Here is a 144179-nt window from a genome sequence, read left to right as displayed (position 1 = left end):
AAGCTATACCGTCAGGTTTATTGAGTTTGATGCAGGGTTATGGTCCTGTTGACGTTGACTCTCATAGTATAAATCTTGTGGTTGACGGAATGAACATCAAAGATAAAAGATGCTCTAATAAACTGTTCAGGAAAATGTGTCAGGTACACCCAATACCCCAAGCAAAAAATAGATGGATTAATGAATTTGGTAGTGTCAATTGGAAACTTGTTTGGAATTATAATAGTAGATTTTGTGTCACCAATAAAGTGAGGGAGGTGTCTTTCAAGATTCTCCATTTAATATATCCATCAAACCAGGTTTTACAGAGATTCAAAGTCGGTTTTGATGAACGATGTTGTTTTTGTAAGTTCAGCATTGCGTCTATTTGTCATCTTTTTTACAATTGTATGTATGTCTTTTCTTTTTGGTTGGAAGTTGAACATATGTTTAATGTATTTTATAGTAAAAAAGTTAAATTGGGAAAGAAGGATGTGATTTTCTTTTATGAAAAAACTGATACTGAATACAATAGGAAATTTATATTAAACCTTTTTATTTTACATGGGAAATATTTTATTCATAAATGTAAATGGACAAAGAAGGAACCCAGGATCCAGGACTTTAAAACAGAAAAGCTGTTAAGACTCTGGATGCATATTCAGCCTTGATCTTACCGTTATGATTACTTTTTCTCCTTTTTCTATTCTGTTCATTTACCCCTGTCTGTATCTTGTTGTATTTTGTTTGGAGCATTTGTTAAGTGTGTTCAAATGAGAACATTTGCTTGTTTGTTGTTTGGAATGCTTAATAATAAAAAAAAATGTGCCGGCTGCACGATCGGTTCCCCGCATGCGCACTCGGAGAGACGCCATGTTGCTGTGTACAGGCTGCACGATAGGTCCCACGAAACGCTTTACGGACCCGCACATACTGGACTGTTTATAGCGAAACTCTAAAGCAATATACATCTATCATTTTTGCACCATTCTCCCCAATTGCCGCTCCCGGCTGTCACGTGACTCAGCGGTGCCAGGCAAGCAAACAGGCTGATTTGCGCGCGTGCACACACACTATAATATTTATAATAAAGTATTGTAATAGTGATCGAGTCGCTGAGCCATGCTCGCAATAATTAAACAGCAGAGATAGATCGGGGTTTAATCACCAAATGGCATTTATTACACCTGTACTACTACAACCCACACACTCGCACGCACGCATACACAGCACATTCATAATCACACAAGCGATTACTGAGAACTATTTACAAGCTGACATCAGTCCAACATGCCGCGCTTCCCGTCGGTAACTCGCTACAGTATTTATTTACTTATAAACTTTGCCCAAGTTCTCTCTTGGGTTTTAACTAATTAATTTAATTAATAAAAAATCACAAAAGCACTTCAAAGCAATGAAATTTAATTCATCTTTAGCAATCTGATGATGCATCTACCTTAATTATTATAAAGTATCGTATCGGCGATACTTGCCCTGCATTTACTTGATATTGGATCGATACCAAATCTTGTCGTTTCGCACACCATTACTGGAAAGCAGAGTCCTGCACCGGGTCGGGTACCTGCAGATAGTTGCTGAAACGGGCGGATTTTAATGTTCTGGAATTTTACTGGCGGGCATGCGGGCGGGTAATTCACACACGGGCAGGTAGCAGGTCAATCAAAAAAGTATTGTAGCCTGCAAAAATAACATATAAGCGAAAATATCTATGTATTAGACTGTCATGTACAAACTGTCATCATCACAGTGCGTTCAGTATGTCGGGGGTACCTTATGGTGCTTTCGATTACAGTGGTACCTCGGTTCTTGAACTCACTAGAACTTGAATTTCTTGAAAGTCGAACAAACCAGTTTGACCTAGAACTCGATCTGAATATCAGAAGTCGAACCGTGAACGCTGACCTAATATAAATTGTACGCGCCAGGAAATGAGTCATACTACAATGCAATTCTTACTTGAATTCCTTCTTCACAGACTGGACTATTAACCAAATAAAGCAGCGCAACATTACAGTAACTAACAATAAATAAACCACTAACTTACGTGTACTATTAGAGCATTTATGTCATTTATTTAAACTTTATTTTACCAGGTAAATTAACTGAAAACCAGTTCTCACTACTTTACGTGATATTCGGGAAAAATAGCAGATTATGCATCGGAACTGCCTGGGATACAAACGTCATGCGTGAACCTAAACTCTTCAGCCAATAAGGGCAACAGTGTGTCGTCACGGAGGCGGTTCCAGTTTGTGCAGCCGGGTGAGAGGTCACAATGCATCTAACCGTAATGCATTGTGTCAGGATCAGAATGCATTGCTTTAAGCCAGTGCTGTAAGCAAGTCGAACGCACCCAATGACCGGACTGGGGAAACAAACTGAAACGCGGACTTAATACAGAGGACTAATGACAACCAGAAACAGCTGATCACATGGGGATCCCACATGAGTGTCTCTTTGGGGTCACTTTTGCCGGTCCCAAGCCCGGATATAGGAGGAGGGTTGGAATTGTGATATAAAAAAACAAGAATCGACAGAAGAAAGTTCATTTGTAGTTCTAAACGTATTTAGGATGTTTTTAACCACCTTTTGTCTCTCCCACGACATTATTCCTCTCTCCTAGTGTCATGCCCCGATCGTCCGCTCCTCTTGTGTGCCACGCCCCCTCGTTAACCGCATGTGGATTCCCCATGTTTACCAGCTGTTCCTGATTGTTGTCATTAGTTCATTGTATTTAGTCCGCGTTTCCGTTTGTTTCCCCAGTCCGGTCATTGAGGTTGTAATGTTACCCAGTGTTTTGCCTGTCCCTATCGTTGCTGTTCCTATTAAAACCCCGAGTTCGCCCCGACTTTTGGTTTCCTGAGCTTCTGTCCACGCTCCGTGCACCGTGAGGCACAACACCTAGAGCGTCCATTATAATTACATGCACATTATGCAAATTAGGCGATGGCGTCATTTAGCGACTTCTAGCGACTTTTGGGACAACCAATAGTGACTTTCCTTGCTGAGGAGTTGGCAACAGTGACTAGATAACCACCTTCACAAACATTCACATACACGTCTGAATCCTTGTTGAAGCATGTCGTCGTGTTCTCTCTTTCACGCTCATTGCAGTATGGATAGCTTAGATCTATCTGATTTGATTTTGTGTTAAACGGACTTTTTCGTTTCAATTCAAAATTCATGTAGGCCTAGCGCTTGTCACGTTGAGAAGTGCATAGAAAAAATAATTGTGTGTAATTTATCACCGGTACGGGCGGGTAACTGGCCCGGGAGGGTGCACGGGCGGGTGTGGTGCTGTACTGTGCGGGTGCGGGTCTCCAGAAGTGGACCCGTGCAGGACTCTGCCGGAAAGCTAAAATGCTGCCACACCACTGATTTAAGATCGGGGGGTGTGTCCTCAATTTCAAATTCGCTCGCCATCTTGCGTTTGGTCAAAACCAAAAACTAACGTCCCACATAACAAAATTTGTCTGGCCCACTTGTGGGCCACACCCTTGCCTCAGTTCTGGCCCAAGTCTGGCTGGGTCCCCGGCCCAAAACTGGCCCAAACAATGAAAACCGAGACTAATAATTTGCTTTGGCCCAGATCTGGCCCGCACACCATAAAATGACTCCTATTGTCTATTTTGGCCCAGATCTGGCCCAAACACTGTAAAACTGATCTGACTGAGTGTCGGCTGAGTGCCGGCTTGGTCCCCGGGCCAGATGTGGCCCATAAACTGCCATAAAGTGCTTGAAATGAAACACTTTTTATTTAATTAATTATAACAAACATAATAAACAATTAACAAAAATAAATAGTTATAACAAACAACCTACATTACAAAACCAATAACAAACTTTTCAATAAAACAACAAATTTGCGCACTTTTTAAAATATTTAAACATTACTGAAACTTTCTGTCTCACTCACACACACACACACACCACACACACACACTCACTAAACACTTTCTTTCATAAGTAGCCTTCTTTTCCGCCCGCCTTCTCGGTCAGCTGCCAGCTGGAGCCACCGCTTTATTGTGGCTTCAATGTCCACTTCTGCTGCGCTAGCAGTTAAGGGGTTTCTCCGAACTGCAGCTAGGTATAAATGAAAACACACTGTAAGGCCATTATGGAGGTCTTAAGCATCAGTTAAACATGTCATCAGAGAGAGACCTTCTGTACTGTATGTCCAGACAAATATACTTACCAATCACTACCTCTCTCAGTTTAAGGGAGGCCAAAGAAGTCTTTCCATTGACCCTCCTCCAGTTGAGCTTTTTTGCCAAAGTGTTAAAGAACACTTTCTTCAGTATACGCCAAGTGCAGTCACGCACATCAGCCCCACCAAAAAGCCCCAAAAAGTTTACCTGAAACAGATTTTAAAAGAAAACAAAAGGGATTCAATTATTTATCACCAAATGTGTGACAAAAGTAGCATTAATGCTGTTATGCACTGTGACTGCCATGCCAGTGAGCCTAGCTTACTGCTCGTGCCATCAAATTGTTTCTCTCTGGCCATGGGCAGGGTTGGGATCTGAAACCCTGTTACAAATTAAAACTGAAGCCAATATGCTAAGTACCAGGTACCCATAAAAAACCCAGCAAACTTATAATGCAAATACACAAGTTATCCAAAAGTATAGCCAATTAGACTAAGAACAGGCGACTGGTGGCTTGGCCATTTGCTCAGGGGTGCAGAGCTCCCAATGGCACCAGGGGGTTTCAAAATAAAAGCCCCTGCAGCGACTCATTAGTCATTCCATTAGTTTTAATTTAAAGTGATGTGTACGTCTCGTCATTAAAAGTGGTATCTTAATTAAAAGTCAGATGATGATTATCAAATAAAGATTCACCATCTTTTTTAACATTTTAAAACTGTGAATCAATAACATCTGGAATCTACAAGGAGAATTGGAACCTGACCTGATAAGCAATACCAACCCTATCGTTGGGGCCAGAGGCCAGGTGGGGCTGCCTGACTTAAGGGTAATTCCATGTCCAAACCAAAATATTTTAACAAATTTTCCTAACTACCCATGTTGGATTTGCTTCATACTTTATGTAAATTATGTTGTTGTACCCAGCAACTAATGTGCAAAAACTTCAGCTTTTACAAGTAGCATAAACCATTCAAAAGTAATGACTTATGGAACTTTTACATTTTTTTAAGCAACACTTCTTTATTAGGGCAATGAGTCCTTTTAAAGCCTCCAAACATTTTACACAATAGTGGTTGGACACAATGATATTTATATCAAGTATGAAGCACATCCAAGATGGTCAGCTAGGACGCCTGCGTTGATCTTACATGGAATGACCCATAAATTTATAGACTGTCAGTGCTACTCAAAGCAACTCCTGCAGTAACCCTGTCCTACACATCTCCCATCTTCTCCTCTGTACCACAGATTAAATCATCATTGTCCTACCATAGTCCTATTGCATGTTTTGAATTTGCATATATTATTTTGAGAAAATATAAGACTTCACTATCACTTCCAGTTTCAGGAGCACTGTCAGCAATCAGTTTCTTATATAAAGAAAAACCCTGAGAAATGCTCACCATTTTTAGTTGAAGTTCTGGATCCTGCTGCATCCTCTGCTCCAGACTGAGGAGTTGAGGAAGGTCTTGCAGGGGCAGCAGACATTCTTCAATGCTTAGGTCCAACAACTTAGACTCACGTTGTTGAAGAAGACCAATAATGGTCTTTTGTTGGTCAAGCACCATTTCAAGTTTTGTGAGGACTTCCCTAAGCAATGCTATGAAAAATAAGTTTCATATATTAAAATGAAATGCATACACACACCAGAATGCCCTATGATAGGAGTCATCTTAAAGTACAGTCAACCCAGTAATGTCTAGGCCAGGGGACTCCAACTCTGGTCCTGGAGAGCTACTATCCATTAGGTTTTCTATCATACCCAGCTTCTGATGAGCCACACCTGTTCTCAGGTAAATACCAGGAATAGGTGTGGCTCATCAGAAGCCATGTGGGACAGAAAACCTACTGGATAGTAGCTCTCCAGGACCGGAGTTGGAGACCCCTGATCTAGGCAAATAAAATTGCAACAAAAACCACTTAGTTGTATTGAATACATGCTTTAAGTGTGTCCCCTGGCCAATGGATATGTAAAAGAGGTGGGGGTAACAAAAATCTGGCCATGATGACAGAAGCTAAAGGCTTGAAAAAATACCTGTAAGGCAGCTGAGCGGGAATTGGTATTGGCCTTACCTGGTTCTGATGACTGCTCAGGAGCCCACCTGAAGGTCTGATAACTTGCCAGTGCTACAAGAGTATATATACAGTGTTAAGTGAATGATGGAAAATGTCAAATGAAATGTATCCGTACATACACAGTCAATCAGAAAGCTAAAGGACACACACACATGGAATATCATCTCCTGGCTCCCAGGTCTCGAGCATGTTTGTAAGAGACCTGTGTGATGCTGGGGGTGCTGCTGCTGGTAATGTGGTGATTGGGGCAGAGGATAAATTGGGGTGTGGGGTGGCTGTGACAATGGTTATGTTAGGGAAAGGGAGGGAACTAGCTGCTGTTGTGGCGACAGGGAAGTTTATGATAGGGGCAGGAGGAAGGTTTTTTTTGGGTGGGGGGGGGGACAGTCCTCTTCTGAGTCCATGGATGAGAGCTCCAGACCCCCCAGGGAACCAAGCCTGACATTCTTCCTGTTTTAAAGAATCAACACAACTCATCAACATTGAATGGAAAACTGTGTAAAATAAAACACAAACCTCGACCCGTATCAATTCAATTCAGTGAAGTTTAATAGAAAACAAGATTTTAAACAGCATGTGAACAGGAAAAGTAATAGTGATGTGCTGAACAAACTGACACACCTTTTACGCCTTGGTGGCCTTTGTCCAGACACCTCTGCTTCAGACTGGAGGTCAGACATTATCTCTGCCTCTTTGGCCTTCCTCCTGCCCTCTTAATAGCTGTCTGTAAAATACAGATGCAATAAACATTATTGAATGCCTTTAGAATCACTCAGCAAGACACTCTGCTGATTTACCGAAATTGAGTACTTTGCGGAATATCAGTCAGCCTCCACTATAGCTAAACAATGATCACATATCTTAGCCAATGGTCATTCATACAATAATAAATTAGAATACAGTGGTGCTTAGAAGTTTGCAAACCCTTTAGTTCCCTATCTACTTTTAGATCATATAAAAAAAATATTCTAAAATATAGAATATTTTAAGGGGTTCACGATCTTTCAAGTACCACTGTAGGTGAAATAAAAGGTAGAGTCTGTGATTCTGAGGTCGCTGATATTTGAGCTCAACAGCCAAAGTACACTACTTCCTTCCTTCCTGCTGAAGCAATGTGTCGATTGGCTGTAACTATTTATGGCTTGGGCCGTGCCAATATGTTCCTCATTTACAGGGCCTTGACTGTCTACGAACACTAAAGGTTTTTTTGATTATTATTATAATTTTTTTAAGAGCAAAACATGAAATAGCTAGGGAATTGTGAAGAGCAATTTGCTGAATTTGGCTGAAAGTGTATTGGGATAGTATTGTGGATTGCACAAATAACACTGGGCAACAAATTTTGACAAAAGTCATGTAACTGAAATGAAATTAGCCAATTCTTATCAATTTCTATGTGCTGAACACGAATATGACAGTTAAAATGCAAAATTGGCTCTAGTTTTTTTGTTATTTGCAATATATTGTTTACGTCTATTACTGAATGCCAATAGTAATAGGTCTACGGCTAATACCCGTAAAAATCAAGTTATAGACTACGTCTTTGATTTCTTTGCCTTTCTCTTATACACCTGTTCGGGAGCATCTCTTTGTAGTGTCCAGCAGTAGTCAGCGAGCGTGGTGGTAGACCACTTTCCCTGGTATCTTTGTTCCATCGTTGAGATATCTTGATGAAAACGTTCGCCATGTTCATCACTAACCATACCACAGTTGTCAGAAAAGAAATCCAGATTGGAATGAAGGAAGTGGATCTTTAAAGACATGTTGCAACCAAGTTTCTGATACTGCAACAGCATGTCTGCTATTAGTTCCCTGTAGTTTTCTGCCCTAACATTCCCGAGAAAGTTTGTAGACACTAGGCGAAAAGCATTCCATGCTTGTTTTTCATCACCCTGCAGCAAGTTGTTTAACCGGTCATCTTTGAAGAGCTCTCGAATCTGAGGACCCACAAAAACTCCTTCTTTAATCTTTGCTTCGCTGAGTCGAGGGAATTTTTCTTGCAAGTATCGGAATCCTGGCGAAGTCCGGTCCATGGCTTTCACGAAGTTCTTCATCAAACCTAGTTTAATGTGAAGCGGTGGTAGCAGGATATTGTGAGCCTCGACCAGGGCTGGGTGCTGGATATTCTTCTGTCCTACTACTACATTTTGTCTGGGAGTCCATTCCTTCTGCAAGTAGTGCAGTGTTCTTGCTCTGCTATCCCACTCACATAAGAAACACATGTATTTTGTATATCCTTGCTGCAGTCCCATTAAAAGGGCAACTACCTTCAAATCACCACAGAGGTGCCATCTGTACTTGCAGTACTCAATGGAATTCAGTACCTGCTTTAAGTTATCGTACGTCTCTTTCATGTGGACAGCATGCGCAACTGGAATAGATGGAAGACGGTTCCCATTGTGCAAGAGCACAGCCTTAAGACTTAGTTTCGAAGAGTCTACAAATAGTCTCCATTCTTTTGGGTCATGAGTGATTCCCAAGGCATTCATGAGGCCCTCAACATCGGAACAGAATACCAGATCATTACCTTCCTTTCTGAAGAAAGGCTCCAAATGGTGATGGCGCTTTCGATAAGAAGTAATTGTGACATCTTCTTCTAGAAGATTCCATTGTTGGAGTCTTGAACCTAGCAGTTCTGCTTTGTTCTTGAATAACTCCAAATCACGAACCAAGTCATTTAGTTCTTCCTGTGTTATTCTGTGCGGGGTTAACGATGGACCACAGTGAAAATCTGGATCACAGCATGCTGACGGACCAGGAGAAGAACAAGTCGGCTCACCCGCGTCCTCATCAGCTGAATCAAGAGAATATTCTGCTGGAGGTTCTGGAATAGGAAGTCCCTCACCATGTGGAACTGGTCTCAATGCAGAGGGTATGTTGGGGTAGACAATTCTCGACTTTTTCTGCTTCGTAATCCCGTCGGAAAGAGGAGGAACTAAGCAGAAGTAACAGTCATTTGTGTGGTTACTTGGCTCTCTCCACACCATGGGAACTGCAAACGGCATTGATGGTCTTTTGCCATTCAACCACAGTGAAAGTTGTGCTGTACATGTAGCACAGCATATATGTGGGGCCCAAGGTTTGTCTTGATCGCCAAGCTTGCAACCGAAGTAAAGCCGATATGCCTTCTTCACTTGAGAAGTGATACTTTTCTTCTGGTTAGCAAAAGTCACTTCTCCACAAATATAACAAAAGTTGTCAATGTTATTAACGCACTTTCGAGGCATTACTGTTATGACTAAATGTATGAAATAATATATAATTAGCTTAATCTAGCAATAGATTCATCTGTATCTCACGAAGCCTTGCATAATATTACATGCTGACGTTGCTCATGCTAGTACACTGCTGACGTTAGCTTACTTCAGCGGCCGCCTAGCAGGTTCATTATTATTCAGAAAATGATGCAATAAAAAACCCTGAATTATAATTATTGTGCCATTTGGTGCAATATTACGTCATTCTAGGCTTATTTAAGATGTTGTTACAGTCCTACTAGATAAATTTACACGGTGAACCGTAGAAAATGCGCTATATAAATTATCTTCAAAACGAGAGTCAATAAAAATATTTCATGGTCATTTTCATGTTCAGCACATCAGAATACTATAGAATATGACACTTTTAAGTCAGTTACAAATTCAGTGTTGCCCAGTGTAATGTAACACCTACCAGTTGAAAACATAGTGCAGACTTCCCAGCGGTCCCAGCTGAGGTCGAGAGCTATGCTGTTTTTGATGGCCTGGTGGAGTGCCATTCCCCTCAAAGAATCAGGCCAATAGCACTGGCCATCCTTGACCCAAAGGGTTGGGACCAACTCAACCTCATGAGTTTCCAAAAATTCTACAACCTTAAACATCTGAACAAGAACATGGTTATGAAGGTTATAAAGATGCAAAACACATCAATGTCACATATGTAAACATTTACATATATATGATTTAAAAATGTCTTGAAATTATGAGTTATGATTTGGCATTACTGTCTGAATACTGACTGTCACCAAAGTGTGTGCACATTACATGCTATTTTGAGCTTATTATGAGCAAACAAAGATCTTGAAAGTCGTTTTTGGCAATTCCACCATTTAGGAGAACGTTATGAAATCACTTTCCAGGTCAGCAGGCCTTTGAATGGACTCCTATGTGACTGAAAGTGAGGGACCTGCAAGCAGAATTTGTTACTAACCCAAAATTTACCGAAAATCCAAAAATCATCAAAATACAAAAGAACATCCAACAAAGGAAAATCCTGGGCCCAATAAAATTAGGTCAACCAAACAGAATGAAACCAAAATTAAAGCACAACATAACCCAACCTACACTGAACATAACTGACCTCACAAATAACACGCTGGGGAAACATATATACTGGGTGACCAGTCCAGCAATACACACAACGTGAAACACTACCATAACATTTATACCTACATGGCAATAACTCCATAAACCCCATAACATATTTAGCCCATCAAATTATAAACAATTGTATAAAGGAAAACTAAATCAAAAATATTAACTAGAATATAATAAACAACTACGCCAAAGCCCAACTCCCCATCCCCCTACTGTGGGCTCTCGTTGGTACCACCGGGTCAAGGCGGGGTTACCATATTACCATTGTGTGGCCATCTCTGGCCATCACACTGAACAGCAATTCAAACTAATTTATGTTAAGCAAATACATAAAATCTAACACTAAAATTGTGTTGGTAGGTAGGTTAGAATATTACACACCACAGTCTTTCAGAGACCATTTGCCATTCCGTCACATGGGGGTCCATTCCAGGGCATTCCAAACTGGTAAACGTTCACCTAACCTTCTGCTGAAAGGTGAAATTACCAAAATGCCCTACCACTGCTTGTTCTTAGTAAGTTCAAAATAGCATGCACAGTCCAACAATATTATAACAGCAAGGCCAATTTGTTTTTGCTGTGCACTGAAGACATTTGTGTGTGAGATCAAAAGATGAATATCAGAAGAGAGATAAATTGATGGTTAAATGCTTAAGTAGCCCTGGATATCTAGTCTCAGTTTAGGCTTTGGGTGTCACCTGTGAAGACTGCATTTGTAGTTAAGAAGGGTAGACCAACATGAAGCCCAGAGAGCTGACTATGGGAGAAAAGCATGTCATTCTGAAGCTGAGAATAGAGAAAAAAACCTCAGAGGTATTTCAAAGACATTGGGCATAGCTAGTACCACAATTTGGAATGCCCTGAAAAGGAAGGAAACAACTGGCGTACTGAGCAACAGGCATCGAACCGATCGTCCAAGGAAAACTGATGACAGACAAATGGTGAGAGCAGTAAAGAAAAAGCCCAAAACAACAGCCTGCAACAGCATGAACAACCTCCAAAGAGCAAGGGTAGAAATATCAGTCCACTGGTTGAGGTAGACTGGTTTGTTGAGAACAACAAAATAGAGGTGTTACGAGCTCCAGTCTAGGGTTGGAGCCTGACAGAAAGGAAAGGGTAAGGGGAGGACGAGACAGGGAACACAAAAAGGGAACACAAGTAAACTAAGGGGTATTTTTTATATTTTATTCACACCACATGGACACTTCACAAATCATCTGGTGCAACAAGACTTCGGGAGTCCAAGGCCAAAACAACAAACAAAAACACCTACCGAACACGTCCCAAATCTAATCTAAACCTAAGAGCAGCGAAACAAAGTGGAAACAAAACAACAATCCTAAACCTGACTCCCTAACCAAACGAACAACAAACCAACATGCTTCGCAAGAACAAACATGTGTTACGATCCAGTCTAGGGTTGGACCGCAACAAAGTGAAAGGGAAGGAGGGATTGGGGAGGACAGGACAACTAGGGCTAGGAGAAGGGAACACGGGACACAGAGGGAGTCTTTTTATAGTTTTTTTTAATAGTTTTTCACAAACACGGTACAAACACTAGGTGTAACGAACGTCAGGAGTGACAAAGGCCAAAGAAACAAACAAAAGCACATCAACCGAGTAACCCAAGCTGAGCTACCTAAGTGAACACAAAGAAAATGGTGAAACGAAACAATGCCTAAATCTATCTCCCTGACCAAACAAACAATAATCCCCACGTTAACGAATAAACAAAAAGGCAGACACTCCCTACACACCTAGTGAAACACGAAACACCAAGCCGAGGCAAAGGTATCAAAAGGGAAAACCGAGAGGCGAAGTCGAAACACAGGCGAAAGTCCAAAACCAATCAAGCAATCAGAAACAAAGGCGAAAGTACAAATAAGGGCGAGGCGAGAATCGGAAGTCAAGGGCAAAACAGTCATACACGATCAATCAATCAATAAAGCAAAAACGAACAAAGAGCGAGCTAGCAGGCGAGAAGCAAGTAGCGGGCAACGAAGGGACGAAGCGGCGAACTCTTCAGCCGGCGAACCGGAAACTGCTCCGAGGGCAAGGGAGGCGGGGTCAGGTCCAGAGGGCGGAGTCGAGGGGGCGGCTGACCAATCGGCGAGTGGGCAGGACGTCCGAAGGACCTGCAGGCAACCTCCTAAACTTACGGCACGTAACCCTTACGGCACGTACCTGAAACTTACGGCACAAATTCCTTACGGCACGTAACCCAAACTTACGGCACGTAACACCCCCCCACACAAGAGTGAACCCACATGGGTCACCAATATACACAGATCCCAAATAGAAAACAACAAAAACCACAAAATAAACATAAGAAAACAAACAGAACGGAACTTCAGGGGAGGTAACAGAGTTATTAGGATCCGGGGTCACAGACTCAATCTTCGAAGGTTTATCAAGCACCGGCACGGACATGAACGTGTCCTCGAGGTCTATGTCAGCGAGCTGGCGCCGCTGTGCACGAGTAAGCACACACGCAGGAAACACCGTCGGGTGTTCCACCGCTACATCATTTTCACATAGCACAGGGTCCAGAACGACTTCGGGTAGGGGAACGATTCTCTTCCCCGCTATATCATTCCCAAGGATGAATGTAACGCCTGGGACAGGTAACTGGGACTGGACAGCAACCCGCACGTATCCCGAGAAATCGGGAGTACACAAATATACAGTGTGCAGGGGAACTCCAGCCACACATAAATCGATTCCCTGCACCAACACATCCGCACCACAGTACGTATTGACAGACAGGGGAATAACCCCTTCCACCAAGAAGGACTGAGCGGCTCCCGTATCCCGCAGGATAGTCACAGGTTGCCGAACATCAGTCTCACTGAGCGAAACCAAACCAGAGAATACAAACGGTTCGAAAGCAGCATCAACACGAGAGGAGGAGGACGAAGAACTGTCGGGGCAGGCAGCAACATTTACTTTCCTAGATGCTGTGCGAGCTTCCTTGCGCTTTAACGCAGGACAAACAGATATAATATGGCCCACTTCGTGGCAATAGAAACACTCGCGTTTCTCCACGGGTGGTGGAGACGATGCTGACGAGGGGGAGGATACGACTGGACGAGTTTTACGAGGCAAAGGAATCGGAGTAAACACAGTTTTGTGGGTCAAAACGAACTCGTCAGCGAGGGTGGCAGCTTCAGTTAGCGAAGTGACCTTTTGCTCATTCAGGTACACTACCACTCGATCAGGAACACAGTTCTTAAATTCCTCTAACAAGACCAGTTCCTTAAGCTGGTCGAAGGTAAACACACCACTAGCGCCGCACCACTTATCAAACAAGACGGCTTTCTCGCGTGCGAACTCCACGTATGTTTGGCTGGCGGATTTGGGAAGCTTTCGAAAGTTCTGCCGATAAGCTTCCGGCACTAATTCATAAGCTCGAAGCACAGTAGCCTTCACAATGTCGTAATCCAGGCTCTGCTCTAACGCGAGAGCCGAACAAACCTCCTGTGCCTTACCCACAAGCTTACATTGCAGTAACAGTGACCAAAGGTGTTTGGGCCAGTTCAATGTCATAGCAATGCGCTCGAAAATGGAAAAGTAGGCGTCTACCTCATTTTCCCGAAACACAGGAACAAGACCGATGTGTCGGCTCACATCAAAGCTCGATCTACCAATTTCCAGGGAGACAGGCGAGCTCAAGGGAGACCGGGGACGGGGTCTAGGAGCGTCTTGGGCGTCAGCCTGGTCTCGGGCGGAGCGAGCTGCGGGTGGAGGCGTACCTGGTGTGGGTACCTTACGCGGAAGAGGCATTGGTTTTTGGTCGCCCATGCTCATCCGACGTAACTCCAGCTCCTTCTCAGCCTCCATCTCCATAGCCCGGACACGGAGTAGCTGAGCCTGGTACTCCTGTCTCTTAATCTCAAGCTCTAACTCCCGTAACTTAATTGTCAGCAGTAGGTCCTCCCTGGTTGAGCGGGGATCTCCAAGATCCATGCGGTGTCCACTCCCTGGATCATCGCTGCTGGCCTCCGCTACAGCAGACATCCGAACCGGGGTGGCAGCAACACTAGGGGATCCACCCAACTCAGGCAGTATACAGTACTTTGCTGAACCAATTCATCGAGCAAAAATTTCTTAACGACCCGCTTGGAAGCCTCAGCGGGGACCAAAATGTTAAAGAAGTCTGCTATCTGTAGCAGATCATCCTTGCGGCCAGGGATGGGCAGTATTTTAGATAAATGTATTTAAAATATGTATTTGAAATACAAAATACTATTTTGTATTTTGTATTCTAAAGCCTTTGGGAAAAATCTAACGTAATTTGTATTTAAATACATTTAAGATGAGTATTTTGTATTTTCAAAATACATAAAATACTTTGTGCCAATCAACCTCTTTATCTGGGTGCTGATTTGGTTCAGACACACCCCTCCCCCAACCTTAACACTCATGCACGTGAGCTGCCTGCAGCAGAGTCAGCATTGGATCAGCGACTTTTCTCAGTTTTCTGCATTAAGGTAAGGGTGTCATCCTGATCAATTCCGTGTTGATTAAAGTTAAAATGGTGCATCATTCAGATTTGCCTTCAGTAAACATGAAAGAATAAAAAAGCACCGACATGTGTAGGAGGAAAATAGCGTTAGTTGCCTGTTAGCCAATCAGTTTTGATAGTTTTTTTTTTAATCTATCAACTAGCTAGTGAAATGTGTTTAAAACATTACTGCATGTTAGGGCTGGGTGATATGACAGAACTTTATATATCTTAGGCAGCGATGACATAAAGTGTGAATCGATTAAACTTTTCAAAATCGTTTACATAGGCCTAGGTCATTTAGAGCAAATAAATCCTTGCAGTGTTTAGTGGGGCAGCAGGAATTATTGGAACGTTGGGGTGGATGAAGAAGCATGAATGAATGAATAATATAGTGTGATGTACTTGGTTCAGTTGTACTTTGCTGTTTAAAGCGCGAAAGGAGATTCATATTTACACTTCGAATAGATGGATGTCTGAAACACACAGGTACACCATCTTGAGGAGTACACCATCAGTTTTATAATTGACTTTGTGTTATTGAGTTCTTGTTACTGAGTTGAAGTCATGATGGTGATAAAACGTAATAAAAGATGTTTGGGGGGAAAAAAAAGAGTTTTGTTTTTCCTACAGGGCAGGGGAAGGGAAGATCATTTCTAATCAGTAGTACACATCTAAATGTTTTTGTTTTGCATTCAGAATATGTCCAGATATATTTCAGCCGCAGGGTTGACTTTGTGTTATTGAGTTCTTACTATATATATATATATATAGTAAGCTAATACTTTCCCGGTGTTTCATAGTACCTTTGAGAGGGACATTCTAAAACGCTTAATGTGGTTTAATGTACCAAAATACCGACCAATAATCACCAAATTTCGCACACACACACCTGGTCTTCATAAAGACTTTCACCTGACAAAAAATCAAAACCGAAATATAAGGAATATGGACTTTATTTTACGTTAAGCGTTTTCCCCTCCATTGACGCCCATTATAAGGAAAAGGCTTAATGTAACTTAAAGTACCAAGACAGCCACCAAAAATCACCAAATTTCTCACATATATATCTGGTCATAAACACTTTCACCTGACAAAAAATCTAAACCGAAATACAAGGAATATGGACTTTATTTTACATTAAGCCTTTTCCTTATAATGGGCGTCAATGGAGGGGAAAACGCTTAACGGAAGTCCATATTCCTTGTATTTCAGTTTTGATTTTTTGTTAGGTGAAAGTCTTTATGACCAGATGTGTGTGTGCGAAATTTGGTGATTATTGGTCGCTATTTTGGTACATTAAACCACATTAAGCGTTTTCACATTAAGTGTTTTAGAATGTCCCCACACCGATCGATAACATTTGCTACTTTTAGAACGGCCCATGCTCATTTGACATGGATGATCGACGATCGTGTGTCCGGGGCGCCGGGCCAGTTTTGATTAGGTGCTACGGGTGCTACGGTTGAAAATTGGGAAAAAATGAAATTCGACTTTTCAAAAATTCAAAATTCGTCATTTGAAAATTGAATTCGCCAGAGTGACGATTTGATGCCGTTTTTCTTCGTCACCATGGGTTCCGTTTTCGTCAATGACGAGAGTGACGAGCGGCAGCGGGAACCCTGCAGCCTAATAGGGATGCCTGCACTTGATGACCAATTTCACATGTATTTTGTGTACTTTAAAAATACAAAATACTGTATTTGTATTTAAATACATTTTTTTACACAGTATTTTGTATTTGTATTTAAATACATTTTTCCACTCAGTATTTTGTATTTTTATTTTAAATATATTTCTATGTATTTATGCCCATCTCTGTGTATAGTACGCATTTCGGAAATAATGTTCTAATTACTATATATATATATATATATATAGTAAGCTAATACTTTCCCGGTGTTTCATAGTACCTTTGAGAGGGACATTCTAAAACGCTTAATGTGGTTTAATGTACCAAAATAGCGACCAATAATCACCAAATTTCGCACACACACACCTGGTCTTCATAAAGACTTTCACCTGACAAAAAATCAAAACCGAAATATAAGGAATATGGACTTTATTTTACGTTAAGCGTTTTCCCCTCCATTGACGCCCATTATAAGGAAAAGGCTTAATGTAACTTAAAGTACCAAGACAGCCACCAAAAATCACCAAATTTCTCACATATATATCTGGTCATAAACACTTTCACCTGACAAAAAATCTAAACCGAAATACAAGGAATATGGACTTTATTTTACATTAAGCCTTTTCCTTATAATGGGCGTCAATGGAGGGGAAAACGCTTAACGGAAGTCCATATTCCTTGTATTTCAGTTTTGATTTTTTTGTTAGGTGAAAGTCTTTATGACCAGATGTGTGTGTGCGAAATTTGGTGATTATTGGTCGCTATTTTGGTACATTAAACCACATTAAGCGTTTTCACATTAAGTGTTTTAGAATGTCCCCACACCGATCGATAACATTTGCTACTTTTAGAACGGCCCATGCTCATTTGACATGGATGATCGACGATCGTGTGTCCGGGGCGCCGGGCCAGTTTTGATTAGGTGCTACGGGTGCTACGGTTGAAAATTGGGAAAAAATGAAATTCGACTTTTCAAAAATTCAAAATTCGTCATTTGAAAATTGAATTCGCCAGAGTGACGATTTGATGCCGTTTTTCTTCGTCACCATGGGTTCCGTTTTCGTCAATGACGAGAGTGACGAGCGGCAGCGGGAACCCTGTCAATGTGTGATGTAATGAAGCCCATTGTTTGGTATTGCTGATTACCTCTGCCCTCGTGATCTTTTTTACCCTTTTAATTGCAGAAAAAGTGTCTGAATTAATAAAGATCTTAATAAAATTCTTGTACATCAGTCTTGGGTTGTGATCATTACAGGCTCGGGTATTTGTTGCAGTTTTCTGCTGTGTTAAAGAACCCACATTTATTATAGTACCATGAATTTTATAATACCTTAATAAAGTAAGTAATAAGGCGTGATTATGATACATTTTGCAGACAAAGATTGTAATAATGAATAATAATACCTTTGTAAAAGGACATATTAATGAATCAATGAACCGCTTAAAATAAGCAGCTCATTTTTATCACAGTCTTGTCTTGGATCTAATCAGGAGTAAATTGTAATTACTGGGGCCTGTACTATGAAGCGAGGTTACTGGCTTATCGGGGTAACTTGTCAGATTTAAGGTAGTCTGGGCAAAATGTAAGTGAACGAATATGAAGACCATGGGCGTAAATCCCGGGGGGGACCGAGGGGACATGCCCCCCCATACGAGGGTTGTCGTCCCCCCCCCAATTTTTTTTTTTAAAAATCGCACTCTCTATTGTGAAAAATATATTTATGTATAGCTAAAATAATTGTGTAAGTAGAAAAAAAAACAAACGCAAAAAATGCATTTAGAAACAGTTGAGATTCCCTTCCTCACAGTGCCCACTGCCTGCTTTCCCAGTTCATCTCACCTACTCTACACACACGAGTCAGGTGTGTGACTGCGGCTCAATTAATGTTGAACTCCAGTAAGTAGGGTATTTTATTCACTTTAAATAAAGCCATTCTCTTTAATGTAGTTGATGCAGACTCATTCATAAATTAGTTGCAGCAGAAATGCTGATTACCGATGTAATTTTCCATGAATCTGCTATATTAGCGATTGAAATATTACTTATCTAGTTAACGTTAGCTTGTTTACAATAGCTTGTTGCATAGTGCACTGCAACTAACACGCCAAAGCCGTCTCCCATGCATTGTTTTATTTTTGACGACTTGGCATAATGGTAACTTAATATTAACGGCCACAATTAGCATATTGTTTAGCTGTGCATTTACTAAATGAGCACTGTGCTACGTCCGAACTGACCCCACTGTATTATTTTGTATAATCAATTTCTATTCTGTTCTTAAGTGTCTTAATTAATTTGAAATAAAATTTTAAACCTTTTTTTAACTCCTTGTTTTTATTGTTGTGATTATTTTTTATGATAGTTTTACTTTCTTTATGTAAAGCACTTTGAATTACCATTGTGTATGAAATGTACTACAGTATAAATAAACTTGCCTTGCCTTGCAGTGTCATAGACTACATAAAATGACAGAGAAAAGGAAAATGGACATAAGATCATTTTTCAGTGCACCTAAACACCAAGTAAGTACAAAAAGTTCACATATTAAGGCAATTTGGCTTTAAGAATGGGTGCTTATGAAAATACTAATGTCACAATATCAATCACAGGCAAAGGAGACAGAAATTATTGAGGGACAGGTAGAGCAGGGTCAATCAGATGTACAGTGTCAGGTAAGTGTGTTGTGCTTTTATTGAAGGGATAATGAGAGAATATTTTTTTTTTTGGGTGAACAATTTCTTTAATGTTTTCGGAGTTGTGGCTGTTCAGCAGATGAACATCACAGGCTCACCAATTTACAGTATGATCTGTCAATTTAACAAGTGTAATGTAAACAAGTCAGTTATTATGAGTATGGAAAACATCTTTTCCTGCATTTTTTCTGCTTCAGGAGTCAGTCTGTTCTGAGACAGTGAGAGTAGAGGAAGGGGCAGATTCAGAACCAGGGAGGGAGCCGGAGACAGCAGAACAAAGAGATGATATTGCCAGCACCAGCACAGGAAGCACAGTTTTCAGTTTAGATCTCAGTGCCTGCACAAAGCCACACCAACCTCCTCCCCAGTGTATCAAAAACAAATACTTTCAAATAAGTCATTGGCATTTCAAGAGAAATGGTATCAAGGCTTTCCATGGCTACATTACAGTCCATCAGTGAAAGGGGTCTTATGTTTTTACTGCAGCAAAGGTGTTTCAAACCAGTCCTCTTTAGGTCATAGACCTGATGCTGCTGTCGTTAGTACAGGCTTTAGAAATTGGAAGAAAGCCATTGAAAAATTTACATCACACCAGACCTTCAAGCCCACCAACATTATGTGACTGTCACTGCACGTCAGCCAAACCCAATCAGCGCCCAGTTATCTAGTGCATGGCGTAAACAGCAGGAGGTGGCAAGACATTGCTTGAGGAAAATTGTTAGCTCTGTGCGGCATGTGGCAAAGCAAGGACAATCTTTAAGAGGCCATACTGAAGAAAGTGGGAATCTGAATCAGCTCATAAAACTTAGGGCAGAAGAGGATGAGCCAGTTTTATTGAAATGGTTAACAGATCGTGCCACTGCCATGTAAGCCCTAAATCGCAGAATGAAATCCTGAACATTATGGCCAATACAATAATCCGAGGGATTGCAAGTGAGATTAGGTCTCCAGCCCTTGTTCAGATTTCTGTAATAGTTGATGGCACCCAGGATATTTCTGGTATTGAGCAGGAAAGTATCTGTCTGCACTATGTGGACCATGACCTTATGCCACATGAGGAGTTTATTGGGTTGTACAGTTTATCAGAGACTACAGGCCAAGGCATTGCCAAAATGGTTACTGATGTGTTGTTGAGGCTTAATCTGCCAATGTCTGCTTTACGTGGGAAAAGTTACGATGGTGCCTCCAACATGGCAGGAAAGTACAGTTCACTGCAGAAGAAGACCCAGACTGTCTCTGGTATGCAGGATGCAGTAGATTGTGTACGATCCTACCTTCAGGGAAAGAGAAATGACAAGAGCTATCTTGAATTGTACGAGAAAGCTATATCATTGGTAAACTCCATCAAATTAGTTGACCCTATTGAGACAGCAAATTCAAGGCGTTTTGCTGGCAAAGCAGTGGACCATTACAGGGCAGAATTCTTCAAAGTATTGGATTGTCTGGAGGTTCAGTTTGGTGAGCGTTTCAACCAAGACAGTCTAAAGTCTCTGCAAAGCTTAGAGAATGTCCTTTTGACTGGATTGTTAACTGATTCAGTAGATAAGTACCATGAGTTGCACAGAGGTACTCTTGCAGTACAGTAGCCTCTCTTTCACCAGAAATTCTTCTATAGCAGCAGTAGAGAGGCAGCAGAAGTCCTAAGGGGAATGCCAGTGGAGGTGCATGGGCTGTTTGACCAAGTTGAGGTCCTTGTCAGAATTTTGTTGGTGGTTCCAGTGTCCTCATGTGAAGCTGAGAGGAGCTTCAGTGCATTGCGGAGACTAAAGACGTGGCTAAGGGCTACTATGGGCCAAGACAGACTTAACAATCTGTTAGTCTGCAATGTGCACAAAGACAAGCTCGACAACCTAAACATAAACAACATATGCCAAGAGTTTGTGGGGCCCACTGATACCAGGAAAAACACATTTGGTACCATTGTTTAGTGTCCATTCATTAATGTCAGTTTGCTTTAAATTGCAGATGTTTTTTTATTTTTTTTTACATAGAGCAGTTACTGTAAATTGATTATTTAATAATTGATTTTGTTACAAAACATTACTTATTTTATATATCTTTTTCACAATAACAGTCATGTTTAAAATGTATTGTATGCTGATAGCTTGACTGTAAACAACATAACAAACAATGCAATAAATAGTTTTGAAGAAAAATCTGCTTTTTCATTGAAACTGACAAAAACTTCATTCAAACTGACAAATGAAAATAACCATAATGATGCAGGCTCCATGCTACAATAATAATGATAGAAGCAAAGTTTTTCACTGTGGGGAGATATCTTTATAAGTACAATTTGACTGTTATTTGTGTCCCCTTCAAAAATTGCTCATGAGAAATTTTATATTTATTGTCCCCCCCCCTACTGTTAAATGAAATTTATGCCCATGATGAAGACCATTTAAGCTGTGGTACCTTAAATCTGACAAGTTACCCCGATAAGCCAGTAACCCCGCTTCGTAGTACAGGCCACTGGTAGTAAGACTGGGTAAAATTATCATGTACATAATCATTCAGTTTGAATCAAAACCTTAATTGTCAGATCCAGCCTACCTGTCCCTCCTATTTTCTCCCTAGAGTGGCCCTAATGAGGCACCATTATGCATTTGTCTTACCTCGTGTTCCTGCCCTTGTGTGATTCAGTCCAGCTGCCTCACGTTTGCTCTCTCATTAGTCATTGTTATACTGTAAGTGCTTCCCAGTTCCGTCATTCCCAGTCTTGACGGTGATATTTTTGTCTCCATGAGCTCTGTACTTAGTCTGTTTTCTGACCTGTTCCCTTTTTGTTAATAAACCCCTTTTTGTTTTGCCCTGTTCTGTTCCCATGTCCTTAGTCCCACACATCACAACATTAATAAAAACTATACTGTATATCTAAAGTAAGGCTGTTTAATGACATTTGTTCAAGGGAACCACCATCTGGTGAATACCTCTGGAAAACTTAAAAGCAATTTTTAAGAAAAACAGATAATATTCATCTCCATGTGTTGATATTTTAAACTGTAATTCATTAAGCTGGTACCACAAGAGCTCATTTTGTTTGCAATAAATACTGAACATCTTACGATAGCTGTTGAATTTATTGTCTGTTTTCTCAGTGCAGCAAGAACAAGTCTGTGGTTAGAATTTACAAACTGGGTACTTCTGTAGACCTTGGTCTGTACAGAGAACTGAGAAGGATGGCTGCGAGGGCTCAGGGGGAAGATAAGGAGGTGTTTGTTAGAGGGATCTCTGAGCAAGTTAAACACCATCTATGATCTAGTGACCCATGTCTTGCTTAGAGAGGAATCGAAGCATTCACACATCTGAATCTGTTCCTCAGAGAGTCACAGTCATGGCTGGTGATGGAAAGGTCCTTATGAATGACACTGCCGTTGTGATCCACTGGGCAGGCTACTTAGAGCAGCTGTTTAAAGCTTATCCTCTGGCTAGGACATTGGACATCTCTGGGTCCACAGTTCTTGAGGCTTATCCTCTATATAGTTGTGAACCACCCAGTCTCACTGAGATTGCACAGGTGGTGAACCAGCTGGGGGTAGGGAAGGCTGCAGGGATCTGTAGTGTCCAATCTGGTGGTAAGACTGTCTTCATGGCATTGCAAGCAATCCTTGCTTTCATTTGGGAGACAGGCATCATCCCAACTGACTAGAAAACCAGATTTGTTGTCTCTATCTTGAAAGGCAAGAGTGATCACCTGGATTGTGGCAACTGCAGGGAGATTACACTGCTCCCAGTGTTGGTTAAGGTCCTTGCTAGAGTCATTCTCAACAGGATCTGTGATCATTTGCTGAACTGCCAGCAACTGAAGCAGTCTGCTTTTATGCCTAAGAAGTCTACCATCGACCACATCCTGAATGTGAGGGTTTTCATTGAGTGCAATCACAAATATCTGTAGAATTTCTTTGCAGCCTTTGTCAGTTTTTGTAAAGCATTCAACTCAGTTGATCAAGCCGCCCTGTGGGACATCCTGAGACTTTGTTTGATCCCCCCGAAGTTGCTGGACATCATGGCCTTGTAGAATGCTTTCATGCACTGGGTGTTGGGCAGGGTCTTGGGGTCCAGTGGCTGTGGGGCATCTGTTAGTGAGGAAAGATCCGGATACTGATCTTGACTTTGTCAATGATGCTATGATCTTCACTGTGTCAATGGAGGCTCTGATCAGGGCTCGAGAGGCTGAGCGAGGAGTCTGAGTGTCTGGGCTAGCGAGTGGCCTGGATAAAAACCAAGATCCTGGCCTGTGACCTCTTGGGCACAGCCATCAGCAGTGTGTCTGTCTGCAGAGAGATTGTCGACTGCATTGAGAGGCTCGCTCACCTCGGCTGTGATGTTTCAGACTCTTCCTATGAACTCAGTTGACGGAGAACATAGGGGGTCATGAGGTTGCTGGAAAGGAGTGTGCCGTTCCCAATATCTTTGTAAGAGGACAAAGGTCCAAGTCTTTAGAGTCCTGGTGTTCCTGTTTTGCTGAATGGCTGCCAGACATGGATGCTATTCTATGACCTGAGACAAACACTGCACTCCTTTGGTACCACTGATTTGACTTTGTGTCGAACAAGAAGTTGCTCAGGGAGTTCTGAATGAGACACATTACTTGCATTGGGAGGGAGCGTCAGTTACAGCACTACGGCCATGTGGTGATTTCCATGAGGGTGATCTGGCTTGCAGGATCCTCATTGCTGAACACCCGAGTGGCTGGACCAGGCCAAGAGGACGCCAACGTAACACCTGGCTATGGTAGATAGATGGTTATTTCTGGAGGGGGGGGACTGGACCGTGTGTCAGCCTGGGAGATTGCCAGATGGGATCACAAGGTGTTTCCTCATGCAGTGGGTGAGGAAGTTTATAGGTTTATGGGATGGGCTACAACTCAAAAAGGATACAAAACTTAATTTCTCTGAGGAATAGCAATGAAACTCTAGTGGACAGTAATGGTAGTGACATTTATGAAGGTGATAATAATAATGACAGTAATAACAACAATTCTCATTATATGAATGACAAGATGCTTATTCTACTTAAACTGCGTAACAATCGGCATTTCAACTGAGATGCAAATATTCACTGCCCGTCCAAAAAAAAAGTCGCCATTTGAATTTTTTGTTGTGCCACCTTTAGCTTTGATTATGCCGCATATTTGTCATGGCATTGTTTCCACAAGCTTATGCAACATCTCATCCTTTATTTTCATCCAGCTTTGCATTCATTTCTCACCAAGATCCTGTATTGACAAGTGAGTTGAACCACTCCTTCAGCACATCCCAAAGACCTTCAATGAGGTTAAAGTCACAACTCTGTGGTGACCAAGTCACACGTGAAAATGATTCCTCATGTTCCCTGAACCACTCTTTGACAATTTGAACCCATTGAATCTTGGCATTCTTGTCCTGGAATATGTCCATGCCAACAGGGAAGAAAAAATCCATTTATGATGGATGGAGGTGTAACCTGGCCATTCAGTAGATTCAGGTACTCAGCTGACTACTTTATTGCTGCATAACGTTGCAGGAGTGTAATAATGATCTAGTCGTTGGCTTTTAAGTATTTGCTGATATAAATTCAATTGGTGACCTTTTTTTTGGACGGGCAGTGTAGGTATATTCACTTAATCGTTCATTCATCCATTAGTTCATTCATTCACCCATAATAATTTGTTCAGTTGTTTAATTTCCTTATAAAGAGTTTTTTTTGAAAGGGCTGGATGGAGTAGGTAAGGGAGCAATAGTTTTATAATCTCTTCTCCCAATGTCCCATTTCTCTCTCTCTCTCTCTCTCCAATTAAAAGTTTCCTAATTGTTCTCTTTGTTACTGTAGATGCAGTCATTCCTTTGATGTTTAAAGAAGTCTGTAGTTTTGCTTCGCCTTTATTATCAGTATAAATTTGTGTCTTTTTTTAAATGTGGCTTTAAAAAGTCTTCTTTGTGATTGTTACAAGGTGTCTCCCATGAACGATTTCACATGTGTGTCTGCACTCTCCCTGTTTCCTCCAGTGTCCACTGTTGAAATATGTCACGTCATTTGTTTACATTTAAAGTCTTTTTGTACATTTATGTTCATGTTTAATGTTTTTTAAATATCATTGTACCTCATATCGGTGTGCGTGTGTGAGATGTATCTGTTTGTGGTACACATGCCCACTTAGTCCTTTGCTTTTCTTCATCTCTTTTCATATCCGCTCTCCTCTTTTTCTTCCACACATCTGCTACATGCTATGCAGTCTGACATCTACGAATCTTCTCCTGTCCTGTCAATATGTCACATATTGTGTACAGCTGCCTTGGTCACCTCAGTGTAACTTGAAGGGGTGAAAAGGGAAACGGGGTGAGACAGGCGTGTGCAACTGCTTTTGATAAACAGATAAACGTGCAACCACTACTTCATTAATGTTCAAATTTACATACAATTCACATTGGTATTATAACATATACTCAGTGCCCACTTTATTAGGTATACATGCTCATTAATGTGAATAGCCTGTTCCTTGAAACTGCAAATCATGGGGCCACAACTGCATACTCACATTAGGCAGACAGGGTCAGGAGGTTCACTTACCGTACAGCTGTTCAGTAGAATGGCTAAGGTGCCTGCTCTAAGCAATTATTAAATGTGGGCTGATTGTTGATCCCAGAAACGGTGGTTCTGAGAAACAGCCACCGTCCCGTGTTTTTCAGGGACATAAGTGGCCTTTGCCAGTGTGTTGGACAGTAAGGAGATGGAGCAATGGTCAGCTGTGCCTGGTATATGGTTCACGTATTCTTCCTTCCACAAAAACAGCTATATTATTGATCTGCATACCTCTACCAGTGATACTGGGATATTCTTAGTATACATTTACTATGAGGAAACGTGTGTATCCTTTCCCAGTATGTTCAAGAAATATGGAAAGCAGAAGCAGATTTTTTAAGTTATTTGTTTACTTTTTATGTTTGCAGGTATTATTAATCTTTCCATAATTCATTAACAGGACACCAAATAATTTATTAGGCCTAACTATATTTTATAGTTTCAAAAGGTATTGTCAGTATTTTTTTATCGGAATAATGTGTTAAAATTCGTTATTAAACAGCACAATTAGTCAGGACATAACTTTGCGGGGGGAAAGTAACAAAAGAAAATGTGAAATGTATAAATGATACGTGTTTTTTTTAACACACAAACACACACACACGGGTACACGATTTCCATATCGGTTTCTTCTAAATAAAACAGCCATGCGTGAACTTCTGTGGACACGGGTTATCAGTATACATTTCTTTTAAGTTAGTGGAGAATAATAAATGATAATGTATCAACTTTAATTGACACCGTCTTTAAAATGATTGCTATTTTACGAGGATAAAGATACTTAGGGTTAGGGTTAGGGTTATACGGAACAATTTGAAAAAACACGAGAAAAAATATTTGCAAGATCCGCTATAGAGGGTATTACGCCGGACAACCTCGTACAACATCCGGGGTCCTTCGATTACGTGCGTATTAAGCCACCCATGTTGATTCGAAAGGAGTCTGCAGCCAGTGTGCTGCTCAGGTTAGTGTTAGGAATGCTTTTGTGACATTTTGGAAACAAGGATTGCTTTTTAATTATCTGTGGATTTGTCGTTTTGGTTTATTTTGAAGATCGCGATCGGTTTCAGTTCACTATGACTATCAGTTGATGATCAGTTTTATTGTGAATAGTGTCAGCTGTAAGAAATGTAGGGGTATGTTTAAATTACCACTCTGGTGTCGAATTTTTTCGTTTTTCATAATTTTAAGGGATGTATCACTTGAGATGTACAGATTTGGGCGACTTGAATCACATTGTCGCATAATGTTTTATTTGAGGGATGTTTCAGATCGGCGCCATAGGATTTTTGTTGAACTGTATAGTTATGTTAATTTGTTATAAAGTTGAAATAAAAGACCTCATTCGTAATTAGGGATGCTGGACGCGCCAGGCTAATTAGTGTCGTTTCTTATAAGCACGTGGTCCAGCTTTGTGCTCTAAATGTAACTGGGAAACACGTGAGGATATTACGCTCCCGAAAGTTATTATGACAAAGTACCATATCTTCCAACTTATGAGCATCTGTTTTGACATGAGTTATGCGCATCTGGCGGTGGAAATAAGATAGCATTATCAGAGTCAAATATTGTTCCTTCATTTAGAATTGATCTCTTATTGATTTTCGTACTTCAATGTACTTCTCTGGCTTACAGAATTGTGCGGTACGTTGCCTGCAGAATCTGTATAGTTGACGTATTTAGTTTTACCGTGGCGGATTTTTTTTTGCCATTGTATGCGCTAGTAAATATGATGATGGTCTGGGGAAACTGAATTGGCTTGTGGTTATTTATACCAGTCATCATTGTGCCAAAAGTAACTGATGAGCTTCTCGCCTTTATTGTAAGTGCTTTACCTCAGAATATTTTTTTTTTAGGTTTTCTAGCTTTTCGAATGAATTTATTGAACACAAAATTGTGTAGTGGTCATTGTAGTCATTGTGTTCCATCTCCACTACTGTCCTGTTCATTAGTGCATTAGTGAATTTATATTTCCCAGCAAAAGCAGAATTAATAAAATGTTATGTATTAATATTATTATTTATTTATTTCGGGGGGGGGGGGGGTTACTGTAGAAAACGTGAACTGTTTTTGGAAAAATTAAAATGAGTTTTGGTATCGCGGGTGAGGTGGCGATCTCCCATGATGCTTTGCACTGGACTCTGAATCTATGTGGTGACGCAAGTGCCTCTGTCCTGACAAGGCCTGAGGAGATTACTTTTCACTATGTATGATGCATATGAAAATGTCTCTCCACTTACTCATTCTTGATAGTTCACCGATTTATTTCCTTTCCATTCCTACTGTAGGTGAAGGACCCAGCTGCTGACTTTCAGGCAAGTTAAGATGCTTGTTTAAACTGGGCATTTGTCCACCAGTTTTTAGTTTTTTTTGTCCTGTAATGATTTGACCTGGGTTCTGATTGTCTGTAGTATCAAAAGTGCTGCTCTCTCCTGAAAAGACAAGACAGTTTGAGGAGACTAGGTTATTCTTTAGTCCATGACTGAAATCTAATTGTGCTACATTCATTTTGATTTTTCCTCTGTTTTCAATTGCCATTGTTGCTAATATTTCTATCTGTCCTCAGGTAACGGAATGGAAGCTGTGGAAGCATGCGGTTTTGATGGTCTGAGCATCAACAACAGTGTTTAAATTCATGGTCTCCTGCCAAAGCGCTCTCTGACGACTCTGACATGTATGGTTTACTCCTGAAATCCACATAATCTGTTTGAAGTCAGAGAAATTGATTTTTAACCAAAATTGGAGATCTTGTAAATATCAAAGGAAGGGGATTTAGTATGAAGCCTTGATTTGTCTGTAACACTAGCTGAAATTTCCTTGATTGATCTCCACATCACCAAATTACTTTAGTTGTTTTTGTAAACCAAAAACAGCTGAGGGTGTATTGACAATACGTACAGGAGTTGGACAATGAAACTGAAATACTGGCCAATCGTGTTTTGAGGTTTCACGCCTAAATACATGGCCTGGTGGCCGATCTTCACTGATTGCACGTTCCATTAGTATGAGTAGAGTGTGAAGGTTCAATTAGCAAAGCAATAGCACAGCTGTACATAAAGTATTACAATCCATACAACATAATGGGAGACACATCAGAGTTCAAAAGAGGACAAATTGTTGGTATTCGTCTCACTGGTGCATCTGTGACCAGAACAGCCAGTCTTTGTGGTGTATCAAGAGCTACAGTATCCAGGGTAATGTCGGCATACCGCTACGAAGGACGGACCACATCCAACAGGAGTAACTGTGGAAGCAAGAGGAAGCTGTCTGAAAGGGATGTCCGGGAACTAACCCGGATTGTATCCAAGAAACATAAAATCACAGCTGCCCAACTCACTGCAGAATTAAATGCGCACCTCGACTCTCCTGTTTCCACCAAAACTGTTCGTCGGGAGCTCCACAGGCTCAATATGCATAGTCAACCTGCTGTTGGCAAACTTTTGATTACTTGTGTCAATGCAGAATGTTGGTTTCAGCGGTGCCAGCAGCGCAAAATTTGGGCTGTGGACAATGTGAAAAATGTGTTGTTCTCTGGTGAGTCCACCTTCACTGTTTTTCCCACATCCAGGAAAGTTACGGTGTGGAGAAGCTCCAAAGTGGCTTACCACCTGGACTATTGTGTACCCAGTGTGCAGCACAAGGGGGAGTCAGTGATGGTTTGGGCTGCAATATCATGGCATTCCCTTGGCCCACTACTTGTTCTAGATGGGCAAGTCACTGCCAAGGACTACCTGACCATTCTGGAGGACCATGTTCACCCAATGATTCAAACATTTTACCCTGAAGGTGGGGCTGTGTACCAGGATGATAATGTACCAATACACACAGCAAAACTTGTGACTGAGTGGTTTGATGAACATGAAAGTGAAGTTGAACATCTCTCATGGCCTGCACAGTCACCAGATATGAATATTATTGAACCACTTTGGGATATTTTGGAGGAGCGAGTCAGGAAACGTTTTCCTCCACCAGCGTCACGTAGTGACCTGGCCACTGTACTGCAAGAGGAATGGCTCAAAATCTCTCTGGCCACTGTGCAGGACTTGTATCTGTCATTCCCAAGACGAATTGATGCTGTACTGCATGCAAAAGGAGGGCCTACCCCATGTTAATAAATCAGTGTGGATGAAAACCGTCAAATGAGTTGAAGAAGCAGGCACTCATGAAGACTCAGCTACATGTTTCTAGAAGTACAGATCTTTCAACATCAACTGCTCAGAGAAGACTGTGTGAAGCGGGCCTCACTTGAAGAATTTCTGCAAAGAAACCACTATTAAAAGTGCAGAATAAGGGACAAAAAGTCACCTTGGCCAAAAAAAACAAAGACTAGATGTCTGAGGAGTGGAATTTGGTTTATGGGCCAGTGAGACATATTAGGAAGTAAGTTGGGGAGAGGGGAATGGCATGAACTTTGCATGTGTGATTTCCGCTGACAGTTCATTCAGCAAGAACTCCGAATGTACTTCAAATACTCTGGCCTAAAAAGGATGTGAACAAATTAGACCAATGAGCTGGCCTGCCTTGACTCCAGACCTCTGTGCTGCAGAACTTAGATGAGGTCGAACTGCACAGAAGAGTCAGTGAAAAAACCACACGCAAGCACTCTAGGACATAGCTGCAGAATAACTGGGAAGACTTGTGAAACTAATGGCTCATGTTTGTAGAACTGTTAAGGAAATGTTGATCAAGAATAGCATATCTGTGTGACTTGGTGTAAGTTCCCTGACACTGTGCCTCATCTCCTGGATGATTAGTTTTACTTCAGTTTGAGACAGAAACTTGCTTGCTTTGGACTTGGCTATTAGGCTTTGCTTGCAAGTCCCAGTTTGCAGTTGCATTATTATAAGTAGTATATTTTCCTGACAAATCATTCTCCTGGGCTTTTTTGGGTTACTTTTTTTTTTTACCTACAGTAACTGTCACCTCTGTGAGGAGAAAAAGTGTACAAGCCGTCTTTAGCTGTCTAGAGCTGGTGTGTTAAACTCGGTTATTGAAAGGGTCATGTTACAAACTACCAACAAATCTGTGGGTTGACTAACGCTTATTTATGTAGTTATAAATGGTATGACCTTTTTTTCCAATAAATCTTTATTATATGCAAACAACATTTACAAATATGAACTGTGTAGTAAACATTATTTCTGGAAATTTATTTTAAATAGAACTGAGCAATCATACAAAAACCTCTCTGAGGATAAAAAATTAAATGAGTCCACTGACCAGATGAACTATTAATAAGCTGGTTTTATTTCACATTATCCCCTCCATCCTTCTTTAAAATGCAACTGAATTTAGTCTCGAAAAGAAAACACCCAGACTGCAAATAGAACGTCTTGCAGAATTTTTGCTCCCTAAGTCCTTGGTAAGTCTGTAAAAGTACACATTTTCTGCCTGTGTGGTTCAGTTATGTCATTTTCAGTTCAGAGCATGCAATGAAACAAATGAATATGTTATTTGTCAAAGGTGGAACCCAAGTTTTTAAGTAGATGTTCAACGCGGAAAACATGCTAATTGCTTTTAGTTGGTTGTAGCTAAAGCTGGGTACAGACATAACTAAGTGTTTGGAAACATTTTGCTTCCCCAATAAATTACACCAACACCAGTGAGTGGTTGATAAGAACAAGACTATCTATCAGCCCTGTTATACTGAACTCTACACTATGCTGCTGGAAATGCATCCAACATGCTGGCTTATTTGAGACAACGACATCAGAGTGTGTATGACTGGAGCAAGATCGAAACAGTCTCTTCAAGTTAATCTTCCTGTGGCATTTAAAGCACGTTTGCCAAAAAGTTCAGACCAGGCTAAAAAAACAAAAAAAAGGAAAGCTACAGGGTTGTTTATCGACACAGATATGGAACTGTACTTGGCAGTAGAAAATATGTGATCTAGTTCATTATGATTGTTATTATTCAGTCTTATTTTTGAATTTAAATTTTATATATTTGTTTTTACAATGTGCAACTAAGTGTCCCTTAGGTTTTGTTATTCAGACATGTCAATGTCTAACAAATTACCATTGGTTTACAATTGTTCTAGATTGTGTTTGTAAACTTAGTTTGCGTAATAATTTCAAAACAAATTCTATTTTCCTTGCTGTACCGAAATTACTCCAAACCACAAACTCAAAACTCAAGTTTTTACCGAAATGTGAGTTTTGTGTTCCATTACACCTCTATTTCCAGGCAATTTTTAACAGGATATCAAACTCATTTTGCAGTCTGTAAAGAATTGTACCAGATGTAGCTCACAGACCTTGAGTTTGATGTGGCTTAGAGATTTTCACCCTTGTTTACACACTCTTTAGCTAGTTATCTGCTGCATAAAAATAAAGTATTGTGAAATGTAGCATATTTTTATACCCTTATACAACAAGGTAGATGGTTTATGCTGTTAAGTGGGTAATGCAGGATGGGATTTTTTCCAAAATGTATGAAAAATGTCCTTACTTTTTAACCCTTTAACTGTAACTGTAATGTGGTTCCTGTCCTGATGTATCAACAGATCAATACGGAATCTGTGAGCAGTAATAGTTAAAATTATTTAAAATAAATGTGGTTGAAAATTACTGGTATATTTATATATTCAGTATTGTTGTTGGAAGTTGGTGTCCAGTTTCTCTGACAAAATGGGCCAAATGCTGTTGTCTAAAATCAGGACATAATGGTATGACTACATGCACAAGCAAGTCTTCTTTTGGTGCTTTCTAGTTTCATATTTGGGCTCACAATTAGGATATTTATGCACACAAAATGTTAAAACTTGCAGGTTTATATTTTTCACTTTGCGTGTTGTTTTGACATGGATGTTGTAATGTCATGGATGTTTGACATGGGTTGTCCTGAGTGTTGACATGGATGTAATGCCTTCTATGTCTAATCCATACAATGGGGCAACCCGATATGTAAACTGGTTTGCTTTCTAAAAGTTTAATTTAAAAATGTGTGGTTTAGCTTGATGGTCTCCAATCTTTATTACAGTGAGAACTACTTTTACCAAGAATCTTAGGTGGGATGTGTTTGATGTAATACAATATTGGGGGAGGGGGTGATGGTGAAAATTGGCAGCTTTGATGAGAGAAAGTGAAATCCTTTGTAGTGCCCCAATGTACAAGTGTACAGCTAAATTTCTAGAATGTGTTCTGTGGGCTACTAGTACCTCAGGGTTGACATGTTGATGATCAGTGTTTTAGCCGAAAAAGCAGGTTTGGGTCATTAAAATGTCGTTGAGTTTCAAATGATCTTTCAATCTTCTGTGCCAGGGTTTCAGTACTGTACTGTGGTCCATGGCAAATACCATAGTTCCCTTTGTTTTAGGTTGTTACTGTGTACTGATGTGTTTTTGACAGATTACAGTGTTTGCAATTTAAACCATTACTCAAGCTGAGATGCTGACATTTAATATGTTGAGGTTTGGCCTTGTCGGCCAAATTCAAAGTATGTTAAATGGCTGTTTACTGCAGGACATATGAGAGGGTGTATCTCTCTTTACTGTCAGCTTAGTCTGCCACACCAGAGTGTCTTTATACTAGCTTTAGCCTAAAGGCTGGTGCAAGGGGATATTCCACCTTTTGTCTTTGGTGGGGGCTCTGCTAGGTCATGCAAATAACATCTGGGATGCTGTGCAGTTTGGAAAGTCACAGGGTAGCTATTTCTCTGCTATTCTATGTTGAGGCTGTGAAAATGTTGGGTGCCAAAGTTGGGAGTGTGAGGTATGGAATCAGGAAGCTGTACTGACATCACATCTGCGGTGTATCCCACCTGTGTGACCCCATTAGGATGAGCAGCTGGATGGATGGATGGATGGATGGTTTGGAAACAAATGCAGTTATTACTTAAGTGAAGTTGAGGTGAAGTAAAATCCCAGTATTGAGCTGCTGTTCACATGTACACATGTATTTAAGCAAAATTACATCAGTAAATACTTAGCCATTAATGCATGCAAAGATTATATAAAAGGTGCCTATTATAAAAAGTGAATTCCCACTAATTAATGGACTGAAAGCTTTTATTTCGGCTTTATTTATGTTACTCAGGCTGTTATCCATTTGTAATGAATCATATCGTTTAGTATAATTCAGTTCTTAGGCTTTTCATTTGAAACAGACTACAAATGTTCTTTTTTTAATGCATAAGTGGATAATCGCTGCGATGGGTGGGTGCCCCATCCTGGGCTGTTCCCTGCCTTGCATTTGAAGCCTCTGGGATAGGCTGTGGAACCCTGAATAAGACCAGCGGTTTCAGAAAATGGGTGGATGGATGGAAGTTGATAATTGAGTAACAAAATGGTGAAAATGCTTCAACATTCAACTTTTTGGCAGCTTATCTGCTGGTGTCATTTCATGTAGCTGCAGGATTGTGTTCTGTGGTGTGTTTTGGGACCAAATGAGCACCATGTATCTTTGTAATGAATCATTCTGCAGTATCCTTTGGCTTGATGATTGTAGGTTCCATCTATGTTTGGCTTGATGTTTGGCAATCAGGCAAGTATTCCTGATGGAGAAGTGATCAAACAAATAAAGAACATCAATGGATACCTGAAGCATAAAGCAGATTTCCAGTTTTATTGCCATTATGATGGATTGTGTATATATAAAAAAATATTTATCTGGTTGACATTCTGTTCTAAATAAAATGGCTGTGCGTATTACAGTCAGCTGGCATTGGCTACAGGTTGTCCTGTGTCTCGAATCCTGTATTTCCTGGAATAAGCTTCAGAAACACAGATGTTACAATCCAATACACCCTTTGAGTTTCATACCTGTGGCGGTAATAGGCAACTGAACTCTGGTAGAACTTTGAGAGGTTTGAGGCACCTTACCAGCAAGTCTGCTTTTGGTAAGTGCTGTACTACGTGTAGCATTAAGTTTCTAGCCATTTAAAGCTGCGAATGGGTGTGTGACTGTTCTGATAAAAATCCATATCTGATAAGGCAGCTATATGAATACAGACGTCTGTCAATACCGATGCCTGCGGAAAGGGTCAGAATGGCTTGCAATGTTTAGACGAGGTGTTAGATCTTCAGTTTACATAGGTCACATTGATTTTGCTAGTAAAGCTGATTCCATAGCAGGTGTCAGGGTCATGTGACACAGCCCCTGGAGAGCCATAGGACATACCGCCTCAGCTGAGGTTCCCGGCTGAGATTTCCATTGAACACATTACATGTATCACATTCTGCATACACTCAATGATGTAACAACAGGATGGATTCATTTTTCACTGAATATATAATTGACAATGAATGTGTCATTTTATTAAGGAAAGACACTGTTTATACAGTATAATAATTTTCAAATCATGGGGCCAGGATGGATACATTGTCCCCTTGGTCAATGACCTTTTTATAAATCCAAGCTCAAATCACCAAAGAAATCATCTCTGATTTTGTTCTTAAGCACAATATATTTTATGTAAGTTTCTTATGACTCATTTTTTGGAAGGTCAGGAAGTATACAACTCTACTGTTTGGTTCTGGAGTGTTTTATTTTATGGTAATTTCATCTAATTTTCCTTCCCTATTTTTTTCCTTTCCTGTGGGTGGCGTGCTGACTCAGCGGGCCGCACTGCAGCCTGAGAGCGCTGGAGCTGTGGGTTTGAGTCCCAGCCCTGGCTCTACATGTTTCTCTGTATTTGCTGTTTGTGTGTTTCCTCCAGTAATCCAGACACATGTGGTTTTTTTTTCACATGTGGTGAATTTAAATTGCCCATTCTGTATGTGTGTGTCTGCACCCTGCGATAGACTGGCACTGTCTCCTGGGTATAACCTGTGCTTCCTGGCAAAGGCTCCAGGCTAAGTCTGAACGGAATAAGTGGCTATGGGGAAACAAATATTCGCAATGACTTGAAATGGCTTAAGGCAAGATATACCATCATGCATTTACAGACTGTGGGATTTGAGAGTCACCTCCTGGGCAGCGAGATCAGACTCACACATACCTGCATAGATCGTAAATGGGCAGGTCTTTAACTGCACATTAGCATAGATGGCGTGCCCTATGCCCCAATTTATTTTTTGCATCATAATCGGAATCATTGCGTCTCTGCTTCCTTGGCAGCTGAAATTTAATATCACAACAAACCGCTGACACATGCACAGACAACGGTGAACATGCACAGGGGGAATAACACCGAGGTCCACAGATGGAGTCTGAGTAATTGGACGCAGATGGTTTGCTGGGACTCTGTGATTTAATGTAGTCACATAACCGAACAGACCCATGGGCAAATCATAAGTACGACATACATGCATCCCTGAATTTTTTTTGTAGTTTAATTAAAAAATTATACAAGGGTTGAAATAAAGAGTACCCTATAATGATCTTTTTTAGGGGGCAGAGATAATATAATAATTTATGTTTCTCGTACCATAGCTGTGTGTAGATGTGTGTATGTGGCATCTGAGATGGACTGGCCAGCCATACCAGTGTGTAACTTGCCTCCTGTTGCTTCCTGCGGTGGACCGCAGGCTCAGCATTGACCCTGTAATTGTGAAACATGAAATGCAGGATGTCCAGGATGTGCCGTTAACCTGGACAGATACTGAAAGAGCTCCAATGAGCTCCACCGCCTATGGTGCTTAAAATCCATTCAAACTAAGGTACCTGAAGTCCAACAAGTTTGTGAAATAGGCCCCAGTCCTCCGCTTAGTTCAGGGCACCCCATTTTAAATAGATTTTATCTTCGTTCAAGCCCAGACTGTCTTAAATACTACAATCTCTATCGAACAATCATATATTGTGTTTACATGTAGTCAGCCAACAATGTGCCAGATACACTGTTGACATGATTTACAAATGTTTTTGACTGTTAAACTTTATTTAATTTGCCTGTGAAAAAATTAGCGGATTTACAGTTAGTGGAACTAAATTTAGCAGAAGCTAATTGGTCGGCTAACAATTTTCAAAGTTAGCAGAAAAACTAATCCACTAACAAAATGTTAGCTTCACTAATTAACGGTTAGTGGATTAGTGGAACCCCGCCCACCACTGGTTTCAACCAGTCTGCAGTTATTGCATTTGTTTCTAGAAGCAGTACTGTGCAATCGTTATTCATGAGCTCCAGAACGATCAAATGAGAGCAAGGTCACATTCAATTAGTTTTTTGCCCCCCTGTCCAATGATGCCTTAGCCTGCACTAATCTCTATTAGTCTTTCATTAAATATAAACACTGGAAGAATCCTAAAGCTCCTTTAACAACAAAGGATGGCTGTGGGGAACCATTACGCTAATACCTACTCACATTATCCGGCAGTGGGACTCAGAGGACAGGGGCCATTGTGTTACACAAGGAAGTCCTGAAGCACTGCAGGCTTTGCAAGGGTCAGCAGTTAGCATGGCGCTAAAGGACACAGATTTGCAAGGCGGTCTGCTGGCTGGTCAAATGTCATGGGGGTTTGCTGTGTGACTAAGATACCTTGCTTGGTCCAGTATACATAAATATATTTAATATAAGAAATATTAATAGGTGGTTCTAAGTCACTGTGGAAAATTGTTTGAACTAGACAGTATCCATCCATCCATCTATCTATCGTTCATAAGTTTATGCATGCATACTGAGCCTATCTCAAGAAGCACAAGCCAGTCAATAGAGCAGGGTCTACAACAAATGACAGATTAATCAGTTAACCGATTTCGCCTTGTTTACTTGACTAGTATGCTGATGATTGGGGAACCAAGAGTCAGCTAATCACAAGGCTGTAACCCGGTGAGGTCATCAGAGGCGCTACAGGCCTGCAGATGAATGATTAGTGGCACTTCGGCAGACTCCACAAACATTTGTGTATCTCATAGACACTTTTTGTTCAATGTCTCTATAGTATTACTTTCCTCTTTTGGCAGGCCATACCAATTAGTTGCATTAACTTGTCCATTTCTCAATAACGTCAGTCTGCAGTTATTTTGTTTGATCTCATTGCTAAAATGCAAATCTTCAATATGACAAATTGTACTGGACCATAAACTTGATAATTTATTAATGAAATAATAAATAAGGCTTTATTATGATTTGTATAAAATTATACATTCTAATAATTAATATTACCTTCATAAAAGGACACGTTTTAATAAACCAGTGAAGCGCTTTAAATCAGTGGCTTGATCATTTTATATCACAATTTAGTTTTGGATCTAATCAGGAGTAAATTGTAATCACTGGTATTTGAACGACTGGGTAAAATGATCATGTACAGTTATTCAGTTTTAATCAAAGCCTTAATAAGAACTATGTATCTAAAGTAAGGTTGTTACATGATATTTTGCTCAAGGGAACCACCATCTGGTGAATACCTCTGAAAAACTTACAAGCAATTTCTAAGAAAAACAGATAATCTTCATGTCCCTGTGTTTATATTTTTGACTTTCATTGATTAAGCAGGTAGCACAACAAACGTGGTACGATAGCTGCTGAGTGTCAGGGAGTAGCCTGTTCTGGCAGGAGCAGGTGTAGGAAAGAAATTCGGTGAAGAAAGACGTAATGAAAAGAACCAGTTATTAATTTTATTTCAGCATCTTTATTATAATACTAATTTTATATAACCATTATTTCTCATCTCTTAAAACAGTAATTCATATACTGTATGTGTAGGCATATGTGTATATGTGAATCACATATACATTATATATATATATATATATATATATATATATATCTCCAAATAATATCTCATGTTGTCATATTTTATGTTATTTGTTTCTTTACAATTTTAAAATATTCTTTTAAGTGAAACAGTAATGCTTTCTATACTCTCTGGCCAATCCCTTCATCACAATGATACTCTCTCATACTTGCGTAGCGCTGATACCTGGTTTGACTTACATATTTAGTGTAATAAATATTGACCAATAAATCCTTTCATACTCCATTCTGACAATATCTAACTGAAGTAAGTGGTGATAATTATTTTCAATTATTACAAGGCCTTATATTTAGACCTGGACTACAGCAACTGAATAACAATATATAATGATTAAAATTAACTTAAAGGTAGATGAATAAATGGATAAATAAAGGCATGGCCATCGATACTTCACTGTGACTGTGCAGGATTGGAGAGAGAGAGCTGAGATCCGAAAGAATAGCAGGGTGGCTCAGACACTCACTGTATGTTGCTGTGAAAGAGAGAGAGAGACAGATAACAGAGGGACTAGAGCAAGTTGTGTAGAAAGCATTTCAGTAAATGAACAAAGTGTACATTTGCTTCATGTTCAAACATCTGGAAGACAGAGATTCTATAAAACTTTTATAATGCTAGCTGTTATCATGATCATTATTATAACTATTGTCATGAATGTGTCAGAGGCATTATATTTAGGAAGCAGTAGCATGTTTTACCCAATTGTTTTGAATTCATGTTTATAGCATGTGAAATGGGCCATCTTCATCCTTTTTCAAAAGACCATAAAAATATAAAAATAAACAGGAACCCCCCATATGAAAGTGCCTCTGAAGGCTGGCCCACAAAGTCTGTGGGTTTGCAGGATGAAGAAAGTTGGCTAGAAAGATTAAACATAACCCAACAGACCTGGAAGGTAGTAGAGCCCTTGTTGATTTGATATCTCTAACAAATAAGGGAGAATAAAAACTGAAAAGATGGGCGAAGGAGAAGTGAAACCCTCCGTGTGTCCGAACATCTGGGACTGCGCAAGATCAAGCCGTCACCATCCGTCTACATACCTACTTTTTTTTTTCTAAAGCTAGCAAAAGGTTTTTTTCTTTGAATTTGAGATAGCAGACAGCTCTATATAAAAGAGTACAGAATAAATATATACTTCATAAATCCTGTTGTTATTCATGAAATCTGGCAACCATTCACATATAGGCTGCACAAACTTAACTCTCATTTGCAATTACACTATCGTAAATAAACTGTATGTCATACCTGTGTCCCCTACTCGGTTCAGTTTTAAATCACCGTGAAATTGTTTTGCCCAATCATGCTGGAAGTTTATAGGTTCATGGGAGGGACTATAACTCAAAAATGATACAAAATTAATTTCTCTGACCAATAGCAATGGAACTGCAGTGAACAGTAATGGCAATAACATTAATGAAGGTGATAATAATAATGACAGTAATAACAATAATTCTTATTATATGAATGACAAGATGCTTATTCCACTTAAACTGCTTAACAATCAGCATTTCAACTCAGATGCAAATATATATTCACTCAATCGTTCATTCATCCATTAGTTCATTCATTCACCCATAATAATTTGTTCAGTTGTTTAATTTCCTTATAAAGAGTTTTTTTTGGAAGGGCTGGATAGAGTGGGTAAGGGAGCAATAGTCTTATAAGTCTCTTCTCCCAAATGTCCCACTCCTCTCTCTCTCTCTCTCCAATTAAAAGTTTCATAATTGTCCTCCTTGTTGCTGTAGATGCAGCCTCTTGCTTTGATGTTACAGAAGTCTGTAATTTTCCTTTGCCTTTATTGTCAGTATAATTTTGCGGCATTTTTTTTTCTAAAAAATGTGACTTTAAAAAGTCTCCTTGGTGATCGTTTTGAGGTGCCTCCCAGTTTATCGACAACTTCCCATGTGCGTCTGCCCACTCCCCGCTTCCTCCAGCATCCGCAGGTGTGACTCTGCACTTGTCTCTGTGTATGGGGAGCTGCTTTTGTGTGTCAAAACATAAATGTAATAAATATGAGAGCCTACTGAGATGTCTTATAAAGTCGTGGTTGATAAGGGTTCTGTGGCAAGGGCACAGTTTACTGAGAGGAGGTCAGTTTCTAGTCAAACAGGAGTTATCAAACGGTAGTTTTTGCCAGCAGTGGTGTCTCCTATACAGAGCTCTGCACCAGCTGGGATGTTGTCACTGAGTGGGAAAAAAGCAAGTACACAAGTACCTCCACAATGCAGTGTTTATTTCCCTAGTAACAGGGAAAGAGGCCAAAATCAAACCAGAAAAATAGGAGAGTGTGAAAACATGATTGAATTGAACAGGCGTGGGGGCCAAGGCATGTAGCTGTTTTTTAATACTTTTATCTCCACTCTTTTTCTTTCTCACACTCTCAAGCACAAAAGTTGCCATTCTCCTCCTAAACTTACAAATAAGTGAGATCAAAAGGTCTGGCTGTAAAACTTTTTAGTTTTATATATATACATTTATATTTCTCAAAATGTTACTGTTGAAATATGTCATGTAATTTAACATTTAAGTCTGTTCATATGTTTGTGTGTTTAATGTTTTTTTAAAATGACACTGTACCTCTGTGTGTGTGTTTGTGTGTGTGTGTGATGTGTCGTGATTTGTGCACAGAAGTCTGTCTGTGGTACACACGTCCACCCAACCCTTTGCTTCTCTTCCTCTCTTTTCCCATCCGCTCTCCTCTTTTTCTTCTCTTTTTATTAATCCGCTACTGTCAGTGACAGTAAGCCATGCTTCCAACGGTCTGCCAATCCAGTATTTACAGTTGTGATCGCTTTGTTTTTCTCTCTCTCTCTCTCTCTCTCTCGCTCTTGCTCTCTCTCTCTCCATTCTTTTCCATATCCCCCTCTCCTTCACTCTGTCTTCTTGGCTTCATGTCTCTTCGCTTCTCCTTCGATCGGTCTGACCCTCTCGGGGGGGTAGAGCAGAGACAGGGAATGGTGAAGAAAGCCTATGAAGGAATGCAGAGGGAAACAATTGATATGAATAAACAGAGCACGAGATGGACAACAAATAGTATACACAAGGTGATGGACAACAAAAAGTACACACAAGGTGATGGACAACAAAGAGCATACACAAGGTGATGGACATGGTGTGACCTTGGGACTCGTTGATAATTCTGACAAAATACACCACAGGAGGACATGCTTTCAAAGAAACAAGCTACAGAACTCTCTTCCTCCGTTGTTGCCCTTCCCTTTTCCTTATCTTTTCTTTATTTTCCTCTTCTTTCCTACTAATCTCTGTTCTCTTTCCTACACCTTTATCTCACCTGTCCATCAGCCTTTTCAATGCTCGCTCGATATTCATGCGGTGACCAACACGGGTCACCCCCAGGTCCAGGTAGTCCTCCTTGGTGAGGGAGGGGAGGTGCGTGCCGTCGATCTCATTGTCCAAGAACTTCTCCCTGTGCTCTCCCAAGTTCAGATAGCCCAGCCAGTCGGCAACGTCGTATTTCGTCCAGTATGGGAGAGGCTTGGAGGCAAAGGGCTTGGTGGACGGAGGCAGGGGCAGGTGCGGATAGCTGAGGCAGGCTGGCGGAGGGAGCGGATGCAGCGGAGGAGAGGAAGTGCCTGATAGGAATTGGGTTGGGGAGAGGGAGCGGGAGACCACCAGTGAGGAATTGGGAGGGGGCGCCCCGGAGGGAGCAAAGAGAGGTGGTGAAGGTGAGAAGTAGGGGTCTCCCAGGGGATTGGCTGGCGACGGCGGGGTGATGGAACCCCTTAATTCATAGGGGCTGCCATATAAGGGTGTTGTAGGAAGAATCGGAAGAGAGGAAGGACGAGGGGGGCCAAGCTTTGGCCTATCAGACAAAGAGATAAGTGGGCTGGGTGCACGGCGGCGCTGTAAGTGGTGGGAATGGCTGTGAGACTCAGACCTCCGGGATTCCCTGCTTGGGGCGAACTGGAATTCCAAGGCCTTGCTTCGGTATGAGTGTCTGTGCTTGGGAGAGGTAGGGTAAGGGGAGTAGGAGGGGGACAGGGGGGAGTGGGTTTGTGGGGACTGGGAGCGCGCGGTAGGGGGCTGCGGGGATGGAGAGCGGGCCCAGTTTGGGTAGAGCGATGGCTGAGATGATGGGGAGGGCGAGGGCGTTGGGGACAGGGCTGGCTGGGGAGTTAGAGTGGGGGAGGTGGGCAGCGGAGAGGGGGAGCGAGCTGTGGGGGTTGGAGGGCTCAGGGCCGAGGAGGAGTCTTCAGAGAACCTGGACGAAAGACAGAGGGCAGGAGTTCAGTAGCTTTTCACTGAGGAACACAGCTCCTCTGCACTGACATCGAATAAACAGCTGAGCAAGAGCAGGAGGAAGACAGAGAGAATCCCTGAGTAACCTTGCTGTTTGAGGCACAGGCAAACAGACAAGAAAGGTACTGATGATTACCGGAAAGAGAGGAGGCTTAAATCCGTACTCACACATACATTCTTGTATATAATCCCTGCATATGACCAAAGACTATCCATTTGTCTGTGGATTCTTCTTGGTGCCCAGTGACAAAATATACTGTATATTGCATGTAGAACAGTACAAAAACAAAAAGGAGAATCTAGAAAAATATCAGATGCCGAAGCACAGGGGACAGATATTTCGAGAGGGGAGTCATACATTGTGCTGACACACTGTTGACTCAGTCACAGTGTAGCAGGGGGGAAGTGACTCAGTGCTGTTTTAATGATGACACACAGGGCTTATCCACACCGGTCACAAATAGAGTAAACAGACACGCCCAGCGTATGGGATGCAGGACAGGACACCAAGACTTTGCAGTAGGTCACAGAAACACAGGTAAAAGCAAACCTGTCCAGAGCATGAGAGACATCATTCACAAACATATATGCTCGAGATTACAAGGAAAACACAGCAGAGTGAGAAATCTACCTGGACATACATGACTTTCAACAAGGACATTTAGACATATGATACAGATGTCCAACACCAAGTGGAGCCAAAGACCGCGAGCAGCCGTACCTGTGTCTAGCCAGTGACCTCTGTCCTCCCCAGCTCTCCATGCTTTTGTTGCCCATCTGCTGCAATTTGGAGCTCAGTTCGTTGATGATGCTGGCCTTCATACTCGAGAGAGGGGGGTGCAATTTCCGTCCTTCCAGGAACACCACACCCCCCTGCGTCCCCTCTTCTCCCATGCCTTCAGGCCCCCCCCCAGTGCCCCCTTCTCCCCAGAGGGGTTTTAGATCTGGTGTCCGAGGCCTCTCAATATAGAGGGAGGAATGAGTCCCCAAGCTCTGGGTCTCCCGAACTCTATAGCCCTCATGTCCGTTCTCTTCCTCGTTGACTTCCTCGCCTTCTAAGACTTCCTCGGCCACTTCCTCTCTCTGTCTTTGGGTGTGAAAGGAGGGTGGCGCAGTGTTGGTCTGTCGATGAAGGTCTGGCACCGACCTCCCACCTTCCTTGTAGCGCTGTACTTTTGGGTAGGTAGAAGGCGCTGTCTTTGAGTTGTGCATCTCAAACGTTTGCCCATCCAGATAAGTCATATAGGAATCGAGGATGTCACTGCCCCTGTCCCCTGACCCCCCCCCTAATCTTTCTCCCTTTTCCCCTCTCATTCCTCCCATCCCTAAGATGTTGTCCAGATGGTGATCACTACTGCTGCGACTGTCCAGCTCCTCAATCCCAGAATCTACCACGGTCTCCAGGGACTCCCCACTTTTGGCGGAAGTGTGGGTTTGGTCAATGGTCTTGCCCCCACCCCCACTTGCGGTAGTGATTGCTGCATGCTCCAAGTGCATAGGGGTGGTTGTGGTAGGTGTAGGGGCAGTTGAGGTTGGGGTGGTGCTCACGTAGCTCACAGTCGTGGTCGCAACAGATATCCCCCTGTCTTGGGCAGAATTGGCTGTGGGGGTGGGACTGCGGACCACTACGGTGGTCGTGGAAGGAGCAGAAAGGGGGGGAGGGGTGGGAGAGGAGTGTCCCGCATTCTGTGTGCTGTTGTAGAGATGGTGAGAGTGACTGACAGATCGGGGTCCATGGAAGGTGGAGGGAGGAGAGATCGAAGCAGGGGCTGACGATTCTGACAGAGATGGCTGGAGGGTGGAGGGCGATGGTGGAGCTAAAGGGCGGGAGGAGGAAGGGGAGAGGGCTGATTGGGTTAGGTTGGCTACCTCACTGTCGTAGGACGTAAGGCTGGATGTGGTGGAATCCCCTGCCTGGGGGGACGTAAGTGGCGTGTGGGAAGGAAAACTTCCTATGAAAGGTTCTTTTTGTGCTGGTGGAGGTGGGGGAGGAGGTGGAGGGGGAGGAGGAGGTGGTGGAGGCTTTATGGAAGAGTGTAAGTTACTGGTAATCATTCCTCCCTGATGACCATACCCTGACATTCCTCCCAAACCCCTATCAAAACTATTGGCGAACTGTAGAGGTGGAGGCAAGGGGTCAGCGAAAACAAACTCATCATCTATGTCTACTGAGGGGGCAGGAGGCGGAAGTACCATCAAACCCAAGCCTCCATTTTCTCCTCCTTCGTTGCCCTTTGTGGGGGCTGGGGCCACCAGGGGAGGGGAGGGGGGAGTCACAGAGAGGATTGAGGCATTGGTGTCACTTTCCATGCGCAAGAAGGTGGGTCTCTGTGGCGGAGCTTGATGGGAAGAGGAGTGGGATTGCAACTGGGAGGCCTGTTGCTCCGGCTTCTTCCCATACGCCTCCCGCTCCCTGTAGCCCATCTGATAGTTCTGCGACTGGTAATGATGTGTGTGGATCGGCTTATCTTCTGAAAATCGCACTCTCAATCCCTCCCTGGGTCCCGCTTCTTTCTCCTTCTCACCGCCCTCCTCGTCCCACACCCCTCCACTGCGGTATATCCTCGGGGAAGGTGGGCGGCCCGGTGTGGAGGTGGTGGCAGCGAGAGAGGAGGATGTGACGAGGTAAGAGGAGCTGGAGGACTGGGAGACCGAGGCGGTCGAGGAGGAGGCGATGTGGGGTAGCAGGGATGGTGAGGTGGCGATAGACGGGAAGGCCCCGACACTGGAGAGCTGGCGCCCAAAGTGGTGCTCGCCCCTCTCCCTGCGCATCCTCCCATCATCTTTTAGGGCCCTCTCCCTAGCAGCCAGGGCCAGGCCAAGTGGGGAAGAGGGGTCCAGAACCTTCCCAGTCAATGGGTGGATGAAGGTGGTAGCTGGCTGTTTCCCTGCCCGATAGAAATCGGTCGGCACGGATTTGGGCTGATAGTCGCCAGCAGGTGCTGGCGTGGAATATTCCGGGAGCCCGAATGCGGGGGGCATGCTGCGCGTATGATGGATGAAGGTGTCTCCAGAGAACATGCCCTCATCAATGGATTTGGATGGGCGCAGGCGGGGGGACGGGTTCTCCATCTGGGCACTGTGCTGCTGCGTTGTCGGGGTCCTCCCTCCACCTAATCCCAATCCAACCTCATCCTCAGCTGAGATGAAGAAGGATGCACTCTTCCTCCGTGCTTCGTGGAATCGCTCCCTGTCCCTGCGGGCCGCCCCAACTATGGCTGCCCCGAACTGACTGGTGAAATCCACGCTCTCCTGGGTACGGAGGGATGGGAGAGAAGGTCGGAAGGTGGATGAGGGGACGGGGTTTGCTGCAGATGATCCCGCCACGGAGCTGGGGGTGGATGTTGGGGGTTCGGCAGGCTCTCCAGGTGACGTTTTGGCTTCAGTCTCTGCCGGTGGCTCTGCATCCACGCTGCTGCCCTGGCTACTCCGGCCGCTGCTGCTGGTGGAAGGTGCCTTAACGATGATGGTCGGGATGGGGATGGAGCTTTTTTCCACAGGGACTTTGTTGAGAGCGTGCGTGGGTGTCTGGTTCTCAACTTTGGACTGTTTGACTAAGTGGCCCTTTCCTCTCCTGGCACCTCCTTTGGGTGCACCCCCGCCACCCGCCAGGCCTGCTCCGCCTCTGTCCATGCGGGACGCTGGCTGCTGGGAGACTTGGCTCTGCACAGATGGCTGCTGCTGGCTCATGGGGGCCACGCTGGATGGGGGGACGGCATTGCTGTAGCCCCTCCTCAAAACTGCCGCCCTCCCTGCTGCGGCTCCTACAGATTCTCCGACGTACATGCTGCCTTTGCGAGTGGGCCGACTCGGCTGGGGGTGGGAGGGGTGTGACGAAGGGTGGGAGAAAGCGGCTGCATGGTCCACACCCCCGCTGCCGCCACCCGGCCCTCCACGGCCTGTCTGCGAATAGTGGACTGCCTGCGAGTAGAGCTGGTATTGCGACGACGTGGAAGCCTGGGACACCGAAACTGAGGGCTGTTTCTGCAGCTGTTTCCCTCTCCAGCCCAAGGAGGGCCCTGCAGAGAAAGGAGGGTCAGGTGGGGCAGTGGTGGGGGGCGGAGGGATGTCATCAGAGCCAGGAACCGATAGGCTGCGTGAGAACTTCATAGCCGGAGGGTGAAGGTACTGCTTCTCCTCCTCTGTAACACCTGGAGCAAAGCCAAGTTCAGAGAGTAAGAATGCACATACTCGACAGCGAAGTATAACGACTAGATAGGACTCTGAGAAACATCTCGAAAAAGGAGGAGCTAGCAGCCAGCTGGACCATGAAGACTTACAGGGCGCCAATGATGTCAAACCAAACTCATCACTCATTTTGCATTCTACCACTGGGACTACGCTGGTATCTGTCTGTCCATGTCTTTTGGTCTTGGTTCGTTCTTTGTTAAATTGCACTCAAGAGAGCTGCATGTTCCTTCGTGCCCTTGCTATGCCTACGAGGGTTTGTCTGCACCACAGCTTCAGTGAGTTTGCTCTGGCGTCTGTATATCTGTCGCAACAGACAGACATACAGATGAGTACAGTCCAGCCCAGTACTGTCCCAGACAGTACTGACCTTTACTGTACACGGCTGTACAGTAGAGACACAGAGCACAGAACGGTACAGACAAAGCAGACTGGAGCCTTACGTATCGTATAGCACAGTCACGCAGAACAGTACAGTGAAGTACGGACCAAGGACGGACAGACAGATAAACAGACAACCTCACCGATGGATTTCTGTCGCAGCATCATACCGTGCTGTGGAGCATGGCCTGACATTAATTGTGCTCGGTCATAGCCAAACCCTGATCCCGATGACATCATGCCGACTCCTGATTGGTCGTAATTTGCCTGCTGAAAAGAAGCAACAGACAGGGAAAAAAATCAGTGGGAATACTAACATAAATTACCTAAAGAGGAAACATTGACAGGCCTGACATTCGCATCCTCATGCAAGTACAGGCAGTTCTTGACAAATGTAAGTAATCAGCTCCATAAACTGTATGCCCCCCATTCCATTCAAGACACCTTATAGCAAAAAACACATAATCAAGAAATTTACTACTAATACCTAATAAAGAACACATTCAATAAAAGAAAAGATAAAGATTAAAGTCACAGGTGTATGTTGCCTTTTTGCATTAGCGCTTCTTTAATCTCTCGGATATTTTGGGTGTAAGTTTGGATTTACGCAAGTTGACTTTACATGAGTCGGGTGCTGCCTCTTTATTTAATTCATCTCGCCTGCTCTTCTGTTGACTTGCAAGGAGTGAGAAGGTCTCATAGTAAACTTTGCAGAGTAGCAGGCGAACCATATTTGGCGAACAAGTATTGCAGGGGAACTTGTTTGTCCGCCACTCTCAGATTTGGCTTTCTCTGTGGGGACTGTCATGCTGCCTGGCACAGACTCACAATGGTGTGACACTCCGATTTGTAGCATAGCGAAAACAGACCCATTAGTTATAAAGTTGCATGCAGCCAAAGGAGTGTTAGGAAGATGCTGGAAAACTGTACGCAGGAGCCTAAATTCTAAACCAGGAGTTCTCAAAGTTTTTGATCAAAGGTCCACATCAGCTTTTAGTTTAGAGGTCCAGATTGATTTTCAATAACAAGACATCATTTCAACTTTAAGGAATAAACAATAATCTTCCATATGGACATCAATATATAACAACAATGGGTACTTTTTCATGCTCATTGATTGTTCCGTCTGTCTGTCATGGGGGGAGGGGTTTGATGAATTATGTTGGTACGAAGTTTGGTGATTCTACATTGTACTATTGAACTTCAAACCATGTTAAGCCTTTTTACGTTAACCATATTGATTCTTAAGGTGCATTGGGTCCAGATTAATTTGCAGTTCGGTCCTCATCCAGACTGCAGTCTGGACTTTGAGAATCCCTGCCCTAAATGAACCACACAGGATTAGAGTAAAATGTGCGCTGTACTTCATTGGAGTAGATGCCTCTGTTCTTGTCTCGCTTTCCACCATGAGGCCGTGGCCCTTGTCCTTCAGAAGTGCTGATAGTCTGCTGGGCAGCTGCCAGGATCTCATCTAGCTTATCTGTGAGGGAAGGAGGTACAGAGTCCGTCCACGCATCTTCCTGTCCAATACAGGGCCTGGCAAGCACTCTAGCAGTAAATTCGTCTGTACTCTTACTTAGTGCCATCTGATAGACTGTCCTCTTCTTCTCTGAAACCTGCGAAGCCTCGAATTCTGAAATGACAGAAACTTTACGTTTCATAAACCAAACAAGGACGGTATATTATCACTGTGGACATGCACACACAGACACAAGGGATCTACGAACAGAACACATGAATAGATAATGGAGGGAGTAGCCATCGTCACCTGCTTTTTTCTTCCAAGGAGAGGCAGCTGCAACATCCAAAATGGAGAAGGATTTAATTGAAGTATTGCTACGAGCATCCCCCGTATTTCCGATTTGTGTAAACATTCAGATTATTGAGTTGGCAGAGCTAACTTGTACACGTGAGAGCGGATGGCTACATGCTTTCCGTTCAGATGAGGTATAATCTATCGCGAAACAGGTGTATCTCTCTCACCTTTCTCCACTATTAGATGTCCATGCAGCAGGAACAGAAATAGAAAAGATGGGTTTTGAGTCAGACATAGTTTGTTTTTGCCCATGGGGATAGTGGGGTTCATGTGATTTTCATTTTTTTATTTTTTTTTGCTTCTGTTTTTGTCCCGGTCACTGCAACCTGCAGGCAGGTCTGGTGTGTGTTACACGTGTCGAGAGTGGATGGCGTGATGTGCATTCTAACACGCCGATATCTGGAGTTGGGGGGGATGGGGGGTGGCTTTTGGTAGAGGCTGCCTCATTATCTCATTAGCATTGTGGGTCAAGGGCTTAACTGCTACGCTACCTAAACACCGCCTCGGACCACAGTGTTGGCACGTGACATTTAATAGTATGTTTGATGGGGAGGCCAGCCTGCATCTGAGGCAGGGTGTGCTGGACAGGAGTGCAGTGAAATGGGGCACTTATGGATTCTGGAAGATTCTCCTAAGCATTGGTAATGCACCATAAACTGCAGAGGTTCAGCCTAGCAGTTTCATAATGAAAATCCTCATTCTTTATTAAGTGATCTGAGAAACATGTAGTAAAAGTTAATACATGTGCTTAACCAAAGTCTGTGGTGTGATAAACATGTTTGGTTGAATGTCATTAATGTACTGAAATACATCCACAAACAGACTCAAAACCTCACTTTCCTGCAGTGGACCGATTGAGAGACTCAAGAAAAGAGGTATCATTCGTCAGAGTGCAATTGTGGATTCTGCACAGCTGATTCCACTGCAGGAGATTCATCTTCATCCCCCATGATGCTCCAAGGTTGCTGGAGCAAAATATCTGGCAACTGCCTCTTAAAGGGGCCGAGCACTGGAATGATACTCCTCAATCTTTAAATCCAGTATCCGGAATGGAGAAACGTGAAAGTGAAGTTCTGAGACATGTAAGACAAAACAATCAATACCATGGTTAATGGGAAACACTTTAAACGGCCCTTAGAGGAGAATCAACCAGAAATAACACAGGATGTTACAAAGAAGAAACATAGCTGACTGTAAAGACAACTTTGTCTTTGAGAGACCTCGCTGGGTCAAGCCTCCAAGACTCAGCTCCTGTAAACAGCACCTGTAGCTGAGTTCCTGCAAGACCACCGCTTTTCTTCTGTGATTATCTGAAGTGACATACTTTCCATAATCATAGCTAATTGCCCCCCTGAGAGATGTGCTACAGTGCCACCCACTGCCAGCGTGTTGCACCTCTAGTTCTACTGATTTTATGCTCCCTATTCTGTTACTAGGACAACGTACTGTCAGTTAGATACAGGATATTAGTGGGGAACATCGGGGGTCCTTTGGAATGACATTTGGGTTGTGGGTTGGTGGGTAGAGAGGGATGAAGGGGGGGATTGGTTGGGCTGGGGAGGTTTCAGGGTCAGTCAGGTGTTGCAATTTTAGGGTTACCTGCAGTAGGGGTGCTGGAAGGGACTGTGTGGAATTTCTGCAAGAACAGTGAAATCCACTGAAAACTGCAGTTCACTTTTTATTTCCTTGTTGGTTAATATTTCTGAAACATCCCCTTTTAACTTTTTCACAGAAGTATGTGATTTCAAGATTATCCCTGCTCATTACATGGCCAACATCATTGACCACTCCCTTATACTTTTTGTGTACCTTATGGCCAATCCCTGTTTCTCTTCCACTATCCTACTAAGGGCTCACCAATCCATCTTATCACCCTACTTCTTTCACTACTTTTCAGCCTCTTACTTTTTCATATAGCTAATGACATTTGTGGATGCTCCCTACCCGTCCCCCCTTTGTCACTGGCTTGCTGGGTTATTTTTCAGTCTCGTCCCTCCCCCTCATTGTCCCTTACCCATTTCCTCCAGCTCTGAGGTCATGGATTTGGAGCGCATTGCAATTGCAGGTGGAGTCAGTCTCTTACTCTGCTGGGGAACTGCCAAGAAAGAGGGATAACGAACCAAGCGGGAGATGGGGGTGGCAAATCAGATGTTTCATATGCATAATTATAACACAGATAATTGTTGTAGATGTATAACAATACAATGCAAAATGTTTTATATAAAACCATTCTGCAAGTGTACAATATGCATAATAATCTTTATTTTGATAACAAAAGCAAACTATAACGAAATATCTCCTTTCAGTTCTAAAGTTAATGATGATTGCTACTTGATAATTACTAATTTTATCGCTGATACAATTTCAGCCTTGAAAGACTACAAAGCGTACTCCTAATTTAACCACATGTCCATCGTTCCTTGGCAGCCATTTACCTTTTTTCCTGGACGCCTCCTCCATCTCTGGGTTGCGCGTTACCATGACGACTTTGACCATGAGGCTGTTGCCTCCTTGGCGGATCATGTTGACCACCTGTCGGTGCCCCACCTTCACCACATTGTGACCGTTCACCTTGGGTTGACGTCAGGGTCAAGAAAAAGAGGCAGTCAAGAAAAGCTCTGTGAACGAATCACACTAGCAGATGAACTGCCGGTGTATTTGCATTGTTTACCAGAGGCCTGCAAAGCCATGCTACTTTGAGTCATTTATAAAGCCATGGCATGTCCTATACACCAGGTCTTGGGCACACACCTCAATAAGGAAGTCTCCCATTCGCAGGCCAGCTCTCCAGGCTACTCCCCCCTCATCAACCGACTCCAGGTACTGCAGCGCTGGGAAGGCTGGGGTTGGAGTAAACTCCTCGATTGGAGTCTGAGCTAGAGAGAGAGAGGGTGCAATGAGAGAGGGGAGAAGCGCAGATAATTAGAAGAGAAGGGGCCCGCCGGAAGAGTGATGAGGCGCATTTATGAATATATATCCATGTGATAATGGTGGATTGGTATGCGCTGTGGCAATCGCAGCGCGCCTTGAGGAAGATGAGAGAGAAGGTGAAGCCAAAGGCGACGAGGAGCAATGGACAGCATGGGGGGAAGGCAGGGGGGCGGGATGGTGTGAGAGGGACAGCTGACCTTTGGCACCCCGCAGCACAAAGCCAAAGCCCTCGTTGTCCTTCTTCTGCAGGAGCACAGTCTTCTCTTTGATGATGTAGTCACTGGGAGAGAGTGGTATAGGAAGGGGTAGTCAGTACTGCGTGTATGTCACCGTAGGACCGAGTGACACCTTGTGACTGACCACCGGGCTGAGAACCGTAAAGAGAGATGAGGCATGCATGTTGGAGGGTAACCTCGCTTCCGTCTTGCACATTGGTGGAGGTCCTCTAAAGGCTGGCTGACTGCACTGCAACCGGCAGGCACAAGGCCGCTTCATGCCATTCCTCGCAGGGGAGATAAATGTTTAAAGGCTGAATCGGCGAGCAAGTTTAGCGGGCAGATGGCGGCCACGCCTTCGGGTTCCCCCCACCGTCGGGGGTATGGGGAGAGCCACGCGACTCACATGCCCGGCACTCTCCCCCTTCCCTAGTGACATCACCACCTGTGCAGGAAATGCCAGCAGTGATCGCTGACCAATCACAATGGCCGCACTGAATCCAGGCCTACAGTAGATAAGGATGGGTTTATAATAGGTTTGGAGCAGTAACGGCCCTGGGGTACAAGGGGCCCAAAGTATCAGAGCCTTATGTACAGGGTCTGAAAGATGATCTGGAGAAGACTGGGAAGTGTGGAACACAAATGCTGAAGAGGTGGACACTGGTCCAAGCTCACTGGTGGCTGGTGCAGTCCAGCACAGAACCTCCTAAGGAGCTATATTCCATAACGTGGACCTCACAGGTGAAGATCCAAGTCTTCGTTGTGTTTGCCCATGCCCTGTCCTCTCAGGGCTTCGTCCTTGTCTCCCCCTGCTATCTCCATGTTCTGGTGTTATCCTTTCCCAAACCAGACACTTAGTCACTTCGTCTTTCATCTTGCCGACGTGTCAATCAGCGAGTCAGCGCGCCAATCAGCCATTGGCAGTTACAGTCACAGTGTTGGCTGTAGCAGTCACACCGGCGGCTGTAGCAGTCACACCGGCGGCTGTAGCAGTCACACCGGCGGCTGTAGCAGTCACAGCAGCAGTTGTAGCAGTTACACCATCAGCTGTAACAGTCACACCAGCATCTGTTGCAGTCACACTGTCAGCTGTAGCTAAGACACTGGCAGCTGTAGCAGTCACACTGTCGGCTGTAGCTGTGACAACGGCAGCTGTAGCAGTCACACAGTCGGCTAAGGCAGTAACACCATCAGCTGTATCAGTCACACTATTGGCCTGCTTGGAAGCCAGCCGCTTACAATGTTCAGCTACTGTAACTTACTGTCCAAACACGCCGCTAATCTCGCCGTACTCTGGCACATTAAGTGCCCCTCACCATCTGTCTCGCGCTCTCCGCTTCCGTCTCTCTGCATTTCTTGTGCTCTCCTAAGAACCTGAGACACTTGTCCCGCAACTGGAAAGTTTTAAAGATGCACGGGGACCCCACTGCTATTACACCGGGTTAAACTCCCAGTCCGTCCATACTGCCTGTGTCACTGTTTGTCTGTCCATCCTTGAAACCTGTGTAAAGCATGTAATGCTGAACACAGAGCCGTATCGTTTTCTCCTCCCTTGATCCTTCCTTATTCCTGCCTCCTTGCCCTCAGCACCGTTCTCCTGCAGGCATGTACCCCTGCATCTCTGCTACCTGCCTCACTCTGCCGTTTTTTCCTGTCCGTCTGTACATACTGTCCTATCAGCCCACTACCAAGCTGCAGCGCAAAGGCTGCTCTGCTCATGCATTCCGCTCTGTGTTCGGCTTATATACAGAGGAAGCAGCTGCGTGTCTCCACAGAGCACATCCTGTAAACACACACACAGACACATACGCACGCCCCCCCCCCCCGCCCCCCAACCAAGCAAAGCAACAGCATCGATACCTGTTTAAGAATGCCGCCTCCCGCCTCTTTTCCCCCTCTATATCTCTCTATTCCAACAGCAGTTCCCCAAACCACGCAGCTCCGTCCACACAAACACACACGCACACACACACAGTTATAAGCCCAGCAATCCGCCAATCAGAATATCATCAATTTCGGATTCCCCCCCGGAGAATCTATCAGTCTGAGACACACGCCGCATGCTGACATGTTGGGAGGGAGAGGCATTCCGGGGGAAGCTGCCCAGCAGATTCGCACAGTAAATATACGGAAAGGGAGCCATGGAGACGAGCCCCTGCATCCCGCTGGTGCCCCTGTGCCTCCCCGAGCTGAACACGCTCACACACGCACACGGAAAACACACGGATTCGCACCGCTGCCCGTCGGCCTACCCCATGCTCACATGTACTCCTCCATCCAGCCATGTCCTCGCACATGCATCAGCCTCTCGCCCTCCATCTCTCCGTCTCTCCATCACCCTCTCCCTCCCTCCACAGCCGGCATGGAAAAAAAAAAAGCCACTACCTGTAAATGAACCAAACGCTCCTGTTTTTGGGGCCTAGGGATGGCCAGGAAGAAGAGAGGGAGAGAGGGAGAGATAGATCCCCCTCTCCGCATCCCCCCATCGCCATTTCCCCCCCCTCCTCCTCCTCCTCCTCGTCTTCCAGCGAGAGAACAGCCAGGGAGAGCCGCGAGAGGGGAGGAGAGGAGGAGAGAGAGACGGAGCGAGAGAGAGAGAGGGCCCAGCACTCCCAGGCCCTTCATGCTTAAGACAGAGCGAGAGAGGAAGAGAGAGAGAGCGAGCGAGCGAAAGAGGGAGGGAGACGCTTTTCTTTGACTGCGACAGTGAGAGAGAGGGAAAGAGAGAGAGCGTGCGAGAGCGAGGGAGGGATGGAGAAAGGGAGTGAATGAGAGAGAGGGGGAGGGGCAGCCAGTGTCATTTGACATATAAGAGGGAACGGGAAAATTAGGTAATGTTGGGAGGGGGGAGAGGGGTGACTGGATTTGCCAATTTTATGACTGTGCTGATTTCAGACACATACAGAAACTGCTTAACGCCATCATCGGATTCATGCACACACTGCTGACGGCTGGCTAATGGCAGCTGACAAATGCAAACATGTATACCGCAAACACGCCCTTATGTGCACAAAGCCTTACATAAGGAACGCTACATTTAAAGCAAGGGAAACTGAACCCAAACGCATGCATCAGATGCTAAATGCTAAAGCTAAAAACATCAAGCCATCGCAACTCGGAGGGCATCAAACCCATTCGGCTGATACTCAATCTCTACGTCTTGGATTACAGCTGAGAGTTTTTATCCTAGAGACTGAAATAAGCCTACATGAGGCCTAATCCATCAACTCTCCCCTTCATTGGACTTTCTCCAGCACTACGTCCATTAGACCAACCAACAAAGGTTTCTGTTGCTTACTGGAGCTCATTCCTCAAAATGGAATCTTTCAGCTTTTGGGGTTCAGCCCTGACTCTTCCCGCCTGGCACTGGAGCACAATATGTGATGGAATTCAGCATGAGTGACCAAAAATCCTCATGGTTAAACAGTTATGACTGGAATAAGAATTATCCTCAAAACAAATCTGTATGCAGATAATATATAAACATATATTAATACAATCAAACTACAATGAGGTGGAAGAAAAAGATCATTATAGAATTATAATTTAATAAAACTATACATATTACTTTTCAAAAGAACAGAAAAGACCCAAAAATTCCAGTTAGATGCACAAATTGACAGTTTAAAACTCCAAGAGGTGATGTCATGTTTCAATTCCAACGCTGTTGATCCAACTAAGAAATCTGATCTCGCTTTTTGACTCAGATCTGTGCTTCAGTACTTGTGCTTGCTAATTCTGTACCCTACAACACAGAAATGCTTAAAAACTAAGCTGATCTCTTGTTCTCCTCGTCACTACCACAGCAGTACAGATTACCGCAAAGCCTCCCTTTCAGGGAGTCTGAATTGCATCTTTTCTACTCTATGGTGAACACTGCTATAAGCATCATAACCAGAACTAGAAAACATGATCACTTTAGACCTGTAATTCAGAACCTCTACTTCAGGAGACTTAAGAATTAATGTTCCTGCATGAATGGAATGGCTGAACTCGTTAGCATGCACCTACAAACAGGAAGTAGTGCTCTCCAAACAAAGATGCAGGTCTTCTTAAAACGGAAGTGATGCCTGTACAAATTTAACAGCAGACTGAACTGGAGGAGCCGTGACTGTAGGCTGGCCGTACCATGCTGGAACTGCTGGAGCTCTTATCTGTAAGCCTTTGAGTACACGCCTGTCACATTTCTACCTGCTGGCTATGCTGGTGTCCACGTCTCCTGTACGAGGCCCTGTCCCGGCCCCCAACAGCCAGTGCTGCATCAAATGACAAGCCCTGCAGCTGGCGGAGGGGCCCTGCTCTCACGGCACAGCCTCTCCCAGCTTGGACAAGTTCAGGACGGTTCAGAAGATTCAGGTTTCCAGACTCTTAGCCTGTTTTTGTCCGACTTTTACCACGTTGAATTTTTAAAAATGTGACATGCTTAAGAAATAGTTTCAAGTCTACAATTAAAGTCTACTTGGATTGGAAAGGACTCTACACATTAACAGAATAGCAATGACTCTGAGGCGTAACTCGGCACATACTTGGATAGGTGGCGCTGGTGTGCATGTTCTAGCTGTTATGCTAATAGCTCCTTTAAACACTGGACCACTTCATACACCAAATGTCACTGGTTTTTAATATCACCGTTACGGCTTTCCATGAAAGTACTTAATTTAAAAACCATAAAACTATAACAACTTCCATCTTCAAACCATTTTTATTTTATTAAAGGCAATAAGTCGATTTTATTGTAATTTATCCAAAAATTTATCTTTCATTTTAATAAATTATGAAGTGATTTTTCTCCATGTACTTTTGTTTGCGCTACTTTCAGTTTTCATTACCCAACAATGATTGCTGTGCACCCTGATTACCAAGTCCATCCATTCATCTTTCATAAGCGTTTATCCAGGACAGGGTCACAGTAATTGACTGCAATAGCACACATAGTGACATTTAGAGAATGTTCCAGACAACGCCAGACTTGAAAAACACATGTTGGGGTCATATTCAGGTACCAGGGTTGTCTTTCGGATTTTTTTACTGTTCTAATTTCATCCCTTAGCATTAAGAGGTAGAAAGGGCCTCTTCGGGCAACCCACCCTCTCATTTGGGCTACCTGAATCATGGGCTGTGGAATGGGGGGAGGGGGGTGAGGCAGATACCATTTAGGGCATCATGAAGAATGCAGCAGCGAACAAAATATAAATTAATAATTAAAAAAAAGATTAAATCCTTAAAAATATCCTTGATCTTTAGGCAAGGCAAATAGTATTGCTCACTCTCGAGTTTTGCAATTTTACTTCTTATTAGACTGTATATTTAATGTTACGCCATCGGCAGCATTAGCCAAATGTCAACATGCATCATGAGACACAAAATTGTATTGTGAAGTGAGCAGGTTTTGCCAATTTAGAGAAAAGGCACAGGCAGTAGGTTATATCTGAGTCTTCCATGATTCTATGCCCCCCGTAACCCCCACGTTCAGATGTTCCATGGTCCACGACCTAAATCACTGTTACCTCAAATCGCATTAATACACACAGAGATGAACAGCACATCTGGCTATCGATACAGAACTACACGTTTTTTTAAGTGGCTTGACAAACATGGAAATAAATTAAAATATTAATCAGGGACATTTATACAATGTGTTGATGGCAAAAAATGAGGACAACCAGCTACAAGATGCATGAGCTCAATTACTATAATACTGAAGATGCCTATAGGACACGTGACAGGACTTCCTGGTGAAATAATTGCTACATTTTATTTTTTAAAATACAGTAAAAAATAATATATTTAAAAAATTTTTGTTTTTTTCTGAAGAGACAAAAAATATCAAAATATGAATATGAACTCAGTAACTGCAGCTATTTAAACATAAAATCCAATGCAAGAAAAAAATGTGCAGTGTGTTATGTTTGGTAAATGAAACGTGTGAAAAATGAAACGTGATCAGCCGGATTGCCAGGTTTATACAGCAGACTGACTCTGCAGTATGTGCACCTGCAATACCTGAGACTGTGGAAGCAAAAACAACAGAGTTAAATGGCAAATGTTATGTATCTTTCCAAGTTAAGTGTGAAAGAAATTGTCAGCTTTATTCAAAAATTCATCCAAACTATTTTCATTTACATGATGTTTATATTTTTCCACTGTGGAGCACCATGCAGGGGGAAGGTTCAGACATGTAAACCACAGTTTCTGTTTTGCTTTAAATACTGTACTTACTGCCTCATGAAATGTGTGAGCTTACTGAATCCACTGTCACTTCACATTAATTGAGTCAGATAAAAAACATTTAGAGTTTTTCAGAAAATGTGCTGTGAGTTATAAGAAAAATACATTCTTAAATGCTTCTTATGGTTATGAAAACCATGCTATCAATACAAATATATATTTGGTGAAATATCATACACAACAAACCATATAAATATTATAAAAAACAAACCACATGTGACAAGAAGAATTATGTTAATGTAGTTAAAAATTTCCCGGACACCCCCCCAAGCTCTACGACCTCAATAATTACTTGATGGATCAACTTAAAATGTATATTCATACATTAATAACTATGATATCATATGTCTTATGTCTGTCTCTTTGTATTCTATTCTCATTTACACAATGATTAAAATTCTCTGACATAACAGTAAGAACTAAGTAACTATGTAATGTCAAACAGAAACACACACATACAGACACACAAAGACCCCACTGTGATTTCTTTCTCAGATCAAAATATCACCACTTGTTTTTGACTGTACACACACAAGCTGCAGTTAGCTGCCAAAAAAGAAACATATCATATAACAGATCCCAAACTTGTAAAAGCTAAACACTAACAAGCAAATAAAAAGTTGTTATATTAGCATTTTAACTTTGAAAATAAAAATATATTTTAACGCTAGTCTTTTAAGAGAGAGGTAAGGAGCATGCACTGATTACAGTGTGTAAGGAGCATGTACTGATTGCAGTGTGTAAGGAGCATGCACTGATTACAGTGTGTAAGGAGCGTGCACTGATTACAGTGTGTAAGGAGCGTGCACTGATTACAGTGTGTAAGGAGCATGCACTGATTACAGTGTGTAAGGAGCGTGCACTGATTACAGTGTGTTAGGAGCATGCACTGATTACAGTGTGTAAGGAGCATGCACTGATTACAGTGCATTGCTGCACCCACCACACGACAAACCGCCTCAGGGATGAGAGCCTGAGTGCAGCCGTGCAGCAGGTGATACCTCAGCGCCACACTAGCCCAAATGGACCAGTGTGAGTTTTTTTCTGGGGGCTGGAGTGCTGATCCTGCCACCAATCCCCAAGTTTTTCCCTGTAAATACCTCCTTATAGGGCTGGATGTAGATTAACGTCATACCCAGGACGCAGCAATTGCAGGTTAAGGGCCTTGCTCAAGGGCCCAACAGAGTAGAATCACTCCGGACATTCATGGGACTTAAACCAACAACCTTTCACTTGCTGGAACAGATCCCTAGCCTCAGAACCACCACTCAAATGGCAGAGGCTGACAAAAGATGATGACGACATTGAAGTATTCCGTGAATGTTCCCTCAACCCCCCCCCCCCCCCACAATCGAATCCCTACTTCTCCTACACTCCAACCTCTATCTCTACTCCCCCCATACAGTAGACTTGGGTGGTATCTAATTTCATACCATCATATCAGTCATACAGGTGAAGGGGTTCAACCACAATAAATTTTGCCACATTAACATACCGCTGTATAACGAAAATTTTACCATCATATTGCCCTAACATATCCCACCTCTGCAAAAACACCTTTATAAAAAGTTGAGCTTTTTGTGATTTGTCTCAGTTTAATCAGGTTCGCCAGATCTTCACCTGCTGTTTCAAATGTTGAGTAGGAAAACGGCAATGTGACATAATTAAATTCCCACACGATAAATATTGGTGAACGAAAACACTGCAGTATAACAAAGTACCACCCAAGCCTACCCTTCTCACTCTCCCCACCTCTCAAAAAAATCCCTAATAAAAGCCCTAATTCCCCCATGATAAGTTTTACCAAGCTCCCCATGATACCAGCTATTGGATGGCTACTGGTAAAATTTGCTGAATGGGGAGAGCTGGCGCCAAAAAAATATATGAATTTTTAAATATTCAGAAAATCATCTTGAGCCCCACAGTTTGAGAAGAACTGACCTAATACAATGCTCCTGAGAAATTTGCAAAAAGATACACGGAATACCTCTAGATGGCAGATGACAGTTCACAAGGTGGCTTCTGCGGCCGTCCACCCTTTCTGCTCACTAATGCCACCTGCTGCTGCTTTAATTTGGGGGCAGTGATGTGTATCAGATGTAGATTTTCACCCATATAATGTTTTTGTGAAGTGGTAATAAGACCAAACAGCGTAAACTGAATACTAATATCAGTAAAAAGAGTCTCAAAGTCTAACAGAATCAGGTGTCAGAAACTGTCCTGTTTTTGCTATCACTATGCAGCCCTGCTTAAGGTTTGGTGCGATCTGTCTGAAAATTTGAATCCAGGTAGTCACCCATACAATATGTCTGCAAAGTTTGGAAAAGATGTGAGAAAATATTTTTGAGTTATCAACACATCTGTACATAGTCTGATCAGTTCGTCATGCTTTTCAGATGCGTATCAGGGATGCGCAGTTGCGTTAAACCACATTATCGCGAGTCACCTTTGGAAATTTTCACTGAGTAATTGCGCAGCTGTGAGGGTGACCTTTACATTAGCATGTTAGCATGTCAAGGATGCTGCTTCAGCAGCAAAGGTTGCTGTTTCACAGTAAGCGGCTCCTGCTTTGCCTCTATTTCACTGGGTGATTGCTTAGTAATATCTACAGTACAGTATGGGATTTACAGCTTCATTATTAAAGTGGCACCATACAGAATATATAATAAAAAAAAATAATGCGACTGATATCAGTGCGTTAATAATAATGATGATGACAATAATAATTCCCCTTTTGTTATAGTACTTCCATGGGCACTGTAGCACTGGTTATGCCCTTGCATTCTCTTGTATTAGGTTTTGCATGTGCCCTGGGGTGCTCTTGCTGAACTGTAACACAGGCTTCGCTGTGGCAGTGCTTGTTTCAGCAGGCATCTCTCAGTCCCTCATTTCACTGAAGGCGGCTGCTCACCCTGTTCCTCAAGCTTATCAGCTTATTTTGCTTCCTTACACTGTAAGTTTGTCTTTTTTTTCTTCTTGCCCCCCCCATAATCCATCCAATCCCCTCCATTAGAGCTGCATTTTGCTCATCCCCCCCAGCTTCCTGCTCCACTCTCCCCTCTTCACCGCCATCCCTCCATCCACAGCTGCCACAAGAACACATGGCCAAGCCGTCACTTCATCCCACACTTTCTGTCCCTCTCAATGTTGGGGCCCACTGTCACACACTCAGGCCTGCTGGGGCCCCTGCTGCTCTCTGGAGCTCACTGGGGCCCCCTAGGGCCCACTGGAACTATCTGGGGCTCACTGGGGCCCTCTGTGGCCCACTGGCACTCTCTGGGGCTCACTGGCGCCCCCAGGGGCCAACTGGCACTCTCTGGGGCCTGTCGGGGCCGCCAGCAGTCCTGACGGGAATCGCAAATGACCAACGAGTCACGCCCAGCGGCATCGCCTGTTATCTCATTATTTCCCGCAGCTCTCATTCTTCACATTAATCATGTTCCATTTCACAATTGCGACATATAGATAACAACCTCGAGCGTAAAGTAGAGCAGCTCAGACTCCCACCACTCTGACGCAGATTTTCTGTGGCATGAATGATGAAGCTGCTGCTGTTTTCTCAACAGCACTGGCCAATCCTGAGCTTACAGTCAATAGGAGACTTCCAAGTATGCTACATGTCACTGGAGGGTAGCTAATCAAAATATTAGCAATGGCCCTATCAGAAATCAATCATCATTGATGTAGATGAAAGAAATGTTATCTTAATTCAAATAAACAAGTCTCATATAGAGATAGAAAAGTTGCGAAATAAAGGACAGGGACTTCTAATCATGAAACTAAGAAACCCATACTTCAAAGTTGGATTAACAAGCAAATTGCCTTCATATCTTCAAATACTGTATAAGCTATATGTCTGGCACTATAGCCATTCATTTATACGAGGTACTGATTTTACTAATATTTTAACATTTCAGCATTTCAGCAAACCAGAGAACTTACAACCGCTAGTCCTGGTCAGGGTAAAGGAGAACCTGGAGACCATCCCAGGCAGCACAGGGCAGAGGACAACCTGGACGGGATGCCAGTCAACTGCATTAGTTTAGTGTGTTACCCTACCTCGTGCCCTAGGTTGTGAGAGGGATGCAGAGCCCTAAACAACCCATATCACAGACAAATAATCATGTAGTCAAGACCACCTAGTCTATGACCAAGTCGTTACCAAGGTCAGAGTGTATTGAGACCGAAACAAGACCAAGACCAAAACAGGGCGAGACCAAGACAAAATCATGACCAAGAGGGCGAGACTGAGACAAGACCAAGGCCAAGGTAGGGCAGGACCAAGTCAAGATTGAGTCTCCATCAAGGGCGTAACTTTGGCTGGAACATTGGGGGGGGGGGGGGGGTGGTTTGTGGTCTACACCCATTATGGGGGAAACAAGATTATTGGGAGGGGTTTGTATTACCTGGTTTTGATTTATTTTGAGGGGCTACAACTCCCCCCCCCCCCATGATTTATGCTCATGGTCACAATACAACATAAAATGTGGAGCATAGGCACCATCTTGGGGTCAGGCAGTATGGCTTAAAATGTGTGTCACAGTATGATTTGAAACATGGATGGTTTTTCTTAAAATGTCAATACAAATGCTTCTATACAAATGAAACATTTTTTCAAAACTTTATTGTTTGCATTTGAACTTTGAAGCAGGGTGTTTTACACCCAATTACAGTAGTGTTAATCCTTTGAACCCTGTCCATTTTTGAGAGTTTTTCTATCCCTTTGATATTAGGCTTATTACATTGTATGTATACGAGTTAGCTACATATGCTTTATAAGGGCATTCTGGGCTACTCAGATATGTCATAATTTGATGTGCAAATGCTGACACAGTCTTGATATCATTCTTCTTATGAGGAAAAACTACTTTCAACTAAATTTCACAAATTTTAGTCTAAGCTAATATAAAGATTTACAGTATAGGCACTACAATTATAAACTTATACATTTTGAGATTGGAGTCTCTCTGATGTGGGAATGCTGGGGTTTCATTGGGGACATTTCAATGCCTTAGTATTGTGAAGGGATACATGGTTAGTGCCAGACGGAAATGAAAATCATTGATTCTGCATCCATTTGGTAACTTGCTGAAGTTATCTGATAGACAGCAATGCAACATTTTTATTCATTACTTTATAACATCTGAAAGAAATTGAAATAAAAAGGCATTGTTCAGTTTATGATCCACTGGATAAACACAGAGATAACAGATGGTTTTAGAGTCTAATGCTAAATGTTTATCGCTGTCATTCTTCCACTTACATACGGCATGATTGTTAAAGTGAAATTTGAGAAGGAAACTATTAGTTGGCATTTGAGCCGCAAACAACAAACTAATGCTGAAACACGTCATTGTGTTTACACATAGGAGGTGTTCCAATTACAAAATGGGCGTTTTCCATTTCAACTGTTTTGACGGAGCTTGACATCAAACATACATATACAGACTTTTGTGAATAAATATTGCAAAAAATATCAAGTAATTGTCTTTCTAATAAACAGAATGATGCGTTTTGTTGTTATTTCTAGTAAAACTCCAGCCCGTTTTGAGTGTTTTTCTATCCCTTTATTTATAGGCTTATAATAAATAAATAAAAATAAATTAAAAATCCCAGAAGGGTAGTGCGTGGATCATTGAGGAAGCGAATGTGCGCTTTGTTTTCTGCCTAATTGGAATAATATTGTTTTATGGATTACTAGACCGGATCGAGTAAGTTCTCTCGATGGCAAAGATAGGCGATTTTGAGTGTTATTCCTACTGTATGTAAAATTACAAGCCTGAGATTAAAGGGTGCGAAAATCAACACATTTTGCATTTGTCAAGTTCTAGGGGTTAACAAATAGATAAATATTAAGCTGTTGTGATAAATATTGAGGAGTTTTGATGAGAGGTTGATTGAAATAAAACCTTGAGTCCTCTATGTCTGAGACTGAAACAAGACAGAGTCAAAATAAAGTCCGAGATGAGACCAAGACCGCAAAAAAGTGGTCTCGAGACCAAGACTGGTCTCGCGTACTACAACACTATGGACGAGCAGAAGAGGATGGTGCTAATTGTGATTATTTTTTTTACTAACATAATATATAAAGTTTAACTAATTTGGTTAAATCCAGTTGGGTGCTACACAGTGGTGGTGGTTGAACTGTCTCCCCATTGGTTCTGTAAAGCACTTCAGGTGTCTTGAAAAGCGCTGTATAAATGTCACCTTCGATCAGACTGGATCAGTTATTTTTGGATTTCGATAGTAAATTTAATTTCTCTTTAACTGAATATCTATAAACTATAGACACTGAAGTATAAAGACAAAGAAGTAATCAAAACTTGTTCCTAAAAGGAAAGCAGGCCAAATTGCAAAAGAGAAGGTGACTGATGTTGATGAAACATTGTAATCATTGTAAAATCAATAACTGATAGGCAATGTGGTAACCATACTTAGGATGTCTTGCTTTAAAGTACTGAATACTGAACTTTAAACATGATACAATGTCTAATCTTATATGTAACTGGTAGAGGTGGGTAATTCAGATAAAAGAGTAAAAGCCTGGACCAAGATTTAGTTTCAGCCAACCAGTTGAGTATGTATCTGTCACAGAGTACTCAACTGGCTGGCTGAAATAAAATCTTGGTCTGGACATTTTCTCTGAACTACCCACCTGTGGTTGCAGCATACTTATTCCTGAATAACATTCTTAAAGGAGGATCATTTAATTAATTAATCAGGATAGAGAGGAATTGTCAATTAGCACTATAAAGAATTGCATTTGTACTCACAATATATACACTAATTTTCAGTAGTTTATTCAAGAGGAGTTGTGCTGATCTTCTGTTTATCAGGGGAGGCGGGTACATGCTCTACCCTGGCCAATCACAGGGCACCCTCAGGGCGATGCGAGCACGAGGTCACCTCACCGGCACAGTAAACGCTGGCAATCATAGGGAGGGCTTTTAATTTTCACACACACCAGTGGCCACATCTGAACCTGCCACCCTGTAAGATCCTGCAATGCGACACGCTGGGCTAAACCTTAGCAAAAATAAGGCTCACAGCATAGTGTACAAAGCCAACCATATCCACAATAAAGGAAAGGGCTTTTATCTGCTTTTTATCCAATCAAAAGGAAAGCAAGCTAATTAGGAAAACAAACATTTATTTCTGTTGCTGTATGGTGCGTGAGTAGCCAACAGTGGGTGTTAATGGGTTCTGGGAAGGGTTTGATAAAGGTCTTCCATTGTGTGTGGGTGATTCTGAGTGGGGCATGGGCTTTGTATGTAACATTTTTCATTCCGGTCATTAATCGACTGGGCTCGCTGATGGGATCTGGCTATAATTCCACACACTCGGACATCTCGGAAGTTCCGCAGATGCGTTTGCACCGAAACAAAAAGGCAAAAGCTGCTCCAACGTTCATTCAGTCTCGGACGACAAGCTGTCAGGGAAAAAAAATTGTCTCGAGGGCAATTTAACCGAAACGACCGGTCATAATTGGGTACCGACTAAAAGCCGAGCAAATGAGCAATTAAATGAAATAAAACGAATGGCTTGGCCAGTCACAGGATAATGTTGTCCAGACAAAGGACAAATGGCTCAAGGACTCTCTTGACTCCAGTTGTGAGCAATAGAGTGAGTAGAGGAGAGGTATGGAGGCAGACAGTAAACCTTAGTCACTGTGCTACAGCAGTCCCAGGTCGGGATGTTGGTAAACAGCGAACCAGCTGCATTTTAACCTTCAGTTCTTGTTACACACTTGCATCAGCCCTGATACTACAGGCATCACTTGAATAATTAGCTGTAGTTAATGCGTTGGTGTGTGTGTGTGTGTGTATGTGTGTGTGTGACAGGGTGCCATCGAGGTCTTGAACCACAGCGCCAGCCTCGCACGGTCCTGCACACTGTCCTGTACACCGCCCTTCAGCTGCCGACCTCCAGATGGAAACCCCGCGGGGGGTGCGGCTGGGGGGGGTGCAGTTGGGCAGGTTTAGGTTTTCTTTTCTCGTTCGATCAAAAACCGCCAGACTAGCGAAAGGCTGATCTAGGCGAACGAGGGAGAGATGGAGGGATATGAAAGGGGATAAATGAGAGGGGGGTTTTCAATCAAAAAAAGAAGAAAAAAAAGAAAAAAGATGAAGAGCAAGATAGTGCAAGAAGTTTGAGCCGAACAGTCGAGCGGAACATCCCGCGCCGGTCTTTGAGAAAAGCGTGAGTCGCCCGTGCAGCCAGTAAAGTGCGTGTGAGTGTGTGTCTGCACTGCAGGGGCAGTGGCACAGTGCTACATCATGCAGTGTAGGTCATATTGATGGAGCACGGTTTCCCGGGGCACGGAGCAGCAACGCGAGACGACAGCACTGCAGGACGCGGCGGCGTAATGCACTATCGCTGCGGCTTAACGTGCCATATCCACAACGGCAGCGTCTACACCGCGGCCCCGGCACATGCCATACAGCACTGCTTTGCGGAACATCTGTACGCCCAGCGGAACTTATGCAAGGCCTCACAGAAAACAGCTAAACATACATGCATTCATATCCACCATGCCAAAGGCACTGAGCCTGCATGCAAAACACACAGCAACAAATGCTTTGCCCGATTGTCCTGAGCGGCACACCGTAGAACCGATTGGGGATTTTTATGGAAAAATGTGACATCTAGGTTTCCTTTCTGCGGATGGTGATTGTGTGTGGCATAAATGATACAGTCAGGACCTGAAAAATCCGAATGGATCACAATCATAATATCAGCCTGAAAAATCCTGTATACAAAGCACTGCCCTGATATTCCACAGAACTCAAAATCAGTCGATATCGGGAAGGAGAGGCTGCTCAAGATAATTGTAAAAACTGTCTGGCACCAATGACAATACAGAGGAAAGGTCCAGATTATTCATGACAGTTTGGTCCCGAAACACAGAGAGGATGCAGTTTAGTAGAACCTGATCAGTCGCGGACTGCTTTTCTTCTCCTTTGGCTCGGTTTCTCCCACGATCTGTCCGCAATGCATTTAAACAAAGAACGTTGAGAGCGCTTCTGGTGACGAATCAACGCATCTGAAACGGGCAAAGCAACGCTGCTGATTCGGCCGTTTGGACAGACACCGCAGTCATGTGATGTTCAGGAAGCCCACGCAAGCCGGGAGAAGCGACGGGAAAGCTGGCATGACCCAGCTGGCTCTCAGCGGGACCCGACATGCCGCTAAGCTCCCTCAGTACGGAACAGCAGCGCGACTGCACTTAATATCACTATCACAACTGGACAGAAGCATCCTATCTGTTCAGCCGAGATCCAGCACGGAGCAGACAGACAGGCATACATCAGCCACCAGGCGTCAGAATACAGTCCCGGTCGTTTATACAAAGTCATTGACAGGCACCTTCCCAGCGGCGCGGTCGGGGTGGTGCACGGGGTCCAAGCTCGAGAAGGCAGGTTCCACAGCATTTCAGACAGTAGGAGCCTCGAGACGCGGATGAGCACTAAGCCGCCATGCGGTGGCGTGCAGCTTACCTGGGGGCATCAACGCTGTCGTAGGAGCCCACTGTGTAGTGCCGGAAGAGCTTCTTCGCCTTCTCGCTGCGGCTCTCTGCAAAACGCAAGCAGGCCGGCATCACCAGCAGGTCCATAACCCGCCACCGCTGACCACACTGCAGAGCTGCCTCAGTGACTGGCTTCACCTACCCGACCAGATTTCTAAAAATGGGGGGTGGGGGTGCTGACCGAAACCCCCTCCCCTACCCAGTAATGTGACATTGGCCATCCTGGCATCTCCGGCTGCTGCTGACATCACGGCGCCCCACGTGGCGCTGGCATGGCAGCAGTGCCCGGGTCCCGCCGCGCGCTTGAGCGTGACTGACCTGAGCGGCTGTCCTGGCTCTGCGCCGGCACCTCCTGCACGCAGTCGGAGGGGAACCAGCCCGTGCGGCCTTTCACCGTGCCCTCCCAGAATCCCCCCTCGCCCACGCTCAGCACTGGCCAAGAGGAGCAGGGAGCAGAGAGCAGAGAGGAGAAGAGAGGAGGGGAGGGGAGGGGAGGGGAGAGATCAGGGAGCACCGGCCCGGTTACTATGCCAGAGGCTGGACTCTTGTTCACTCACACCGCGATTCCGCCTGTCGCTTTATTTTTTTTCTAATTCCATGATAAACTACAATCCAATACTTGCTTTTATGGCACTGGTGAGTACATCTATGCAGTCATATGAAGAGAACACACAGAAAAAGCAGGTGAAGTAATAATAATAATAATAATAATAATAATAATATTGTAATTGTAATTGTAATTGTAATAGTGAAAGAATTGCCATATTTACATACACTCTCCCTCCCACTCGCGCTACCCCTGTCCCCTGGTCCCACCTAACCTTTCACTTTGTCCCCCTTGCTGATGCTGATCTCTCGGTCCCCCTGAGCAGAGTGAGAGCGTGTGGCCACGAAGACACGTCCCGGCACAGCGCTGTAAAGCCGTCGCCTCTGGCCCCCCGCAGACGCCGTGCTATTGGCCGACATGGGCCTGGGGGGAGGGAGACGGGCCGGGTCAGTGTCCAGGACAGAGCCCGCGGGGGGGTGAACCAACCACATGAGCATGACCTGCCCCCCTCCCCCCACACATCTCACTCCCCACTCACCCCTGCCGTCCACGAGTTTGCCGGCCCTTCTCCTCTTTATCCCCACCCCTCCCCCGGGACGGGGAGCGGGTGCGAGCCCCCCGGGGGCTGCTGGAACTGCGTGATGAGCTCGGGTTCTTGTACCCCTGGGGGGAGGCCAAAAATGGTGGCAGCAAATCACAGTGCTGTCACACACCACTATTAACTATCAGAGGATAGCGCCCTCTGGCGGACAATACCTGCACTGACACGGCATTGCTGGCGGCAACGCCGGGGGGACCCATCCAATCCGGCACGTTCATGGTGTTGTCACTGTTGGCGCGGAGGAGGGGGTGTGGCCGGGGCAGGGCCAGCGTGCGGGCACTGTCTAGCCTCTGGGGGGCGTACTTGGGTGTCTCAAGAAAGGGCACTGAAAGATGGGAGGGAGTGAAAAGGTATAGACATCAGATGGAATGTGAATTTGCGGCTACAAATCCCAAAAGAATAGGAAAGGAAATAATGAAAGAAGCCAGCAGCCACCGCTGGCCATGAAGGCCATATTATAATCAGAAAGAGAAATATACAATGTAACAAGCTTTAGAAGTACACATGGAACACTCAGGAAAAACAGGACAAGAGCACAGCAAGACAAACACACACAAAAACAGCAATTACCTTTCATATCACAAGTACAACAGAAAACAGTGACGGCAGAGCCCACTGTGCACAGAGCAAACAGATAGTACTGGATAAGTACGATCAGTTAGCTTTTACAGAGTTACACTGGGGGAACACTACACACTGCACAGACACTCACCTACGTCTGCGTCGCTGTGGATTTTGATGATCTCTCCCAGTTCAAAATGGCCGGACATGATAGCTACCTGGAAGAAACAGAGAACGCTACACAGTGAGCACTGCTTTGATAGAAATACCTCGGGGCCTTATAGTCAAGGCGGCACAGACGCGGCGGTCCACAGGATGCCTGCTTATAAACTGACAGAATTTCTGTGGTTCTTATTCGAGTTTCGAAAGAATATTGTTTTTATTTTCTGTTCAAAGTAATTCACGCCATTGCCTAATGCTCGTGTCATGGCCAAAGAGTAGAGGAAGGCGTCTCTTCAGTGACTCCCTCACTTACCTGGAAAGGGGTTTGCCCATTATTGTTCTTTGCCTCTTTACTTGCTCCTCTGTACAGCAGGATGCGGACGCAGCTCTCCTGATTGGATCAGAATCAATCAGTCAGCGGCAGGGTGAGTCACTTCCATCTAAGCTGCTTTAAGCCCTGCCGGTGTACTGTGCCAATCTTTCGGTGCCGTCGGCCCGAAACAGTGCAGCCTGAGCTGTTTCTTACAGGTGCTGCGCCTCTGATTTGGAGTGATCTACAGGGTTTACAGCTGGACCATAATACCACCATGTAATTATGCCAATAAATCTTCATCTGAGATCACTGCTGCCAGCACGTGGGACAAGGAGGTCCAGTTCAGTAAAACTGCACCGCTGGATACTATCCTGGCCTTCAGCAAGATGAATATGAAGCTGGAATAATGATATTCAACATTATGTGCGCGCATCGCAGATTCACACTGTGGGAGCCGCCTGTTACCTTGTTATACAGAGCGCAAATGTGCATGGCGGTGTTTCCAGAGGCATTCTGGGAACTGGAGTCAGCACCATAAAAAAGGAGGTGCTCCAGATGCTGGGCGTGGCCGTTCTGGCAGGCCTGGGAGAAAGAGGGTCACGCAGATATGAGGGCAGGGCCAAAGGGCAAGGTTAATGGGCAAGAGGAAATGAAATCACACAGTTAAGGGGCCAGGTTTCAGAAAAAAAGGAAGGGCAAAGGTTAAAGGTAAGACTAAAGAAAGCTGTAAGGTCTATCAAAGAGGGAGACTGAGATGGGCAGAGAGAAGAGAGAGAGAGAGAGAGGGAGAGAGAGAGGGAGAGAGAGAGAAACAGTTGAGAAGAAAACCAGAGGTAATACAGTGTTTGTCAAATTGCCCTGTAAAACACTTCAATCATTCAGTAATACACTGCAAGTGAATAAGAGGGACCTGCAATTCGGAGGGCGGGGTTCACAGCAGCTGAAGTAAGAATATAAACAAAGACAGAGGTACAGACGAGGAGAGGCACTGCGCTAAACAACAGCAGTTAACATGCGCCAATGCACACTCAGAGCGCAATGCGAGAGTCAGGATCGAGACACCGACATCTCCATAACCAGAAACCACTGCCATTTACCTTCATGGACCGAGAGCAGGCCAACTTTAACAACGTGTGTGATGACGGCGTGATGATGGAAATGGAGGTATGGATTAATGAACTGATGGAAGGATGAGTACCTTGTGTATCTCTTGCATCCCATACTCCTCTTCGTCCCTGAGCTATGCAGACAGAGGAATAGAGGGAAAGAGAAGATGGACAGAGATGAGTGTGGCAGTGCAAACTAATGGAGCGGTGGGGTAGCAGAGGTGGGAAGGGGTGAGTGTGAGAGGGATGGTGACGGAAGTGGAGAGCGAGAGAGGGCTTAGAGAGGAAGCAGGGTGTGGCTGGGGCTGAGAAAGTCAGAGGACAACGGCGCTGGACACAAAGATACAGGCGTGATCTGATAAGCGGAGACTGGCGAGCACGGGAAAGAGGCAAGCAGGCCAATCCAGCCACACAACCACAAATCACAAAGCACACAGGGAACAGAGAAACACCCAGAACAGACGGGCAACGGTGCAGGGGTCACACAAAATGATATAGTATGCTCAGGTGCTAATCTGTGCACACCGAGGCACATGCACTTAACAAAGTGATGCACCAGTCACAGGGCTGCAGCATCATTTTGAAAATTATATTATCGTTGGGCCTCAGCGCTACTTTCACAACATGGCTGAATTTTAGAAAAAGACTCAAATGCCGTTAAAGAGATAAACCAAGAGTTTGCAAGTTCAAGTGCCATTGGGTGCCTGAAAAAGAGGCAGTTAACTGGAATGCGTTTAACTAAATACACGGCGTATTAAATGTGCGCATTTAATCACACTCGCGCTAACTGCATTTACGCTGCAGAAATACTGCACGGCGACTTTGTGAGACTGGACGTTTGGGGTTGATTCAAAGGCACTATGGAAGCAGGCTGATGCTCACACAGGGTTTATGCTGCCTTTCTGGCCTCGGGGTTTTATTTCATAGCCACAAGGCGAAATCGCAAATGACAGCTTCATATAATCCTTTCAGATCTCCTTCTAACTTGTACGGACAGATTGGTACAGTATTGGCTGCTGACGATAATTACGTCATTTTCTTGGAGGGTGGACATGTATTCTCGGCCTGTCGGAATAATTAATGTTACCCGGCTTGTTCTGTTTGAGTGAGGCAGTTGCTCCTAGCTTAGAGCGCTCCTTCGTCCATTTCTTATGCAAAGTCGCCACCCGTCTCCACAAGCGCATCAAACGGAGGGAGCAGCAGGCAGCTCTGCCACCCTGGTGTGTCGTTGCATCAATGCTAACGATTAGCAGCTTCGAGGCGTACCCCTGAGTGTCAAATCCAAAAGCCGCTTAGTGCCAGGACCACCAATCCAGTTCCTTATCCAGTCGGAGTGATGATGCTACGGGTGCATATTATATTCGAGATGAACACAGAGCAGGCATCCAGATAAGCAAAGCACAGAGACTGATCAGACCACACACACACACGGACATGCACCAACAGACACGAGACACTCTACTCCACCCAGAAGCAGGGGGCCACTGTCACAGGGGGCGGGGGGGGGGGGGGTACCTGGTGCATCTCATCCCAGCCATTCTCATCTCTCACTCCCAGCTTGGACCGATGGTACAGCAGCGTCTCGCAGCAGGAGGTATCGCCCCCTGTCAGCACACTGTGGTACAACGGGGTCAGACCCCAGCGGTCTTTGTAGTCTGGCGATGCCCCTAGAGCCAGAAGGGTCTGCAGAGAGAGTGGGCCAGGGGCATGAAGGGGCATGAGGGGCAGCGGGGAGTAGATGAAACAAAGGGGGAAGAGGAAAGACAAAGGAACCAGGAGGAGATATACAGGTAGGAAAAAGCAGCAAACGGATAAGTACAAGGAGAAAGATGTAGGCAAATTTTGAATAGAACCAAAATGAGACAGAATGACAAAAAATTTGGTAATTTCTATGTAGTATTGCAGTAATGGGCCAAATGCAGCAGAACAGCAAGCTATGCTTTATAAATAACTATGACTAATATGACACATCTGACTATGCTGTCATCCGTCATGCCAATAACGCTGTCTACACTGAATGGAGGTACATTATATTCAATTAGCGATGTAGTTATTACGGCTGCAATGTGATGTCTTTTAATATGTATTTAAGAACAATAATAACGTTGTCACGAGCGTCGCAGCACCTGCTGGCCAAGATGTGGACCCCTGACTGAAAGTTTGCTAATTCCAAGAAAATCACTATGTTGCACCATTGAACAAACTACGTCAGGAAAAATGCTTCAGGAAAACATTGTATATGATCCATCCATCCATCCATCCCTCAGTCCATCTTCCAACCACTTATCCCTGAGCCATTCCCAGGAAGCACAGGGCACAAGCCTCGTGTAAACCCTGGATGGGATGTTATTCCATACACACACAATAGGGGCAATATAGAGATGGCAATTATTAACTTGATGTCTTTGGACTATGGGAAGAAACTAGAAAAACTTAGGGAGAACATGCAGAGTCTACACACAGGAGACATTTACACCCACAACCCTGAATGTGTGAGGCAACAGTGCTATCCAATGAGCAACCCAGGTATATGCATCTCTGAATACAAAAACCTGCTGACAAACCCAGTAATGACAGAGCGCCATCTAGCTGAAAGCAGTAATATACGGGTGGTTCTGAGGTGGTTACCAGCAGCCCAGCATGATTGTGGCTCCTGACGGCCTTGTGCATGGGCGTGAGTCCATCCTTGGCCCGGAAATCGATGTGTGCGCCGCCCATGACCAGGAGCCTGATGCCCTCTGCGCTGGCCTGCTCAGTCTGCACTGCCAAAGTCAGGGGTGTCTCTGCCCCACCCCAGAAAAACACACAAAATACACCAACATCAAAACAAAATACAGATGTTACACATTTGAAAAGTACCGCGTTCTGGTTCCTAAGGATTCCAGCAGCAACCTGCAATCAAATACATGACCAGGGGCCTCATGTATAACGACGTGCATAGAATTCACACTAAAACATGGCGTACGGACAAAACTAGGAATGTGCGTAAGCAAGAAAAAATCCAGATGCATAAAACTTTGCGTAAGCACAGATCTACGTACATTCCCTTTATAAATCCCAATGAGCGCGAAATTTTACGTATGTGAACGAGCCCACAGCCACCCCCTTGACCCGCCCATAATTATGTATATTGGCATATGTAAATCTGTATAAATGCACGCTTTGTTCTATGTTTTTCTTAAACAACAATGGATAAACCACGAGGGAAAAAGAAGTATTTCAGCGAGTGCAAAGTGGAGGTCATGTTAACAGAAATCGAGAAAAGAAAAGTGATATTATTTGGTGGTATAAGTGGCATCAGCAATAAACGAAGGTTGACGGAGTGGCACAGCGTGGCGGAGTCAGTTAAAAGTGTTGGTTCCGAAATTCGCACGGTGGCCAAAATTAAAAAGAAGTGGTAGGACATTAAAATCGCCGTGAAAAAACGAGCGGCCGCTCACCGTAAGAGTCTTAGCAGCACAGGCGGAGGTAGCGGAATTCCCGGTCTCACACCCTTTGAGCAACAAGTTGCTGCGATGATTGGGGACACACTTTTATCGGGTGAGGGGGACGCCGATGTCATCGCGGGTGAGTTTTTCTCGTACCATACTTGTTTGAATTACTTGCATGTTTATGAATAACACGTAGGACGCAGATGCGGTGTTACTTTCGTTTATTCTGTTTGTTTATTCTTACAGACAATAGTACAAGAGGTGCCCCCAGTGCATTAATAGAGTACATTAATAGAGTGAAAGTGCTTTCTATTTACATTAGGGTGACCAGATAATCCATGTCAGGGAGGACACTTTGAGCTACTTCGGGTTTTACAAACTACTTCCAAATTAAAAGGCTCCTGTGCTCGGCTAAAGAGTTCAGCTCTTCTTGTGCTTTGACTGGTTTGTTTCCTTGACTGAAAGACTCATCCAGCTGTTTTACATTAGCATTAGTGACACATGCATGCTTATAGGAGACTGACCAATCAACACACAGCAAGAACTCGGTGCTCAAGTGAAATCCAAGTCCGTTTAATTGAAATGGTAATTTACAATTCCTGTCCTAGCTCAGAGTGTCCTCCCTGACATGGATTATCTGGTCACCCTAATTTACATAAGCAAATTCGTTCTCTGAGGGTGACTTTATAGCAATGCGCGCGCAGTCGATAGCTTCGACTACGTTGGGAAAATCGGACATCGCTGCAAATTGCGCTGTTCAACCACAGTGCAAGGAAATTTTATATATCTGGGTGACAAGCGAATTATGCCGTCCCATACAGCTGGCATGGCGCAACTCAGTGTCGACTGAGAAATACCCAATCGGTCCGCAAGTTCTCGCTGAAAAACACGTGTCTAAGAACCCGCGAGTGGACAGAACTTGTAAAGGAACAGGTATAGCGCAATTCCTCATCATTTGCCTTTGTAATGCTGGCCCCAGTTTCGCACACAGCTCCAAAAGGATTGCTCTTGGAAATCTGAATCGACTTACTGTAGAAGCCAGTCATCATCATGGGCCAAGAAATCACTATGATACCCATGAATACGCTCTCTCTACTAATTCTTCCATAAGCTATGTCTTCCAATAACGCAAGAGCTGCCATAGTAGTTGTAATAGTTTGGTCATTTTCTGCACCGTTTTATTGTTACAAACTGATTAAAAATCATGTGCCGTTTACAAAACCAAGCAGAAACGTGCGTACGCCATGTCTGGAGCTGCCGTGAGAATGTGCGTAGCGGTACGGCAAGTTTTGTTTTTATACATCTCGACGTGAGCATGGAAACGGAGGTATGCAACATTTTCGTGCGTACGCACCGTTTATACATGAGGCCCCAGGTGTTTGAAAATGTTCAAGACTCTGCAGGACTCCTGTTAACACAATGCCATGTTTATATGTGTATTTATGCTAATTTATACCTCTTATTAAACAGAACAACAGAAAAATAAACAAAATGAATACTAGTGGACCTTTTGCTATTAGAAGGCTTACTAGTAGTTTTTGCATTATTTCCTGCATTTGTTTTGGTCTTAAAAGGATCAGTGCACTTTAACAAAAAATCAACAAAAAATCAGTGACAAAGTATTACGAAGAAGTAAAACCAGGGGCTCATAATCTGGGCCCTGGGAGCCTCTCTTGTTTGTTTTTTCTCCAACTTTTTAATGTAACTATCAGTATTCAACTTAATACTTCAAATTGCTTAAGATCCCGGAAAAATTTAATAGGTAGATGATTTTGCCCCTCCACAAATCACCACCTTATCGTGGTGGAGGGGTTTGTGTGCCTCTGTGATCCTAGGAGCTATGTTGAGGCAGCTGCCTCTGGTACGGTTTCACAAGGCATATTGGTCATAGGTCAGACAGACAAAGTGAAATTCAGAAAACCCCACGAAGGAAAACAATAAGGACCATGTAACTTTGCCCAGATTGGGGACACTTGGGCCCCGTCCTGAAGTCAGGCCTAAGGGGAGCTCACTGGATACCTGGAAGCCTGATCACTGGAATTTAGGGACATGGAATATAGACTCTCTTGTGGGAAAGGAGACTGGGTTTGTATGCGAGGTAGAGAGATACCATACAGTTATCTGGAGGGGTGTAATTGGGAGGAACAGCCTGCCCAAACTTAACTCAAGCAAAGCTCTATTATCGGACTTCTGTGCTAAATGCCATGTCTGATCACAAGTCTGTTCATAAAATGCACCTGGTACCAGAGCACCCTCGATGATTGAAATCGAAAACACCAGTTTGGTACAGCCGTGGCCAAAAGATTTGAGAATGATACCAATATTTATTTTTCTTTATGATGGCAATTTGCATATTCCCCAGAATGTTAAGAAGAGTGATCATATGAATTGCAATTAATTGCAATGTCCCTCTTTGCCATGAAAATGAACTTAATCCCAAAAAACCAATTTCCACTGCATTTCAGTGATTTTCTCGTTAACACAGGTGAGAGTGTTGACGAGGACAAGGCTGGAGATCACTGTGTACTGTAATGCTGATTGAGTTAAAATAGCAGACTGGGTGCTTTAAAAGGAAGGTGTTGTTGAAATCATTGTTCTTCCTCTGTTAACCATGGTTACCTGCAAGGAAATATGTGCAGTCATCATTGTTTTGCAGAAAAAGGGATTCATACGCAAGAATATCGCTGCTAGTAAGATTGCACCTAAATCAACCATTTATGAGATCATCAAGAACTTCAAGGACAGAGGTTCAATTGTTGTGAAGGTTTCAGGGTGCCCAAGAAAGTCCAGCAAGCACCAGGGCTGTCTCTTAAAGTTGATTCAGCTGCGGGATCAGGGCACCACCAGTGCAGAGCTTGCACAGGAATGGCAGCAGGCAGGTGTGAGTGCATCTGTACGCACAGTGAGGCGAAGACTTTTGGCGGATTGCATGGTGTCAAGAAGGGCAGCAAAAAAGCCATTTCTCCACTTCTCTACAAGAAGAACATCAGGGACAGACTGATATTCTGCAAAAGGTACATGGATTGGACTGCTGAGGACTGGGGTAAAGTCATTTTCTCTGATGAATCCCCTTTCCGATTGTTTGGGGAATCCAGAAAAAAGATTGTCTGGAGAAGAAAAGATGAGCGCTACCATCAGTCTAGTGTCATGCCAACAGTAAAGCATCCTGAGACCATTCATGTGTGGGGATGCTTCACAGCAGGGCTCACTCACTATTTTGCCTAAGAACACAGCAATGAATAAAGAAAGGTATCAATACATTCTCCAGGAGCAATTTCTCCAAACCATCCAAGAACAGTTTGGTAACAAACAATGCCTTTTCCAGTATGATGGAGCAACATGCTATAAGGCAAAAGTGATAAACAGCTTGGGGTACAAAACATCAACATTTTCGGTCCATGGCCAGGAAACTCCCCAGACCTTAATCCCATTGAGAACTTGTGGTCAATCCTCAAGAAGGTGCACAAACAAAAACCCACAGATACTGACAAACTCCAAGCATTGATTATGCAAGAATGGGCTGCCATCAGTCAGGATTTGGCCCAGAAGTTGATTGACAGCATGCCAGGGCGAACTGCAGAGGTCTTGAAAAAGAAGGGTCAACACTGCAAATATTGACTCTTTGCATAAATTTTATGTAATTGTTAAAACAACATTTGACACTTATGAAATGGTTGCAATTATACTTCAGTATAACATAGAAACATATAACAAAAAGATCTACAAATAATGAAGCAGCAAACTTTGTGAAAACCAGTACTTGTGTCATTCTCAAAACTTTTGGCCACAACTGTAAACACAAAGGCATAGTGAGGGTGTGCAGGGGGCATCTGGCAGAGGCTCCTGTTCGGGAGATCTTCAACTCATACCTCCGGTAGAGTTACTCTTGATTTCCAAGAACAAGGTTGTTGGTACCTATGGTAGCAGCAATCCCCGAACCCGGTGGTGGACACCAGCGGTGAAGGGAGCTGTCAGGATGAAGAAGGAGGCCTTCCAATCTTAGTTAGCCTGTGGGATTCCAGAAGCAGCTGACAAGTACCAGCAGGCCAAACAAAATGTGGCTTTGGCAGTTGAGGAAGCAAAAACTTAGGTGTGGGGGGAATTTGGTGAGGCCTGGGAAAATTGACTTACGGTCAGTCTCTAAGAGATTCTGGCAAACATTCAGATGTCTCAGGAGAGGGAAACAGCCCATGATGTTTACAGCATGATGGAGAGCTGTTTGACCTCAACTGAGGATATAGTGGTGGAAGGAGTACTTTAAGGACCTCCTGAATCCCACTGATACACCTTCCTTGGAAGAAGTGCAGCTGAAAGACTCAGAGGAGGACTTACCTATGGCTAGTGCTGAAGTCACCGAAGCAGTCAAAAAACTATTTGGTGGTAAGGCTCTGGGAGTGGATGAGTTCTCTGCACGGGCAGACTGGGGTGGTAGCCCCATTCATTAAGAATAGGGACTGGAGAGTATGTTCCAACTTTAGGAGGATCACATTCCTCAGCCTCCCTGGGAAGGACTATGCCAGGATGTCTAGTATGGTGACTACAGAATTACAGAATTATATCCTTGCAGCATGAATTGGGACGGTGTGCAGCTGAGTGTGAAGCTGTTGGGATGAGGATCAGCACCTCCAAGTCTTGGTTCTCAGTCAGAAAAGGATAGATTTTCCCCTTCAGGCTGAGGATGAGTTACTACCTCAAGCAGATGAGTTTAAGTATCTTGGGGTCATGTTTACAAGTCAGGGAAGAATGGAACGAGAGATGGACAGGCAGATCGGTACAGTGTCAGCAGATATTTGAACACTGTACCGGTTTGCTGTGGTGAAGAGAGAGCTGAGCCGGAAGACAAAGCTATTGATTTACCAGTCGATCTGTGTTCCTATCCTCTCACATGGTCACGAGCTTTGGGTAGTGACCGAAAGAATGACATCACGAATGCAAGCAGCAGAAATGACTTTCCTCCACAGGGTGTCCTGGTTCAGCCTTAGAGATAGGGTGGGGAGCTCAGACATTCAGGAGGGGCTCAAAGTAGAGCTGCTGCTCTTCTGCATCTAAAGGATGATGGTGGTTGAGGTGGTTTGGCAACACAAATGATAAATTAGACCTTGAATGAAACCTTTCAGAAGAACTCCAGAGCTGCCAAAACTCACCAAATCCTACACAGAATTAAATCCAGTGTTCAGTTCGGCTCAATTAATTAAAGGATCAGCTGGAACAAAGAGCAGCTGCTGCCCATTGTGGACAGTGGAGTTGGCAGGACAACAGCGGGGCGTAACACAGTCATTTACCGACATACCAAGGGAAACAGGAACTGGGACACTGTCTCTGGGACGCTGTCTCTTAAAGACAGGAAGTGTCAGGGGGCAGAATGGTGGACATGAAATATAAGAGCTCAATAAGCAAACCAGGATAAACGTCAAAAGACCACCGTATAATAAACAAAATTGAAATATTAGCAGGCCAACTCCCTGTCTGAGTTTATCACCCTTAAACCAGACCTTCTCTCGTATATTTTATTTGATAAGCCTGAAAAGAGACTGTGGTAATATTTTTCTTTTTACAGATGGGGACCTAAACATGCAGCTAACTTGCTGGCAGACTTATGGTCTCTTCACACATACATTCAGCTTCCCGGACCTCGTCTAAAACGCTCAAAACTAATTCTCATTGTCCATCTTCCAGCTGCTTATCCTCATCAGGGTCACGGGTTTTTATTGACCACTTTGGGGAAATTCTCATTTCGGCTTCCCAAACCTGATCTACATGAGACAATGACAAGAGTAATCTTGGGGACTGCAGCAAAGGGCACCCATCTTCAGAACCTGGGGTTATGGGCTTTGCTAATGGGCCAACAGACATGTGACTACTTTGCAACAGTTGAGTTCGAACCAGTGACCTTCCGGTCCCACGCACTGAGCCTGCTGAGCCTCTCACCGCCCCTTCTTGGATGGGATGGCATCACAAGGAATATACAGACACTCACTCATCGTCTTTGAGCAGTTTAGAGACACCAATTAGTCTGTCCGCATGTCTTCATTTTGTGTACATTTCACACAAAGAGTGGAGGTGGGATTTTAACCCCCCAACCTCAGGTGTGAGGCAACAGTGTCACCTACCAAGATGTTATGCCCCCCCTGCTGTCTGTTTATAGATATTTTTTTCCTTACCCCCATTATCAGAATCGTGGTAATTTGGATCAAGCCCCTTGTCCAATAACTTTGCCATCTTCTCCAGCATACCGCCTTGCACGTAGCTCATAAACTTCTTTAAGCTGGCCTGTGAGGAGATGAAGGGGTTACCAGTCAGCAAAACACACGATTCAGTTTGCAAAAGAGGATTCTGGGTAATACCTGCACAGCTGTGAGAGAGAGAGAGAGAGAGACATGGTGAGTCAGACGATCCACTGAAGTCTAGTCATTTTTATTTACAGATTATAGGTGAGAAGCTACCCTGACATGTAAGATGCAAAGAGATTTCTGCAGAAGTATGTTTCGGGGAAATGACTGCTGTATATCACATACATCACAGCGCCTGCACAGAGACAAACATACACATACACACACATATTAGCAGACACTATATTTACATTAGAAGAATACCTTAGTGTGCAGTTTGGCTAGCTGCTTATCGTCCAGATTTGTCTGCTTATACACTCTGGTCTTGTAGCGAAACTGAAAAAGAAAACATTTGGTAATTAAGGGAAAGGATAATGTATCTTGAATGACTGAAGACAAGACCAATGATGGAGTCATCAATGGTGCAAACAGACACGACTACATCCGTACTAAAACCATCTAGGGACCAGTGACCCTCTGCTGGCTCTAAAATTGGCTTGTTAATTTGACCCCCCCCCCTCCCCCAGAAGATGGCACCCTCGGTGTCTGCCTAATGGGTTGACTGGAACTGCTGGGAGCAGGGGGTAAGTGTTCAAATAGTCCCCACCTCCAGATATGGCACGCCTTTCTCAAAGGACTGTGGGTAGTCCCGCAGAAACCTCTCCTCCTCCAGGAACTTGGCATCATGGCCGTCAGTGGCCGGCTGGAAGAGGCCGTAGTTGAGCACATCTCGGAGCGTCTCCGTGAGTGAGCACAGCACCTGCTGTTTGGCGCACCACACTGTGGAATCCGGGTTGAACCGCAAGCACTTCTGCTGGTTGACCAACAGGGGGAAACAGGGAGCAGGAGAGCTGGCATGAACACAGACTGTAACATATCTTGAGTCTCGTAGCTGTGTCAGATGCCATTGGCAATGTGCAGGGGCGTCAGAAGCATTTTGATTGTGGGGGGGGGGGGGGGGGGACACACTGGCATAAGACTAATCTTTTATGTTAAATGTGGGGGGGTCCAAATGAATAATTATGAAATGTGAGGGGGACACGTCCCCCTCAGATTTAATGGTGGCGACGCCCATGGCGATGTGCATCCCAATAAAGCAGATCTTGGCGTCAAGCCCTGCGCGTGCGTCCGGCTTTTACTGCATGGTGATGAATAGGCAAGTGCTGCAGGTCAGTGCTTGGATATTACAGGATTTCCACGGATCATGCTGTCATTCCCCTGACTGTAGACATGCTCCATACTATGTCGGCAGAAAGACTGTAAAACTGCTTTGGAATTTATACAAATTGGATTACCATTTGAGTCGTCAAGCAGCAAATTATATATACTGTATATAATTTGGAGTCTTGTTCCAGTAAGAATTATACATAAATGTGCATGGTGATGATGTGTCCTGTATGCCTATGCTGTGCTACAACACTCTTACTGATGCCAGGCAGTCTCAGGGACACTAGGGGGAGACATTGTGTAAAATATGCTGGGAGTATAAATATGTTAAAGTGATTTATCACTACGGCGAAATAACAAACCACTGTGTATTTAGACAAATACAGCAGCAAGAATTAAAGGGGTAAAAATGACACGGATATGTGCTGTATTAACCTCTTAAAGGTCTACATTATTATATGTTCAATTCCGTTACTCTCATTGTGCAGGAAACTGACACTTCTATAAATGATATTTCATTACAGAAAAAACTTTCAAATAATACCAGTATTGCAGGTTGTCCAGTCTGCCGCCTAATTAATTTCTCTTTACAGAGCAGTTGAGAAATACTGCTGCCATAACAGTTACAAGTCAGTAATGAGCCTGTCATAAGCTTTAAATGGATCACGGCACAAATGTGCACTGATTCGGCAAATTTATGTTCTTATTACAGCTTAATAATGCAGCCTACAAAACATTAAAACTGCACTGAAATTAATCATTTAGTTTAGTTAATTGCTAATTATTTAAGAAAACAATGTAACACCTTACAATTATTAACACCACATTATTAATTGCTCTTTGTAATTAGTTTATGAGTAATGTATCTGATCAATACTCAAAAATGGCAGTATAGAGTAAAAAAAAACAATCAAAGAAATAAATCCAACAAACCAGTGCTAGAATTCAATTAGCAGTTACGTTACACACAAGAAGGCCCTTTGGATTAGAGAAAGCTGCAAAATAATTTAATGCACTCAGTTAGCAATACACACTGCAGTATACCGAATAAAAACCACCCACCAGGTCTCCTGAGTCTAAACCAGTGAACAATGTTTCATTCCCACATTACACACTGATGCACACACAGCACCAACCAACAGCAGCACAAAGACCGTTACCTACTGCGCTAGAGAAAAGCAATTCTGCTATGGAATTCATCCACAAGAATGCTCTCTCACAGTATTAATACGGTTCCTCTGCTGGGCTGTATATATATAGGTATAATATATTCATATATCTGTCATGCATGATGCTTAAAGACAAAATATCCATCTGTGTTAGTGGGATTGAATAAGAGCATCAGCTAAGTGAGAGACATGCAGATGCAGTCACAGCGTGAGCCACTCCCATAACATATGAAGCATGTATATGCATACTAACATACATGCATTCATATACATTTACAAAGGTGCGCCTGTAGGGGGCGTCTGCACTGAGCGGAGGGCAGGTGAGATGGTGGAGTGGAAGAGGGCTGCAGATCCCTGCTCTCATCAGCTGGCAGCACCGCTGCATGGCCTGTCAGGCCGTGACGTGTACAGTACGGCCGCGTGAAGGTGGCGGCCAGCATACATGTCATCATTCCTCCCCGACTCATTCGCTCCCTCCCTGCCTCCCTAACTCCCTCCCTCCCTTCCTCCCTCCCCGTCAGTTTGCACGCAGTCAGCACCATTGGCATGGCAACGAGTTCTTTAGCGGAGCTTGCTGCTGGTTGCCTTAGCAATGCTTTGCTGGTCCCAGGGGGGGCAGGGCATTATGGGATGGTGTGACTGAATGAAATGGTGTGATTGTGTGTGAAATTAAGAAGAGAGGAGGAGAAAGAAAACAAGCAGGAAGAATGATACATAATACAAGAAAGAGCATTAAAATGGAAGAATCGAAGTTAACGGCAGTTAAAATATCAAGAAAAATAATATAATAATCACTCTGTCTTGCACAACTCAGGTACAATAATTTTTTTATGGTAAATATAGTAAATTACAGTGTCTGGAATTATCATGGCCAGTGTAACATGAGACATTACATAAGTGAATCACAATTCACTGGGTGACACAGGGTTCATGCACTCTGATAGACAGCATCAAGCATGCACTGAGTCATGCAGGCATCAGGTGACTCCCAGAGTGAAACTGACAATGGTCAACTCCTCTCAGGAAACACTGACAAAAACAATCCCCTAGGGAGCTGTCATGCACTGACCAGTGTCACAGAAGGTCCAGGGGGATATCTCTAAGATGCCACAGCGACTGATTGCAGCTAATGAGTGGGATTAAAGGGGCAGGTGATTTCTCTGCTTACAATCTGCACTGTTTAATAAGATACCACGACAACTGGGTGGGACTAAAGGGGCAGCTGACGACTCTGCTTACAGTCTGCCTTGTTCAGTAAGACTCCACGTTGACTGGACAGGATTAAAGAGGCAGGTGATGCCTCACCTTACAGTCTACGCTGTTCAACAAGATACCACGATGACTGGGTGGGATTAAAGGCACAGGTGACACCTCTGCTTATAGTCTGCATTGTTCAACAAGATACCACTATGACTGGGTAGGATTAAAGGGGCAGGTGACGCCTGTGCTTACAGTCTGCATTGTTCAATAAGATACCATGGCAACTAGGTGGGACTTAAGGGGCAGGCAATGCCTTAGTTTACAGTCTGCATTGTTAAGTAAGATACCTCCACAGTGACTGGACAAGATTAAAGGGACAGTTTAAGTTAATGACATTAACAGTTTGCATTGTTCAGTGATACAAGGGCAACTAGGCAGGATTAACGGGGCAGGTGACCGCCTCAACTAACAGTCTGCATTGTTCAATAAGATACCATGGCGACTGAGTGGGATTAAAGGGGCAGGTGATGCCTTTGCTTACAGTCTGTATTCTTCAATAAGATATCAAGGCAACTGGGTGGGATTAAAGGGGGAGGTGATGCCTCAATTTACAATCTGTATTCTTCAATAAGATACCATGGCAACCTGGCAGGATTAAAGGGGCAGATAATGCTTCATCTTAAAGTCTTCATTGTTAAATAAGATTGGGCGGTACCAAAGGGGCAGGTGACGCCTCTGTTTACAATCTGCATTCTTCAATGAAATACCATGGCGACTGGGCAGGATTAAAGGGCCAGGCGATGCCTCATGTTGCAGTCTGCATTCTTCAATAAAATACCATGGCGACTGGACAGGATTAAAAGGGAAGGTGACGCCTCTGCTTACAATCTGCATTCTTCAATAAAATACCATGGTGACTGGGCAGGATTAAAAGGCCAGGCGATGCCTCATGTTACAGTCTGCGTTCTTTAATAAAATACCATGGCGACTGGACAGGATTAAAGGGCCAGGCGATGCCTCATGTTACAGTCTGCATTCTTCAATAAAATACCATGGCGACTGGACAGGATTAAAGGGCCAGGCGATGCCTCATGTTACAGTCTGCATTCTTCAATAAAATACCATAGCGACTGGGTGGAATTAAAGGGACAGGTGACACCTATTTTTACAATCTGCATTCTTTAATAAAATACCATGGAGACTAAATGGCATTAAAGTAGCAGGTGATGCCTCTGCCTACAGTCTGCATTGTTCAATAAGATACCATGGCGACTGGACGGGATTAAAGGGGCAGGTGACCCCTCTGCTTACAGTCTGTATTCTTCAATAAGATACCATGGCGACTGGACAGGATTAAAAGGGAAGGTGACGCCTCTGCTTACAATCTGCATTCTTCAATAAAATACCATGGTGACTGGACAGGATTAAAATGCCAGGTGATGCCTCATGTTACAGTCTGCATTCTTCAATAAAATACCATGGCGACTGAACAGGATTAAAGGGCCAGGCGATGCCTCATGTTACAGTCTGCATTCTTCAATAAAATACCATAGCGACTGGACAGGATTAAAGGGCCAGGCGATGCCTCATGTTACAGTCTGCATTCTTCAATAAAATACCATAGCGACTGGACAGGATTAAAGGGCCAGGCGATGCCTCATGTTACAGTCTGCATTCTTCAATAAAATACCATAGCGACTGGGTGGGATTAAAGGGGTAGGTGACACCTCTGTTTACAATCTGCATTCTTCAATAAGATACCATGGCGACTGGGCGGGATTAAAGGGACAGGTGACACCTATTTTTACAATCTGCATTCTTTAATAAAATACCATGGAGACTAAACGGCATTAAAGTAGCAGGTGATGCCTCTGCCTACAGTCTGCATTGTTCAATAAGATACCATGGCGACTGGACGGGATTAAAGGGGCAGGTGACCCCTCTGCTTACAGTCTGTATTCTTCAATAAGATACCATGGTGACTGGGCGGGATTAAAGGGGCAGGTGACCCCTCTGCTTGCAGTCTGTACACTCTTAAAAACACTGGGTTGTTTTAACAACCCAAATGCTGGGTAGAGGATGCTGGATTAGCACTTTTGAACCAAATAGGGTTGACAATTCCTTAATACCTGTAACCCAGCCTGCTAGGTATAGAATGCGGACCTGAAGGGGAACAGGAGTCACGTAACTGTTTGCACGCCAACGCAGGGGAGAGGTGCTGTTCAAAGTGGTTGCATTTGTAACTTTATACGTAAGTCTTTCTTTTTTCACAACACATATACTACATACATATAAGTACATATTTTAATTTTTAACTTAGTCGAATTTATTATATCATGTTTTATAGAACAAGTGAGTTATTTTGTATTCTCAAGTTTACCTTGCTGTTATGGCTATTAGGGCTGTGACGGAACACGCATTCCTCGTGTACCGAATGAATACTTTTATACTTCTGTGTTTGTGATGATTTAATCTTAATTTTTAAACCAATAATATTATAGTTAACTTAGCCGTCTTGTTTCGCTTAAAAATGTCTGAAGAGAACTCTCACAAAAACTGTGAATGCACTTTAAAGGTCTATGGAGCCCTTAAGGGGACAAAGGAGGAGAAAAAAAATGGCAGAAGAAAAAAAAAAGTCATGTTTTGTGTTATAACCCAAAACTTTTGCGACAAAAGGCAAAACTGTTGTGACTTTGAACTGGAAATATGCATGAGTAATCAGTCAGTGTAAACATGGAAAACATGGAGCGTTTAACCGAATTTTACTTTGATCTTGGTCTACAATATATGGACATTCAGTTTGTTCTCGGATCTAGGCATGATGTTCACATAAGTCTGAGGCAGATTAAGAGGATTTTATGTGAAAGGGGATTATTCCAATGGAAAAACTACTCCGACTTTGGTGATGTAATTAACTTTATTCGCGAGCAGGTTTTGCATTCATGGATGTATGCAAAATGCAGAATAACTGGACTTCATGTGAGAAAAGAGGATGTGCGTTTGATTTATATTAATTATATTAATTTATTATAAACATGAAACAACAACAAAAAACGAACAATTCTTTAGGCTTAAATCAACCTCAACAGATTAGCATTAATTAGCAATGTTACTGAAACTTTACCAAGGCTTGCTTTACAAATGACAAATTATGAATTAAACAATCAAATCTTACCACACTGAACTCTAAAGTTTTTTTTAAACCATTAAATTAGATTAATAAGCAAAGCGGGGATCAACCACATCATGCAAACGGCGGCTTTGGAAGTTGCACTTGAATGACCAAAAGTAGGCTAGTCACCTGATTTTATTGTTGCATTGGGTTATAACGCAAAGGTTTTGGGTTATAACGCAAAACATGACTTCTTTTTTTTTCTTCTGCCATTTTTTTTCTCCTCCTTTGTCCCCTTAGGGGCTCCGTAAAGGTCTGTGGAAAGCAGAACGTTTAAAGTGGGGGGACGTTAACATTATTGGTATATTGAGGAATATATTGTCATTAACTTAAATTCAGTTTGTTATATTAGCCTTGTGTTATCGTCCGATCTTTTTCAGTCAAGCCTGCTGTGGAGCCCTGCGAGTGCGCCAAAAGTACTGGGGCTGTGAGCCACCTTCAAAAAAAATTGAGCCGCCTTTTTCTCCTCACACCATTATGCTTTAACAGAGTTCAGATTTTACTGTCAAATGGACAAAATTAACAAACTTTAAGGAAAGGACGCGACGGTAAAATGCCTACTAAATACTGTCTGAATTTGATAAATTAGGCTGATAGACGTTACAGCACATCAACTCGACACGGATCATGCAAATATCGAGCTTTTAGCTCTATTTCTAGCTGTAGGATGCATCTAGTTTTCATCAATTACTAAGAATTTTTCATACAATGTTAAAATGTATTTTTTATGCAGTGACATGGATAACTTTGTAAGAACCAAGCTGATTGAATGGAGTTTAGCATCTTTAATTCCCAAATTTGAAGGTATGTGCATATCACCTTCTTCTGTTTAATATATAATCTCTCTTTCAGTGGGGCAAAAAAAAGTTTTAAACAGATTTATGAGTTTTTATGCAACCTGTTTTAATGTTCTTTTTGCTTTTCCATTTCATTTATTGGAAGGCAAGGTTTTCTTTGTTCCTTAACCTATATTTCTTCACATATCGTTAGTGTTCTGTGCCAGCTTCTCTCCTGACTTCCTTTTGCTATTGTGACCTTATGATTGGCAGCTGGCATTAGCATACTGTCTTTTTTACAGAGGAAATGATAGACCAGGATTGGTTTATATTTAGTAAAAACTTTTTTTTCCCCCACGTAATATTTGCTTTGACGTCTTCCTTCTTGTACTTGTAGATTTCTCAGGACTTCTCAACTTTGTACCCTAACTGTGGTGAAAAGCTCACTGTGAACTGGATGCCAGTCTTCAAAGAGAAGATCCTTCAGCTTGCAAGCAGAGAGAAGCGAGCTCTACATCTGATTTCAAACTTTGATTCTCTGTCAGCAGGTATAGCAGTTTAGCATATTGTATGTAAAAGGAAAACTATACTCTATTTGTTATACAAAATGAAATATGACATTATCAGTTATTTTCACAAATGTAAAATTATACATAATTGCCAGTTGTCTTGGTAATAATGTGATTTGTTTAATTTGCAGGCATACAAGGCGACATTGCGCTACAAGTGCTCCCAGTGATACTTCCAACATCAGCATACAAGTTCAGGAGAAAAATGTTCTAACCAAGCTTCACAGAAACCAGAAAGGCTTTCATTCATCTACAGCCTGTAAGTCAAGCTGATTTTGTGTGTGTGTGTGTGTGTGTGTGTGTATTTGCATAGATCACATTTGAGGACTAAATTGTCCCCAATGTGTAGTAAAACCTGAAATTTCCCTACTTTTGGGGACATCTTTTGAGGTCATTCATTCTGCTGTGAACTGCACACGTTACTGTCAAATTCCTTGTGTAGCCTCATATAATTTCTATTAAACAGGTTGGAACCAATATGGCTGAATACTTGTGCAAAGCCGAGGAGAGCCAACCATGCCCCTTTGTTCTGATGCTCGGTGAAAATGCCATGTGCTCGCAAGCCTTTGTGATAATCAATGGACAGGCACTGGAGCAGAGTACGCTGCTGGGGGCTGTGGACGTTTGTTTCAAAGCATTCTATGTCTTTGATATTAAATATCTCAAGCAGTGTGCACAAGTATGGGAATTCCTGCAAACTGTTGTGTATGAGCTACCTGGAGATGAGTCCCCAGCAATACGAATGGTGAGAGCACACGTTTTAGCATAGCTCACACCCAATGCATATCCTGCAAAAAATTAAAATGTTATTTTTTGATTTTTCAATCACACATTCAGTTCTACAGAAGCCTAAAATTGGATGTTATTTAGCGTGATCTAAAAATTGATTTTTCTATATATTTTTAACTTCCATGGAAAGGTGTAATTGGAAGTTCAGCATATTTTTATGTGATTTAATGTGAATGTGATTTTTTTTTCTGAACTTTTTTGTACTGTGTACTAGTTTAATCGCATACATGTTAATCTTTCAATTAATCCTCTATGTCAATATTTCATGAAAGACTAATTGGGAGTTATTCCGTTTTACTTTTTGATTACTTTTTTTGATCTTTTACAATCTTAAAAGTGAAAAAATTCCATTCTTAAGGAATAAAAGTCTTTTTGTGTATTACTTTGTTTTACTTTGGGTTGGTGAGTGGCTGGGTGCATTTAAGAGCCTTAAATTGATTTTCAGCATAGATAAAGTTATAATGTATAGTCTACAATTAAGACTTACAGATTTCATTTTCAACCCAGTGTTGAGGTGATTTTGACCAAGAGATTTGGTCATTTTAACCCAAAATTTGGGCTTAAAACGCAACCCAGCATGTTGGGTTAAGCCCTTAACCCAACCTTGCTGAGTTGAAACAACCAAAGTTGGGTTAGAAAATGACCCATGTTGGGTTGTTTGTAAGTTTTTAGAGTGTATTCTTCAATAAGATACCATGGTGACTGGGCGGGATTAAAGGGGCAGGTGACCCCTCTGTTTACAGTCTGTATTCTTCAATAAGATACCATGGTGACTGGGCGAGATTAAAGGGGCAGGTGACCCCTCTGTTTACAGTCTGTATTCTTCAATAAGATACCATGGTGACTGGGCGGGATTAAATGGGCAGGTGACACCTCTGTTTACAGTCTGTGTTGTAAGGTAACATTCCAGAGCACCTGGGCAGGATTAAAGAGGCAGGTGCCTTGATTTAAATGCCCAACCGGTGGCGCTGCAAACAGGCAAAGAGCTCCATTGAGAAAATCGGTGCAATAAGGGCAGCGCGTGCATGTAGGGTAGAGCCTGCCCCTCGCTGGGGGTCTTTATCTATGCATGAGCTTGCATGTGGCCCCTTTCCCATTGCACTTTCTCTCTTATTTCCTGTGGTTATTTTCCACAGGGTAAGTGCGGGAGGTTGAGAGGCATTTAATGAGCCCTATAGGGAGTTCTGCTCCCCCCCCCCCCCCTTCCATATGCATCCTAGCTGCTACTGCCTTTCTCCTGTATCATTCTGAGGGCAGGCTCACAGCGGCGCCTGACTCTGGCATGCCATGCCTGCACCATGACTGCTGTCTTATTTATATACCAGGGCACTGCGTCCGACTACCAAGCGTGGTATTTTTGACAGGGCGCAGGGAGCTTTCCCGGCGCTGCCGCACGCCGCCGTTTCATGCCCGTCTGTAGCCCGTTGTGGCTGTGGTTCAGACCTCCTTCCTATGTGGGCAGAGAGCCGATGTCTTTGTTTGCTCTCTGCTGTGGGCCTGGTCTGGTTTCACCTGTGGGCAAATAATCTGGCTGCCAGCGGCGGTGTAAATACTGTCGGACGCCTCTGTGGCACAAGTTTGTGCAGCTGCCAGGCCGGTGACTTCCTGTCACCGATCTGGGTCAATACCGCGCGTGTCATGGGGCGGCCCGATGCGACGGGGATATTTGAGTTTGCGTGTCGGGTAAACACTTCGGTTTGCCAGGGGAAAACGACGTTTGCACTGCCTACTGCTGGCTGCCAGCCTCTTTCTCATTAAAGCACAATTATCAGAGCAATTAGCATTTATGGAGGATGAATTAGCCAGCATGTAGGACAGGCCTTGTGCGATGGAATTACAGAGGATGTGAGCAGCAGGCTGAAGAGCTGCTGTCATAAGCGCACAAAGCGGCGCAAATCGCACCCGTGCGCCGTCCGCCTCTACCTCGGCACGCTGACGCCCGTGCTCCTCCGCCTCTTAAGCGGCTAAAACGATTCAGCTACCTCGGAATAATTAAGAAGCAGAGGCACAAACAAACAGATCGAAGGGGGAAGCGGTCCTGCGAGGGAAGGCACCCGATACGGATCCCCCGTGTTCATAGTTACTGAAGGCGAGGTGGACCGTGCCGCAAGCAAGTGACAGAGCGGTGGAACGACGGTCCTCCTTTGGCGGCGGGGCGGCGCGGCCATTTCCACTTAAGCAGGATGAATCATGGAGAAACAAAGGCACGGTCGCCGACTCCCGCCACACAGATCAGCGCAACTCGGCTCAGCGGGGGACAATGAAGCTGCTGCTTTACCGAGATGCATAAGGAATCTGGGAACTGGGGATAAACTAGGATTACGTGGCATATCGCTGGATATGGCACCGCCCAGATGGTGAAGACTGATCTGTGGCTTTGATCCACCTGCTCAATTAATACCAAAGGCCAGCATTACAGTAATACAACGATGAGCCGAAATATTTTAAACACCCCCATGTGAAGGGAAGAGTGTTGACTATAAACGGTGCGTGTCATGGTCTGGGATATATTAGACTGTAAGCTAACCTTCGTTCCTCATAGTCGACATATTGAATGCAGATGAAACGGGCAGGAATAAAGATGCACGTGACTTTGACAAAGGCCAAGTCAAACGAGTGAGTCAGAGCATCGCCAAAACAGCAAGGCTTAAGGGGTGCTCACAGTCAGTCATGGGGAGTACCTACTGAGGGTAGTCCGAGAGAAAAACCACAATCCACGGACAGGGACCTGTGCGGTACAAACCAAAAGCAGGGTCATTTCGATGATGGTCATGGGAGTAATGAGTCACGACACACAGTGCATGGAGTCCAGCTGTGTATGAGGCTATGGAGCCATGTATCAGACTTGTCGGAGAGCCTGTGCCAACCCCCATCCACCATTGAAAGCGCCTACAACAGGCACGTGTCTGAAAAGGACCTTGGAGCAATGGCAGAAGGTGCCTGGACGATGAATCCCGTTTTCTGTTGCATCATGTGGACAGCCGGGGGCGTGTCAAGCATCTGCGAGATGCATTGGACCGACAAGTCTATAAACTAACTGTATACAGTGGATGAGAGGGAGCTACATAATACAGGCACCTAAAATAGATAATTCAACAGTTCAACAGCTGTAAGTGTAAATTTTCCTGCCAGTGACAGCAGGAAAACAACAGAAAGAGAATAAAATATTATAAAAATAAAACCTTTTCATATAAAGACAGACGTAGCATCACCTTGCCCTGACACAGATCTCTCTGGATGAAAGTGTTGCCATTTCGGGCTCTCTGCTTCATCAGTGGCATGTCCATCCCATAACTAATCAACTGAATGTTCGTATCAGTGCCTGTGTTCTGTTTCCTGACACTGCCTGTCACTTTCTGCTCTCACTGTATCCCGCTTAGACACCTGTGATAGAAATGATTGAAATAGCCATTAATGCAACACCTTCATTACTGAAATATGTACTTGTCCTTCGGCAATAATGCCCCTAACACTCCTCAACCTGGTAATAAAGCTGCAATTGGACATGTTTCTCTCCTAAGTGGAGCTTTTTTCCCCAGCGCAGCTGTTGTTGTCACTGGTGATACTGTCACTCAATCTAATTTTGTTGCTTGGGAAACACAGTCATCATTGTTTAAGACTCAGGGTAAACACTGCGGTCCCAAGAAGATTAAGAATGCTTGCTGGAGTCATATCCCTTAGTGCCATCGTTGTGATTCATTGTATGGAGGACCCTCCGAATGCTTTTACTGTGGAGCCTCCTTCAAGGACCCATCTGCCTTCTCGCATCAAAGCCGCCAAGATCTGACAATGAAAGCCTGAGGTAACCTGTGATTTTTCTAGGTCTCATCCCTTGGAAGGTGCTGGGTCACTGCAAGAACGTTTTTATATTCAATACAGGCTTTTTCAGCATATAACAATTTAAATTGCATGCAAATTTATTTATAAGTTATACTAATCAAAAGTTTGGCATTATCTTAGCACCCCCCTTGCTCTTTACTGTCCCTCCTTCTGCAAAGCCACAGCTGAAACTTCAGTCACTCCAGGCATTCTGCAGTCTCATTATTATGTAGCAGTACAAAATTTTATGTAAGTCAAGTGTTTGGCTAATTGTGTTTCAGCTGGTCCCTTTCACAGACCAAGTTCTTCTACTGGATGCACAACTCTACATGCCCACCTGTACATGCCCACCAGGTAACGGAAGTTACCTGGTGAGGTCACCTCGTAACACAATCCTTATTGGCCGCCTACCTACAAGGATTTGTCTGCAGACTGAAAGACCGGGGTGGAACGTGTAGGGCAAGCTGACCAGTCGGGCAAGCAGACTGATCAGAGCACACTGGGCTTATCAGGGGTGGGGTTTACAGCTCTAACAGAATGTTTTAGACAGAGCTATAGACAGAGTGAAAATAGATGTACAGTATGAGAAATGGTTTTTCAACACTAGAACGTGTAAATCTATTCTAGTAGACCCCAAAAATAAAATTCTGAACTGTGAAAATGAGCATAATAGGGCCCCTTTAAAGAAGTCAGTGCATTATTTTAATTGAGGAATGACCTAATGGCATAAATTCCAAGGTGTCATGCAGGTATGATGTGGCCGGCATGGTAGCTCAGTGGTTACCAGTACAGCCTCCCAGTGTCCCGGGTTTGATTTCGTGCCCAGCTCTGTGCAATTTTGAGTCATCGTGCTTTCCTGTGTTTTTGCCACTTTTCTACAAAATCATGCATGTTATGGGGACTGGTGTCTCTCGGTTCACTGTAGTGCGTGAGAGAGAGTGTGCACTGCAAGGTACTGGAATGCCACCCACACTGTCTCCAGTTCCATGTTTCATGGATGGATAGATGGAGGAGTATGTCAATATAATGGGTCTTTTATTTAAGCACTAGTCGGTCACCTTGTGAGAGTACAGTCCTAGGGCTCCATACTTTCAATACCGCAACTCCTTCAATGTTTTAGCTGTGTGTGCATTATTCTGCATTTAAAAAGACCCACGATGCAATTACCCGAGTCCCTGTAAGGCTCCCTGTGGTACAGGCATCAGCAACAGAAGCATAATTTCAGGAGGATTTGGGCAGCATTATTCTGGTGGACTAACCGTTTGTTTGATGTCGGGGATGCCGATGCGGAACACCATCATGGAGATCTGTGTGTCTTCGCCGGGGGTCACCGTGCTCTGGCTGCGCTCCCTCAGTCGTCTTAGCTGCTGCCGACTGGCTGGTGGGTGGAGGGGCTGCTGCTGATTGGCTGGTTGGTGATGGGCGGGTCCCGGGTTAGACAAATGGGGGTTTCTGACATGTCCCAGGTTGCTTGGTCGTAATTGTCTGTCTGCCATTGGTTGTCCAATCATGTTGGCTGCCTGTCTGGGCACCTCCTCCCTGCCACCACGAGATTGGCCACCTTTTTGCATCTCTTTTACTTCTTCCTCTTCTTCCTCTCCTTCTAGCTCTCCGTTCTCTTTATCACCTCGCTCCTCTGTGTGGTTTTCCTCTGCCTCTTCCTCATCATCTTCTTCCTCTCCATCCTCGTCTTCTGCCCCTGGATAGAAGTGTTGACTTTTTCCCAGCATCCTTTGCTGTTCCTCATCACTGGAGAGGGGGCTGAGTGGCATCGTCATGGCGACAGGGTGGTGACACTGGCCGTGATGGCCTCATACCTGGAGACACACTGTTGGAAAAACAACAATAATAAAAAGAGAAAACTTTATGACATATGAGACAAGTGAGCAACACATACAGTGTTTGCTAAATACCACTTTTATGACAAGAGAAGCAGAGCAATAGCACACAATATAGATTGTTTGTGTAGTTTGACAGGACCTCTTGCCTGTGAGAAGTGTGCCACTGTTTTATTTTTATTTTTTAATTTTTCATCCTCTTCCCCTTTATGTAATTCATTTCCACTCTATTCACTGACAGATCATAATATATACAGTAATCTTTCCAGGCTGCACTTTAAATAACCTACCAAGGTATGGCGATTAATAACTACAAAAAATCATGACAAATACCAATGTCTGAATGACAAAAACAGACACAACAGAAGAGCATGCAGAGAGCTAGATTTTACTCATAGTCAAAGTAAGAGAAAGTAAGAGTGTTACTTTGAATGGTGATGACTACAATGATCTTAACACTATTCAATTGCAGGAAGTGACAGGGAGCAGCCAGCTATCAGGAAAAAAATGACTGTGGTTGAGGATGTGGTTCGGTATGTGGTTTGGGATGTGGTTCGGGCCTTGCCCTGCAGTCCAGTGAAGTTCCAGCAAGTCCATCACTCGAGACAACACCTACTCCACAAGAGTTAATATCTTTACGTTATTATTTCTACCTAGACGATGCAGCATTTTACCAGCTGCATTATTGTTCTCTTTTGAATTTATTTATTTAATATTTGCTGAGAAAGGGAAGGGGGGGGGGTAGGGAAATTGTATGAAGTGTATGTGAAGAACACAAAAATCAATGCACTGTCAACATACCAACTAATTAGCTGGTATGAGAATGGAGCAAAAATCATTTTTTTGTGCAGTAATGAGACTGAAGGAGTTCAGTAAAGGCACAAAAAACACGGTGATGAGTTAACAAGGAAATATGATGTCTTAGAGAACACCATGCCAGCAATAGAGAGTAATAATAGAGACGCATCAACAAAGTAGGCTGACTGAGTACAGGGAGAAGTTCTCCAAGGTGATCAACGGAAAAAAGCATGGAGGCCAAGAAGGAACGCGGTAATTAAGGTGCCTGAGTCGAAAGAGCAAACGAAGATGTTGACTGAGGGAATCCAAGCAAACAACGGGCAGGCGCAACATCAGAGATGAATGGAAACTGTCAATAGAAAAATGGGGCTTGATAAGCATTGATGAAGGAGTTACAGAAAGGCGCCGCTTAGAAGCCAGTCCACAAAGACAGATAAAAGAGATAAAGATCTTCACATCCTTCTCGTTTTCTTTGCTAATCGCTCACTCTCCTTCATCGAAGGACATTTTATTTTGGGCCCCATCACCAGCTGTCTTATAGCACAGGAGCAAGGAGTCTCTTATCAATCTGGGCTTATTAGTGTGTTTGTTCCAGTCTAGAGCTTCGTTTCTATGCACCGAAACTACGTGGAGTTTGTTTGCAATTTGCTTGTTTACTGTAAAGCTGAAAAAGTTTCCATATGCTGTATGTTCGCTATTGAGGTACGACTCAAGTTTTTCCCAATTTGACTGTCAGTATGTTTCTTTTTTTGACTGCTGACATTCCATTGAAAGATTAATATCACACTACAGACACATAAACACAGACACGCACATGCACACATGGTCTCCGCTCTCTTCTCTCTCTCTCTTTCCCGCACTATGTAGGACAGAGCATGCATATAGCAAGATATTTTCAGTGTCTTGGTCCCTGGGAAATTTCATTGGAAAATATCCAAGGAACAGATCGCCCCACTTTTATACTACAAAATGGGACCGGCCAATTTCTTTCACTCACTTTTACTCTTTTCCTTTAATACGTCCCCACCCCACGCCGTCATTCTCATAGGCTGCAATGAGATGCCAAACACCTGACGAAGGCTAGTCAGTGAAAGCCACCAACATGTGTGCACTGGCTCATACGAAAGTCTGTGAGAGAAACAGGAAGCGAGGCACAGCTAGACAGGAAATGAGGTCTGCATTTTTAAATGTCATTTTATAATTAAACATTAGTAAGCCATTGGTTTTTGTAACAAAGCAGAGAACTGTGCCCCCCTCGTGTGTTAATTATAGTGTTTTTTTAAGAGCACAAAGAGCCTAAACGAAACTCAAACGTTACCACACTGACTCACAGTGGGGGGGGGGGACGGCACCTCACCCCCTGCCTTTCCATCTCGCCTCACATTTCATGTGATTTCTGCGCTGACCCAATCCCAGCCTTTCAATCTTTCCATTTTAAACTTGAAAGGAAAGGACATTCGAAACTTGTCTCTACTCGAAAAACTGGGTTTCGCTCTTAATTAGCAAGATAAAATATCTGACAGAGCGCTGCATGTAGAAATATGATTCACACCCGAAGCTTTATTTCCAGTCCATGAGTCAAACAGGCCATCTCTCTGATAAACAAATAGGCACTGTACATAAGCTGGAATAATTTAATAAATACCCTCAAGAGGCAAATATATCTACACACTGAAGGGTTTAATTTGTGCTCTATCTTGATAAGTAGAATTATAATTGTCTGTTAATCTCTTACAGGGTATGTCATTTATCAGTCTGAGAAAATTCCAGTTAATAAATCCATTCTTGGTGTGTGTAAGGACAGTAAGTTTTATTTTGCTGGCATGGGGCACATGCCAGGAAAATATAGTGTGAAGAGTGACTAATTAAAAGGTATTGAAAAAGTATAGGAATAATAGGCTGTATTAAAGACATTTAATGAGTGCATCAGGAGGACTGGCAACCCAGACTGGACTGACGATTCCAGCATTACAGTGACTCAGTAGAAGGTGCATATGCTGCATTAAAAAAACAGGAAGGCCACAGGTACAGAAGAGTCATCTCACTTCTCACATGTCAGAAGTCCCTCCAGCCAGCCACTGGTGATGATGTCATTAACCAGAGCAATATCTCCTGTGCGGTCTGGAAGAGGCAATTAGTCTTTGCAGTTAAACCCCTAATGACTATGTAATTGTTGCTAGAATAAGCACTAATATTGGACAAATTGAGCACCTGAGGACCATACAATTTTACAAAGGACTGCAAAGTTTGCTTTTGATAGCACGTTTTTAAAAAGCCTACAATCAGCACACATGGCGATATTTATAGCGACTGGCACATAAGGAACTCCAATTTTGCATTGTAATATGGTATTTGTAACAGAGATAAATGTCTCAATGAGAACTCCGATAAATTTCTCAACGGAAACTTTGCATTATTAAAAACCTTTTATTCGTTACTCACATCTTTTGTATTTTAGTAACTCCCAGAGGATTAAACTGGAGAAAAATTTTACATGTCCAGCTTTATGTTGTTTTAAAATAAGCAAGAATGGAAATTGTAATACTGAGATAATTATTAGTGCTATAAATCACAGCCATCACGTTTGAAAGGCATTCCCAAATGGAGCTGAATCTCTAACCATGTAAAATTACAGATTAGTACAAGGCTGTGTTCTTTCGCCTATGTTGCTGCGCCTCTAAGCATAAATGAGAAATTCTGCCAAGAAATTGTATTATATATTATATTATATATGATTTTTTTCATCATTTGGTGATTTGTTGTCTTATTTCCTTCACTAGCTCATGTAATCTAAAGCTAAATGCATAATTCAATTAGCAGATAATTTTGAAAGAGTTAGAACCCATAGAAACGGAAAGCCCACGTAACTGGACATACAAAAGACAAAGATTTTAAAAATTGTTGTGTTTTTAACAACACAACAATGTCATTTGTATCTTTGAAAACAAGCAATGAAATTTCTGTTTTTGTCAAATCGCTGTTCTGTTTTGTCAAAGCATTGTTTGCCATAAGAACAAAATAAGAGGACACATACAGTATACAGTATCAGCAAAGTAAAACATGTTACTCTTATTAGGTAAAGAATACCTGCAAGATAGCCAAACTCATAAAACATTAAAACCCTTTTCCTACTACACATAAATCATAAAAATACCGAAATGTGTTATTAATAGGCCTTATGGGCGCCATTATTGCATAGTCACTTGGCACTAATAAGAGACACATAAACAGTTTGCCCTGGACTCTTTGAGCAGAGCTGTACCCCAATGTGGCAGCATGCCTTTACCCAGCCTGTACCAGCTGACACTCTTCCCGTGTGCCCCTTACACTATAGTGGCATCCCTGCTTCTTCCCGCACCCTTTCTGCGAGCCTGGAACGAAACGAACTGCATCCATAACACAATGTGACGCATACTTCAGGGTGTCTCCAGAGGATAGGTAAGCTAATGCATTTTGGGGACTCGTAATGGGCTTGTTGTTCCTTGTTGGTGTCTCAGTGAGTAGGTATCAAATGGGAGATCTTTGGGTACCAGCTAAGTTACTAATGTGTGCATTTCTGTGTGGCCCTATTACTAATGTGTGTTATTATAAGTGGAGTAGCTCATTACTAGTACATTACAATGCATATGACATACTTATAAATCACAAGGGGAAATATGCTGAAGTCTTTACCAAGTCTCTGACCTATTTGGTTAACAGCTGTTAAAAATCTTTGATGTTTTTGGATAAGGTTTGCTGGCATCCCACCCAGGGTGTACCCCAGCCTTGTGCCCTGTAATAAACTGGCATCCCATTCAGGGTGTACCCCAGCCCGGTGCCCTATAATAGACTGGCATCCCATCCAGGGTGTACCCCAGCCCGGTGCCCTATAATAGGCTGGCATCCCATCCAGGGTGTACCCCAGCCTTGTGCCCTATAATAGACTGGCATCCCATCCAGGGTGTACCCCAGCCTTGTGCCCTATAATAGACTGGCATCCCATCCAGGGTGTACCCCAGCCTTGTGCCCTATAATAGGCTGGCATCCCATCCAGGGTGTACCCCAGCCTTGTGCCCTATAATAGACTGGCATCCCATCCAGGGTGTACCCCAGCCTTGTGCCCTATAATAGACTGGCATCCCATCCAGGGTGTACCCCAGCCCGGTGCCCTATAATAGACTGGCATCCCATACAGGGTGTACCCCAACCCGGTGCCCTATAATAGACTGGAATCCCATCCAGGGTGTACCCCAGCCTTGTGCCCTATAATAGACTGGCATCCCATCCAGGGTGTACCCCAGCCTTGTGCCCTATAATAGACTGGCATCCCATCCAGGGTGTACCCCAGCCTTGTGCCCTATAATAGACTGGCATCCCATCCAGGGTGTACCCCAGCCTTGTGCCCTATAATAGACTGGCATCCCACCCAGGGTGTACCCCAGCCTTGTGCCCTATAATAGACTGGCATCCCATCCAGGGTGTACCCCAACCCGGTGCCCTATAATAGACTGGCATCCCATCCAGGGTGTACCCCAACCCGGTGCCCTATAATAGACTGGCATCCCATCCAGGGTGTACCCCAGCCCGGTGCCCTATAATAGACTGGCATCCCATACAGGGTGTACCCCAACCCGGTGCCCTATAATAGACTGGAATCCCATCCAGGGTGTACCCCAGCCTTGTGCCCTATAATAGACTGGCATCCCATCCAGGGTGTACCCCAGCCTTGTGCCCTATAATAGACTGGCATCCCATCCAGGGTGTACCCCAGCCTTGTGCCCTATAATAGACTGGCATCCCATCCAGGGTGTACCCCAGCCTTGTGCCCTATAATAGACTGGCATCCCACCCAGGGTGTACCCCAGCCTTGTGCCCTATAATAGACTGGCATCCCATCCAGGGTGTACCCCAACCCGGTGCCCTATAATAGACTGGCATCCCATCCAGGGTGTACCCCAGCCCGGTGCCCTATAATAGACTGGCATCCCATCCAGGGTGTACCCCAGCCCGGTGCCCTATAATAGGCTGGCATCCCATCCAGGGTGTACCCCAGCCTTGTGCCCTATAATAGACTGGCATCCCATCCAGGGTGTACCCCAGCCTTGTGCCCTATAATAGACTGGCATCCCATCCAGGGTGTACCCCAGCCTTGTGCCCTATAATAGACTGGCATCCCATCCAGGGTGTACCCCAGCCTTGTGCCCTATAATAGGCTGGCATCCCATCCAGGGTGTACCCCAGCCTTGTGCCCTATAATAGACTGGCATCCCATCCAGGGTGTACCCCAGCCCGGTGCCCTATAATAGACTGGCATCCCATACAGGGTGTACCCCAACCCGGTGCCCTATAATAGACTGGAATCCCATCCAGGGTGTACCCCAGCCTTGTGCCCTATAATAGACTGGCATCCCATCCAGGGTGTACCCCAGCCTTGTGCCCTATAATAGACTGGCATCCCATCCAGGGTGTACCCCAGCCTGGTGCCCTATAATAGACTGGCATCCCATCCAGGGTGTACCCCAGCCTTGTGCCCTATAATAGACTGGCATCCCATCCAGGGTGTACCCCAGCCTTGTGCCCTATAATAGACTGGCATCCCATACAGGGTGTACCCCAACCCGGTGCCCTATAATAGACTGGAATCCCATCCAGGGTGTACCCCAGCCTTGTGCCCTATAATAGACTGGCATCCCATCCAGGGTGTACCCCAGCCTTGTGCCCTATAATAGACTGGCATCCCATCCAGGGTGTACCCCAGCCTTGTGCCCTATAATAGACTGGCATCCCATCCAGGGTGTACCCCAGCCTTGTGCCCTATAATAGACTGGCATCCCACCCAGGGTGTACCCCAGCCTTGTGCCCTATAATAGACTGGCATCCCATCCAGGGTGTACCCCAACCCGGTGCCCTATAATAGACTGGCATCCCATCCAGGGTGTACCCCAACCCGGTGCCCTATAATAGACTGGCATCCCATCCAGGGTGTACCCCAGCCCGGTGCCCTATAATAGACTGGCATCCCATACAGGGTGTACCCCAACCCGGTGCCCTATAATAGACTGGAATCCCATCCAGGGTGTACCCCAGCCTTGTGCCCTATAATAGACTGGCATCCCATCCAGGGTGTACCCCAGCCTTGTGCCCTATAATAGACTGGCATCCCATCCAGGGTGTACCCCAGCCTTGTGCCCTATAATAGACTGGCATCCCATCCAGGGTGTACCCCAGCCTTGTGCCCTATAATAGACTGGCATCCCACCCAGGGTGTACCCCAGCCTTGTGCCCTATAATAGACTGGCATCCCATCCAGGGTGTACCCCAACCCGGTGCCCTATAATAGACTGGCATCCCATCCAGGGTGTACCCCAGCCCGGTGCCCTATAATAGACTGGCATCCCATCCAGGGTGTACCCCAGCCCGGTGCCCTATAATAGGCTGGCATCCCATCCAGGGTGTACCCCAGCCTTGTGCCCTATAATAGACTGGCATCCCATCCAGGGTGTACCCCAGCCTTGTGCCCTATAATAGACTGGCATCCCATCCAGGGTGTACCCCAGCCTTGTGCCCTATAATAGACTGGCATCCCATCCAGGGTGTACCCCAGCCTTGTGCCCTATAATAGGCTGGCATCCCATCCAGGGTGTACCCCAGCCTTGTGCCCTATAATAGACTGGCATCCCATCCAGGGTGTACCCCAGCCCGGTGCCCTATAATAGACTGGCATCCCATACAGGGTGTACCCCAACCCGGTGCCCTATAATAGACTGGAATCCCATCCAGGGTGTACCCCAGCCTTGTGCCCTATAATAGACTGGCATCCCATCCAGGGTGTACCCCAGCCTTGTGCCCTATAATAGACTGGCATCCCATCCAGGGTGTACCCCAGCCTGGTGCCCTATAATAGACTGGCATCCCATCCAGGGTGTACCCCAGCCTTGTGCCCTATAATAGACTGGCATCCCATCCAGGGTGTACCCCAGCCTTGTGCCCTATAATAGACTGGCATCCCATCCAGGGTGTACCCCAGCCTTGTGCCCTATAATAGACTGGCATCCCATCCAGGGTGTACCCCAGCCCGGTGCCCTATAATAGACTGGCATCCCACCCAGGGTGTACCCCAGCCTTGTGCCCTATAATAGACTGGCATCCCATCCAGGGTGTACCCCAACCCGGTGCCCTATAATAGACTGGCATCCCATCCAGGGTGTACCCCAGCCCGGTGCCCTATAATAGACTGGCATCCCATCCAGGGTGTACCCCAGCCTTGTGCCCTATAATAGACTGGCATCCCATACAGGGTGTACCCCAGCCTTGTGCCCTATAATAGACTGGCATCCCATCCAGGGTGTACCCCAGCCTTGTGCCCTATAATAGACTGGCATCCCATCCAGGATGTACCCCAGCCTTGTGCCCTATAATAGACTGGCATCCCACCCAGAGTTTACCGCTTGTAGCCTTGGCATGAGAGAGGTAGATGTCCGGATGAACTAGAAAATCATACTTCAGGTTATACAAGACATACAATACACTTCCAATCACATAACATTGCACAGAACAAAAAATGCCGACCCAGAACTCCTGATAATTTAGAAAGACTCAGAAAATAGACTGTATTGGTCATGCGTAGGGGGTGGCATTTTAGCTCAGCTTAGCATTGGGGGTTTTATTCCTGCCGCCAGCTCTGTGTATGCGGAATTTGTCCATTTGCGCGGGTTTCCTTCTGCCGTTTGAAACATGTAGTTAGATAAATTTGTGTCTTAAACTCCCCCGGTGTGTGAATGAGTCCCTGTGATGGACAGGCGACCTGTCCAAAATGTCCCCTGCCCCATGTGCTGTGATTCCGAGGATGGCATAAGCAGTATGAAAACAGACAGACAGATGGGTATATGAGATTTATTTAATTTATCACCACTATGAGGTTGAAGAACAGCCTTCAACGCTGGCATGTCCTGTGACCGGAGTCAGACCTGCATTTACAGTTTATGACTGAAGGGAAATTATAATTTACTCCATGTGCTGCCACTTCAGGTCAAGCATAAAGGCTCCAGGTTTAGCTGGGCAGCTAACCAGACAGCAATCCGGCTGATCAAATTGACACTCTGTCACTAGCTAACAGCTAACTCACGCCGTTAAACTACTGTACCTGCCCATGCAATTACGCCATTTTATCTTGAAATCTAACAATGCTGATTGTCTGGCTTGTCATCATATTACCATCACTGACTGAATCAACAGGCTATACTTGGAAAACTTGTTAATTGCCATGTGAAATTGTGTTTCTCATTCATCTAACTCATTGATATTATGCATCTATGTTTTCATGGTGGTACTGGGGCTCAGTGAGCAGCAGAGGTGGCTTGAATCTCAGCTTGCATGTTCTCTCCATGTCTTGCAGGATTCCTCCCACAATCCAAAGAAATGCAGTTAGGCAAACACATCACTAAATGGCCCATAGTGTGTATGTGTGTGTGTGTGTGTTTCCAAAATATATAATCAAATATTTACCACAGATAGTAATATAGAACAAAATAGTGTAGGTTTCAACAAATGGCATGTCCAAGATTATAACGTCTGAAATTCTTTCATTATAAGGCATACATTATATAAATATTCTTAGATGTTTAGCTTGCAAATGTACAAAACATAATTAATATTTACATTTTTATGGTAAAAAAAAGATCTAAAATTGACAAAGTAACTTCAAAGTTAACAAAAAAAAGAAATAAATGCCAACAGCTGATGCCACGGTTATGCTGATAATTAAAGATGTTCCTACTTTCCATATTCAAGAACAATTGAAATAAAAGAGAGCAGAGAAAAGCTGGAAAGTCAAGCTCATTATAATTCCGGTTTGAATACAGCCGGAGACCTATTGCTGTATCAGCATTTCCCCTTCACTTCAACAAGATTTCATTGAATGAATGAAGTATATAAAACCTGGGAATATATGAATTTGCTGCCCTACAGGGAGATGTTTGATATATGGCAGGATTTCCTTAAGATGGCATGATCAGACTGTCTGCCGTATCGATTGCTCTCATTAAGACAGCACCTCTACTTATGCCGACTTGGCACTGCCTGGCCATCTCATCTCGTTCTCATTGACTGACTACATGACTTCAGTGCACACAGCCTGGTTTAAAAACCATGGTTTAAATATTATTCTGTTTTTTTACTTACAACTTTGCTTAGGATGATATTTCTGCTGCCAAACCACCCAGGGTGACCCCCACCTTGCGCTGTGCAGCCTGATGCAGGCTTCAGGTCCCCTCACACACCTGTCACGCATGCAATTGGGCAAATGGATATTATTTCTGATTGAAGTCACTAAGAAGCAATTAAAATGGATATATCATATTTAATAATTACCAAAGGTGGAGACTGTCAAAGCTTGGACGTGGAACTGGTCATTATTGTATATCAATTAATTGTCATTCATCATTTTTAACACCACATTATGCTGCTCCTGTATTACTTATTGTTTCCATACCTACACTATGTGTATAAACCTTTCTGTCCGCCCCCCTGTTTCACAATGTCCTGTTTTGCACTTTAAGTATTGTGAAACCCTCCCCCTGTCACTGCTGTTGTATGTTGCACCTTGACCAATGGGAATGCTGTTTCATTCTAATATATACTTACATATGGATGGTACGACAATAAAGCCCAGTTGACTTGACTTGACTGTGACCTTATGCTACATGTGCTACACAAAGCAATTGCTGTTACACAATATCACAAAGTTTGAAAGTGCTGCTTCCTCCCCTGTCATTCAGCCTATATCTGCTTCTCTCTCTCTCTCTCTCTCTCTCTCTCTCTCTCACACACACACACACACACTCCTTCTTCTCTCTCTCCCCATTCAGATTAAATGGTCATCTAAAGAACTATTAAATGGATTACAATTTATTGTCAATGTAATAAAAACTATTGGAAGTTGATTATTGGCAGAGTGATTATAGGCTGTGGAGCGACTGAAGGGACACAAGCTGCAGTTAATTTCAGAAAGCCTCAGCATTTGGTACTGTACACACTGTATACACTGTGAACGCTGTACAAACTCTATGCACTGTAAATACTGTACACATTGTAAACAGTGTACACACTATACACATTGTAAATGCTGTGCATGTTGTACACCCTATACACACTGTAAATGCTATACATGTTGTACACACTATACACATTGTAGACACTGCACACGCTGTACACCCAAAGCACATTAAACACTGTACACAGTAAACGCTGTACTCAATATTCACACTATAAATGCTGTACAAGTTGAACATCCTCTACAAACTGTAAATGCTGTACACGTTGTACACCCTATACACACTGTAAATGCTGTACATGATGTAAACACTACTCACTGTAGACCCTGTACATACTGCACATACTTCAAATACTGTACACACTGCAAACACTGTACACCCTATGCACACTGTAAATGCTATACATGCTGTAAACACTGTACACACTGAAAATGTTGTGCACGCTGTACACACTATACTACACTACACTGTAAATGCTGTATACTAGGGCTACCACAAACAGTCAACGTAGTCGATGATGTCGACACTACCGTGATTTACCAGAACAATATTATGTGGTGTGCTCCGCAAACCAAATTTAAGAAGCACACCAAATTTATACAGATTTTTGGGCATTACAATAAGCCTCTCATTAATATTTTTGGCAAACTACTGATCTGCTTATCAAATTGTGGACAAAAGTAATGTCCATAAAATCCGTCTGTTATCTAAAGCCCTTCAATGACATACAGTTTGTTGTTGTCAAAATAAAATAAACTAAAATGAAATGGTCAATTAGACTTTCTGGAGGAAAATTAATTGTTTAGATTAATCGACCAATCGGTAAAAGTGTCGATAGATTAGAAAAATAGTCATTAGTGGCAGCCCTACTGCATACCCTGTACATCTTATCCCTACTGAAAACGTTGTACACGCTTTACACAGTATACACACTACAAATGCTGTACACTATAAGCACTGTAAAAACTGCACTGTACACACTGCACATGCTGTGCATACTACACACTGTAAATGCTGTAAACACTATATACATTGTACACACTGGGCATACTGTACACACTAAACACTGTACATGCTGTAAACACTAAATATATACACAGTGTACACACTGTAAATACTGTACACAGTATGCACAAATGCCTGCTGTAAACACTGTATATACTGTAGATGCTATCGCGCTCTGAAGATACTGTACACATTGTGACACTGAACACATTGTAAATGCTGTACATATTGTAAATGTGTACACACTAAATATCATAGATACTGTACTGTACACTATAGACAATGTACACGCTGTACACACTGTACATGCGGTACACACTGTAAAATTTGTACACACTAAATGCTGAACACACTGTAGCTGCTGTACACATACTGTAAATAGAATACACACTGTAAACATTGTACACACTACAGGTGCTGTACACACTGTAGACGCTGTACACACTGTAGATACACGGATCCAATGGGAAATGAACACAGGTGAATACATTTCTTTCACTTCTGTTTTGATACCGAACACTCTGGGTGTAATAAATCAACAAATGTAAGACATTTGACACACCATTTTATGCCTCTAAATATAAATAATTAAAGTGATTTTATACTTAAATATAATGTAGTATAGCATCTACACTTTTTTATAATCATACATTTATTTTCCATATTTATTATGATTACTTCATAGTTTTAGATACAAAAAAACAACTAATATGATCAATAATGGCTGAAAGGACCAATTAAGAGAGTTTACAAGAGAGCCATCGTCGTTTCCTGAATAGCTGAGAGAATGTTGGTTTTCACTGCAGCCCTCTCCCGGACATAACTGAACCTGTAATTAGATAATTACCTGTATTATTTACACCCTACTTCCAAATAAGCCATCTAAATATGGCATTTCCAGTAGATTATTCTGGAGTGTTCCGCCTTTTGAAAAAGCACCCGGATAATGGAGCTAATGAATGAACGGAGAGATGAGGACGCTGGACACTTGGCCTGGGTGTTTCGCAACAAGACACTGCCAGCGATGCTCAGCTTACTGGCAAGAAAATAACACTTGTGTTCACACTTTGTGTGTTAGCCGCCATGCTTTGGAGGCAAACCAAGAACAGCTGTAATGCAGTGCGTCCCTATGTCCTGCAGATCTTTCGCCAGTCATTCTGTCCATTAGTCAGAAAGCGGGAATAGCATTTCAGGACTCTTCTTTTAATATCGCTGCTGAGAATGAGTCCAGCTTGACAGTATCACAATGACATATTTAAACCAAAATCAAAAAACAATAACAAACCTGCTTTGACTCTCAGTGGGTTCATGTTTGCAGCTTCTGGTTACCAACAGCAAGGTCACTCACTGGGCTTAAAATACATGATGGATATCTATTATATATTGTTTGCACAAAATGCATCATTCAACCTGCTATGGCTTTCCTGTATCTATAAACATACGTCTCACACCGTGGAGTTTTGTCATCAGCTAGACACACATTTAATCAGCATGATGTCATAATGCCACGTACGCCAGATGCAAATATGTCATATGAATGACAGCACAGTGTGAAAACAGCATTCGGAAATAGGGCTTAAAAATGTGCATGCTAATGGTGCGAAAAAAAGCACAAAAAAGTTTTAAAGATAAATAAAAAGAAATACCTGCTGAAAAATATTATCCATCTGACCTATTATCAGTGACTGATGATGCCCAAGCTGTTACTTCATTACTGCAGTTACTTTACAGTTGGCTAGTATTCTTTGAATTATTGTTGTCATTGATCATCAGGAGCTTATTACCAAATATGGAAATCCAGTTGTGGAGGCATATAGTCTGGCTGCAGAGTCATTAAATGTAAAAAAAAAAAAAAAAACTTGACAGCCAATAAATATTTTATATGCCATTTATAAGCCCAGTTCAGTTTATTTTGAATTCAAAACAATGCCTTATTTCTGCTGCTGCTGCCAGACCGTTCAAGACCTGTGTGCAAGCCTGGCTGTTTACACCTGGCCATCGCTGACGTAAGGTGCCCAGCTATGAAACACGTCATCCTGGTGGGGGCGCTGACGAACCCCACAAGCATGGAGACTCTCCAAAACAAACGACTGCGCTTCACATTTTTATATATAAGAATCTGATTTATATATAGACACCATGTAGTCTGGGCTAAAGATCGCTGATGTTGTGCCGTCATGGGGGCCATCTGTGAGCACTGACTGTGAAACGGCGAAATGGTGGTATGAAATGTAGCTGATGGATCACACTTTATTATGATGCCTTCAGTCTTTGGGAGGGCATTAGAGATCAACACTCAGGAGGTGTGAGCTGTAAAGTCTGGGAATTTTCATTGCACCAGTTGTAACTCACCTGGATCCATTTCTATATACCCTTGAGAGTCACTCAAAGAATGTCTGTTTACAGAAATAGAATCTAAACTCACACAGCCTCTCTTCTCCATTATTTCATTTTAAGATACACATAATGGATCGAACATCCGACGCATTGAGAGGTAGGAGCTGGACGGAGCAGGTCCATGATCAACGCTAATGGACAAGCAGCGGTTGGGCATTCACTGCTCTTATAGTAAATGAATTGTTCGCAGCGTCAAGGAGTCCCACTGGGCCCTCGGTTAAGTCACCAGTCATTATTGCACGGAGTCCATTACCGCAAAATACATTTACTCTCGGGTCCCGGTTGCTACTGACATCCAGCATTGTGAGAAGCGATGTCAGCCCAGCCTGAATAGATGAACGAGAACGACAGGAGAGATTATTACGACGAAAGGCAGCCACAGGGATGAGTTTTGGGGCGTATACCTCAAGCTGATTTTTCAAAATGTTTTGTTCTCTCCTTCCTGCTCTCGACATCATCATACGCAGACTTGCGGACGGGGGCAGCCCTGCTTTTGTCATCTGATCGCCCACAGCTTCTTAATTAATAAGGCTTTTTGGTTCACTATGAATAAGGGCTCCTGGAGCTGGTGTGAGATTCAGTTGTCCAGGCTTCCATGACAGTGCCTTTGTTCACACGAGTATTAACGATTCAAATACTGCATAACCCCCTCGCCCCCCACCATAAAGATGAGTAGCCAGTGACATACTACTGACTGATTTGTCATATCATATCAGGAACTACTCCTGCATACATTTACATTTAACAGTAAGGGAATGCATATCTTGCAGCCGATTTTGTGCCCTAATTTAGTGATGCGGTTGGGACATAAGCAGCAGCTTATTCCTAGGGGCACCTGTTTATTTCTGGCACTGGTCTGTAACATTTTCACTTTACCACAGTTTACCTGTGTGAGTCTTTAATTTGCCACCGACACGGAAAGTGAACAACGAGGAAACACTCACGGCAGACCATCTGTCGAAAGTGTACTCTTGGTTATTAACTGGCACAGCCAGGCTTTGGTATGAGTAAGCCTGATATAGTACCGCTTCCAGACAGTATTACTCTATGGCTTTTGCACTGTGGGGAAAAAAAAGAAAAACAAAATCCAAAGTGGCTCTCATTAGCATTGTCCTCAAGTGGTCAGAGCATGAAAACATAGGAAATTGCACACTTTTCGTTTTTAAGTGGGCTTTGCCACCCAGCTATTAAAATGCTCCTTGGTTGACATTCACTTAAGTGATATTCAGCAGCTTTATATGTCAGTTGGAACAGTTATTGACTGATTTTTTCCCCTGTTGTAATGCAGAAATTAGCACACTATAAGTCAATATCAAGAATATGCAACCATAAATGCTATTTAAAGATCCGCCATAAAGAACATAAATATTATACACAATTCAGGTCACTCAAACCTAAATCCCTGCCATACTTGTCCTGTTTCAATGCCACCCTAGTTCCTGCTCTTCTCAAAGGCATGTTTTTCCAAAAATAACCTCTTCAATAACACAGTTTTGGTTTTTGACTGCCACCACATTATCCGCTCTTCGACATGGCAATTAAATGTTAAAAAGTAAAGAAGAAAAGGAAGGGACAAAACGACTTGGAACTAGTTTGTCCAGACAACGACCGCCTTGCAGCACTCGGTATTTGCTGCTTGTTGTCGGATTGTATTCCCGTACCTCTCTGCTATTGGTTAATTTCCCCAAAAATTGCTTACGTGTGGTTGGTGACATTCCCTGCAAATTGCTAACCCTTCATGAGTCAGTTCTGCAATACCGGCAGTGAAAGGCTTCTCATTCACGCATTTTTAGAATACATTTGAAAGTGAAATAAGCAAAGCAACCCAAGTAAAAATATACAAATTATTCATTGTGTGGGGATATTCACAGGTTCACATATACATGACTGTCTCTGTTTCGCCGGCCGTTTACTGTGATTTAGTAATTTCCTATAGCCAGTATTAAACGCAGAGCCCTCGAGCCGGCCCGGGACGCCAGGAAGTCGCTCTAAGATGCTCCCGGCCAGGCTGATGTTGTTCCTTACACACTGCAGGTGACATGACACAAAACAATGGCGATGGTACCAACTGGAGAAGTGGTGTGTTTCCCAAAGTGCTGGAAGACGCCAAGCTGCAAGTGTCTGACAGGTCTGCTGGAGGCGCCTTTGCTGCAGCACACCAAGATATCAGGGCCACCTTAAAAGCTCTCCCCATGACAGAATAAAGCCAATTACGAAACAGCACATGCCATGTCCCACGCTCAAACTATGAGCCACAGAACTCAATTTGTGGAAAATTCCAGATTGTTTCTGAATGTGGTAATCTCCATAAAAATAGATAACGATATGGTGAGGCATTTGAGACATTCTTAACAGTAAACATTGGGGGAAATGCCATCCAGGACATCGGGGGAAGGTGAAACAAGTGACAAAGATAAATAGAGAACATGACCTTAAATGAAACAGGACAAGTGTCAGGGTGCAGGCAGACATGACGGAGTGGAAGATGGAGGATGGATGGAGGAGAGAGAGGTACATCTTTGACCTCAGACAACAGATGACTGGCAAAGTTTGCCACAACAGAGAAAGGGTATCCCAGATCAGTTTTGCAGTTTGGGCTTGATAAGAGGAAGGACAGCAAATGAGCTAGATAAAAATAGACACGCAAACTACCTTCCCACTGCCTCTGAACTAGCACGGGAAATATTGTAGGTCAGTCATTTTCCAACCATAGCCTCTTCAGATATTACCTTTGGCGAAAGGGGGCTAATTTGGACACAATGAGCTAGGGAGGGATGAGAGGAAGGACGACCACAGGATTTGTGGGACGCGCTATGACTGACGGGGTATTAAATGTGGCTCATCGCAGAGCTGCGGGTTTGCTTATTTCTCGTTTATTATTTTTAAATAAATCTAAATCTAATTTTAGAGTTGGTGAGTTGGTGTGCTGACCTCAGTATGCTCAGTCAGTGAATCAATACGTAAGCTGGTACAAGCTAGTCAACTGCCCCCCCCCCCCCCACCCCATCACCGCACCCAGCCCCGGCGAACAGCAGGAGTTCAGCTATGTGTTTTAAAATGTCATGAGGAAAGGGCCTCAACTACAAAGGCTGAGCTGCTGCTGGTTCCCTGACAGACCGGTGGATAAAAAAGGCAAGGATGGGAGAGAGATCAGAGAGAGGCAGCGCTGGGTCTGAGAACCCGCTCTCCCGCTCCGGCTGCGGGTGGGGGAGGCGACGGGGAAAAGAAAAAAAAAAGTTTATACATGTAGGCGGGGCCAATGAAGCACAAAACAGACCGTTTGGGAGATGATCTGCTTTATTAATCTCTCCCTCAGTGATGTAATTCTTAGCTCTCTCATGTTCTGCAGCAGATCGCATCATGCCTCTATCACTCAGCTGTAACTACACCAGCATCTGGTCTGGCCATGACCCTCCCTCTATTCTTCATATTGTGGCTTTACAACTTTCATTTCTCTCCGTCTGTTTCTTCCTTGCTCCACTTCTCGCGTCGGTCCTCCTCTTCTGTCATCCAGCCTTATCTCCCTTAATTCTCTGATTTTTATTCTCTTTCTCTATTCACAGTCATGCAGCTTTCCCCTATAGATATACTCTATCAGTCATCGCTCTCTCCGCTCCATCCTCCTGCCTCCGCTCTGTGGAAACGCACTTCACTGTATAATTATGCTCGCCCCATACAGTGACCCAACTACAGCATGTCCATAGGCGATGTGTACACTGCCGAGTGCGACAGAGGGATAATGAAAGATGACGAAGACATGGGGGCCAAAAATAGAACACATTGGCCGTGCATATACACCTTCCAGGTGCATCACTTTTATTCTCATTGCCTTAAATTCCCACCCTCCAGCCAAACTTCAAGTGGGAATTCCTGGTCAATACTTGGGCTCCTTCTTCCCACATACATGCATATAAAACTCTGAATGGATTACAAGGCATTTTGCAAAACAGTTTGAGTAAAAGCCCACTATATAATTACACACTCAGCCACTCTGCATCTCTGACTTGCCTTTACCTCTCTTCCACCCTTTATTAACTCTAACTCTCTTCTGTCGCTCTCATAAGCGATCCCCTTTTTCTTCCTCTGCACCTCACACTCCTCTCATCCTTTGCCGTGTGCTCTCACTATAAATAACCGCTCTCTCCAGGGCTCTTGCAAGAGCTTTCACATTTCTACTGTTTTCTGTGTCTGTCAGTAGTGCCTCGGCCCTGAAATACTTAACGCTACAGCAGACAGCATCCGCCTTTTCTTTATTCTGCCTTCGTTCCTTTAACCAGACGATTAATTCCATAGACAGGTTTGGGGAAACTCCTAATCCAGAAATCATTTAAGTGACTCCAACCAATGCTCTCTTGGTACAAATGCATGCACACACACACACACACATATGTATATGCACATCCAAACATGCACAGGCAGAAATGTAACCTGGGACTCCAAAATTCCAAAATCGCTGCCCCCACTGCCTCCCTACAGCAGCGGCTCCTGTTCCATCATCCTGCCCATCTGTCCCTCTCTCCCGTTCGCTCACGTCTTGTCGCTCTCCCTGCCAGCAACATTTCCCAGCGAAAGGAAAAAAAAAGAATCATCCTTCTCTTACTGCGTGCAGTGCTTCCTTCTCCTCTTCGTCTCCGAATCGCACAGCCCTGCTTCCCGCACAGAGGGGGTGACAGAGTGGAAGGGATGGAAATAGAGGGGATCCAGCGGCTGGTACTTGGGAAAAAATGAGAGTGAGAGACAGACAGAGAGGGGGGGAGGAAGAGAGAAAGAGGCAAATTTAATAAAGAACTGATGGGGGGAAAAAATCATAAAAGGTTGGAATGAATTTGCATTTAAAAATTACATTTTGAGGTCTGTCCCCTCTATCTACAATTATGTCTCTGCATATCCTTAATTCTCAGCAGCACACAGCGGTAATTGCTGTAGTAACAGTTCAGATTCCTTGGGCGCTCTCTCTCTCTCCCTCTCCCGTTCTCTCTCCCCCCCACAGTAGCATGTTCAAACAGCCCTGATCTCTCTCCTGCTCAGCTGGTTGGTTGGTTTCTCCCATTCATCCCCTCCCTCCCTGCCTCTCTTTTCACTTCTGCTCCTCCCACTTTCCTCCTCTCTCTTTGCTGCCCCTCTCCCTCCCTCTCTGTCTACATAGCATCCAGTCATCCAGCTCGCCCCCTTATGTTGCCGATGTTATAAATGATTTAAAATATTCAAGATACCGTAATGGACTTTGCACACATTGCTTTTCAGGGTATTATTAAGAAAGATTGCAAATGTGACGACACTGAGTCTTAGCAATCCGAGATGTGATTTTGGTTTAAAAATGCATTAAGCATTGCAAAAACGAGATTATGGCTTTTAAAACATTGCATAACAGCAGAAGCATTATAATAAAGGCATTATTGAGAAAACAGGAGCCAGTTGGTGTATGATTTTAATGTCTTGATAAACATGTATCTTTATGTTGCAATAAAAATAGAATAAAATAACAAATGAATGAACACAACAGCTTTTTGGACATCTGACTTGTCTCTTCCGAGGCGCTTACCATTAGCCATACCTTCTGTTATATCACTACCACACATCTACACAGCATGAGCACTGCCAATGAATTTAAGATCTTGCAAACTAAAATGGCAAAACACGCATAGCCGGTTGCTATGGGTCTAATTCATGTTTGTCTTTCCGTAGGAATGGCATAGAGTTAAACGAATTTGTCTTCTTATTTCGTCTATTCGTCTAAGATGTTCAGAATAACTCTGTTATTTTGGTGGCTTAGCAGTAAATCCACAGAAGTACATTTACTCCCTGAACCCCAGCTTGTTATTAAGTTTGGCACAGAGCGGTCGCTTCTCAGATAATTCTTTCTTTCTCCCAATTCTATTACATCTCCTTCATTTTTCAGAGTGACAGATGGGCCTGTCTGCTCCCAGACTCTCTCCCCTCACCCCTCGTAGTGGGCAAGGTTACTGGTCTCCAGACCACCGCTTCCTCATGCTGCCGGCGATGGGGATCCACGGCACGCGTACTTACACCTCAATATGATGTGACACAGGGCCTCTGCGCGCGGAGGTTCCGCTATCCAACGGCGCGCGACGCTGTCGTCCGGTTGCCCTCACTAAATACTATCACGCGCCGGTAGCGGAGGAGCCTCCGCCTGCAGAGGCCCTGCGTTACGACATGACCTGCCTGCACGTACCAGGGAGTCAAATAGACTCCGCACGTGAAACAGACCCTACCAGCTTATATGTAAAGATATGCCCATTCAGGTAAAAGTGCACAGCTGCGGACAGATCCCGCACCTTACCGACTGAGTGACCGCCGCTATCCGCCGTGCCCTGCCACGATCTGCTTTTTCATCCTCTCTGAATGTATACGACCCAGCTGCTGGGATTTAGTTGAGCCTTTACATGATTTTGCTCCGTGAAAAATTAGCCCTTTTTATACACCAGTACTATGCGTATCTGCAAGGTGAGTAGGGCTTAGGTCACAACACGAGCTTGTACATAACTTACAGGTCAATTATGAATAGACACTGAGGCAAGAAATTATTCCATTTAAAGCAATAAGTGGTTATCTGAATTTAGAGTAGAAGTTTGAACGGATATCCTAGTATTGCTATTACATCCTAAGCGTGACATTCTCTGTCTTCAGCTGTAGTTATAAAGAACCTTCCTGCAGTATAATATTGTATATGCTGTGCGGCTTCCTCTGAAGTAGCTATTTAGTTAAAGAGAGCGCTTGATATCCTGTTCCGGGTGCAGAATCACGCTTCTTCGACTCTCGCTTGGCTCAAATAGTTGACTTTGTTTTAATATTTCCGTCACTCAGCGCTTCATGCAAAACACCTTAAGAGGAAACAGAAAGAGCGAGAACTAATGGTGACGCTGTCAGAACCTGACATTAATTAGTCAGCATCAAGTTACCCAAATACAGTAATTAGCCTACCTAAGAAGATAATGACAGAGTTTTCTTTATTGTTTGTGTTACATTAAACAAGAAGACTACTTAAGTTAGTGGAGCAAAGCAGGTTGCTTCAAGTCACAAATAAATTAAATGAAAGCAACATTTGATTAAAAAAAAAAAGAAGAAGCAATTGATTAAAATACTCAACACGGTTAATCGGATAATAACAATAGGGCCTGTATAAATAGTGGTGCATTTATTTGTTTGTGTTTATGTAGTTATTAATTTATTTATTGAGGCCTTCGGGGCTATTCTGATATTAGCAAGCCAAGTCATGCAGTTCATTTTACCTTAAAGCTAGCTAAATAAATTGGGAAAACAGCCTTTTAAGCACCCTATTCACTCAGAAATTTTAGATATATGTATACTGTATATATATATAAAGGGGAGCTTATTAGCAATTTCATCTCAGACAGTGACTTGTTCAGGGTGGCGTGGTGCTTGTTGGGTTGCACTGTAGACTCCAGCATTACAATTCTGCCCCAGATCTGTGTGTGTGGAACCTGCTTGCTCTCCCTGTGTTGCACAGGTTTTTTCCTACAGTCTAGAGATGTGTATTTAGGTGAACAGCCGATTTAAATAGCTTGTTGTGTGTGGCTGCACTAGACCGGCATCCCATGCAGGGTGTTCTCTGCCATGTCCTCTCTCCTCCCTGGGATGGGCTCCAGGTGGCCTTGCACTGGATCAATGGTTGGAAGATGGATGGATTGCAACCGGTGAACTGTGCCATTCTCTTATTAGAGAGGAAAATCATGCAGGTGTTTCTGCTAAATATGAAGAGAAACAAATTACGAATGCAGGCTTTATTTTAAGAATCTCTTTGGTTCTGGCTAAAATCTTTCTTTTGGGTGGCTATTCAATAGCAGTTAATTAAGAAAAATTTAGACGGCTACCAAGCAAATTATTCTTTTTTGATTCATCTTCTAATTTATTTCAAATTTTATTTATCAATAATTTAATATTGCAATTATCAGTTATATGTGGCTTGTGTGGGATTTAAACGTTTAAAACTAGATCCATCGAGGAATTTCACCAGAAAGTTGCCGGTTCAAACCCAGCCTCAGCACGTCTTTGGGTCCTTGAGCAAGGCCCTTAACCCCCAGCTCCCTGGGCACCGCTACGGGTGGCTGCCCTTCACGGACAACTTATTCTACAAAGAGGGAGGCGTAAAGACAATTTCCCAACAGGGATTAATAAAGTATTTATTATTATTATTGTTATGAATTTCACTGCTTCTACATCCAAACATATGTTTACAATTAGTTAAAGTTATCATCCATCCATCCACCCATCTTCCAACCATGGGGTCGTGGGGAGTTACCATTCATCTGACTTCTAATTCTAATCTTATTCGGGATCATGGTTAGCTACAAAGTGGGGAATCCGTGGGATGTCTATCACAGCACATATGCACAATTTAAACACACATATATGCCATACAGACACTCACATACTGTTTTTGGACTGCGAACCATCGCATAACATAGCATTCACTTTCCTGCACGCACAGAACAGTGGCCAGATCTGAAATCCCGGCAGTCCCACCCACTGAGCTATCCGGCCACCCAGGGTAATACTCACATTAGCGGTATTAACTGAGGCAGTTACTGCAGGAAGCCAAAGACAGTAACGGTAACACAGCCAGGCTTCAGCATCTGTGCCGCGCCTGATGAACCCTCAAATGCTGCGGAGACAAACTGGCAAGCCCTTGCCAAAGTATAACCAGCATAAGCATCAAGCTTACACGACATCGCGCTTGCACACAAAGGTCGCAAGCGGCGCCACTGAATCGAAGCCAGGCACGGCACCTATCTGGAGCAACAACCACTTGGGAAGCCTGGAGAGAACACACCATATTTAGGGAAATGGGAAGATTCTGCTGAACCTTTTACAAATGAGCAAGATTCCGCCACTTCTCTCTGAAAAGAGTCCCGATTTAGCTACAAGCAGTCAGAGCTGGTGCTAGACATGAAGGAGAAAGTGCAGTAAAATTGCAGCTTCCGAGGAAGCCATTAAAACCGCTAATGTGCAGAAAAAGCAAACGCTTCTTATTGTGCTTATTCCAGGGGAGTTTGCATGCATTTGTCTTAGTAGGCATTAAAAACGTACGCGACTTGCAAAGAAAATGAGCTTCCTGCAAAATAAACAGCAAGAAATGAATTGCAGTTGAAACATCTCGCTGAAATTCATACTGTACATGACTGTACTGACTGTACTGACATTTCTTGAGCTTGCATGCACACGGAACAGCAAAAAAAACATATGAATTGATTGTGAAACAGTGATACATTTCATACATTACATTTGTATGACATAATGGAATCGTTACCAGAATGTTTTGAGTGTTTAAATCAGAAAAATTATAAATCGTCTTCATTGAATTGGTAGCATAGTTTAATTGCATATGTCATAAGAATCCTTGTCTGTCTTTGAGGTGAGTGTTGGCTCCCATCAGCACACTCCTTATGTTGAGGCTTTTTGAAGCACTGATCATCACATTTTCCTGCACGCCCCTCACACCTGAAATTGATTCTGACCAATAACTGTCCAGTGCCCCCAGCTTTGCCATTAGTCCTCTCTCATATTACGGTATTTAGCACGGTGAGCTATCTGATGGATCTAACAAAATAAAGTCTATCCATCCATCCATCCATCCATCCATCCATCCATCCATCCATCCTCTGTATCTGCTTGTCCTATTCAGGGTGGACATGCGGCATCCACACACACACCCATGGCAGGGACTCAGACCCTGGTCTTAGAGGTGCGAGGCGACAGCGCTAACCGCTAACCGCTGTGCCACTCTGCCACTCTGCCACCCCAAGGTCAAGTATTTGAGCCTAATGGGGGTCGGTGGCAAAGGGGAGTGATCTTTCATTCAGAACAGGATGTTAAGCACTCGGTTTTTAACTAAATAGCTACTTTATCATTATTATTAGCATCATTATTATAACATGGCAAACAGTAATGTCCTTTGTACAAAAAAGCATCCTCATGCTTTTATTGTCCTAACATTATAGCTGGATGAACTTTTCTGTACAAGAAAGTGTGTGTGTGTGTGTGTGTGTTTGTGGATTATGTTCATATTACATTGTGGGGACCAAATGTCCCCCAAAATGGAATAAAAATCTGTTATTTTGACATTGTGGAGATTAGAGTTTAGAGTTTTCTCCATAGAAATTAATGCAGAGTCCCCACAAAGATGTCATTACAAATCTGTGTGTGTGTGTGTGTGTGTGTGTGTGTGTGTACATACATACACACATATCTGCAAGGACCTATTTAATTTCCATCCATTTAGTCATTTTGTTGAGTATTGCAGGGTTTAAATCATTTCCATACAAATATACAAAGAGTGACTTTATTGCAGGGGTGTCAGACTCCAGTCCTGGGGGGCCGGAGCCCTGTGTAGCTTAGTTCTTTCCCTGTTCCACCACAAATGATTCAGCTCAAGAGCTGTGTGGCAATTAGCACCAGGAGTTGAATGAGGTGTGTTAAATGAGGGGAAACCCAAACACGTGCAGGGCTCCGGCCCCCCAGGACTGGAGTTTGACACCTGTGCTTTATTGTCTTATAATTAGCCACTTCACAAGTTTGACTGGTCTTCCACAACAAACTCACGACAATGTATGTGGTGTGTAATGGAGGGTGGACAGTAATGACTGTGATTCTATGAGATCTGCTCGAAGCAAGGAGCAGATCTATGGATATGATGAAATCCCATTAATAACACAGCACTGTTTTTCCAGTTTCGTATATGGTCACCAGAGGTGGACCTGTTGGCATATGTAAATCATGAGTGAAACTCAGTGAGCGTCAGTTTGAAAGGTGAGGTGAAATTGAGGATTCTCGCATGCTGAAAGATGCAGGGGGTCCGGCGCCGGGTGGCACAGTCAAAAAATAACTTACTGTTGGAAATGTTAAGGCTGGAAAGCTGGTGCGATTGAATGTGTTATCACTGCAGCGGAGAATAGCTGAAGGAGCGGGCTGTGATGGGAGCAGGACAACAGGCAGGCATGTCTGCACCTTTTATGCTTGCAGCACCGGGGGCATGGCAGGGACAAATGTACATGGAGACTGGATTGGGGGGGGGGGGGCAGAGGGGAAGGGGATGAGGGGGCAGGCTGGGTGAAGCCTTAGGTCCATTTGGGATGGGGAGGGCGGCCACTCGAGTGCAGTTTGTGGGCGGCGTGGGATGGTTGTCATATTTCTTGTGTCACCGGGCAGTAAGGTCTGGAGGCAGCGCTCCCATTCGCTGTCTGCTACTGGGGAACAAAAAATACAAGAAGGTTGCACACAGCTTTCACCTTCAGTCTGCCTGCACCGTGGGTTTGAGCAGCACCGGTGAGGTGGCCCCGCCCCCTTTCTCTGGTCACCCGCGGCCGCCGGCCGTGTCCTGTCCGCATTCCTCGCAGGCAGTCACCGCTGTCCGCAGAGAGATTGCGGACACTGTCCATCGGCGCGGTGCAGAATTCTGCCACCACACTCAGGCGCATGTCTGTAGTGTCACAAGGGCTATCTGAGATCTTGGGAGCAGGGAGCGGGAATGACTTTGCAAAAGAGTGCTTACCGATTAAGGCTTTCTTTTGGATGCTGGCAGGGCTGTGAGTGACAACCAGAAAGCTGATGTAGTGTTAGGAGCGTTGGAGGAGAAGCCAAGCGTGAAATCAGTCTTACATCCTGCAGTTCCAACAAACTAGCGAACAGGTGTTTCATGTGCTGTAGGCATTATGTGGTGTTACATGGCAACAGAGTTCCTGTTGATAAATCATAGAGTCCGTATTTTTTTAAATGTGAAACGGGGTGACGCAGTGAGGTTATTTGGACTCTAAGCTGTAGAGGAGGAAAGTCCAAACATATTAAGACACTGCCCTATTGCTGGAGATTGTTTACCATGCAACTACCCCTCAAGAGGGCTCCCGATCCTGTTTTGGAGCCATCCTGCCTGCAACCCTCTCCCAGTATGGTTTTCTTTAAGGGGGAAACAATGGACCATGTCACCGATGTAATCAGAATGGTTGTATTACGAGCTACAGTGTGTTTTGTTCCTCCATAGATTTAAACACCAGCTTATCACAAGGCACATACACACCATAGACACTGTAAGCCATGGGAGCCGGTGGTAGCCCAGAAAATTAAAGAACTCGATATATGGTGCTAAAGCTAAGGGCTTTGCAGACATGGGGTCCAAGCAGAGCTTTTCAAAGCTTATATTTTCAAGGAATTCCACAGCCATAAGGTGAAGGATGCAAATGACTTCATGGAAGTTCTTCTGCTAGCAGCTGCCTTGTATCAGGAATGAAGTGTAACAGGATGGAGTAAGAGGGGAGTCCGCCTGTTGGGGGGAATTAGCAAACCATCATGTTGCCCCCATGAAGAGCAGCTGGAGTCTGGGTGCCAGAGCTATGAATAGCATCTGAGGCATGCCTCCTGTAAAGTGGGTCGGTTTGTCAGCTTGAGGTAGCAAATCTGGTCACCCTTCAAAAGAAGCATGGATATTCAGTTTATGTCATGAGGATAGCCCTTGTGGATCACTGTGAGGTCTGAGCATTTCCCCAGATATGGTGTACCAGGCCATCTTAACGTCTATATTGTGTCTATAAAGCAATTGCAGAAAGATTTACCGTTTCTGCATATGTTATCAAAAACCGAATCAGTCATAAATGTGTATCTTGTGTTGTTATCAACAATAATGAATCTGTAGACCTTCCAGTAGAGGCTGGCAGGTGAAGGTCTCTTCCAGATACTAAGGAAAGGTGGCACTCCTGATGCATCGGGGTTTCTAGCCTCTACACAGATGCTGCATGATATCTGCAGTCCTCTCACAAAGCTGTAGCACCTTACGCAGTCCAGCCATCCCTTACTGTTCATTATTGTTATTTTCAGATCATAGAACCATTTGCACTTCAGTATTTCTACCCATCTACGCCTATGAAAGAAATGAGAAGAATTGTAGCCATAGTAATTATAGTTTGAACCAGAGAGGTTCGTATAAAAGGTTTAAAGACTATATTTGTAGTTCTAAACGTCTATTCTATGCACAACAATCCATTAGTCCATCTCAGACCTACTTCTTAAGGTTGGTGGAGTTCTATTAGGTTGTAACAGTGCCTAATTATGATTGAAGTCGGTTTGGGTTATAGAAATGCAGATGTTTTACTATACGGCAGATTTATTGAATTGTTCCTATAGATGAGGAGCCAGTGGAGTTAATTGTCTCCTGCTAAAAGGTGAAATGGAGCTGGACTCCAAGGAGCTCATTCGCCGTTGAGCGTATAGTGATCTTAATCCTGGCCCGAGTGCCAAAGGAGCAGACAATGTGCAGCGAGTGTGGGAAGCTGCTGTTGCGGCATTACTTAGCGCCAATATGGCGCAGTCACAGGTGAGGCGCTTTGGCGGATCTGCGTCTGGCGGCATCCAGCTGAAAGGCTGCGGCAGGAACGCGGACAGGCAGGGGGGGTCACCTGGGATGTGGCACTGGAATGTCAGGAGACTGCGGGAGAGAAAGCAATCAGCTTAAGCGGGAAGTATGTCGGAAGTGTGAGCACACAGGCTTTGGTGCCTCTGGGCAGACAGAGCAGTGTCACACATTGCCAAATGTAATGGCTGCAAACCCTATACCTCGTATGGCATTACATTACACAGCGGTACATTATCAGCTGTGAAAAGTCCTGTCACATGCTTGACAATGCCACCTATCACCATGAATTGTACCACAAGAAGTATTACTCCTCATGTCTATATTTCTTTTTGTATAAATTGTCATGTACAAGAAACCTGCACATTAAAAAAATAAATGGCCTTTGAACGTTTCCTTGTCCTTTTTATCATCCGAAATTCAGGCCTTTTTAAGGTTTAATAGAGGGGAGGTGGTGATGTGCATGCAGCTCTTCAGAGGACATAATGAGAAAGTGTGCAAGTTCCTCAATTCTGCCTGCTCTTAGGGACGGCGGGTATGATAAAGCTCACAAAGCCGGCCGGCAGCGGCACAGGGCACAATCCTCATGCCAATGCGTCTCTCTAAAGAGTGCAAATGTCAGTTTGCCCTGCAAAATCCTCCGTATTTCCTCAGAACTCAGGCAAGTGAGAATCACTGAGGATCTGAGTATGTATACACAATCCTCAGTGACCCCTTTTGTGTCTCTCAGCCTGTGCCCTCATTATGGGAAAAAAGACTGCTCTACTTGCCTGTGGAGTTAACCCCTAGCCTCCTGAGCAAAACTGGGACATGGAGCGACAGAGGAGAGAGAAGAAATGGAGAAAAAGATGGAAGATGGAGCTGCAGGAAACGGAGGGGAATGGGCGTGAAAAACAGGGGCCGCGGAATGACCGTGGTAATGGGGAGGGGACAGGGCAGGAGTGACGGAAAGGGAGAGACTTAAAGAGGGCAAGGATAAAGGAGACAATGTGGAAATAATCTGTGGAGAAAAGGCACAATCATAGGAAGACAGAACAGGTGGAGGTCTGGCCTGGATTAAAGCAGAGAAACTGTAAAGTATTTTCAGGAATCGTGAGAAATGCAGGAAAATCGGGCTGCGGAAATAAAAGGTAAAACAGGACAAACACATACAGGAATATATAGATCGACATACTCAGTTTGAAGTATGCCTACTATCTGAACTACTTACGGAATGCTTTGGAAGTGCACCAGCGGACGCAGCAGGAAGCGTGGAAGCTAATGGGCAGCTCTGCAGTCTTGTTCTTTGCTCCCTAGTTGGTCTGTTTCCCAGCCATGCTTTCACTTCTGAAGGCTCAGCGAGGTTAAATTCCACTTTAAACTATGGAGTCATTATTATGAAATCAGTATGTATGTAGTATGTAGATGCACACAGATCGGTATCGATTCATCTCTCGTCCAACTCGTCCAAGTATGGACTCGTAGTCTGAGCCCTATTACGGTGTTAACATAATGATCCTAAAAATAATAATCGAAAAAATAACACTTAATGTACAGTATGAATGTAGGGTACCTCATCCATGGGGGGGTAGTGCATCCCCGTGGTTGGGGGTTCAAATCCCACTATGCTCCGTGTGTGAGTTTGCATTTCCTCCCAATATTGTGTGAGTTCCCACCCAAAGACATGCAGTTAGACTAATGGCCATCTCTACCTAAAGTGTATAATTGTGTAAGTTCCCTAAATTGGACTGGCATCCCGTCCAGGGTGTACCCCGGCCTGGTGCCCTGTGATGGACTGGCGTCCCATCCAGGGTTTACCCCAGCCTCATGCCTGTACTACTCTGTGACTCTGATTGGGAAATGCAGTTATAAGATGTATGAATGTATTGCCTATGTGTGTTTTAGCAGTAATAATATGAAAATATAATTATAAAGGTGGTAGTGGTTCAGAAAATAGATGGATGCTTCTGACTTGTATTGGTTGTTTTTTCCATATGAAAGAAGTTATCCAATAGTCAGATTCATGCTGCATATTTCATTTCTGTGTAATAACACTTCAGCAGCGGTGCCTAATGTTATAACTATTACATCGAACCGTGAGTTAAGTATTATTGTACTTTGTGAGGACCTGCCTTGGCTATCAGCATTCCGTCCTTCTCCTACTCTATGAACCCACACCATAACTCATTCTATAATCATCACTTTACCTTCTGTGTGAAGGCAGCAGCTGTTTCGTTAAGCGTCTAACAAGGCCTGACTGGAATATCCCAGGGACTGAATTACGTATGGGATCACACATGTGCGATTACATGACTTAGGCATTAGCTAGTGCTAATTCTGTTTGGTGTGGCGTTGCAGACACACAAACCTATGCATTAACATGTTGCCAAGATGCAAGCAGATGGATATATATAATTCATAACTGAGTTAGTGGATAAAAATTTCATAATTTGAATACATGTCAAAATGAGAGAATATCCACCATCGTTCACAAGGGCTCCACCTTGTGGCCATAGTCATTTATTGCTTATAATTTTCGAGCTTTAAAATGTATTGTTTGTTTCACTTAATTTATTTTTAAATACTGGGGTCTCATCTATAGTTATTTTATAGCCTTGACATTGTTGGCAATATTTATGTAAACTCTGAGATGCATGAAGCATACAAACCTGTCATAATCACTAACTCACAAATGGGATTATACGCTATATGAAAACCGTGTTCAGACTGGCTCATGTGAGATAATATGAACATGCTGCAGTTAGTAAATTATAAGAATCTTGACTAGTAAAATAAGAGTTGATACAAAGACAGCTGTCATATTTGGTTGTCTGATGAAGAAAGATGACCCAGAAGTTATAATGAACACAAAGCCAGTTTGTCAGTGGACTCAGTATTTATGAAGGCTGACTATATGTCTGGTTTACCACACCTGGAGTTCTTGTTAAGAGGTAATAAGCAACTGAACTGAGCATACAGTAGGTGACATAGCTGTTGGTGGACAGCAGATTCCTGCTTGTCTGATGTAGCACAGTGAGTGACAGTTAATGAATTTATAATGTGACAGTAATTCAAAAGCCACAATGTTTTAAATGGCAGGCAAATTTATTTTTTATTCTTATCAATATGACAGAGAAGTGATAGCATCATTTCTGAAAAGAAGACCAGTTTCCCTCGCGAAAAACGGAACCGTATTGTAACACACATTTTCTTCAAGGAAAGTATTTTTAAAATCCAAAGTGTCAGAGCCAGGCATGAGAATTACTGCATGCAAAACGATGACCTCCAGCCTCGTCAGCACAGACATTGTTACGAGGGCTGGTGCGAATGTGTGAATCTTAACAATGCAGCGTGAGGTTTGAAGAACAAAATAGCTTGGTAGCAAACTCAGGCCAAATTTTTCTCTAGGACTGATAGCTTGCAGTTTGAATGAGCTGATTTATTCTCTACTCATTGACCAGACAGTATATGCTTCTGTTAGCAACCCCCAACTTTTTAACTTTGGTCACTTTGCTTGGCAGGAAGTTTCTAATTGATTCACTGAGCTGGATTCCTTGAAAGGTTAAATTCTGCCCAAAAATTCAGTATGGATTTTCCCACGTTCAGAGTACTGATGATTCTTTTGTACTGTGGAAAGAAACGTTTTGTGAGAGATGAGGGTCTTACACCGGTCTACAAAGTGCTAATTTATACTTATAGTACTTTCAAATTTTTCTTAAATTAAAATTAAATAATTTTTCCTAAATAAAATTTTTAATAATCTTACTGTATACATTATACACCTTTAATATAGGCAAAAAGCCTAAAAATTATGTCACTAAACACTCTGGGTGATAATGAAATTATGAGTCGGCATAAAAAATGACATAAAAGACACCCCTTAGTTGTTCTGTGACAAAATCGTGGTTGACCAGTGTAACCATCAGAGATCTGAAAGTCAGGTGAGATCTATGCTATGAGATTTATGATCTCACTGACTATGCCTATGTTTAAACTGAATGGAAGCTTTTCTGCCATTTGTACAAGTATGAGCAGGAGTGCTTCCAGGCTTAAAAATTTGGCCTAATATATATGCTTTCATAGGGCCCAGATCTCCAGCAGCACCCATGAGTATGAGAACATGTACTTTGGATGCTTCGTTGCACATACTCCGTCTTGCTCTCCTTTGAGTCACACACACATATGCTTACACACAGGTGAGAGTGAAGCCTGGGGTGTGAGCACAGGCTAAAGGCCGGTTCATACTACTCTGCACATGTAGACACGTTCACGCGTCCATGCGCTGCTTAACGTTATTGTGTGTCTCTGCATGGACAGTGTATGCAAAGTGAAAAGTGCGCGGCTTGACTGGCTAAGTACGAACGTTTCTGTGTCCGTATACACAGTGTGGACGCACGAGTGTTACGCGTGTTATGGGTGTGCAGAGAAGTACGAACCAGCCTTTAGCCAGCGTGTGACAGTCCTGGAGCTGGGAGGTTAAGGGTCCTGTTCAAGGGCCTAACAGCAGCACCAGCCTGCTGCCCCCAGAAATGGAACTAGTGACCTTCTGATCACGGTAGAGAGCTCCATCTCCCTGAGCCACACACTGCCCCCTAATGGTGAGAGTAAAGAAGGGTTACCCGTCTCCGCTTTTGAAAATGTCAGGATGAGAACAGCCCTCAGGAAATGGTGTCTCATCCCACCTCTTAAATTTTTGTTCTTGCAATTGACTTATTTGATCATTGTCTTTCCGATCACTCTATTGATTGATGACACAGCACAGCCCGGCTACCCGCTTGCCTACCTCTCCTCATGTTCCCACCTTCAATATTTTCTCAGCCTCTGCATTTCCCTGCACTTATATGGGCATGAGATATGGCCCAAAACACTTCTAATCAAATCTTCACTTTCTTTTTCTGCACATTTTTCATTACCTGCTTCTTCCGTAAATTGTTGTATAATTAGTTTATTTCCCCATTTTTCATTCTCACTGTCTTTATTAGTCATTTTCTCATTCTGTACAATTTTCCTCTCACCCGCTCCTTGTCACTTTCTTTGCTGCTGTCTGTCAGCAGTTTTATTTGAGATGGGCATTGGGGGGGGGGGGGAGGGGGGCTCGTCCCTCACCTCCCATTTTGCTCATTCTGTCTGCTGCTTGCTCTGCTTGTATCACAGCCTAGGGCAGACCCGGGTAATAGCCATGTCCGCAGAGATATTCTTACAGGGTTGTGCAATCATCTAAATAAAAGCAGGTAAAATTTGCATATTTGCATTAATAATACATATATAACTTTAAAGTGAAAAATGCACTAGTTCTACTGATTTGTGCATGTAATGTGCTAATCTCCGGTTGCCTTTCCCTTCCCACCGATTTGGTTTTCTTTTGTTACCTTTTTTTGTTTTCTAATCTTGACCACAGCTTGTTTGACTGGTTTTTTTCTCTCCTTATTGTCATAAGTCTCAGATTTATTGACATTCCAGCTATGCAGTATTGGCAACTTGGAAAACATGTGAAATACATTCATGTGTTGTCTTTGTCACTGCACTGTCAGTCTGAGGGATGCAATGATGTCTTGAGATCTTTAGGGTAAAGGGATCTGAACCCCATTCCTGCTGTGTGGGATCTGAACCCCATTCCTGCTGGGTGTGTGAGGATTCTAAATATGCTACCTAGAGATACTACAGTTTGTTCTCATAGTCCATAAACATGCATTTTGAGAATCTTGTGTCTCTGAATTGCCCACGGTGTGTGTGAGTGTGCATCCTGTGATGGGCTGGCATATCGTCCAGGGTGTTCCTTGTCCTGTCTGTGGAAGAGGCTCCAGAATTACCACAAGCCTGTACTTGATAAGTGGCTGCAAGATGAATAGAGTTTCCATTTCACGCTGCCAATTCCATTGTTTCTCTTTCCTTCTCATTCTGTTTACGTGTATAATGACATTTAATGTTCATTTGTGTCTTTCTACAGTGACCAGTCAGTTTAACTTTATTCCTCACCTTTTTTCCACACTTTCCCGTCTCCCTTCCTTATCTTTCATTGGCCTGCTTCCCTGACTGGAACTGACAGTAAACAAATACATCACAACTTTTCTGTAGCTAATGTGACTAATTTTAAGGGGACTAACATTAATGGTATTTATTTTAGAGTTAGAAGGCCTCAGTATACTTAGGAGAATCTGCCAGATGTGTTTGCAGGCAGCCCAGTGCATGCAGATGCCTGGTGTCATTCAGCCTTACAAAAGTTTAGCATAATAACAAAATAGATAATGCAATAAAGAGTGACTACAATCAAATGTGTATGAGCTGTGGATGCATTTCAGCTATCACCAAGTAGCCCTGTTCCTTAATCTAATTAAATTTCTCTAAGTAAATTTATTATTAAATGTTTTACTATGCCTTCATATCCATTTTTCCACCTCGTGGAAATATTCTCTACTTATAGCTGTCCAGTTTAATGGATTATGGAAAAAAAGCTTAACAGTCCACCCTCTAGTCATGAAATATCTTGTATGGTGGCGATGAATTATAATAAAGTCCTAAACTTAGCTGGATAGCTGAACATGATTACTGTAAGCATCAGGCAGCTATGGTCAGGTACCGGTGATTTTGAAATTATCTGTCTGGGTTTAGAAACTGCTGGGGCAGTGGTGGCTTAATGGTTAGGGAAGTGCACTTGTAATTGAAAGATTGCTGGTTCGAATCCCTAACCAGCAAGGCACCACTGAGGTACCCTGAGCAAGGTACCGCCCCCAAGCACTGCTCCCTGGGCGCTGAATTAGCTGCCCCCTGCTATGTCACGTATGGGTTAAATGCAGAGGACACATTTCAATGTTGTGGTGTGTCAACAACAGGGGCGTAGCAAGCTTTTCAAAAGTGTGGGGGATGAATTACTTCAGCTGTTTTAATTGATTTAATATTGAAACTGTTTGTGATCAATATTCATTCAAACATCAATAGTTTTACTAATGAGGTTTCTGCTGAAATACATCTGAACATACTGTACCTTATCTGAAACTAAGAAAAGTAACATTCCTACTATACTGTACTACATGAAAGACACACTGCAGACTTCAAGTATTTCTCACATGGATATCCAGCGAATTAAATAATTTAATTTATTATCTGTAAAAACAAAAAACATCGAAAAGGCATGTGATGTTTTAAAATATACGGCTTGTTTACCTCAAGAGCTTCGTAAAAAGACATGAAAACAACAGCGAAACCGTGTACAAATCAGCGCGCGACTGTCGTGCTAGGGAAACTGAACTGCCCGGAACACCGGATTCGCCATTGACGACACCGGCTGGCTGTAAAGTGTGCGTCAACCGGGCTAGGCTCGTGGAGCATCTCAGCCCCAATAACAGCATTTTTGTTTTTATTCACAGAACCGGCCAGTATAAGAGTAAGTTTCAAATTTAACTCACTCTCTCTTCGCAGCCTCAAAGACAATGATGGCGTGAATGCGCGATGGCGCTGGCGGGTAAGGTTTAAAGTATGGGACATTCCGAACAGGGGGCCGCGCGCTCCTTCTTCGGTTCAGTCTCTGTCCAGAGATGACCTTTAGATGACTATTTTCATGTATTTAAAAAAACTGTGATTTATCTACAACTACGTGTATAATACGCCCCCCGCACCAAAAAACGGTGTGACCCAGTTCGCTATATAAAAACAGGGATGCACAGCGCAAGCCTTTAATTTCCGTTGGTAATTTAATGTCGGTGTTTTCCCTTTAAGAGCGACTTTTAAAAGTTCTCCACATCATTTTAATTGCTTAATTATCCAAATATGTTGCATGCATTGCAGTGGAAAAACTGCTTTGTTTAAAGAGAAAAAGAAGATGCTTTATTTATATAGCACCTTTCATACATGAAATGCAACTCAAAGTACTTTACAATAAAGTGAAATGTGATTTTAAAAAGCTTTTTAAAACAATGAAGTGATTCTGCTTCTCTGCTATGGGTATAACGTATTCCAAAGTTTCAATGTTGAAAACAGGACCCTTAGTCAACATTGATTCAATGGCTCATTTTCAACATAGAAATTGTTGTTGTTGTAAAAATGTTGATTTAAAGTTGAAGTTGTAACTTCAACCACAAAACAAACTTTCTGACCATAATTCAATGTTGAATCAATAACGATTGCTATCTGGGAAAGTACCTGGAAAACGGAGATGTAAATAATCATAACAACCATAAGTTCCCGCCTCCTCTGCACGAGCTGACCGATAAATCTAATACACCAAGAGAGGCAAGACTTAAGGCAGAACAGCCAATCATCAGCCGGTGTCATGTTTGAGAGGGAGGGGAGAGGAGAGCTGAAGTGAGCGTAGACACAGAGCGGCCAGAGAAACGGAGGAGCGAATGCGAAGGCATTTGTTCAAAACTGCGGGAAAACTGTAGAAAAAGTGTGGGTGTTGAACCCTCTCACCGGGAAAAGTGTGGGTGTTAAAACACCCACATCCCCCACGGGTGCGACGCCCCTGGTCAACAATGACCACTGATCTCTAAATTCTCTACAGTCTAAATGAAGTGACCATTTTTGGACTTTTTGCAGCCATTGTGGTGAGCGTAAAATGTTTAGTGAAAATACATGTAGCTTAGCTAAATGTAATTGGCACGTACCAACAGCAGGAATATTAGCATATTTATTTGTACTTAAGAGTCGGAGCAATACTTGGGTGGATAAGTTTTGTCTTGCCAGAAGACAAGCTCACAGTACAGTGTTTCATAGACAAGGAAATCCCAGCAGTAGATAAACTCATAGATATACTCACAAGTCAAAGTCAAGACTTGAAAGTAATCTGCTTAGAATAAAGAAAAAATGGACATTAATAATCAAGTGAATGAAATGTGTATAACTTGGGAAAGCCAAGGATTTTCTGTGAAGTAGCTTCTCCAGAATTGCTGGCATGTAGGTAGGTCTCTGTAACTTGGAATGTTTGCGTACTTAACAATGCAAAGTTGCTCTACATTACAGACCTGGTCATCAGACCATCTGGCATGAGCTAACAGGAAAGGAGAGTAGCAGGCCAAGGAAGTGTCCTCCAACATGACTGCATAAATAATACGTTTATCATGGATTTGTCCTTAAGGGTTTTCTGTTCTTTTATATTAATAAATGAAAATGCAATGAATTTGCATAATTACAAATAAATTGCAATATAATAAATTAAAATAAACCAAATCAATAGACACCGAAATATCCCTTTTCGGTCTTACATTATTTAAAATTTTATGCTCATCAGTAGTAGATGGATGGATGGATGATTTTTGTACATTGTTAGCAAGATACTACTCACAATATTATTTTCCTTTTACAAAATGTATTACCCACACTGAGTCAATACTTGTTTTCAGTCTTATCTATCAATCTTAGCAAGTTTAAAAGAAATTTGCTATTTCCGTAAATAAAAAATGATAAATAAAAGATCACAATCATTGCTGTGGAGCAGACCGGTTAGCCAAGACGTGCTGTGAGCTGCTATGCAGTGGTAACCCACATAACAGCCATGTAGACATCCCTGTCTTACAGGAAAAAGTGGCCTCATGCAGCAATGAAGAACATGTTTAAGCCTTTCTTAGTCTCAGACAGCAGAAAAAACTCCCGACAGCACCCAGGTGCTCTCCTTGGAGAGGTCTGCACCATCTGGTGGCTTCACAGCAACACTGATGAGTCAGACTTGACTACTACTGCAGAGCAAGACTGCTGATATGCCCCAAGGGAACATTTCTGTATATCCCGATCCCTTTCATTACATATGCCAAGCACATCCCAACCAAGGAGAGAAGGTAAGCCTCCGCCTCAGCCGGATTCCAAACACCCATGGCTGTGGCAGGAGAACAGGACAGTCCTGAAAAGATTCAGACATCTTGTTTTAGTAATTACTGACAGGTCTTTAAAGGATGATGAAATAAAACAGAGGAAACATAAGGGAGTCCTAACCAAGGTAGGGAAGGCCTTGAATGATCCTCTGTAGTTTTTTTTGCTTTAGTTACAATAAGAGTTAGCAGTGAAATAATACCTACCTTAAAGGACCTACCTGGATCTCTTGATCAGAGATGAAGTCTGTACTACTCTCAAGTTCCCCATGGCAAAAGACCTCAGGCAAGTGTGGGCAAACCCAGAAGTCCTAGGCTGAGGGCAAGTTTCAGGGAAGGAAACTCTGCCTGCTGTTTGTGTGCGTACACAAAACAGCATTTTGCATTACTCAGCCTTCATGGAGATGGTGGGTGAGGTGTTTGAAAATGTACTCTACGGATTCTGCAGTTCTGCTGGGTGATTTCAATCTGATGAGGGCCTGCAGCACATACCTGAGCAATCCAGTGCTAAGTGTGAAGCAGCAGGGATGAGAATTGGCACCTCCAAATCCAAGGCTAGAGGACTATCTTGGAAACGAGTGGATTACTGTGCCGTTAGTGAAGGACTTCCTAAGGATCCTGTCACGGTAAGAGGGAACATGAGATTGACAGGAGGATTGGTTTGGTGGCTGCATTTATTTATTTTTTTGCTGTACTGAGGAGGTCCATGATGGAGAAGCAAAGCTACAGTAAACCATCGGATGAGCTTTGGGGCTTACTGGCCGATCTGTCTTGATCCTCACCTATGGTATTCAGCTGTAGCTAATCTCTGAAAGAGGTTTGCTGATACAAATAGCCTTGCTGATCTCACTCTCTTACAGGATGAGTTCAGATATCCAGCGAATCCTGAAAATACAACAGCTGCTGATTTGGATGGAGAGTAGTCATCCGAGGTGGTTTGGGCATCTGTTAGAGAAGCCACTTGGTTAGAGGAGATATTCTGAGCATATCCTACTGGATGGAGACCTCAAAGCCAAATCCAGGTCACACTGGGGGGATACTATCAGCCAGCTGGCTTGGAATTGACAGAAGAAAGAATCTGTACCCAAAGGTGCAAAGTTCAGGTTCAGAAAGTAGTAGTATATATATAATCAAAAAGTAGTTTGTGTATATAAGATTTTGTTTCAACCAACCTGTTGAGTACTCTGTGACTGTGACTATGTTCAACTGGTTGATTGAAGCAAAATCATAGTTTGGATTTGTACTTTCTGAACCTGACCTTTCCACCTATCTGTACCCTTGGAAAGACTACTAGAGGTCCGGCGTAATCAGGAATGGTCTTACAGCTGTTTGCCAGTGAAGATGGGAAAAAACAGCTGTGTCCAGAATATTTCAGTGCAGATGTGACAAATGTAGATGGCAACAAAGTCAATAGACAATACAAATGAGCACTGTTCTTTACAAAGCAACACACTCAATGCAAGAAATGCCGAACTGCCATCATTCTCCCTTGTCCTAAAACAACTTTGATGTCATTTTATTCTTTGACTTCCCACTTTCCTTGGCCTCAACCCCTCCCCTTCAACTGAGGTTCTTAAAGGGAGAGAATAAATTGCAAGCACATTAGAAAAGGTAAAAGTGCCACCAAGCTACAGTACTTGGAGGCTATACAGTGGCTGAGTGAAGTGGCTTGGAGAACCACACTCAATTTGTGCAGTGTGATACGATCATGACCCTGGTCAGCCCTAAAGACTGATGGATCACTATTTCTCAAAGATGCACAGATTGCACCAATTTCCATTCTCCAAATTAAAGTCTGATGTCATCCCTCAGACCTGTTGACAAATGGATACTTGCATTCATGTAGATTAAATATTCCTTTGTCTTTACCCAACAGCTCCTGGATTTCTGTAGGTCATGCAAGGTTTCATCACCAGAAAACAGTGCAGTTTATACAGTATTATGTCTAACAAAGAGTTCTTCAGATTCGTTTCAGTAACATCAACTTTCCCCACTGCAGCACGACATTACTAATTACATATCTACACTGAGAGATAAGCTCTCATTTATATCTAAATTACTGGTAATGTTAAGGATGTAGACTATAAGGAACAGCAGAGAAAATGGACACATGCTGTTCCCCATGGGAAAATTCCCCTTACCCCAACTTGCTCTCCATACCGGTGAGAACAAGCTTGCAGTCATAGCCAAAAAGCAGCCACTTTGCAGCACCTAGAGAGAACCCCACAGACATGTGATTATTTCATAAAGGCTGGACAATCACAGGCACAGAGGCTTAGACCACTGAGCCACACACTGCATAGCACCTAAACTTTCTAAAAGTAGGATGGAGCCCTCGGCACTCAATATCCTCCTGAGACCCCACCCATTAATTTATGTCCATTGTAGTGGACATTTTGTTTTTGCATCTATCTTTTCACTGATGTAAGGAAACATATTTATTCCTGTTGTACACTAAAGAGGACATGTAGTGAAATTAAAAATAAATTTGAAAAAATCTAAATTGTAAGATGTCTTATTTCCTCCAAAGACAAATAACCTACAATTGAAGGACACTTTTTTCCTTGGGTCTCAGGAGGATATAGCAAGCAACTGACTAGCCTACTCTGAGGTCTAGCACAGATTAACAGAACTCAACAAGTTTTACCTCATTCCTGGTCATACCGATTTAACAAAATGCCACTTACAGACCTGGACATGGTAGATAGGCCTCACCATCTGTCCAAGAGGAGAACATAAGCATTTGGTAAGAACTGACAATAATATTAGACATGGGGGTAACAGAATTCTCAACAATTTGAGCAGCATATTGTAACTTACAAAGCATAATACACGAATTATCACTACCAGGCTATCAGCAGTCAAAGTCCAAAAAATAGCTGGGGTTACTTATGGGAATAGCTAATTAATATTAGTGTATTCCCAATTTTTCCACCCCAGTCTACCCAGTCACCAGAATCACCAAATAATGGATCCAATCCAGGGGATGAATCTCTGACAGATGCAATTCTGGCAATGAAACTATCATCAGTGGGTGCATCTGATTTTTCTTAATTTTTTTTTTTAATTTACGGAAGGACTATGGACAAGGAAAAAGTGGCCCTTACACCATTGAAAGTACAATTAGCTCTCATATTTATCTCCTGCATTGACAATTTTTCTTCTAACAACAGCCCCCATCAGTGGCTCACTGAAGGGTACAAAGATTCACCCTACAGTATCTAAATTTCCAAGGCCCTGGGAAGGATTATATTTTTGCTGATTTGTATTCCAGGTAAGAAGCGTGGTTGTCAGGCTTGACCCTTTTTGTATCTGGCAGTGGAAGAATGTGAGGAGAAACCACATTCACTTCTCCAGCAACACTACAGCTCTGCTTACATTTTGCTGTAAAACGCGTCTTGGCCGATCAGACCCTATGTAGATATCTGAGACCATCATGCTCCTCCAAGGTGTCCAGCTGACCCCTTGTGTTCAGATTTTGTTACTGTCATGCACACATTTATTGTGACGTCCTTGTTGGGGACACATCCAGGATGCAATAGCGTTTACACTATAGAAGATATGGGGTGAAATGCATCCCAAACCACCATGGCAACTGGTTTAAGGGATCGGATCATAATACATCTTGATGTTCGTGACATCAAGATGTGCAAACAAGGCCTTAAAGGACAACCGGATCTGTATGTCAGCGCAGATCTAAGGAATTGGCGTTTGAGCAGTGTACAGAGTAAGGATTTTAATTTCTTTTTTTCAATGTAATTTGATAAATTCATAGATTGAATATGGCTTTACTGCTGGGAGGGAGCAGTGCATTAAATTTCACTGCTGCATGAAGACCTTCCAACCAAAACAAGAAGAAAGGCTGAGCGAGGATCACTTTTTCCACATAGAAGGTTCTGGAATGGAAAGAACATGTGGGCACACCATGCAGCCTCCATACAAGGAGGCGCAGCTGGGCTGTCAGGATGTTTTTTGACAAAAGCACAGGAGTGTTGACTGTTTTTTGTACAGGTGTAAGCAATTCACTGCCTGAAGAAGCAAATATAGGAACATAGGGACATTTTCTTAAAAACAGATGCAAAAGCCATGTTTATTAAAGTCTGGCCGTACGTTTGCTGAACAGATGTCTCCCTTAGATAAATAGTACTGAACATTAAATCTCTTGCAGTACATGAAAACATATTTTCAATCAGTTTTGTCTGTAATTGAACAAAGTGTAGTTGTATCCAGTTGTTTGTTTTCTCCAGGGATTGACACCACAAGTCAATAAGACAGTAGTCATCTGCATAAATACAATAAGAAGTCTTGCTGTCTCTCAGGATTTGGCCAAGAGGAAGTGAATAAATAAGACAGGCCCAAGAACTGGTGCCAAGGCACTTTGCTCAGTTTCATAATTTCCAATAGTTACAAAACAACCAATTCAAGTCCTGAACCATCTAAGGACCATTCCTGAGAGTCCTACCCAGATTTCCAACCTGTCTAGAAATATTTTATGGTAGATAGTATTAAGGATGCACTGAGGTCTAATAACACTAGGATTGTTATTTCACCTGCATCAGCAATCAAACGAGTGTCATTTAATACTTTTATGAGAGTAGTATCATTACTGTGATGTGGTCAGAAGCCAGACTGAAAGCTCTCAGGATATCTATTCAGGTTTAGAGAGTAGCTCGGTTGACTGAAAACTGCTTTCTCAATAACTTTGTCTATGAAGGGCAGATTTGAAATGTCTATAATTATTCCAGTATCCTTTTTCAAGAGGGGATTCATAATTTTAGCTTCCAATGACACTAGAAAAAGGGGACCCACAGAACATATACATTGTGCATATTTTTTATATATTTAATATTTTTCTGTTGCTCTTAGACATTCTAAGTAGTTCCCATGTTATATTTGGTGATGACACACCACAGTAAAATGTGTCCTATGCATTTAACCCATATATGGCATCATGACATAGTAGGAGGCACCTAATTCGGCACCCAGGGAGAAGCATGGTACCTTGCTGGTCAGGGATTCAAAACAGCAATCTTTCAATTACAAGTGTGTTTCCTTAAATGTTAGACCGCTGTTTAGTGAATTGTCTCTAAATTGCCTGAAGTGTTTAAGTATGTGTCCTGAGATGCACTGGCACTCAGTGCTGGACGTGCCCTGCTTTCTGCCCTGTGATGCACTGGCACTCAGAGCTGGACGTGCCCTGCTTTGTGCCCTGTGATGGACTGGCACTCAGTGCTGGACGTGCCCTGCTTTGTGTCCTGAGATGCACTGGCACTCAGTGCTGGACTTCCCCTGCTTTGTGTCCTGAGATGCACTGGCACTCAGTGCTGGACTTCCCCTGCTTTGTGTCCTGAGATGCACTGGCACTCAGTGCTGGACGTGCCCTGCTTTCTGCCCTGTGATGCACTGGCACTCAGTGCTGGACGTGCCCTACTTTCTTCCCTGAGATGGACTGGCACTCAGTGCTGGACGTGTCCTGCTTTGTGCCCTGTGATGGACTGGCACTCAGTGCTGGACGTGTCCTGCTTTGTGCCCTGAGATGCACTGGCACTCAGTGCTGGACGTGTCCTGCTTTGTGACCTGAGATGGACTGGCACTCAGTGCTGGACGTGCCCTGCTTTGTGCCCTGAGATGCACTGGCACTCAGTGCTGGACGTGTCCTGCTTTGTGACCTGAGATGGACTGGCACTCAGTGCTGGACGTGCCCTGCTTTGTGCCCTGAGATGCACTGGCACTCAGTGCTGGACGTGCCCTACTTTGTGCCCTGTTATGGACTGGCACTCAGTGCTGGATGTGCCCTGCTTTGTGCCCTGTGATGCACTGGCACTCAGTGCTGGACGTGCCCTGCTTTGTGCCCTGAGATGCACTGGCACTCAGTGCTGGACGTGTCCTGCTTTGTGACCTGAGATGGACTGGCACTCAGTGCTGGACGTGCCCTGCTTTGTGCCCTGAGATGCACTGGCACTCAGTGCTGGACGTGCCCTACTTTGTGCCCTGTTATGGACTGGCACTCAGTGCTGGACGTGCCCTGCTTTGTGCCCTGAGATGCACTGGCACTCAGTGCTGGACGTGCCCTACTTTGTGCCCTGTTATGGACTGGCACTCAGTGCTGGATGTGCCCTGCTTTGTGCCCTGTGATGCACTGGCACTCAGTGCTGGACGTGCCCTGCTTTGTGCCCTGAGATGCACTGGCACTCAGTGCTGGACGTGCCCTACTTTGTGCCCTGTTATGGACTGGCACTCAGTGCTGGACGTGCCCTGCTTTGTGCCCTGTGATGGACTGGCACTCAGTGCTGGACGTGCCCTGCTTTGTGCCCTGAGATGGACTGACGCTCAGTGCTGGACGTGCCCTGCTTTGTGCCCTGAGATGCACTGGCCCTCAGTGTTGGACGTGTCCTGCTTTGTGCCCTGTGATGGACTGGCACTCAGTGCTGGACGTGCCCTGCTTTGTGCCCTGAGATGGACTGACGCTCAGTGCTGGACGTGCCCTGCGATGCACTGGCCCTCAGTGCTGGACGTGCCCTACTTTCTGCCCTGTGATGCACTGGCACTCAGTGCTGGACGTGCCCTGATTTCTGCCCTGCGATGGACTGGCACTCAGTGCTGGACGTGTCCTGCTGTGTTCCCTGAGATGGACTGGCACTCAGAGCTGGACGTGTCCTGCTTTGTGCCCTGAGATGGACTGGCACTCAGTGCTGGATATGTCCTGTTGTGTGCCCTGAGATGGACTGGCACTCAGAGCTGGACGTGCCCTGCTTTCTGCCCTGCGATGGACTGGCACTCAGTGCTGGACGTGCCCTGCTTTCTGCCCTGCGATGGACTGGTACTCAGTGCTGGACATGCCCTGCTTTCTGCCCTGAGATGCACTGGCACTCAGTGCTGGACGTGTCCTGCTTTGTGCCCTGAGATGGATTGGCACTCGGTGCTGGACGTGCCCTGCTTTGTGCCCTGAGATGGACTGGCACTCAGTGCTGGACGTGCCCTGCTTTCTGCCCTGTAATGCACTGGCACTCAGAGCTGGACGTGCCCTGCTATGTGCCCTGAGATTCCATGCAGGAGGTTCCCTTCTTTGCGCACTGTGTTTCCTAGCACTGTAAACCTGTGCTGAGTAAGATAGAATGGAAAATTAACTTTCTGAACTGTCACCTAAGGTAACCCAAAACATTGCACCACTCTAGGTTAGTAGAGGGCTTAAAGCCTAGTAATATGTGTCTGGAATATAAGCGTTCTTCTTTGCTGTAGCAAGACATAACATGCATTTTGTTGTGAATACTTCCTGTCTGTGGGAGGTAATGACTGGTTTAGTGTACTTTGGAATGCATATCGGTGGAGGCAGTAGACAAACAGATTTAGAAAGTGTTGAGATAGATTAATGATGGTCCATGAGATTATTTCATTCAATTAAAAATACACCAGAAGCCTGGAGGTGGCACTATCCCACTTTACTTGATGTTGCCACGTTTTCCTGCTCCTTCTGTGATTCCCTTAAATATATGGATGAAGATGTTTGATAGTTACATGCTGGTGCTGAGGGTGGCCAGACACTGTTTAAGTGCTAAAGACTGTTTAAGTGTTTAAATGTAGATTTCTTGCACACTCACCAGTACGGCTACTACACTTGATCGTACTCTTTCTGCTCAAGAGAGGAAATCTTCTCCAAAGGTGAATGTTGTGGTCGAATATCATGCCATTTGGCAGGGAGCCGAGAGATCCAAATGAGTGCATAATGGACTAGGGACCGTGTGAAATGCTCGTTACAGTTAAATGGCAGAAATTCTAATGAGATGTTACAGGATCAGTTGGTGAAGAAAATAATGAATCCAGAAATACTGTAGGTGAAACACTATCAATTCAAGCGGACCTCATGCTAGATAAAGCTATTATGATTATATGTCAGATCAGAAACACGCTGAACCCTTAGTAGCCAAGCACCAAACAGCGGTAGTATAGAAACTGCCTGATGAACGGAAGTCCTGTTCTAAATTAAACAACATGCAGACCAGCACACCCTGCAGGCATTATTTCCGATACAGCTCTTCTCACCATCCTGCCATTCTGAGTGCCCAGGCCTGAAAGTAGCATGCATAAATTGTAAGCACCCAGAACATTTCCCTGGAGTGCGCCAATCAGCCAGCAATGAGACTGCGGTTGTTCCAGAACGTAACGTACTCTCATTGCAAAAGGAAGATCAGAGCTAAGATCACATTGCACACAGTGTCTATAAGCACAAATGATGTCAACTTCTGGCTTGCAGATTTACTTGTGGACACTGGCTCATGTGTTTCCATTATTCCAGATAGCCTTAGAAACACCACTTTAGGAACTACACCACTAAAATCTTCACTCCCGCCGCACTTTATGTTATGCAGTCTGGTGCACCATTGGCAGCAGATAATGATGCAATATCTTTCTCTACTTTAACTTTTGTTGCCACTGTTTGGTAGGATTTAGCCAGCTCGCTCGTGCTCAATGACAGGGTGCTGGGATGCACCAAAAGCTTTGTTCGCTGCAAGCTCTTGAGCGTTTTGCATCAAAAAAGCAAAAAAATTGACATTGCTTCCTTTCTCTGTGCAAAACGCTGTCTCAGCAGAACTCAAGCAATTGCTGGAAACCAGTGTGATCAAGAGTACATATGCATCTCTGCGGTTAACCGTAACCCAGAATGCAAATGGGGAAATTCAGACTTGAGACAAATAAAGCAATTGTGGCTGGCAGCCATCTCTACTTCACACAGAGGATTTGTTGCACTGCTGCATGACATGAAGAGGCACACAAAGTCGAACATCATCCCTACACTCTTCCACAAATGGAGAGGTTGAACCAACAAGTGGTTTTGAAGCGCTACAAAGACTCACACTGAGCCACAAAGGAAGCAAAGATAATAGTGTTTCCAGAAGGAGATTTGGTCCAGGTCTGGAATTCATCGCATGCGCACAAAGGGTCTTCATGTACCATGGGCTGAGTGGGAGGATTAAAGCAAATGGAAAGTGCTACATCTCACAGGTATTCCTGCACTGGCTGCTTGATAAGCCAATGCAGCAGTGCAAAGCTCGGCTCCAGGGCCTAATCGATAAAACTTTAGAACGCAAACTCTGAGAGATCTAAACCGGTCAGGAAAAGATAAAGGCCCAAATGGCATATAGACGTCCTGTCTATGCGAGGTACAGTGCTTACAGTGGTGTAATTCAGAATATGTATTTGGTAGAGAAGGAAAGTAAGGAAGTGTTATTATATGATTTATGGTGATGGAGATTCCATCCATTCTATAGCCGCTTGTCCTATGCAGGATTGAGGGAGCCCAGAACCTATTTTTGAAGCTACAGACACAAGACAGGACATCACCCAGGATGGGGACCAGCTCATCACAGGAAACACACACAGACCATTCATACACATGTTCACACATACAGACAATTTGGTAACTTCAATGCACCTCAGCATGTTCTTGGACTGTGGGGGGAAATGTGAGAACCGGAGATTATTTCATTTAAAGATGCACCACACATTTCACCACCTGTCCAAGAGCTTCATAAATTAGTTATAGTCAACATCTATAAGCAAATCTCAGTAGACAAAATTCACATTTGGTATGCTGTGATTTTTTTTTTCCAGAGTGAATTGGACAGCTGCTAAAAATGATTGTTTACCTGAACAATGTTGCAGCGCGCCATTGAGAGAGAGACACACATGCAGAGAGAGAGACACATGCAGAGCGAGAGACACATGCAGAGCGAGAGACATGCAGAGAGAGAGACATGCAGAGAGAGACACATGATGCAGAGAGAGACACATGATGCAGAGAGAGAGACACATGATGCAGAGAGAGAGAGAGACATGATGCAGAGAGAGACACATGATGCAGAGAGAGACACATGATGCAGAGAGAGAGACATCATGCAGAGAGAGACACACATGATGCAGAGAGAGACACATGATGCAGAGAGAGACACATGATGCAGAGAGAGACACATCATGCAGAGAGAGAGACACATGATGCAGAGAGAGAGACACATGATGCAGAGAGAGACACATGATGCAGAGAGAGACACATGATGCAGAGAGAGAGACACATGATGCAGAGAGAGACACATCATGCAGAGAGAGAGACACATGATGCAGAGAGAGACACATGATGCAGAGAGAGAGACACATGATGCAGAGAGAGACACACATGATGCAGAGAGAGACACATGATGCAGAGAGAGAGACACATGATGCAGAGAGAGACACATGATGCAGAGAGAGAGACACATCATGCAGAGAGAGAGACACATCATGCAGAGAGAGAGACACATCATGCAGAGAGAGAGACACATCATGCAGAGAGAGAGAGACACATCATGCAGAGAGAGAGACACATCATGCAGAGAGAGAGACACATCATGCAGAGAGAGACACATGCAGAGTGCAGGAATTTGACCTCCAGCCTGAGCAAAGATTTATGCTGAGAAACTTTGCAGGACTTGCTAACTATGTTAATTTCATTCACATGTTCTAGCCCATCTTTGGGCTGTTTTGCACTTATTTGTTAAAACTGGTGTGAAATGCAAGCTCTAACTGTCCAGGACCATGCTATTCTACATACACTCTAATTACATTATGACTTTGCTGAAACACTGGTAATTAACAGTAATGCTTCCCATATAGCACTGGCGCTATAAAGGATAGTACAGAGCACTAAGAAATCCATTTTCCACCCCACAGAGAGGATATTCTCACAACAGTAGCGGAGATGTTTCAATTGTGATTTTCACAGTAGCTACGTAAATGCGCATGTGATCGTGACTTTGCAATTCAGGCTCAACAAACGCCTCTACTGGGACGCTTAGAAGAATAGAACTATGCCCAGAGCCTCAGGCAGACTGCAATGCTGTACATATTTGTTAAGATAATATAATCATGCTTTGGTGCATAGGCCAGAACTCTGCTCAACCATGCTAGAATGTCTAAGTTAGCTGTCAACTATAGCAGAAACAGTGAGTAAAAAAATAGCTGGCTGAATTTGTCAATTTGACTTTTAGAAGTGGCACAAGTTGAGTCTATTGTACTCTAGGGTCAAATTTCTAGTTTCTTAGCTCAGGACCAACAGCATGCAGT

At 43.7% G+C, this 144179-nt stretch overlaps 1 protein-coding gene and 2 long non-coding RNA genes across 10 annotated transcripts; 2 read left to right on the top strand and 1 right to left on the bottom strand.

Moving 5' to 3' along the window:
- Nucleotides 1-26896: 26896 nt before the first annotated feature.
- On the top strand, nucleotides 26897-31078 carry LOC140590917 (uncharacterized). Its single transcript, XR_011991820.1, has 3 exons — nucleotides 26897-26935; nucleotides 28260-28286; nucleotides 28538-31078. It is a non-coding gene; the product is annotated as an uncharacterized lncRNA (long non-coding RNA).
- A 7394-nt stretch (nucleotides 31079-38472) lies between these two features.
- LOC111836527 (SH3 and multiple ankyrin repeat domains protein 1-like) lies at nucleotides 38473-114932 on the bottom strand. 8 transcript variants are annotated; one of them, XM_023797878.2, is made up of 27 exons: nucleotides 114775-114932; nucleotides 114532-114644; nucleotides 95122-95690; nucleotides 81809-82015; nucleotides 81466-81537; nucleotides 81034-81142; nucleotides 74070-74224; nucleotides 72957-73124; nucleotides 71534-71575; nucleotides 70801-70917; nucleotides 70336-70413; nucleotides 70012-70078; nucleotides 69455-69624; nucleotides 69237-69361; nucleotides 68973-69121; nucleotides 68470-68583; nucleotides 68123-68198; nucleotides 52380-52462; nucleotides 52003-52127; nucleotides 51687-51822; nucleotides 51266-51346; nucleotides 49012-49068; nucleotides 48800-48915; nucleotides 47579-47705; nucleotides 43588-47017; nucleotides 41899-42828; nucleotides 38473-41574 (listed from the first exon to the last, which is right to left on the bottom strand). In XM_023797878.2, exons 3-27 carry the CDS (start codon nucleotides 95638-95640, stop codon nucleotides 41496-41498), a joined length of 7332 nt encoding a protein of 2443 aa, XP_023653646.1. In that variant the 5' UTR covers nucleotides 95641-95690; nucleotides 114532-114644; nucleotides 114775-114932; the 3' UTR covers nucleotides 38473-41495. The 8 variants fall into 8 exon arrangements, with proteins under 8 accessions (XP_023653646.1, XP_072568748.1, XP_072568745.1 ...); XM_072712647.1 differs by having other exon boundaries at nucleotides 43588-46885; XM_072712644.1 differs by having other exon boundaries at nucleotides 47606-47705.
- A 15613-nt stretch (nucleotides 114933-130545) lies between these two features.
- On the top strand, nucleotides 130546-135227 carry LOC140591000 (uncharacterized). Its single transcript, XR_011991886.1, has 3 exons — nucleotides 130546-133371; nucleotides 133534-133711; nucleotides 133946-135227. It is a non-coding gene; the product is annotated as an uncharacterized lncRNA (long non-coding RNA).
- The last annotated feature ends 8952 nt before the right edge of the window (nucleotides 135228-144179 follow it).

Source organism: Paramormyrops kingsleyae, chromosome 5 (assembly GCF_048594095.1).
Source record: "Paramormyrops kingsleyae isolate MSU_618 chromosome 5, PKINGS_0.4, whole genome shotgun sequence".
NCBI lineage: Eukaryota > Metazoa > Chordata > Actinopteri > Osteoglossiformes > Mormyridae > Paramormyrops > Paramormyrops kingsleyae.
The sequence above is the reverse complement of the archived record's forward strand: the minus strand, read 5'-3'. Positions and strand labels throughout refer to the sequence as shown.

What these genes read in the sequence shown, in the direction of transcription:
- LOC111836527 (XM_023797878.2), bottom strand. Translation starts at nt 95,640, where the DNA reads ATGACGATGCCACTCAGCCCCCTCTCCAGTGATGAGGAACAGCAAAGG. An exon ending in AAGGCGTGCCATATCTGGAG is followed by an intron (nt 81,538 to 81,808) that starts GTGGGGACTATT and finishes TTTCTTTTTCAG; the next exon opens with TTTCGCTACAAGACCAGAGT. An exon ending in GAGCCAGGACAGCCGCTCAG is followed by an intron (nt 68,199 to 68,469) that starts GTCAGTCACGCT and finishes TGCGTTTTGCAG; the next exon opens with AGAGCCGCAGCGAGAAGGCG.